The sequence below is a fragment of the Physella acuta genome, unplaced genomic scaffold, assembly GCF_028476545.2.
Source record: "Physella acuta isolate Inbredline_101_S28 unplaced genomic scaffold, ASM2847654v3 ptg000018l, whole genome shotgun sequence".
Taxonomy (NCBI): domain Eukaryota; kingdom Metazoa; phylum Mollusca; class Gastropoda; family Physidae; genus Physella; species Physella acuta.
Window position 1 is genome coordinate 305001 of NW_026731538.1, and position 103530 is coordinate 408530.

Below are 103530 nucleotides of genomic sequence, written 5' to 3' on the forward strand. Positions count from 1 at the left end.
AAAGTATAGCCAAATATTTTTAAACAATTTTAAAAATGATAAAATAAATAGATGACTTAAAGATAAACGTCCCAGTTTGTTAGGAAACAGAATCTAAAAAATCAAAATTATTGATTTCTGAGACTAAAAACCATTTTTGGCACAGGGTTATATACTACAGCCAACATTAATTATCATGCAGTTCGATTCCTATTCTTGACCTCTTTTTGCGTGTGGAGTACAATTAAGACACTGTGACATGCTGTGGGTGGGGGGGGGGGGGGGGGGGGGGGGCGGGGAGGTGGCTTGTAAGGAGAGAGCATCATGACGTCTCGTGTGTTTAGTGCCATAAATGGCTGCTGATATCAGACAGCCGTGTTGGGCTGCTCAAACATTTGAAGAGTCCACAGAGATAATGGCAAGTCTACAGGGCCAAGTTGCAGTTAAACTTAAGATGGGAGTCCACAGAGATAATGGCAAGTCTACTGGGCCAAGTTGCAGTTAAACTTAAGATGGGAGTCCACAGAGATAATGGCAAGTCTACTGGGCCAAGTTGCAGTTAAACTTAAGATGGGAGTCCACAGAGATAATGGCAAGTCTACTGTGCCAAGTTGCAGTTAAACTTAAGATGGGAGTCCACAGAGATAATGGCAAGTCTACTGGGCCAAGTTGCAGTTAAACTTAAGATGGGAGTCCACAGAGATAATGGCAAGTCTACTGGGCCAAGTTGCAGTTAAACTTAAGATGGGAGTCCACAGAGATAATGGCAAGTCTACTGGGCCAAGTTGCAGTTAAACTTAAGATGGGAGTCCACAGAGATAATGGCAAGTCTACTGTGCCAAGTTGCAGTTAAACTTAAGATGGTTCAGATAACCACATCAAGAACAAGACAAGTCCCTTTGTGTGGATTAAAAACGTATATTTAGGTGACGGATTTGGGGTTGGGGGGTTTGGGAGGGGGAGGATAAATGGTAGAGTAATTGGGAGTTAATTTATAGCGTATATTGTTTTGATTTTTTTCTTCTGAAACAAAACGGAAAATGTTCCACAAATAGTCATCAAATAGTTCATTTGTAGAATTACGTATCATGGTAAAAACAATGGTTTACTTTATCTTTATCACCAATTCCCCCCCACCCCCCCCCCCACCCCCACACACGTTATCATCACACAACAATTTCTGACCCGTCCAAGGTTAGTGTTAATTTCCGACAGGTCCATTGCTGAGACCTATATAAGTGCCGACAAAAACACTGTTTCGGTGTTTCTACTTTAGATCCTGCCCCTCCTCAAAGCATCTACACAAGACGTACTCTTACCTCTTTTGGTGTATTAAATGTTTTATTTAATCAAAAACAAACATTAACAAACACACCGTTTTAAATATTCCTAAGTCTTTTACTAGCCATTATACCGTACTTAAATTCACCCTGCTCTGATGGGTACCAAACTGGGCATAGTACTGACCACATTATTCCTTTATATACTGAGGTCACATAAATACGTGAACTCTACTTCACTTGCATTATGAACCTTCAGGTTCGAATAGGGAAATTTGCTTTTACTCTATTTGCTGGAGAATACTGGTTTAGAAAAAAAATGTTAACAATCTAATCACAACGTTTCTTGATTTTGCTAATATAAATGCAGATTTTAGAAAAGGAAGTCGACTGTATTAGGTTACAGCTCCCTGCTACGTACACGTACACGTACACGTACACGTACACGTACACGTACACGTACACGTACACGTACACGTACACGTACACGTACACGTACACGTACACGTACACGTACACGTACACGTACACGTACACGTACACGTACACGTACACGTACACGTACACGTACACGTACACGTACACGTACACGTACACGTACACGTACACGTACACGTATTTTTAAACAATCAATATTTATACATTATATTTTTAAAATCTGAAATATTTAGTGTCCAGTTAAATGAAATCACAAAAAAAGGATGGGAACTAAACAAAGCAACGTTACAAACAATACCACATGTCACTAGTACATCCTTCTTTCTCACACGGGAATTGAATGGGTGACATTATTTCTTGACATATGACATATTGTCATAATAAAAGACGTTGCTGTTCGCTGCTCCAAGTTTTTCCACATATATTGTGTGATTGTCATAATCATGTTTTCTTAAAATGAAGTCATGCAATGATAAATCATTTCAAAAAAATCTTATCTTCTTTATTTATTGGTGCATTCCAATCTTAACACGAATTCATTGAAATAGCTGTTTTTTTGTAGTTTCCTATGATGAAAGTCTATATTTGCTTAGATTACCCGAAATATATTTCCATCTTTTTGTTGTAATTTCATATTAACAAGAACATCCAGTTTAACATATTGTTATTCTGAAATCAAATGAATAATATTTTTTATACAAGGAAACAGTTGGATTAGTTATAGTCTTTAGTCTATTTCCTATACAAAATATAGTTTGATTGTTGGATTGGCTAAAGCTCATTGTCACGACAAGTCACGAGTTCGAATTCCCTAAAGATTGGGCTCGTTAGCTGGGGACAGCCACTCTTCTAGGAGAGACAACTCCAAAATCAAACAACTGCTGCTTTGCAGTTTGTTCTTGGTTGGACAAAGACTTTGGAAGCAAATTTAAAAAACAGCTGGTTGAAATAGGAGTCAACGGCCTATATGGCGCTTAGCAAGTCGACACGTAGGCCTAATACTTAATTTTGTTGGAGGAAATCACTTCCAGCGTTACAATTAACAACGAAGAAGAAGAAGATCGTTCTTTAGAATAGATAGATTAACAATTTTAAAAATTCATAAAATAGACAACATATATATACAAAACTAACAACGATGATTTGATTTTAAGATAGTATCTTGATGGTGTGTTCTTGAGGCTGCGAAGCATTTGGACTCTGGACGATGACTAGTGTTTTCAGAGTTTGGGTTGTATGTAGGACTCTCGATACATTTGAGAACATCATAGACAAGAATGTCCTGTTTGCTTTAGAGAATAACAAAACGAAACTTTACTCATTCCACAAGAAATATGAACAGTGAAATATGATGCAATGTCTGCTGTAGACTCAATAATCGTATATGGCTTAGCTGGTTCCATGAAAAATGATCTCAGACAAAATATTTCAGACAAAATATCTCACGGACACATGATTTCAAGACAAATGATCTCAGGACAAATGATCTCGATGACAAATGATCTCACGGACAAAAGATACCAGGACAAAATATATCAAGAAAAATGATACCATGGACAAATGATCTCAAACAAAATATCTCAGACAAATATCTCATAGCAAAATTTTAATAGTGTATTGGATGATTTTATTAAAATTTTATATAAATGAAAAGTGCTTGTAAAGGATTCATAATTTCTCAACACTTACAAAATAATGTTAAAACTAAAACAACTTATGTTTCTTTATTAAATTGGTAAGAGGGGGAAACATACCATTGACAAGGTTCAAATGATGAACTCTAAATTGAATGAAGTTTTAAGTAATACAAATAATAAAAATAACGTCAATGTTTGATGTTCTATGTGATTCAAACTTTAACACAACAAACACGAAGGAGGCATGCAAATCAAAATAATTACAATATTTCCCGCAGGAGACCAAAAGACATATGATAACATAATAAACTACTTTTGAGTCACTTCCAGCCGCACAACAGAGCACTAATCCATAACAGTAGTAGATATTTTCACTAGCTGCATACATGGACCAGTTCGTCGCTGTGAATCTTTTTTTACATCTACTAACTTGGGAACAGAACAAAACCAAACACAAACACAAGGAAAACAAAGTCAAACAAAAACGCAAACACAACGCAAACACTACGCAAACACAACAGAAACACAACAGATAACATGATCCCAAACGTAAACGCAAATGCAAACATAAACACAAATACAAAAGCAAACACAAACGCAACTACAAACACAAAAGAAAATACAAAGTCAAGAAAACGCAGACTCAAACTCCAACACAAACGCAAACACTTTATCAAATTACGCTTTAACTGAGTCTTTCAAAAATTCTCTAATTTAACCATCTCTTTAAATAAAACCAGAAAAATTGTGATTTTAAGAGATCAAGGAAATACAAAATAAAACAGCAATGCAACTATGTGTCGACTAGTTGGAAAATAATATAAATGATATTAACATCAATATATTTTAATTACGAGCCTTAACAGATAATAACCAATGCCGTAGAAACAAAAACTATTAATTTAAATAATTTAATAGTAATATTAGCGTGAGTTCAAGTCAGTTCAAGAACTTTTAAAATTACCTCACCTGTCATAATTATTACTTCTTTCTGTTGACGTATGTAAAAGAGTATAAACTTTGCAAAATATAAAAAAAAATATAAGTCGATAAAAAAATATACTCTACTCCACTAATTGTAACAAGACAATGCGATGCAAGTAAATTCACGGTATGCGTTAAGTTGATAGTTTTGTCGCTGAAAACGAATTTGTATACGTAATCGGCATTTTAACATGATTTAACCTTGATTTGCACACGTAGTTACTGTACATTAATACTAAATATATTCGTAGTCGTGCCCCTAAACCTTGCACCTAATCATCAACTTCACCAAAAGTCGCAATCAGAGTTTCTTTCATGCAACTCTTCGGGATGGAGGGGGGCGGAGCCCCTGAGGAACGAAAACGCCCCTATTACAAAATAGAATTTATATTGCTAATATAAGTGTCCGCCCCCTCCCCAGGAAAATTAAATCTACCTCTTTCCGCTAAATATTCAAAGTGCCTCCCCTCTCCCTGCCGGGAAAAATGTCTAAAAAACACAAGTCGCTTTTGTAGATATTATTTCGTTTCGTTTTGAAATTTTCCTTTACGTTCCATGTGACGTCACTGTCGTCTGAAGTTTCATTTACCGTTTGACTGTGACTGTTTTTATTTTGCTTGTGTTTTCTCTAGAGCGTTCCCAACAGACAGTAAGAATATCAAAACTATTATACTTAATAACATGGTAATAAACTCTTTCATAGACAGCTTAATATTAAAAAAATAATCCTTTTACAAACGTGATTCTGAATTTTCAATCCTATATCTACAAAGAGGCCTGTAGATAGCCCATAAACTTCTCGTTCTCATACTTGCTAGCTAGTATTTCTAAAACCAGTTTTTTTTAATGGCTGAAAATAAATCGAAATGCTACTTCCGCCATGCTTAAAGCATTTAAATACGTAAACAATGGTAAAGATTAAATACAAGATATAGACTAGCTGAAAGAAACGTATAACCAATGTGAAATTGTAATTCTTTTTAACGAAGTTGCCCTAAACGTAGTTTCAATATTAATACAATATTAATAGACTAGGTCTACTGTTACTTAATTTGAATCTATTATTTGTAACAAAAATGTTATAATTGTTGTATAATTTTGAAGCGAAGCCTAGTATACTAATAGCCACCTTGTTTTTTTTTTGTTTTTTTTAATGAATTATGTTTAAAAAACAATAATTTTAATTTCGAAAATTTAAAATCTCTACCCGAGAGAGACCGAGACTTAAAATCCCAAATTAAGCCTCTATGTAAAAATCTGTATCTTGGTTGGGTGTGAGCGTAGGAATGATCCGTGGGTCGATCTTCATCATCTGACACTGTTTCGTTGTTCGAACCCAGTTGACGGCGGTGCAGGTGCGGCTGTCACGGTACTGCTGACACAGTAACACGCAGACAGATGGGCTGTCCGTGGAGGTTGTGAAATCAGGGGCAGCTTGTAAGGCGGCATTGGGTGTAGCGGCGTAACTTCCTAGTAGCTGGGTGGCAGAGCTGGCCATAACTTTTATCTCACAAATATTGATAACATCAAACGTGTATCTGTAAGAGTAAAATAAGTCTTTTTACATTTTGGATTCAAGATTGAGTTTACAATGCGAGAATAGTTCAATACATGACTTTAGTAGAAACTTATGAAAAGCCGTTGAATACCTATAGTGTCTCCATTCTGTTCCTACCCTTATTTCGCCATATCACTTAAACACTGAACAATTTGAAGTAAAGTACCTGATAAACCTGACAAATCGTCCTACAGCTAAACAATTTGAAGTAAAGTACCTGATAAACCTGACAAATCGCCATACAGCTAAACGATTTGAAGTAAAGTACCTGATAAACCTGACAAATCGCCCTACAGCTAAACAATTTGAAGTAAAGTACCTGATAAACCTGACAAATCGTCCTACAGCTAAACGATTTGAAGTAAAGTACCTGATAAACCTGACAAATCGCCCTACAGCTAAACAATTTGAAGTAAAGTACCTGATAAACCTGACAAATCGTCCTACAGCTAAACAATTTGAAGTAAAGTACCTGATAAACCTGACAAATCGCCATACAGCTAAACAATTTGAAGTAAAGTACCTGATAAACCTGACAAATCGCCCTACAGCTAAACAATTTGAAGTAAAGTACCTGATAAACCTGACAAATCGTCCTACAATGGGTGTCGTACAATTCTGCGTGATCATTTCGCCCTGCGCTACAGGCTGAGTTCTGGTGTAACAGACTTGGCCAGCTTTCATTGGGAAGTCACGTGATAACCGTGGGTCAGTTTCAAATATATCGAATACAAAGTTTTTAGTTCTAAATGATGTAGCAGAATCATCGCCCCTGTTGAAAAAAAAACCTTTGATAATACTGGTTATATTGCTGCCCTTAGTTATTACAAATGCTCAAAGCTCCATAGATTTGTAATTCGTACTAGCGTAACCGTCCCGCATGTTGCTATAGGCTGGCGCAATATTTTAAGGAGATTTCATCAATGATTTACTAGTAGTGATCTTGTAATCTAAATTTAAGTTATTTAGCTGCAAACAGCACCGGTGCTATATTAAATCTAACATGTTGGGGTGAGGTTTGTTCAAACTCTTGCCCACACTTATAATAAGACACTGCGGTGCAAGTAAAAAGCACGACATATGATGTGTTTACTCTTATGGTTGAAAAATCTATAGCGATGACGGACTGACACACTACCTAGCCGCTTATATATATATATATATATATATATATATATATATATATATATATATATATATATATATATATACATATAAATGTATATACATATATATATATATATATATATATACATATATATTTATATATTTATTTATATACATATAAGAATATGTGTATGTGTATGTTTAATGTCTACCTGTAAACTCTAGTTTAGAACAAGAAAACTTCTAACAAAATACAAAACAAACAGACAAGAAACGTACCTGTTTAGTAGGGCGATTTGCTCTACTTTGTATAGACCCTTTAGATCTACCATCCACCATCCTGGATTATCCCCAGCCCCAGCTGAATGACCGCAGTGTCCATTGTGCATATAAGGAGAGTCGCTTCCATCATTAACTGTATCAGCGGTCCATGCAGCTACCGAAAATAAAGAGCTCATGAAAGCCGGTTTGTAAAGCGCTACGTTATAGAGACCCCAGCATTCACACACTGGCTTGTAATGTAAAGAAGAAATGTTAAGAGCATGGTCGTAATTTCACATACACGTTGAACTTCACTGCAGAGCACTGCTGGTTCAATAAAATGGAAACAGTTTTAAATGGTCTGTGAAGAGTAGCCACAATTGTAGTAACTTCAGCCCCATTTCTGATTTTATTTATTTTGTTTTGTTTAGATAGTTGATTTGTATTTTCTTTATCTTTTATTTTGTATTTTATCTCTGGGATGATTGTTTTGTAAATTTATATATATATATATATATATATATATATATATATATATATATATATATATATTTATATATATATATATATATATATATATATATATATATATATATATATATATATATATATATATATATTTATATATATATATATATATATATATATATATATATATATATATATATATATATATTTATATATATATATTTATATATATTGATACTAATTTTCTCACTTCCAGGTAGAGGAGACTCTACCTCGTTCATTTCCCTTCTTTTCAGATTAACTACAGCTCCTGTCTGTTACCCTCTGTTAATTACCCCCGCACCCCAAGAGTCGTCTGCTCTTAGTGCGACTGCTGATCCAAAAATCTTGAGATAGGGTCCCTGGCTTGTCTGTAAGTGCACCCAACTCTGATGGGCAGGCCGACTTGCTGTAAGGAAAGTAGAGTGCTTAATCAGGGGTCGGCAACCTGCGGCTCGCGAGCAGCGTGCGGCTCTTTCGATGTCGAGATGCGATTCTTGAGCTCCATGCACAAATATTAATAATAGTTTTATTTTATTTTCAAAACTCATAAAAATATTGTAGCACTCCGTAATGAACGATAAAATAATAAACATAAACAATAAACGCTCGCTATTCTATTAGAATCTTTAGTTACGCCATATTTCAATGTACTTCCTATTAACTTCCCTATCCCAAATTGCAACATTCAACTTCATGGTGGAGATCACAAAGAAACTAAACGAGCTAAATCTAAAACTGCAAGGAACGGAAAACCCAGCCTATGCCTTGCTTGAAGAAGATGATTGTTGAGTGACGCATGGAGTAGTCTTGCAGGATGCTATAGTAAGCTGAAGAAGTTGGCATTTGGAGTGCTGACGATTTTCAGGTCAACATATGCATGCGAGCAAGCATTTTCTTGCATGAATATATAACAAAGTATAGAAGCCGTCTAACTGATAAAAATTCTAGAGGCGTGCTTGAAACTGAAAACAAGTTATTAGCCAGGTTTAAACAAACTTTCAAAAGGCATGCAAGGCGAAACTGTTGTAAATAGTATTCAATAATTAAAGTTATGTTCTTTGATTACTGATTTTATTATTCTAGCAGAGCTAGATAAAATACTGTATTATTTTTTCTGCGAAACGTGTATGTTTTTATTTGAATAAATATTATTTCATATTTGAAGCTATATATATATATATATATATATATATATATATATATATATATATATATATATATATATATATATATATATATATATATATATATAATTTGATATAATCCTAATAAAGAATCATAATATTGAAATAAAAATGTTTGTGGCTCTTTAAAGACTGAGATATTTGGTAAATTGTAACTTTTGGCTCTTCAGTCCCAAAAGGTTGCCGACCCCTGGTGTATGTGTATGTCGTAATCACACAACAGACTAACCCCAATTCAACTCTCCCATTGACCGCCAGTTTAAAAAGAGTAACTTTAAAAAAAAAATCATGAGTTGGAGTCTGTAGAAGAAAGATCTTGTTAGAAAATTTACTTATGTGGATTCAAAATGCTAAAATTTGTTTTTAAATTAGCAATACGTCTCTAGTACCAGAATCAATAGGAAAAGAATCAATACTAGATAAATAAATTACAAGCGAAGACATTATCGGACTCCATCGTTAACTTTCGTAGGCTTTTTGTTTTGCTCACCGCCTATACGTCTTGGTAACATTTCACCAGCGTAGAACATTATTGTTATTATTATTCCTACAACTTACCTACGAAATAGAAGAATGTAATTTTTAAGGTAGATTGTGATCTAATAAGTTCTAGAAAATTAATTCGGAGCTATTTGGTTGGTTACTCACTGCATACCTTCATGACCGCAAACACACACACACACACACACACACACACACACACACACACACACACACACATATATATATATATATACGTATACTTATAGCATACATATGTATGTATAAATAAATATAGAGAAAAAGCGGGAGAGAGACGGAAAATGTTTAAAATTGTTCGATCACTCTCAATTTCGTATTCAAGTATAACAATGTTATCGGGTACTGAATGAAATTGTACGAGTTTACATCACACATCAAGCTTGAGATTGTAAAGTATTAAATAAATTATCAGCTAGGACATAGCTCCATTTATGCAGCTAACGTTTACTGCACGTTCAAGAAGTACGCTTAATTGTTGAGGGGGGGGGGGTTGTAGGCTGAGGTGTGACGTCATTTTAGGGGGGGTCTGGATTTTTGTGACGATGTGTGACTGAGGGGGGGGGGGAGGTAAAAATCGCCCAAACAAGCGTGACGTCATTTATGGATGACCCCTTTTAATTAATCTTATGCAGCGGGAATGACAGGTACTGACGACTAATTTGATACACAGCGGAGAAGAACGTACTGAGAATTGTTCTCACTACCTCGTTCTATTTTTTTTAAAAGACACAGACACGATGACATCTACGTAATTGGTCCCATTCTCTGTAAAATAATCTTTAATTAAAATTATTTATATTCAACAAACAACACGGAAAATCGACAACAAAAAATAAGAACCTTAAAATAAGATAATGGTCTTAAGCAATTCGAAAACTTTTGCAAACGTATTTGTAGTAAACCGATATTCATCAACAGCGAGTTAACGTATTAGGTATCCCTCATTATATCTACCCTAAATACATTTTCTAACCAGATCATTTACGTGCTCATTAAAATTCATAATCTGCATTTTAACTAGGTTTACTTTTTGCATATCATATAGCAATAAAGATATTATATTTTTATCAATTAAAAGATGAAAATTAAAAATAATTACGGATTTCTTTAAAAGTAATTATAATCTTGTTTGATGAAAAAAATCTTAATTTATTTCGCGACACATGAAAAGTCACGAAAATCGTATAAAATTTTCAATATATTTTACAATATACCAACAATATGACTTAAATTATGGTTTTACATAAAAACAACCCTATGAATGCCAACATGAAAGCAAGAATCTGATGTAAGTAGCCCCCTGGGTTTTACATTGACCCCATCAAATAAAATTTAAAAGCGTGATCTTAGCGGATGTATTTTGTTTCTACTTTTAATTACATATTAGGACTCACCACCCTTAGTCTTATAAGATTTCCTTATTTGCTCTTTGGGCTTTATATTCTGAGTTATCCTTGTGGTTAGACATTCTATTATTGCCCAATTGCACTATTTATCAATTTTAACCACTTATAACACATTTTCATTCTTTGCTGTTTTGAGTAATTTTTTGCATCATGTTATAAATTATACCCCTTTTGTCGAATCAGTTGTATTTTACGAAAAACGATTCTATGATTAAATTACGTAAAGTGTCGTGCTTTACCCTTTCTGTAGAATCATCACAACCTGTTGTTCAAATTACATATTGTGAATAATAGTTTGTTATAAGTATCCCCAAAGTTTATTCCAGGCATCACTTCGGGGGGGGGGGGGGGGGGGGGGTGTGTGTGGGAGAGAAAGTCTACCGCCCCCCCCCCCCCGGAACGAAATGAAATTTATATAGAAAATATATACTTTTAACAGTGGCCGCCCCCCGCCCCCGAAGAAAGTCTACCGCCCCCCGGAAATTTTAAGTGCCCCCCCCGGAGAAAAAAGTCTGGAAGAAACACTGAGTATCCCTACTATTCTACAAACAGAAACCTCTGATTAAAACAAGATGAATTAATCTCAAGACTGCTTATTCTAAACATTCTAAAACAAGTATACAATGACCGACATTTTTTTTACTATGTTATCAAAAGAAAATGTGTGTCTATTTTCCTACTTTTAGTGCATGAAGCTTAATATCACAAAGTTTAAAAAAAAATCTTATTTACTTTTCTACTATTTAGATTTTGTACATCGTAAAGAAATTGGAATCGATGTTGAAGTTTAAAAAAAAAATCAGTTATCTAATTTACCCATTTCCAAGCTGATCTTCGTTGATTCGACATCCATCATTAAATATATAGCCATATAGCCACACAGGTCTACTAATAGGAATAAATGTTATCTTCAAAAGTATTTTTAGAAGCGACTTTCTTCTTCATTATTCAATTTTCATTATTGAGCGCCCAGGCATTAATTTTTGAGTCATACCAGCATATATCTTTATTAAGGCTATGCCAAATTTTTTTTTCTCTTTTTAGTGGATTTTTAATGTGTGCTTTTGTGATTTGTGAATATGATAAAAGCCTTTTCAGCAAAAGTTGTATTTTTTTCTGTGGGATTTTTTATTACACAAACACATTAGACTAGATCCTATGGACCGATCAACATGTGGTCCACCCCCCCCCCCCTCCCGTGAACAAATCATAGATGGCCACAGCATCTAGTAAAACATGTGTGTCTATAAGTTTATTGTTAATAACACAACAGCGAGATTTTATTAATATTTATACTTTATTATTTACTTAATACAGTTTGTTACTCTAATATTAATAACATATAGACTTTCCACATTTCCACAACACAAAATGTCGTAACAAATAATAATGGAACGTTTAGTTATTATTTAAATGACGAGAAAAAGCCTTTTACCAATGTTAATTTAAAAACATGTGAATTGTCTTAAAGATGGATGACTATATTTGTTAATGTATTAAAAGTCATATTTATCAAACATGTATACACAATCTGCTAGGATTCTTGCTTCGTTCTTTAAGTCATTGTAAAAATTAGTAGTAGCAGTTGCAGTAGTGGTGGTAGCAGTAGAATTAGTAGTAGTTTTAGTTGTTGTTGCTGTTGATTTAATAGTAATATAAACAGCATGAATAGACGTAAATTTTATAAATGGATGAAAAATCGAATTGCACATACTAATGGCATTTAAAACAAAAATAAAAATTTGCAGCATTAGATCGATTGATATATTGACCAACCATTCTCAAGTTTGATTTTTAGTTACATTGTTTTTTAAATTTGTTTCAAGCATTGTGAATGTGACATTACATTAAAATCTCTAGAAGTAATATAGTATTTTGCTTTTAGTTAAACAGCGGGAATATCTTCTATATATATAATTCTCTTCTGGGAGACGCTAGAAAACAAGCTGTAAACGCGCTCCCTACCATCCCCACCCCTACATGGTCTTAGTGAGCTGTGGTTCACGCTATGTTTACCTTCGTGGAGTCGTGTTTAGTGACGGCAATTAGGGGCAGATAATTTAGTTTGAAACGATTTTAAACGTATTTTAAAGAAATATTTTCAGTGTCAGCGTTGGTACTGTCGAATTCACAAATTATGAATGACTGAAAAGTAGAAAAAACAACAACTAAATAGCGGCGTATGTTATGCCGCGGGCCGGCTCGTATACGATATTGTAACATTGACATCATCTATTATGCAGATAGATCCATGGGTATTTTAAAATCAAGAGCGTATTTCACTATCGCATTTCAATGTACGTACAAAAAGTGACAAGACATTGAGCTGCAAGGATAGTAAGGGTACGGCGTGGCCATGCGGTAGAGCGCTAGACTACTAACCCGAGTCTGTAGGACGTCCCCGAGTTCATCCAGCTCGGATGGGTACCTGACTCACTTTAGGGGATCAAAGGCAGCTGGCCATAAAGCTGACCTCACTATCCCCTTGTATGCCGAGGTCATTAAAACCGATGAACTCTACTTCGTCTGCCCAGTGTGTCTTGGGCACGAAAGTGAAAAGATGATGGTCATTAGTTGAAATACAAGGTATAGATTCGATAAAGTGATCTTAGTTTGATATTTTTTAGTTTAACTTTAGAACCACAGATACACGTAACACACAAGCAGTGATGGTAGAACAGAAAATAAAGATTTCCTGTAAACATGTGAACTGCTTAAAACAGATAAACATTCGTACGACGTTGGGATATCAGTGAAATTTTCACTTGGATATTTGTATTCATTTAAGCATTTGAACGTGCGTTTATAAAAGCTTGTACGAATATCGTAAAAAGAAAAACACAGAGAAGCATTATTAGGGTTAGGAAATGCTGACTCGTCTGCATCAAGTGACACAGTAACGTTACTCTGAATAATATTTCGTCTACGATCATGTGTCCTAGTGTGTAGTTTCAGAGAATGGAGCATTAAACTTAATTTGAATACGACGTTTCTGTAATAAAATAGTCGGTCCTCGCCCTGTCTCATTGTGATGTGTACAGCCCCAACAACCCATGACGTGTTAGTGAAGACTTCGTTGGCCACTTGCGAGCGTACGGTCATGTGTACATCAATCAGGAAGTGCTCTCGTAGCCAACAGGCTATGAAATCTGACAAATTAACCAACTCAATGTCTGTAAAATTGTACATAATGTCCAAGAAAGCAAATTGAAAAGTCCATAATTGATTGCATTTTTCTGAAATTTCAAGGATGAATGCGGGTGAACAATGTCTGATCGTACAAAAACTTTGTTCAACTTGAAATAACATAGGTTTTAAGCCATCAAATGGACAAGTAACCTCTATAGAATCAGCTGTTTCTTGTATTTTGAATGGTAACAGTTGCCGCTGAATAGACGACCTGCTCTTTTCGGAAAATAATATTTTTAACCGTATACGATGGAACCAATGTAGAACATGGGTAAGAGTTGAGTTATAACATAAATGACAGAAAGAGTGAGAATAAATATTTTCTGCTAAATTAACAGTGCTAATGTTTGTACCATCAGGAGAGGTGACACATATGTTTCTGTTATTTACATCCAGTTCATGAAGGCGTGGCGTTTCTACATGTTTACAGAATTCAAACACTTCAGGTATGCAGAAAAAGGAAGTTTGGTAAGTTAGATGCAAATGTTGAGGTAGGAAGTAATCTAAAGCCTCATAGCTAGGAGCTTTGTCTTCTTCTAATTGTAAAACCTTATCGGACATCATACTGTTTGGTATAACTGGATCCCAGTACTGAAATCTGGAACTGTTTCTATTATTACACTTATAAATTGTAAAGTTTTTAAAAGACAATCTAGTATCTAAGTTAGTCAGAGGCCTGTTTCTGATAGCGTGCAGTACATGATTGTAGCTACTTAAAGAGAATCCCGGCTCCGTAGAATTGAGGCTAAGAGCTATCGTGTCGGTCTCGTCAAGTGAGCTAAAGGAATCATCCTCTGTAACTTCTTGTAATGTGTGTGACGTTGTCGGGCAAGATGAGATGTAAAAAACTTCAGACATCGAACAGGTGACCTGCAGTGGGACTAGATCTTCATAGCTCGATAACCCAGCCTTATAATCATCGGGACAAAACTTGATGAAATCAAAGCAACAAGTTTTGTACACAACGCATGTACTGTGGCAAGAGCATACAAAATTTTCCAGTCCGCAATAACGTTCACAGGAAATTAATCCCAAACGAAATTTATGTCCACTACCTATTTTCCCTGTTGATAAGAGTACAATAAAGACGAAAATACTTGCAGACATTACTGTTAATGCTCTGTAGACGTCTACAAACTATACTTTTCATACAAATGAGTGTGCAATAAATGCATGAGTAAGATGATATAGTTCGAATTTAATAATACATACATTTAGATGTTCTTGTTTTATATTAAATAAAAATGCTAATGACGCGTGAAATAATTAAAATAATAATTTTTTTTATGCTAAACATGCAATGTAATGCCATCGTATTGCCGTTGTCTTTTTAAAAGTTTGTTTGTACTCACAATAAAAAATAAATAAAAAGAAAGTAAATTTCAATAAAGTGGGAGTAACATTTTTCGTATATTCTTATATAACAATAAATACTTTGTTGGATATTTTAATGATATTGGGCTATTAAAATATTCAGGTTTTTGATAAAACACAAAGATGCGAAAAGATAAACGAATATGCTGTTTTTTTTAAATGTAATATAAAAGTATTAAAAAATCTGATGGTTTTTGTGAAATCGTAATTGAGTTTTCCTTACCGGCTACCGAAAATCGCTTAAAAGTAGATAGTAATCTGTGAACAGCATACAGTAAGCGGTTGCATACCAATTGATCTCATGACAAATGATCTGAGACAAATAATCCCAGATAAAATATTTCCAGGACATATGATCTCAGGACAAAAGAGATCACGGACAAATGATCACAAGCAAAATATCTCTCGGCAAACCATTTTAGTATTTGTGATGATTTTAATCGGTTAGAACATTTAAAAGTTAGCAAAAGGGTGGCCGCTCGCTTTGTTGGCGGAGACTTGCCCTAAGGGAGAGAATGTTCGTTCGCCGTGGACAATACAACTTTTATTCAAACATTTAGCATCAATATAACAAAAGCTTCCATCATGTTATTAGTTATATGCATCTCCATGTCTTAATCCATTTAATAAAAAATGGTGTTTAAAAAGTAAGATTAACTCATTCATTTAGTATATATTGCAATTATATGAAAAATGAAGCGGGGGTGATTTTTCCCTAAACTTTCTCGAATATTCTAATATAACATTACGGGGATGGCTACTCGGGTTATAACCTGATTTTTAATCATTTTTTTAAATAATCATTTTTAAAAATAAAAAAGAACCTTGTAGAAATAGGATTTTGAGCAGCAAACAATGTGTGTATAATAGTTACGAACCTCAGACATACTTTATAAAAAAAAACCTTAATCAAATTTTAAAGACTTAATTAATCATTTAATTAAGTAAGATTTTATATCACAATACATGGTCTTCAAGTCTTGACCTACGTAAATGTTTAAATTTACTTCGTCTGGTAGAAGTGTTCAAAATTTTGCTCGCATTTTCCGACCATGAAAAACTAAAGACAAAGGAGTTAAGTTGAAAATAAATTCATATGCGTTTTTTGAGAACTATGAAATACTGTGAAATACTACCTCTGGTCACCGGAAATTACTTAAAGTTTGACAGAAAACAGGTTGAACATTCTTAAAAAAGTCAGACATTCTATAGAACGCCATATCTATATGTATATATATATATATATATATATATATATATATATATATATATATATATATATATATATATATATATATATATATATATATATGTTACGGTCAAACTTTGCTTGATTTCGGCCTTTGGCCGGCCAGTCCGCGGACTGGCCTTGGTGGACCGGTCAGTCTTAATTAGAAGATCATCTGGCTAGGGACTACCGGCCAAAGTCCAAATTCGAACACCATGAGCAGATTTTGTTTTTTTTATGTCGTAAGGATAATGAAATTAAGTTTTTATTGATTATTAATTAAAGTAAATGACAGAAACATTCAAAAATTTTATTGTACTATAGTCTCAATAAATCAATATTATCATTTGTTACAACAAGTTGAACTTTTATGGCATTTAGAATTACATAGTACCTTTTTTTGTACACTTGCAGCTATTTGTTGTGCACTTGGTTGTGCAATTGCAGCGAGTGTAGCCTTGGCCCCCAGTCAATGATTGTGAAGATGCGATGGTTCGTAGTGATTTTTCCTCAGTGCCAACTGACGACAATAAGAGCAGTTTTTCATGAAGAATTGAAAACTCACTTCTAGCATACAGTTGTTTTAGAACACCATGTTCCGTTCCTAATTTGTAGAAACCGCCCTCGACGCTCATGACAACTGCAATCACGCTTCGTGGATCACCGCGACCTCTGTCAACATCTGGAACAATAAGATGCGTACATTGTCACCCACTTCAGCATCTTTAAATTTTGTATTTGATGTTTTAAGCATCTTAGCACCTTGAGTTTGCAAGCTAGTATGAGCTGCTGACCTGTGTTCCATGATGTCTTGTTTGTTGTGACATAATCTGCAGGTAATATTTCCTCCGTACCCTTCGTCTGCTTCATTGGGTATTCCACACATAACATGGACATCGTTGCCACAGGATCCACAAGAATGAGCTGCACTACAATGTTTTTCACAAACTATACAGAATCTGTACATTATTGTCACGCAACTGGTCTGGACGTTCCGCCACGGCAGCAGATGTGTTAGCTGAGGAAGTCGTTGCATTTATGGCAATCTCCATTTTTTCCCCAATGTTCTCAAGATCTTCCTCAGTAACTATTTTATCGAGAGCCTCTCTTGGTAGATTTGAAGTGGTAAGTCCCATTTTTGCTTTGCATCCAAACAAGGCTTCGTATGGCGATTTTTGGTTTCCTTGATAAAAAGAACGATTTTTCATAAATTGAATGAATTTGATACTCTCAGCCCAATGAGCTGATTCATTTGTTTGCATCCATGTCATCATCATGTTTTGAACATCTTGGTTGGCACGTTCGACTGAACCTTGGCTTTGGCTATGCCTTGGATTTCCTTGAACTAGTTTAAGTTCAGGCCACATGTTCTTTAGGTCAGAAATAACTTGATTAACAAATTCTCTTCCATTATCTAATTGAAGCACACCAATAGTCGTGAAGATATCTAGCAGCTGGTATGCAACTTCTTCTGCTCTTTTGGTTTCCAAAGCTCGCAATAATATATATATATATATATATATATATATATATATATATATATATATATATATATATATATATATATATATATATGAAGAATTTTAGCTTAAATCACTAACTGATAATTTGAAAACACACCACGTATTTAGTTGGCCAAACCAGGATGTTAGCCGACCGTCGCAGTTAACTGACCAGAAAATCAGGAGTTGCACGCCTTGTGTGATACGTGGTGTTTCTGTGTTTGTAAACAGTCAAACTACTGGTAAATATGTTCATCGTAGAAGAAAGTGGCGAATGAGAAAGAACGAATGACACGAACCGAACCAGGGTATTTGGAATTAGTAAATGTAGGTCTATTTGTGTTTTGGTTATTCTTGTGTAGAACATTGAATTTCATTTAGATTTGTTAAAGTGAATTAAAGGAACCTGCATTCAGGGTGAATTTCATGAATTAATAAACATTTCAAATATCTATACCAGTCCAGCGCCTTCATCAAGACGTAGGTAAACACACACACACTCACATTTACACACATATATATGTATATAAAGACATTTATTTATTTTATATTTATTTTATTATTTTATTTGCATACATATATGTATATAAAGACATTTATTTATTCTAATTTTATTTTATTATTTTATTTGCATACATATATATATGTTTGATTGTGGAGTTTTCTCTCCTAAAAGAGTTGCTGTCCACCGCTATCAAGCCTCATCCGTCTCGGGATTCAGATTCGGGATCTTTGGGCTCAACAAACATTGAGCTCTTCCAACTCGACAACACAAATTCAAAAAGGAAAGCATGCTAAAGTCGCAGTCGTAAGGCGCAAAACAGGTTGACACCCAATACTTCATAGTGTAAGAGAAACTCCGTCCAGCTTCACAATATGAAGGAAGAAAATGATGGAGACTGAAAGAGTGAGTTCTATTGCGCGAGAGTTTGTCGTTACACTTACAATTCCCACTCTCAGGGTAAAAAGTAAAGCTTCTGATTAAACTTAAAATTCCATATGACAGATGAAGTAGAGTTCATGTTTCTTGACCTCAGCATACGAAGAGTAAGTATTGTCAGCACTATGCCTAGGCATCTTTACTTTCCCAAACGTGAATCAGGCCCCCATGTGAGTTGGGTTGACTCAGGGATGCCATAAAACCACAATATAAAAACGAGATCTGAACTAGAGACCTTTCAGGCTATTAGCCAAATGGTGTACTAGTCGACCACGACGCCTCTCAGTGTACGTGTACAACGATATTTTACAACATTGAGTTCAATACATAGTGTTATTTTAGACCGTTCTATGTAAATTTATTTGTTTTAGGTTACATGTTGACAAAGAGGTGCAAATAGCTAACAATCAATGTAGATGGAACAATACCTAAAGAACGGTAAACTTGAGAGCGGCTGAAAACCGATAAACATTCGAAAGACGGCGGGGTATCTCTAAAATGTTCATCTCTCGGTGCTTTGGAATCCTTTAAACATTTGAACTTGTTGTTGTAATAATGGCGTTTACTTTCATCGATTAGTTCAAAACACAGAGAAACGCGTCCAGGTTTCAAAACTACAAACTCCTCTCTATCCCACATGTTAAGTGACACAGTTTTATTTATTTCAATGTCATTACTTCTGCGTTTATGCGAATCTGTGTGTAGCTTGAGAACATGGAGCATTAAACTTAATTTGTATGCTACTTCATAAACATATGAATATGTGTGCGTATAATTTTTCATTAAGATATTTAAAGCCCCAACAGCCCATGACGTGTTTGTGTTGATGTCGTTGGCCAAATGTGCCGGAACGGTCGAGTATATGTCTATCAGAAAATACCGCCTTAGCCAACAAGCTATAAAATCTGATAAATAAAAAAGCTCTTTTTCAGTAAAGCTATAATGCAAGTCCGAGAAAGCTAACTGAAATGTGCATACTTCGTAGCATTTTCCAAGGTAAGATATAAAATCCGGTAAGCATTTAGTTAACGTACAGGACTTGGTTATTTCAACTAATGAATACTTTAAGTCATCTAGGAGACAAACAGCCTCTAACCATCCTGAATTTTTCACCTGCTTTGAAATCTGCAACATTTGCAACTGTAAGGTCGACCTGCTCTTAATGGAAAATAATACTCTGAACAGTGTTCTGGGCGTTTCCAGGGAAATGGTCGCGTTAAAACAAACAGAACAGAAGTGGGTATAATGTATATTTTCTGGAGAAATCTGCGTGCTAGCATTCATGTCGTCACTCGAATTTTTGCATATGGTTTTGTTATTTTCGTCCAGTCGTCCGATGCGTGGCTTTTCTATAAGTTTACAGAAATGAAAGACTCTAGGTACGCATGTAGCGAAGTCAACACTCAACTGAAAGGGTGGAAAGTAAACTAATTCATCCTCACTAAGAGACTTGCCGTTATTTTCTATTGTTAATCCATCGACAATTATACTTCTAGGTACCAGTGGTTCCCAGTACTGAAATCTGGAAATGTTTCTATTATTACATTTATAGATTGTAAAGTTTTTAAAAGAAAATCCAGTATCTATTTCAGTCAGAGGCCTGTTTCTGATAGCGTGTAGTAGATGATAATAGTTACTCAAAGAGAATCCCGGCTCCGTAGAATTGAGGCCAGGAGTCGTCTCGTCTGTATCGTTGAGTGAGCTAAGGGTATCATCCTCTTGTGGTATGTGATATAGCCTCGGGCAAGATGAGATGTAAAAAACTTCAGACATCGAACAGGTGACCTGCAGTGGGACTAGATCTGCATAGCTCGATAACCCAGCCTTATAATCATCGGGACAAAACTTGACGGAATCAAAGCAACAAGTTTTGTACACAACGCATGTACTGTGGCAAGAGCATCTAAGATTACCATCCCCACATCGCTGATTGCAACTTTGGATTTGACAAGTCAAATTGAATTCGCCCCAGACTCCCACGGTCATGTGGACAACACAATAGAATACGAAACTATCCGAAAAGATTTTCATTGTTTAAATTTAGTCCCATACAATAAATTAATTTTCTGTTACTGTTTAATACAACACATTCTCTGTAGACGTTCTAAGCAAATTTTAATCTTTATACAATTGTTTATGCATTATATAAGCTTATCAAACCATTTTTAACATTTTTTGTGCCAGGAGATATTCTTTTTGTTTTCTTAATAAAAAGCGATGAAGATTTTCAGTGAAAATATTTTTTGTTATTGACTATCGATACCACACACGGTTAGTAATTAAAATAATGATTGAATTTTTTTTTTTTGATTAGGCGGTGCGCTAATTTAAAAAAAAATCAACGTAAGTGATATAGGTATAAAAAAATGAGTACACGCGTTTTAATATCAAGATTTGTATGCACTAAAAAGGAGAAAATAAATTATTTTAATTTTAATATTTAATAATACCGTACCGTTCCGTTCCGTTCCGTTCCGTTCCGTACCTTACCGTACCGTACCGGACCGTACCGTACCGTACCGTACCGCACCGCACCTTGCATCGCATTGCATTGCATTGCATTGCTTTGCTTTGCGTTGCATTGCATTGCATTGCATTGCATTGCATTGCATTGCATTGCATTGCATTGCATTGCATTGCATTGCATTGCATTGCATTGCATTGCATTGCATTGCATTGCATTGCATTGCATTGCACTGCACTACACTGCACTGCACTCCACGTTTTTTGTAACGATAATCATTAGCAGTGCTTGAACAGATCATATTTTCTAATTATATTCTTCTCAATATATTGTTCAACAGATTGGTTGCGTATTAATTAAAAGTAATGATCGCAGTTGAATATTAAAATGTTTTTGTTTTAACGCATTTCGGCGCGCATAACACATAGCAATGAAAATATTTTTTGAAAGTAAATTAAAATAATACGGATAGTAATTAAACAAATTCGAAGATTGTTTAATATTAAAATAAAATACATATTTCACCATGTATGAAAAGTCACGAAGACAGTACAAATAGACTATGTATTTTATAATATAACACATTTTCTGAAGCTGTTTCCAATTGGTTCTAAAATTTTCTTGCCAGAAGACATATTTTCAACCAAAATTAAATATTTTAAACATTTGTGCAATAAGTACAAAATTACTTCCGGTTTCATAAAGTCTAGAAATAACCAAAGAAATGATTACTAGTACAGGGGTTGGCGTGGTCGAGTCGGTAAAGCTCATGGTTGCTAAACCGAAAAGTCTCGAGTTCAAACCCTCGGGCAGATGAGGCTCGTTAGCTGGTTGGACAAAGGCTATGAAAGCAAATCTTAAAAGAAAAGCAAGCTGATATAGGAGTCAATAGCCTCAATGGCGCATAACCAGTTGACACGTATCCTTAATTGTGATGGAGGCGTGGTCGAGTCGGCAAAAGCTCATGGTTGATAAATATGAAAAAAGTCTGGATGTCAAAATCTATGGCAGATAAGGCTCTATCTCTTCCAACATTACTAGTAATATAATAGTAATTTAGCACTTTAATTTTAATTTGGATTAGTAGAGTCGTTCGTTATTGTTAATTGTAATGTTTGACGGGATTTACTACAACACAGTTAAGTATTGGCCATGTAATCCTTCGACTCTGATTTCAGTCCGCTTTTCTCTCTTGATTACCTCCAACAGCTTTTGTCTATCGAAAAACAAACTACAAGTCAGCAGTTGTTTGATTTGGCAGCTTCTCTCCTAGATGGTTTGCTGTAACCAGCTATCGAGACACGTCTGCTCGGGTGATTCGAACTCGGGATTTTTCGGTTTAGCAGCCATGAGCTTTACCGACCCGACTACGGTTATGTTTTTAAAAAATCAGGTATTTAATTAGCGAAAAATACTATAACACATGTACCATTATATATTTCAACAACCTCGATCAGTTATTAACGTAATTAAATATTGTAACAAAATAAAGTTTATATTTTTTTTACCAATATGTTTTATGCATCAATTACTAGCCGTCTCGGCTAGGCGCCGTATCAAGGCTTTTGATTGAATGGAATTCGATTGCCTTAAATTAATTTTTACTCTTTTTTGATGATTCACAAATGTTTGATTTGAACGTTTCATTTGCTAAGAACGTTATTTTTGTTGTAAGTGAATTGTGTTCATTAAAACAATTATTCTTTAGGTTGACTGACCAATCTGTTTTTAATACAAATATAAAAGACAGAAACTTTTTATAAATGGCGTGTTATTGAAAGTACAACATTCCTTTTAAAATTGAAATTATTTTTATCTGATGAAAGTTAAAATTTTTATTACACCATAAACTATGTAATAGAAACCTACTTTTAAAAAAAAATATAAGATATTGTTGCAAATATCTCGTATGTTATATTATAATCAATTAATTATTAAATTGAATCAGGCGCGTCCGCCGGCGCCACGGTTGTGTGCGATTTGGTGCCCGGGGATATACTGTCAGCACTAGGAGTTTATGTTTGTTTTTAAGTTTGTGTTTATGTTCGCGTATGTTTTCCTTATTTTCTGCGTTTATGTTGGCGTTTGCGTTTGCATTTATATTTGCATTTGCGTTTAAGTTTGTGTTTATGTATTAGTTTATATCTGCTATTGCATCATTTGATTTTATGTTTGCGTTCATGTTTGAGTCATTGTTTGATTTTTTTGCATTATTTTCTGTGTTATTGTTGGCGTTCGTGTTTTTGTTTATGTTTGCGTTTATTTTAGCGTTTAGGTTTCCGTTTAATTGGTGCGTTTAATTTTATGCGTTTCTGATTAAGTTTGCGTATTTGTTTATGTTTATGTTTACATTTTTGTTTGTCTTTGCGTTTGTGTTTGCGTTTGCATTTGTGTTTACGTTTATAAATGTGTTTACGTTTATGTGTTTGTTTTAGCGTTGATGTTTCCGTTTGATTGGCGTTTGTGCGTGCGTCCAAATTAGCATATAAACATTTAATTGGAAAAGTAAATATATTTCCTAAGCAATGTCGGGTATATACTGCTTATAAAACACACAGGGTCCTTTATACAAATAGGGTTTCACAGAGTCCAGCGCAGAGCCTTGCCGGGACGGCTAGTTATTACAAAAATAGAAAAACTTTCATTTTCAAAAAAAAATGTTTTATTTTAAAAAGTGAAATTTTAAAATTCTAGCAAAATAAAAACAAAGCGATTAAAACGAAACACAACATTAAGACAGAAAATAAATGCTACATATATAAGGGGCCTCCTTGGTTATTTATATGTTAATTTGGAGATCTACACAAATTCAGTTATTTAGATGTGTGTTTTCATTTTTGTTCTTAGCTAAAATTATTTAAAGTACATCATCTTCTTTTTGCTGTACTTAAGTTTTATCTTGAAAATTGATTGAGATATTTTGAATGCTTTTTATTTATCTGCATTGAAAACATTACCCAAATCGCGTTTCTTTATATACAAATGATTTAATTAACTAACGTCGATGGTACACGAAAAGTCACTGTCGTGAGAGTGAGAAGATTAAAAAGTGTAAAAGACAATACATTTTAATACCAGTACATTATAAATAATGGCATAAATTAAATGTTTAAAAGAAGTGTTGATGGTGTGTGTTTTATTAAAATCTGTAAAACATTTTGACTTTAGATGACGGGTTAAGTTTTCAGAATTTGGGTTGTATGCAAGTCCTTCGATACACTGCAAGGGTGGGATGGAAATAGCAGATGCTTGACGTAAAGAATAGCAAAACGAAACCTCTCTCGCCCCTTCAGAAATATGATCGTTGCCCGAGTTTGACACACTGACAGATGTAGAGTGAATTTTCTGATACGGCTTATCAATGCGAATTCCAAAACATTGCTTCATTGTACTTTCGTTACTACTAAATTTCATCTGAAATTCCTTAAAAATCGTTAAGATAGACATCAACGGAAGTACAATTTTGTCGTAAATATTTGCCTTTTCCTTTAAATATATTCTAATTTCGACAACAGCCATCAACGTGTTTGTCCTCGTGTCAAAGATGATATTTGTTTCTGTTTCCGTAGTCTCCACGTCATGTTCAGGGTGCATTAAACAAACAAACAACTTCGATAGATGATGGTGTAGTGATAAGCAAAGTCTAAACTCAGAAAGGGAAAGTGCAATTTCTACAACCCATTTCTCTTTACATTTCGCGTCCGAACGTAAGAATAATTTTTCTTGGCAGCTTTTGAATGTACACGTATTGTTGCCATTGCTAAACATGTCATCAAGATGAAAACCTTCCCCAATCTGACAAGTAGCCTCGGACCATCCAGCTTTTTTATCACGTCCCTCGCCCAGTCTCAAAAGTAACGTTGTGGGATTTTGAAGAAAAAACATAATTTTTAAACGCATAGTTCCAGAACCAAAGCCTCGTGAATTATTCGCGAATTCCTTATGGTTCCCGCTACACAAAGCACAGAAGAGGTTGCGATATATTATGTTAGACTCATCCGACACATATGATGTTGATCCACTATATTTCTCTGTAATAGAAATATTTACAGCCTTGCTACATGTTGAAACTGCATGTGGGAAACATACTGGGTGGGAAACTTTCAGATCTTCTGGCTTTGAGTAATTCAAGGAATCTATAGAAAAATTCCCATCTTCGGGTTTTACATAAAAGGAACTAACTGCCATAGTTAGCGGAATGACCGGATCCCAAAACCTGAAATTTGTTTTATTTCCCATGTTACATTTGTAAATTCTCACGTTCTTAAACACAAGTCCTGTATCTAAGTCAGAGACTGGTCTGTTATCTAAAGCAGCCTTTATATCTTCCAACCTTAACAAAGAGAATCCCTTCATGTGTTTAAAACTCTCCGTCACATTGACGCTTGGGGTTGTCGAAATTTTGTCAAGGAGAAGAGATGGACTTTGGTCTCTAACCACAGACACGTCAGAAGAATTCGGACACGATGAAATAACGAGGACGTTGTAATTCGTACAGGTCAACCCTAGCGGGATCAGATCTTTGAACCGTGTAAGGCCTTCTCTGTATGTTTCTGGGCAGTCCGTTTCAAAACGTTCACAGCAGTTTTTATATACCAAACAATTGCTAACATAATAACAGGTCTCATAATCATAACTTCTGCCACAACTTTTGCGGCAATGCCGAATATAAGAAAGCAAATTGACGTTAGTAATCTGAATTAAAACTATAACTAATGTTAACAGCAGGCGCTGAGTTAAATTGTTAAAAGATTGCATTTCTCTTGAAATATATTTAAAAAGCAAGAGCATCTTTCACGATGCGTACCACAACACTTGAAGTTACTTCGAATTATGAAAGGACAATTCACAAGTCTATAAAGTATTACAGTTATGAAGAATGTTTAGGCGCGTTGGTTGTTCAATTAAATTGGAAATAATTTTTTTTTTTTGTAATTTATAATTTAGGTTGTATAAAAATAAAAAGAAATTTCTTTATCTAACTTGCGTTATTATATATAATCCGAATTGAAAGTCAAAACGCAAAACATTTTTTTTCACTTTTTAAGATAGTACTTTAAATTCTGTTCCCAACATTTATTTCAGAGAATCTGAAGGCAGAGTTAGGCCTACGTTTTCGATAAATTAGTATGACATTTAATCTGAAAGATAAAATTAAAAACGGAATACAAAAAATGGAATACAAATATCATATTACACTAGCTTTACAAATGAAAAAGGGCTTCGTTAAGCATTGTATGAACATTTTTTGGTCATTATCCAGACCAATAAGTTTTTCTTCAGTTGCATAAAGACAGAATATTTAAGATAAAAACATTATTTTAATGAACACAATTAAATACAGCGAGCTTTGTTGGAATAGAAAAGTGTATTAGACGAACAGTAAAAAAATATAATATACAGTAAAAGAAAAAAAGGTAATAGATTTGGTGTACATCAAACTTGTTAAAACGAGCTTGTTTCATACACAAAATTTCAACATAGTATATGATACATCAATCATATACCACTTTCTTTAAATCAACAGATTCTGAAACGCTCGTCTGTTGAAAAGCTATCTTTAACATAATCATAATTTATGTGGTCACCTTTTGGCGCTAAGGGAATAACCACACCCCTCTATTTTTCTCGTTTTTTTTGGCGACTCCTCCAAGTTGCGTCCATGACTTTCAGATAGCTTGTGATTCACTCACAAGTGATCATTTTCGAGGTTTTGGCCCACCTACTTTCATCATTCAAAAGGTAATCCAATCTAATTCAAGTTTGGAAATATTGTTTGTTGGTTTGCACATTAGTACTTGTTTGTATTTCCTTGCCAATAGTATTTTACCGAATTCCCCCCCCCCCCCCCCCATGACTTTGCGTTATTTTTTTCCAAGTCGCTTGATGTTCAATATGCGACGGAGGTGTTTTTTAAACTGGCGTTTGTTTGTGTTTGTTTTACTCCCCACGAATCAGAACCATAGAGGTGAATGTATTACACTTTGCTCTAGGACAGTCTTATTTCGTAAAGCGTAAACTTCACGACAGTGCTGAGTGCATGAAAGTATAGGGCCTACCTGGTCGTATTCAATTATATAACAAGTCTTTGAAAAATACTTGAAGATCCTCTAATCTGAGTTTCTATTTGTCAGGCTTTACACTTTAGAGCCTGCGTCAAAATAAACAAAATAAATACAATTTATATACTATTAGTTAGCCATAGTTCCCACTGGGAGCGGTGTCACCAACAAGTTTTCGCTTAAACTCGATCCTGGACCAGCCATCTAAATGTCAAATTTATCTTATCAAATCGAGGTTTTCCTCATCAGTCTTTTTAATTATTTCACCTTGTGGTTTCGATGGGATGGTCTGTCTTAATAACTTGGTTTGTGCATTCTCAGGTTCCCCCAGAACAACCAAGGACAGAGGGTCGAGAACATGCTAGGTACTGGCCGCCATGATTTAGTTTAACAAAAGACACAGATACACCTCTTTATTAAATAAACAACATACATAGTTAAGTTTTAAAAAAAAAGATAAAGCATAAAATAAGATAATAGTACTCAACTATTCAATACCTTGCCAAGCTAAGTTTTTGTTGTAATGATATTCATTAACTGCAAGAAAACATATCATTAAGACCCTAATTATACTTTACCTAAATACATTTTCAAATCAGATCCATTACATATTCATTAAAGTTAATGATCTGCATTTAATGAATATTAAAATATTTCATTTTTAGAAGTGTTTTGTGTTTGCGTATTATAATGCAATGGATACATTAAACTTACATCAAACAAAACATTGTTAATTAAGATTAAATTACGAAACATGCTTAGAAGAATTTCTAAGTTTGTTTATTTTAAAATTTAGTGATTTTTACGACGCATGAAAGTCACGAGCAAAGTATAAAGTTACCTAAACATCATGTTGATGATGTTTCATTTAAAAAAAATCTTAGGAGAGTATATTTCAGGACAAATGATATCACGGGCATACATATCTTTGCGACAAAATATCTCAGGACAAAATAATTCAGAACATAATATATCAAAACAAATGAACTCACAGACAGATCTTAGAAAAAAATATATATCAGGGTATAGTATATCATAAACAAAATATCACAGACAAAATATCTCAGACAGAATATCTCAGACAAGATATCTGTTTGCAAAATAACTATAATATTTATTCAGATAAAAAATAAACAAGAACATTTCCCTATAAACATTTTTCCATGTATTCTTTAATTTATGTTTGGACATACAAACATATTTTTGGAGGCATATATAATTACAAGGCTTTACTGTGACGCTAGGTTCTGGTTTGTTCCATGGAAATGATAAGAGCTATGCAACTTCTCATACATAATACTCTCGATTCTAACCCAATAGTCCTGCTTTATGTACATGTTCGGACACATCATCCTTAGCCTTTTTCCTTTCTCGAATACAGAGTATAGAAGAATAATTGTAATAGTGCCAAAAATCGAAATGGAGATTTTCAAAAATCTCGACGTTTTAGAACTCCCTGAGGTTGCAATCTTGTCAGTATGTTTGTGTGTGCGTGTCAGTTAGTCTGTCTGTCTGTGAACACGATAACTTGAGTACCGTTAATGCTATGTTAAAATACAATATAATATATAAGTATAATATCAAATTTGTATTTCTGTAACATGTTTTCAGCAATTTCCGGTAACCGGAAGTGGAACTTATTCTACTTTCATTTTTTCAAAAGTCTACAACTGCTACAGTTAGAAAAAAATCGCTTATATGCAGAAGACCCAATACTCTGTTTTTTGACAAATGTTGAATAATTTCCGGTGACCGGAACTAAAACATTACCATATTTCCGATTTCTCAAAAAAAAAAGCGGAATGTATATTTAACGTAATTCCTCTATCTTTATAAAGAGTCTGTTTATTTAAAACGACCGAGACCCCCCCCCTCGATCAAGCCGGGTACCAGACGGTATGACGATGTTCCGCGGCTGATGGTGGGGGAAGTAAAGCCTGGTGAGAGCCTACGGATGAAATGAAAAGAAACTCTTTTTTTTTTAAATTAAGTATTTGAAAATTGATTTTTTTAAATGTCTATATCCCAACGACCCTGGATTTGCCATTCCCATTAGTGTTATCTAAGAATATTCGAGAAAGCTAAGGGGAGATCACTCCCAAATTATTGAATACTTATTCTGAACCCTATTGGTTAAAACATATTATGTTATTGCCCATTTGCTCACTTGCCCTCATTACTAGTTCTAGTTATCATATTTTGTCCGGACCGTTAGGATGTCTACATAATAAATATTTGCGTATATTTTTAGTGTAGTGCCCTTTTTTACCTTCTCGTATATACGAAGTATAGAGAAAGTCTTGTAATCGTGCAAAAAAAAAAATCGAGATTTTTGTAAATATCGACGTTTAACCCCTCCCTGAGTTGGAAAAACATAGTTTTGCAATGTTGTCCGTATGTCTGTGTGTATGTGTGTGTGTATGTATGTGTGTCTGTAAACACGATAACTTGAGTACCGTTACAGCTAGGTTGATGAAATTTCAAATATAAGTATTGTATCAAAATCGTAGATCCTTATCAACTTTTGAGCGATTTCCAATAAACGGAAATGGAACTATTTCTACTTTGAATTTTTCAAAAGCCTATAACGTGAGTACTATTTGAAATAGATAAATGAAATTTCACTTGTAAGTAAAGGATCTAATTCTCTGCCTTCTACCAAATTTTGAGTAATTTCCGTTGACCCGAAGTAGTAATTTTCGTTATTTCCGACTTCTCAAAAAACGCATGTAAATTTATAAAGTACTTATAATATTGCGCACTACTATGCACATTTTGTTTTGGCGTTCGCTTGGTGCGCAATTCTTTTTTTCTATGAGATTCTCCAAGAAGAGAATTATATATATATATAGATTTATCCCCCTGGGTAATTACATCATCCCACCTCTTATGCAGAAGAACCCTATACCTAACCACAAAACCCAATCACAGCTAACCTTACCGCTAACATCAATCATAACCCCAACTCTAAACCTACATTTAATCCTAACCTAAACCCTAACTTTAAACCTAGCCCTAGCACTAACCTTAACCATATCCCTAACTTAGCACTGCCTAAAGAGGGGGAGGGGGGGGGGTAATAGACTGGAGGGTAATTGCTCCGGGGGTAATGTAAGAGGGGAGGGTAATTTCATGCTCATTTATATTATATTTTATATATATATATATATATATATATATATATATATATATATATATATATATATATATATATATATATATATACTAGCTGCATACCCGTGCTCCGCCATGGTAAATCTTTTTTAATGTACCAACTTAGGAACAGAACAAAACAAAAACAAACACAACCACAACACAACCAGAACCACACATCAACACAACCACAACAAAACCACAACACAACCACAAAACAACCACAACACAATCACAACACAACCACAACACAATAACAACATTAGAATCACCACCGAACAACACGCTTTCCTAGGTGTCCGCGCCCAAAGAGAGCGTTTCCAGCAAAAAAAAAACGACACAAAAACACAAACACAAAAAAAACACAACCACAACCACAACCACAACACAACTACAACACAACCACAACACAACCGCAACACAACCACAACACAACCACAGCACAACCACAACACAACCACAACACAACCACAACACAACCACAACACAACCACAACATTAGAATCACCACCGAACAACACGCTTTAATTGGCGTCCGCGCCCAAAGAGAGTTTTTGCAGCATAAAAAACAAATACAACCACATTACAACGACAACACAACCACAACACAACCACAATACGACCACAAAACAACCACAAAACAACCACAACCACAACACAACCACAACACAACCACAATACATCCACAACACAACCAGAACACAAACAGAACACAACCAGAACCCAACCAGAACACAACCACAACCACAACACAACCACAACACAACCACAACACAATCATAACACAACCACAACACAACCACAACATTAGAATCACTACCGAAAAACACGCTTTGCTAGGCCAGGGGTCGGCAACCTGCGGCTCGCGAGCCGCATGCGGCTCTTTGGATGTCAAGTAGCGGCTCTCGAGTTCCATGCGCAAAGATTTGGAATTATTGTATTATTTTATTTTCAAAACCCATAACGAATTATATACTGTAAAGAAACACAAGTTTAAACATAGTAAAAACACTAATCAGCGAGCAATGAGATTAGGTGTAAGTAGAGAGTATTCGGATAGCTGACTGCAGATTGGGCACCAAGCCCAGCCCCACAGCCGTGCAATGCTTGCCACTTCCCAAGTGCCGACTTTTTTAAATATCGTTAAATGGAGAATGTTATATTATTCAGAATGCATTTCCATCTGTCAGTACTCATTAATTTGACGTGAGTGACGTAGTTTTTTTTAGTTATTAGCTTCCTACTTTTGAACCGGGTACTGGACAGTGAGGGACGAGTTTACCTAGCGTTCAGTGGGGTGAAAGATAAGCCTGGTGAGAACCAAAGGACAGAAGCGATTGATACACGGTAATCAAACCGATATTAAAGCCAGTTAGTCGGAGTTTGTCGAGTTGATGCTTACCTGGCTAATGGGAGACACCCCCTGGGCCGGTGATGTCAGTAAAGAAAAAAGGTTAAGAGCTTCTATGGTGGATTGGGATAGTCCTGTAGTTTTATTATATGATAACTATGTTTATCATAACGGAGCTAGCTAATATAATTTAATATGTTTTGTGCGAAACATTTGTATGTTTTTATATGAATACATACTATTTCATATTTAAAGCTATTTATTTTAAATTTAAAAAAAAAATTATTTACCTAATTCTAATCAAATACCAAATATTGAAATAAAAATGTTAGTGGCTCTTTAAAAACTGGAAAATGTTGTAAATTGTTACTTTTGGCTCTTCCGTCTCAAAAGGTTGCCGACCCCTGTCCTAGGCGTCCGCTCCCAAAAAGAGAGCCTTTCCAGCATATAAAATTAAAGTCACACAAATGGATCCTACTCTTTGACTTATAATAAAACAATGCGATGCAAATACTATGTTCTTGATGTTCTTTGTGGCATATTCTGAGTTGTTTGGCTCGAAATTCTTATTTATCTAAACATATTTTCTACTAACTTTTTAAATTATCATAAGGTATTAAGTTAATGTAATATATTGAGATTATCTATATATATAATTCTCTTCTGGGAGCCGTTAGAAAACAAGCTGCAAGCGCGCCTTTGCAGTCCCCTCTCTTCCTCTCTATCACTATCATTACCACCCCCACCACACCCCCCACATGATCTGGTGAGCTGTGGTTCACTCTAAATGTTTACAAATCGTATCGCCGGGTTCGTTGACGGCTATTAGGGGCAGATAATTTAGTTTGAAACGATTTTAAACTTACTGGACGTAACTAAGAGGAGGCTGCTTTAACGGGGGGAGGGGGGGTGTAGGGTAGGGGTTGGGGGAAAGGAGGGGGGTTAGTGTTTTAAAGCAAATATTTTCAGTGGCAGCATCGGTACTGTCGAATTCACAAATTATGAATTACTGAAAAGTAGACAATAAAACAACTAAATAGCGGCGTATGATACGCCGCGGGACAGCTCGTATCGTTTTAATTTTCGTTCATACCTTCTGAGTTTTCTTGCATTTTCTCTCGGCTTCATTTTTTAATCAGTACACTTTCTACTTTTGATTACGCTTTCAGAATTTTCCATTACCTTAAAACTGTGTTATTGCCCCTTAGGCAACATTTTCTGTCAGCGTTCTTCCATAACATTTTCTTTTTTTTTGTTTTGGAATCAATTGCTTATTTGAGATTACTGACACACCATATGCAAGAACGAAAATATATTTAAAAAATAAAAACAACTAAAAACTTAACGATATTCCTAGGTTCGAAAGCAGAACTCTATTTGCTTCGAGGAATGAATATATTCTCCATTTAATAAAATTAATCTTATCTAATCGTTTCTCATTTAAACGTTTCTCATTTAAAATGTCTGGAACTTTTAGTCGAAACCATTATTTTAAATTATTAATGTTTGAAATATCGATTATTAAGTTCGTAACTGCAATTTCGCGAGGGATTTCAGCTAACACAATTAAGTATTATGTATTAATATTTTACTCGCCATACAAGCCGTTGACTCCGATTTCAGCCTACTTTCCTATCTGGATTTGCTTCCATCCAAGTAAAAACTAATTAGAGCAGATATAATTAAGATCATATTTCATTGTTCGCTGCTATATTTTATACTGCATTTAAAAATATTATTTTTACTATTATTTCTTTAATTTTTACTTTTTCTGAACAATAGATTTAATAGTAAATTATGGGTCTGTGATATATAGCTGATTATTTCTTCAACTTTGATCAAAGGTATTGCTTAACCGTACAAGGACTCTTTGTGTTCAATAACTTTAGAACAAGATCAAGACCCAAGTTTACATGTGCATATATGATAAAATGTAAATGTCATAAATAACATTTACAACGGGGCAATTAAGATTTGACTAGTTTTCGAAACACATTGTGTTTTATAAATTTCATTTTAGTTTCATTTTAATTTTTTTTTTAGGAAAAGCGGTTTTAAACAGTTTACGAAGGTCCTAGTAAATTAAATATAAAAATGAAATTATTGGAAAAATTAAGAAAGCCTTTGGCATTCCAACGGTTAATAATAGTATTACAGATTAACGCTTCGCATTATGCATCAACCGTAAGATATTGTTTTCCTTGTGATTCTGACCGTTTCAGTATCTGCTCCTGCAAGAATATGTGTTTGGTACATAAAACATGCTGTGAAAATTTTGAAACGGACTGCCCAGAGAGCTACAGACAAGGCCTTATACGGTTCAAAGATTTGATCCCTCTTGACCAGACGTGTACCAATTACAATATACGGATGATTTCATCGTGTCCGAATTCTTCTGACGTGTCTGTGGTTAGAGACCAAAGTCCATCTCTTCTCCTTGACAAAGTTTCAACAACCCCAAGCGTCAATGTGACGGAGAGTTTTAACCACATGAAGGGATTCTCTTTGTTAAGGTTGGAAGATATAAAGGCTGCTTTAGATAACAGACCAGTCTCTGACTTAGACACAGAACTTGTGTTTAAGAACTTGCGAATTTACAAATGTTACATGGGAAATAAAACCAACTACAGATTTTGGTATCCAGTTGTTCCCCAAACAATTGCGGTCAGTGAGTTTCATGTCAACGATTTTTCTGATACTGTTTTCACGGATTCTTTGAATTTTTCACAGCCCGAAGATGTGGAAATAAGCAGAATTTTTTGTGTACAAAAGGCAGTTGAAACTTGTAGTAAGGCTGTCAATATCTCTATAGCAGAAAAATGTCTGAGATAGCAGAAAAATGTCTGAGATCTAATGTATACGTAGCTGTAAATAAATCCTTGCCGTCACAAATTATTTACCGGAACCAATATTGTGCTTTATGTAATGGAGAGGATTTGAAGGCTCTCCGTTTTTTTGAATTCACGGATATCAAGAAACCATCTTTTGAAATATTATTTTATTTACGAAATCCAACTACGTTGGTTTTGAGATTGAAACAAAAATATCCCATCGATTGGTACGAAGCTTCGTGTCCACTTGGTAGTAGTATTCAGTTGGATCAAGTTATCAGTGATGGTAGAAATACGTGCAAAATCGAAAGCTGTCCAAAGGGACTTGTCATGGGTCCAGGCGGGATCTGTAAAATGCCGTGGGCTTTAGAAATTGCACTCAACATTTCAGAGTTTGGACTTTGTTTATCACCCAACCTGCGTCTATCAGAGTTATTCGTGTGCTTACTGCTCACTATCCCTGACCTAGAAGTTAGGGTGAGAGAGGAAACATTTTTTTTCGTTGCAGTAAGAACGAATGCAATCTTGGCTGTTGCTAGTCTTTGGATATACCAAAGTAAACACGAAACGTTCATCAAAGACATCGACCGTCAGTTACTGTTGGTCGTGGCGTCTCTCAAAGAATACCAGATGAAATGTTTTAATACAGACTCTGGGAAATATGAACGTCATTGTCACCGCCTTGCCAAGCTGTGTCGAGAGTCACACTTTGTAAATTTCTCCAAGCTGATCCACAGAGAAACTGTTTTAGTGCATAAACCCGGGAATACTTTTGAAGGTTTGAGCGACGTGTCATACTGTTCATCCGTTTCCGAAAAACATACAAAATTTGGGATGGACTGCTTTAATGGTCTGACATACAACCCCAATTCAACCAACATCACCCGTCTTCTTAAGTCAAAATGTTTTACTGTTTTCAGTCGAGCTTATCCTATTAAGATATCACTTAAAATTTTTATTGTTTTAATTATTTTTATCTGTAATCTATTGTATTGACTAGGACAGGGGTCGGCAACCTTTTGAGACAGAAGAGCCAAAAGTTACAATTTACAAAATTTCCCAGCTTTCAGAGAGCCACTAACATTTTGATTTCATTTATTATATTCTTATAATTCGCAGGGAGCGATTCGATTTATAAAATTAAAAGTCGATTGCTGATTGACTCCGTTCATCCGATCGCCATCAACACTTTGGGGAGTTGATTAAAGCACTCCTGGGGAGGTTTCTGTAAAAACTCCTGTTTTAATTTCGTAAGGGCGGCGCCCCGGAGGGTGCGATTTTTCTCTATATATGTTATATAAAAAATAAAAGTCGGGTGTGGTTCGACACCCTCAATCCGACTGCCATGAAACTTTGGAGAGTTAATGAGAATACTCCCGAGAATATTTCTGCGAAAAAACATTTCTGTTGGGTAGCACACGGGAGGGTGCGATTTTTGTCAATACACGGTTTGGCGCCCCAGAGTTCCAGAGCGGGTAAGGGGTACTAATATATTCAGCAGCAAAACTGCAACAGGCACAGCCGCCGGCACCACGTCGATTGTGCGACCCGAAGAGCCCCAGGCTCACCTGTGAGCAATGTGGCGCCTACGTTTGTTTGCAAAAAGGCTATATACTAAGGACACGATTGTCAACAATCATCGTTGACTTAATCGAATCAGGCAGGTGGTGATTTGTAGCCCCGGGCTTACCTGTGAGCACCATGGCGCCTACGTTCATTTACGATACAATGAGTTGCTGTAGTCGCTAACTAAATCAAATCAGGCGCGTCCTCCGGCGTCTCTGCAGGGTGCAATTTGGCACCCAGGGCTATCTCGTGAGCACTACGCGCAAACTTTATTTTTAAGGAGCACCCTACAATATTGATAATGCGGCACACGACATTCGATGATTAAACCGAGCTAGGTGGGGGGGGGGGGCCTGTACGTGGTGCCCAACGATAGTGGAATCTGGTTCACGAGAGTGCCACTTTCCATCCCTGACAATTAGGCGGAGAGGGATTAACGGTGATATTACGTAGCGTGTTGGGTGGTATTGTAGGTAAACATGTGTCCTGATGAATATGATCCAAGCACAGGCGTTGTTTACATTTAAATAACTCAGTTTTAGAAAGCAAGGAAGTACATTGAAATAGGGAGTAACTAAAGAATAGAATAGCGAGTGTTTACTATTTATATTTATTATTGTAGTGTTTATTACCGTGTGTTGTAGAATAATATTTGTATGCGCTTTGAAAATAAAATAATTATTAATATTTGTGCATGGAGCTGAAGAGCCGCACCTTGACATCAAAAGAGCCGCATGCGGCTCGCGAGCCGTAGTTGTCGACCCCTGGACTAGAATAATATTTGAACTACTAGAATTCGAATTTTAAATAATAAATATTGTAAAATTATTCGCAATATCATAGTCAACCTAATGTTTGTATACGCTTTGACTTAGTGTAGTAGATACAATTAAAAGTCTACAAAAAATTTACAATGAATTATCATACTATACGAGCATTAGAACTGTTCGAATGTGTAATAAATAAATAAATAAATACGTTACATTGATTTTTAAACAGGGCTACTTTCAGACATTTACTGAGGAGGGGTGAAAAGCATGAAAGAAATAATTGCAGAAGATAAAAGCAAGCATTAACGTGGTTTTGTAAAAAAAATAATTATTTTTCGAATCTTCTAATGAAATAGAAAACTCAGTTTTTATTGTTAGGTTGTTTCTTTATCAAATTTAAGATTTAGTGTTAAATGTATGTATATTTTATTTTACTCGTTTACGTTTATAAACCTTTCAAGATTAAATACCTACGTATTTTCTATATTTTTAGAGTGTCTTTCTTTCAATAGTTATTCGCCGGGGGTGCAATACAATGCAATACAATACAATACAATACAATACAATACAATGCAATGCAATGCAATGCAATGCAATGCAATGCAATGCAATGCATGCAATGCAATGCAATGCAATGCAATGCAATGCAATGCAATGCAATGCAATGCAATGCAATGCAATGCGATGCAATGCGAGGCGATGCAATGCGATGCGATGCAATGCGATGCAATGCAATGCAATGCAATGCAATGCAATGCAATGCAATGCAATGCAATGCAATGCAATGCAATGCAATGCAATGCAATGCAATGCAATGCAATGCGATGCGATGCGATGCGATGCGTTGCGATGCGATGCGATGCGATGCGATGCGATGCGATGCGATGCGATACGATACGATGCGATGCGATACGATGCGATACGATGCGATACGATACGATACGATACGATACGATACGATACGATACGATACGATACGATACGATACGATACGATACGATACGATACGATACAATACAATACGATACAATACAATACAATACAATACAATACAATACAATACAATACAATACAATACAATGCAATGCAATGCAATGCAATGCAATGCAATGCAATGCAATGCAATGCAATGCAATACAATACAATACAATGCAATGCAATGCAATGCAATGCAATGCAATGCAATGCAATGCAATACAATACAATACAATACAATACAATACAATACAATACAATACAATACAATACAATACAATACAATACAATACAATACAATACAATACAATACAATACAATACAATACAATACAATACAATACAATACAATACAATACAATACAATACAATACAATACAATACAATACAATACAATACAATACAATACAATACAATACAATACAATACAATACAATACAATACAATACAATACAATACAATACAATACAATACAATACAATACAATACAATACAATACAATACAATACAATACAATACAATACAATACAATACAATACAATACAATACAATACAATACAATACAATACAATACAATACAATACAATACAATACAATACAATACAATACAATACAATACAATACAATACAATACAATACAATACAATACAATACAATACAATACAATACAATACAATACAATACAATACAATACAATACAATACAATACAATACAATACAATACAATACAATACAATACAATACAATACAATACAATACAATACAATACAATACAATACAATACAATACAATACAATACAATACAATACAATACAATACAATACAATACAATACAATACAATACAATACAATACAATACAATACAATACAATACAATACAATACAATACAATACAATACAATACAATACAATACAATACAATACAATACAATACAATACAATACAATACAATACAATACAATACAATACAATACAATACAATACAATACAATACAATACAATACAATACAATTTTTAAAACAAAGTTTTACAATTTAGCTTGTAAATTAAAATCTGCTTGCTTATGCTTTGACTTAAGTCACAATGTCTGCTTCAACTTAATTACGCCGTGTTAAGGTCTCCCTGCAATTCACTACACTGTTCTGTTTCATAGTAAAACAAATGAAATGTTTACCATTCTCATTGTTTTTTTTAATTATTCGTACACTAAATAAGGTTGGAATGTGAATTTTATTTTAATATTTGAAAATTACCTTTAGATGTGTGCATGGACAATTATAACCCACGCTATTAATAGTTAGAATATATTATAGGGCTATCGTATTAAGCTCATAGTACGATCTTTTCGTCTTTTATGAATTTTACTGCAAGATGGATTAAGTCATGGACTGGATAAGTTTTGCAATACAAAGCAATTGCTGTAAGTTTTTCATAGACCGGTCCTTATCCGGACAGTGTTCAAACGTTAATTAAAAATTATGTAGCAAACTTTTTTATTCGAATAAGTTTTAAATTTAAGGGAAACAACTCATGCACTATTTTTGACAAAATTCCAAATAGTTTGGCTACATTCCCTTACATTAAGGCATATTTTTTGCTAATGTAGTTTAATTTGTTTCAGGCAGGAAAAAAAAACCACAAATAAATTTTAGATTGGCCTATCCACTCTTCTGCTAACCGTAACAGGCAAATGTAGTTACTGTTATTTATTTCATAACTTTACAACATAAGTTGAGTTCTAAATATTTTATATCTTTATCTGCATCACGTAATTATTTTACAAACTGATTTTAATATTACAATATTTAGAAATTTATATTAATAATTTAAGACATCATAATTTGTTTAGTTAGTTTTATTTCACAGCAAATAATACATGACTTTATCCCACTATAACATTGCTAGACGGATAGCAAATAGGAGGCAGAGATCGGCTCATTGTGGAGTTTATTACATTAGCGGTGTACGCGTCGCATTTTTGTAGTTCAGCCACATAACACTCGTTGCCAATACGTAAACTGTTGCAGATGTCGTCATTGACGGATGGCGTCGGTGTAACGTGAAGCGAGGCGTTTATTTTCTCTGTAACACAGTTACTGACGGCCACGTAGTGATGGTCAGTCGTGGCCACGCAGGTGAAGCTGAACAGGGGGTCATCGCAGTAGGCGAACCTGGTCGGGTCGTCGACGCTGGGCACCATGTCCAACATGTAGCAGCGGTCGTACTCGGCAGCCACGCAGGCGCCGGCGTCGGTGTAGTTTTGTTGGCTGTTGCAGAGGTTCTTGTAGTAGGCGGCGTTGGTGGTGATGACCCAGTTGTTGGAGATGTTTCTCTGGAACTCGTCGACGGGAATGTTGTGGGTGGCGTAGCAGCGCATGACGGCGGACTGGAGCATCTCAGGGGTACAGCTGGGGAGGTCCGCCTGCGCTGGACAAAGGAAGGCTGACGCTGCAGCTAAACAAAATGAATAGAGAAGTAAAATATATTTTTTTTTAAATTTGTTCTTATACCAGGTAAGACAGAAACAAATATAATAAGCAATTGTTTACTTAGGTGAATACGGGGAAAGAATTATGATAACGTTTTATTTTACCTCAATTTTATATTTTTTTAAAAGCACTAAAACTGTAAGTCTATATCACTTTGATGTTTATAGGATCGTTAACTAAATCCTTTTAACCTACGTAACATTCTCCCTTCCAAAACCTAACATTTAGTTAAAAAGAATCACTAAAAATATACTTTAACCAGTTTATGTAAGGTAAATTAAAAAGTATAAAAATAGTAGTTACATTTTTTGTTCTATAACACTACACAAAATGGTGGGGTTTAGCACCTGTTTTTAACTCTTGAAAGTCATCTCATGGTTTTAGTATAGAGGGCTATTGTTTGACCAACAAATTCCTAGTGTGTCTTTGCTGGTGTGTGTGTGGTTGTTGTGGAGGAGGGGGGTTGTTTATTGTGCGCGTTTGGTGGGGAAGAAATTGAGAAATTTGGAAAGAGAAGTCAGCAATTTTTGAGACAGCCACCCCACATGCCAACAAAGCCCATCTACACTGGTTTGTTTTTTTGAGCGGGGGTTTCAAGTTGAAAATTATTTTCTTAATCGAAATTAAATATTGTTGTAACATAATTGACGTTGTTTATGGAATACTATAATCACCTACAGATATTAAATACAAAACATTTTATCAAAAACTTTTTTTAAATATTTTTTTTGTGCTCAAAAAAGTCTTCTTTACCAAGGTCTAATCAACAAAACGAAGTCCAAAAAAATCAGACACCACTAGCCAAATTCAACGAGGCGGTATGCAAAGCTTACCTAGCACCTGTCAAAAATGTAAACCTTAATTGTAATAATATCAAATAAATTCACGTCATGTGGCAACCCCACCCATTCTTCCACCAATGCATCAAAACATCTAAAGCCCATAACCCAACACTACTCTGTAAGTTACGTGTTCAATGATTCCAGTGTCAATCGTTAAGAGCCAAATGTGTTACAGGATACATCAAAACTCACCCAAGAAGACGAGAATAGTCCCAAAACAAAACATTTGAAAAGATGATTGTGTACACAAGATCTGCTTGCCCTTTACGTAATACCATGTTGACCTGGTTAAATAGTATTTAACAGAGAACAGATAAGAACGGTTTTCCCAGCCTGCGACTCAGAGGCGGAACAACCATGCCGCTTGACCCCGCAATGCGTGGTAGATGGGGGGAGGGGGAAAAGGAATCGTTCTGGGGACCCAATTCCGACAACAACAAAAAAAATGAATTTTCTTTTCGTAAATAATGTTTTTTGTGCACATTGTTTTGTAAAAGAAAAAACTGATATGCTACAGCCGCGAAACAAACATACATTATTGTGTAGAAATCTATATTCTACTAAAAGTCTCCTTTGTTTACATGTTTGTGTTTTTTGTTTGTTTGTCTCTTTGGTTACATGAGAGCATCTACACTATGTGTAGAGCAGTAAAATATGTATCTATGTAGAGAATAATGTTCTTTTTTTTAGATGTGAATGATAAAGTTGCCTTTCGAGACTTGGCGGGACAATGCGCAGGTTAAAGTAGAGTTCACCTGTTTCTGTGATCTTAGCATATGAAAGGATAGTGTGGTCAGACCCATGCTCAGTTGAAATCGATGGGTTTTTTAAAAGACAAAAACATGTCTGAGGTGTGATGTCTTTTTGTATGTGGGGTTTGGCTTTTTTAAAAGTTCTTTGATAGTGGGGAGGAAAGAGGAAAGATAAAAATCGTCAAACAAACGTGACGTCATTTGATATGACCCCAGAATTTCAAGAATAACGGGTAGTCTAGTATATTTTAAAAATCTACATGAGCTATAGAGTGAAAATTAGGTAAACGCTCCCACTGCTTTTATGACTTACTGCCCTTCTTAGTCTAATAAATAAAGCTCTTTAAAATAGTTTTGTACTAAGTAAATTAAAAAGCAATTTCATCTTTTAATTATTATCAAAATAAGACATATTAAAGAATAGCATAGTTATTAAAATGAAGGTATTCAAAATTAATAATAAACATACAAAAACAAACCATTAAAAAAAATTCAAAAAAAGCATAAGAAAAATCAACCTTACGTATTTATATATTTTTTACCAGCTTACCTGATATAACATTTTTCTTTTCACAATTTCCGAACAACTTGAAATGCAACACAGACATCACGATAGCTTCGGGTTCTAAATAAGTTTATATATATATATATATATATATATTATATATATATATATATATATATATATATATATATATATATATATATATATATATATATATATATATATATATATATATATATATATATATATATATATATATATATATATATATATATATATATATATATATATTGGGCCTAAATTTTGTTTTTGCGGGAGAGCCTTATTTTCTATTTCCGCCACTGCTCAACTTGTATGTACTAGATGTGTCTGTGTGCAGAATTGGCCCATGGACCTCCATGTAAATATCAACAGCTGTCAGAGTGTCTAAAGCCACGAACTAAAGAACTTACTTTCACTCATTTTTGTAGCCTACATGGCGCTCCCTGTGGATCGGCGCCCAAGTCGGCGAGAACCCCCCCCCCCCCCTCTCCTCTCCACCCCATGTACGCTTCTACTTCCTACCGATGTGAACTAAGTGAAAAGAAATGACAGAACACAGTAATCCTCCCTTGGCGGAGACTTCATATACAAGAAATTGAAACAGTGATGTACGTATTATAAGGGAAATACTATTTTTGCCTATAGGTTGACAGCTATTAAAATATGAATTTATTAAGCACCCAGAAACACGTAAACTAAAACAAGTAACTAAAAAAAGTCTAGTGACAATTTTAGCGCAATTTCCTTGTGTTATCTAAAAATAGCTCTGTCGTAGCGTAAATCAAGATCAGGGTTAGTAAAACCATTGGTTAGTTATTAAAACGTTTTTTATTAATTTTTTTTTCAGTATTTTACATGTTTTATTTACAATAGAGTAACATGACTAAAAACCATTGCGCGCCCAGCTACCGAACGTGACGTCGCAGCCATTGAACGTGATGGCGCAGCTATTGAACGTGATGACGCGTGTGGTGTGGTTGCATAAAATGCCTACTAATTCGGTCCGAATTTTAATTAATTCAAAAATTTTTTTGTGACCAAACGAAAGGATATTTTTGAAAACTTTCTTCGGCAATATTGTTCTAAATTATAGCAGAAATCGATTGGTACATGTTTCAAGTCGCTAAGTGGTCTGGTTGCCAAGATATGGGCCAAAAACTGCATTTTTTCGAGTTTTTTTGGCTTTTCCGGGAAATCCATGAAAGAAACCCGGAATTTTTATGGCCTATGTTCATCCTCGTAACTTGCTTAACATAATTGCTTTTGGAACTAGTCCTCGATATTGCTTCGTTGAGGAGGAGATACGACTTAAAGCTGCGGACACACAACCATCCATCCATCCATCCATTCCCAGAAAAGACGAGTTAATAAACGCAATTCTCCAGAATGGAAATTGCGCTAAAAAATCATCTGTGGTATATATCCTTAAAAACTATCTTCCTATTTCTCAACTTGTTTATCGAAAATAAATGCTTTCGTTTATGAATATAAATATAACGTAGGCCGGTGTGCATAATATATTTAGAAAACCTTATTTACTTAACGTTTACACAATTTTATATTGATCACAGAGTATTTATAAATCACATCTAAAACCATGCACTTAACAAATATTTGTGTAATAAAATAATTTTTTAAAAATCGTGTTGATTTAAAATCTAGATGTGGTACACATATTTTGAATCCCTTTACTATTAGGGACAATCTTCTTCTTCTTCGTTCTTAATTTTTAGGGAGGATAAAAACTTAAACTTGTTAGATCTCAATCAATCATCAAAAGCAATTAACAATTTGATGACACCTAAGTTTTCCATGTTAACTTTAAAATTTTAAATTGTTTTTAAAACTTAACATCTGTTTTTTTTTTTGGGATCACGTCTAAACAAATATTAGATCTTAATCGACTGACATTGAGGAATACTTGTCATTATCAAAGTCTTTATGACATAAATACATTGTATTCTTTTCTTCTTTTTAATTATGTTAAAATACAACAGAAAGTTAGTATCTAAGTATCCCTTTGTTTTAAAACTATTTTTGTTCTTTCTTGACCGCCACTTATATATAAGTTGCCTATATGATTCTTTCTTTATATGCAGATAATATTAGACATAGAGTAATTGTTGATTAAAATAATGCATCTATTTATACTAGAATCGCCTGCACTCAATTATTTAGTGAAACTGATCTGTAACCGGGACGGCGAGGCCTAGTGATAGAGAGTCCATGAGTCCATCCAACGTTAGGGAAACATAGGCTAGGCATAGTGCTGACCACAACTCTACTTCATCTGCACGAACGGGAAATGATGTTGATGATGATGATCTGCAACAAGGGCTTGAGATCCAAACATAATGTCGCAATTGTTCCCTTTATCAATTTCACTCTACACAAGTTTTTTCTGCCTGTTATTAGCGCCGAACTTTGCTGTATGATTGGTTTTTCAACATTCGCATAAACTGGCTTAACTGTTTGATCAACAATAACTAATTATTTAATTTATCTATTTTTTATGTTATTTTATTCTATCTGACATCTTTTAAGTTAACTTTGAAATTTAACTAAATATAAACATACTTAAATTGTCAACTTGGTTTTCGCAGAAAATAAAACATTTCACCATTGAAGAGTGGAATAAAACTAGTGTATTAAAGCTTATACAACGGCTGCATTATCCTATTATTATACATTATATACAAAGAATCTTAAAATGCATATTTCACACATTTAGTTCATTGCCTGGGAATGAAATACATTTTATAGAATTATTGGAATGCGGATACATTCGTGACAAAGGCATAGATTTTCTACTTTGCACTTGCATAATATATTTTATTATTTTAAGCGCACGCGAGGTTTGATCTAAATAATCTAAGTAAAAAAAAAACGTAAAGAATCATCTTCAGACCTAGCGACCCATTTGGCAGATGAAGTACAGTTCATATTTTTCTTGACCTCGGCAAATGAATGGAAGGTGTGGTCAGCACTTTGCCCAGTAGCCTGTACATTCCGCAACATGAGTTAGGTACCCATAGGGCTGGTAAGGAGGTCACCAACCAGTTCTTCAGCTCAATAAAACCTTTATGAGCCATAGAACTGGTTGGTGACCAACTTACCAGCCCTATTAGAGCTGGGTAGACTAAATGTTTTTTTCTCTACTGACCTGGACCCGAATTCGAATCCAAAACTTTTGTGTGAGCAGCCTAGCGCTTTACCGCTTAGGCCACTCCGTCCCATAAGTAATCTAAGTATTTTTTTAATAATTGAATATTAGTTAGATTAAATATTTCGAACTGTCATTTTAGTATTTTTAGTGATGGCGTTGAGAGACCCAGCTCTTTACTGAACTAGCTGTGTCACATTTACAAAGTACACCGCAGTTCAATTTGTATGTAAAGTCGTGTAGCACTGTATTTTCTTAACCTCGACTAGGCGGCCAGACTACATCCCCCTCCCCCGTGTAACATCTGCTTTCAATCAATCTTAACTAAGCGCAAAACAACCAAGTAAATCGGTCTTGGTTAAGATCTGATACTGATGGAATCCATCAACGAGGGAGGTAATAAAATGTATTTGATTGTTTTTTTTTAAATTCAAATTGTTATTCAAAGCAATGTTTTTAATTTTTATCTAAAATATAAAATGTATTAATAATTGATAGTAACTTAAATTTATATATACAAAATATATGTAAAATACGTCTTATTGTATTGTATGTTTATCGCATACAAATACAAATTAAGTGTTAAACCCTTAACTTTACAAGACAACTTTTCCTATACATGAAAGAACATATAGTTTCTGTTGCTTTCAGTAACTGTAATGTAGTTTTGTTTCTGCTGCATCAAACAAAAAAAACAACGTGGGAGGACTTATATTGATAAAGCTGTTAGAGATAGAAGAATGTTTTATTTGATTTGTCTCAATGTATTCTACATAATCTTCCAGGCTGCTTATAATAGTTATAAATTGTTTTTTCTTTACTCCCAAATTTATTTCAATCCTAGTTATAAGCCCCTACTATTTATATTATTTTTCTTTAATCCTAAATATATTTCAACTCCACCATTTAATTACACATTTGTATTTTCATATGTAAAATTGTAATTAGAAGTTTTATATTGTGTATAAGTAAAACATCTTAAATAAATGAAAGTACATGTCAAAAAAAAAAAAAAAAAAAAAAAAAAAAAAAAAAAAAAAAACGAGAAATCAAGTTTGACATGGTTGCCCCTATCTCAGAGGTCGGCAACCCGTGGATCGCGAGCCGCATGCGGCTCCCTCGATGTCAAGATGCGGCTCTCGAGTCCCATGCGAAAATATTGCATATTTTCAAAACTTAAAATGTATTTGTCTGCAAGACTCGTTAGTGAACGATATAATAATAAATATAAACAATGCATACGCTATTCAATTAGAATATTTAGTTACTCCTTATTCTTGCGTGACACGGATATACAAACTCAGGAGTCTACCCAGTGGCGCAGCGAGGTCGGGTGTCACCCGGTGCGGCACTTAATGGTGTCACCCCCAGAGGCGCAGCGACCCTTCCCGGGGACAAACCCTCGAACTTTCGATTTGCATCCCCCTCCCCTCAAGCTTTTTTTTGCCTTGGTGTCACCCCCCTAAATGGTGTCACCCTGTGCGTTCCGCAACCCCCGCCCCCCCCCCCCCCCTGCTACGCCAGGCTGGCCTAGACGAGGCGAACACCGACTAACTGGCGTATTCCTAACCGTGGTGGGCCTGGGCTCTCCTCCCCTCCAGTACATCGTACTACCACTTGGGCGTGGTGTCACTATGCGGGGTCCTGGCGTCCATGTCGCAAGCCATGGGCGCTTAAAAAACGTGGAGCTGCAAGGCTGTGTACTTCCTATTAAAGTGTCCATCCCGAATTGAAAGATTCAACGTCACGGTGGATATCACAAAGAAACTAAACGAGTTAAATGTTAAATGAAGTCTGTGTAAAACAACTAAGTTTTTTTGAGTGTGTATGACTACTCTACTGGTTATACATAGGGTTAGAGCAGGGGTCGGCAACCTTTTGAAGCGGAAGAGCCAAAAGTTACGATTTTCAAAATTTCCCTGGTTTTAAAGAGCCACTAACATTTTTTATCTTATATTTTTATTAAGATTATTAGTATTTATTCAAGGAGCTGAAGAGCCGCATCTTGATATCAAAAGAGCCGCATGCGGCTCGCGAGCCGCAGGTTGCCGACCCCTGGGTTAGAGCATACACCTTGTGATCTGTACATTTTTTCAACCAGCCATTGTTTCCTTTGTGTACAAAAGTTACAAATATTTTAAAAGAAAAAAAAATATTTACAAAAAAAGAAAAAGAAAAAAAAGTGAATTTTTTCCCCCCCCAGCCACCTCAACAGTTTTGATTCGTTTGTATTCATTTTTTTCTTTTGTATTTACTTTGTTTATTAGGTGCGCGGACCTTTGACCACAGGTGCTTTTCACAGGTGATGCTTAGAATAAGAGAAGTGTATTAATGCTAGTATCCACGTACACAAGAGCATAATAGAGACATAATCCAAATACTTAAAAGTAGTTTTAACAATGGCACAATTGAATTTATAATAAAACAAACTAGGCGAGTACTGGGCCTGTTTCACTTTCTGTGTACATGAATACTTAGAAGTTGTTACAATTAGCGCTGGCTTAGCTTAGGACTATTCAGTTGGTCGGTGAAAACAAAGAAATAAACTCAAGCAAGTCTTGTTAGCCTGCCTGATTTATCTAACAGTAGCTGGTAAAACACCCACACTGATAAAACCACTAGACATGAAAAGGTGTGTTGGCCTGCCTGTTATATCTTACAGTGACTAGTACAACACCCACACTGATGACACCACTAGACAAAAAAAGGTGTGTTGACTACTGCCTGTTATATATTACAGTGACTGATAGAACACCCACACTGATAACACCACTAGACAGGAAAGGTGTGTTGGTCCGCCTGTTATATCTCACATCGGCTGGTACAACACCCACAATGATAACGATTAGGAGTTATCAGTGTAGTCTTGCTAAGGTTGATTTTAGCGGCCCATTCCTCCACCGTACCAGCTGAAACGCCAAAGATGTAGACAACAGTTAAATCACTATGTAAAGTCTTTTCTCTTAGCCTGGTCTGTGCGGCCGTACTACCCCCCCCCCCCCCCCCACACCCCCCCTCCCACTCACGTACCATTCACAAATTGCAGTATCTGCTCCCCTCCCATGTTAAACAAAAAACGCTATGGCGGAAGCAAGCAGACCAGCCTAGAAGGAGACTTCAAAACCATGTTGTTTTTTTTACTTCAATACCATGTTTTTTTTTTTTTTTTTTTTTTTTTTTTTTTTTACTTCAAAACCGTGTTAAAATACGTCAACTAAGGGAGATAATAAAAAGATTCGTAGCTTGATTTTGGAGAACTGTTATATGTTTATTATTTTGTTCAAAATGTAAAGGTTGTTAACATATATTACGAATATAAAATAATATATATATATTTGTAATTAGTGTAAATTGTGTTAAATTATTGTTTATTGATTTCATATTCATATAAATTATGCGTAAAACCCATACATTAACAAGACATTTTCTTTTACAAAAATTATAACATTTATTTATATGCATTCCCATCTACCTTTGAGATAACTTTAAATTTTGGCGCCCTTTAATTTAAAGATCACTAATCATAATAAAACGGGAGTGATCTCTCCTAAACTTTCTTGAATATTCCTATATAACACTACGAGACTACGGGGAATCTCAACTCGGGATATAGACAATATTTTTAATCCATTTTTACATACTTGAACTTTTTAATATAGAATAGAATCACAGAGAAAACAGATTTGTCCATCAAAGTGAACAGCAATGTGTGTATAATAATGCGGAACATTAGTACTTTATAAATTTATGGTTTTTTTTTTTTTTTTTTTTGAGAAATCGGAAAAAGCGTAAAGTATTATTTCCGGTCACCGAAAAGTACTCAAAATTTGAAAGAGAACAGAAAATTACATCTTTTAATTACATGTGAAATTCCGTCTATCTATCAGAAACAGTACTCAAGTAATATCCTTTTGAAGCATCGAAAGTAAAATAAGTTCAACTTCTGGTTACCGGATTTCGCTGAAAATGTTTACACAAAACTATAAATTCAATATAATACTTATATATGAAATTTCATCAACCAAGATTTGTGAAAATTTCGAATTTTATTTTTTTGCACGAACCCTATATTGCACGCTTTTTTATTACTTTCTCGATTATACAAAGTATAGAGAAAGTCTTGTAATCGTGCAAAAAAAAATCGAGATTTTTACAAATCTCGACGTTTTACACCTCACTGATACGGAAAAACATAAGTTTGCAATCTTGTCCGTATGCCTGTGTGTGTGTGTGTGTGTGTGTGTGTGTGTGTGTGTGTGTGTGTGTGTGTGTGTGTGTCTGTCTGTCTGTCTGTCTGTCTGTGTGTAAACACGATTACTTGAGTACCGTTTCATATATAAGTATTATATCAAAATAGAAGATCCGTATCAACTTTTGAGCGATTTCCGATAACCGGAAGTGGTACTTTTTTCTACTTTGAATTTTTCAAAAGCCTATAACTTGGGTACTAATTCAGATAGATAAATAAAATTTCACATGTCAGTAAAAGATCTAATTCTCTAGCTTCTATTAAATTTTGAGTAATTTCTGTAGACAGGAAGTAGTAATTTACGCTATTTCCGATTTCTCAAAAAAAACGCATGTATATATATATATATATATATATATATATATATATATATATATATATATATATATATATATATATATATATATATTATATATATATATTACATTTCTGCCCCTCATATCACCATATAGGATTCGCGCCTTGGACAGACTAATTACTTGTCCTATTCAGTCAGAAAAAAACGTATTCTAAGGGAGTTAATAAAATATAATTGACAGTTTTTATTTCTCAAACGGTTTATCGGCGAGATTGCTTATTAGGTGTGCTTTAAACTAGAAATATTGTTATTCTGTTCAATTTTTTATATTAACTTATTGATGCATATTTTAAACTATATTTGTATCGACTATAAATGTTATATAAATAATTTATGAAAACCTTATTATAGAAAGACTTTGTTTATTATAAGAATATTGAAATTAATTAAACTAATGCTCCAAAAAAAATTAGCAAATAAAATTTTGGATCCCTTCAATGTAAAGGACAATTTACACTTAAATGAAACTCAACGGTTAAATTGACCAACACATGATCCAGCACCCCGCTGCTCACGAGATGCTTCCTCGGATGACATGGTGCGGCTCTCCAATTCCATACGCAAGTGAATTATATTATTTTACCTTCACAACTCATTTAAAAATTATACTGTAAAGAAAAGCAACTTTAACTTCAAACAGGATAAAAACACTCATCAGAGAACAATGAGAATATGTGAAGTAGAAAGTATACGGACAGCTGACAGCCGCTTGGGCACCAGGCAAGCCTCCACCGTGCTATGGACAGCCACGTGACGATTGTTCCATGCCTGCCACTGTCGAAGTGCGGACTTTTTCGAATATCGTTCAATGTTATTTTATTCACAAAGCATTCCTCTACATGTCAGTATGCATTAATTTGACCTGAGTGAGTAGTATTTTAGTTATTAACTTCCTAAGGTTGAGCTATGTACTAGAACAGGGGTCGGCAACCTGCGGCTCGCGAGCCGCATGCGGCTCTTTTGATATCAAGATGCGGCTCTCCAGCTCTTTGAACAAATACTAATAATCTTAATAAATAAATAAAATATTTGAAATTAAAAAATGTTAGTGGCTCTTTAAAACCAGGGAAATTTTGAAAATTGTAACTTTTGGCTCTTCCGCTTCAAAAGGTTGCCGACCCCTGTACTAAACTCTGGGTTCGAGTAGGGTGAAAGATAAGCCCTGTGAGAACCGAAGGACAGAAGCGACCGATACAGTAATCAAACTGATACCCAAACCAGTTAGTCGCTGTTAGTCGTGTTGAGGCCTGTCTTTCTAATGGGAGACACCTCCTGAGCCGGTGTTGTCTTTAAAGAAAGAAGAAAAAAAAGGTTATCGGCTTCTAAAGTGGATTGGGATAATCCTATAATTATATTATTTGATTACTAGTTTTATCATACCAGATCTAGCTTAAAGACTTTTTGTGCGAAACATTTATGTTTTTATATCAATCAATATTAGTTCATATTTAATATTATTTATTTCAAATGACATTTATTTACCTAATCCTTATCAAATAGAAAAATTAGTGAAATAATTTTGTTAGTGGCTCTTTAAAAACTGGGACATTTTTAAAATTTTAACTTTTGGCTCTTCCGTCTCAAAAGGTTGCCGACCCCTGGACCAACACAATGTTTAAAGAAATAATTACTTTTATCTATCCCGTAGAAAACACTTTTTATGGCAAAGCTTTGTCACTTTTGAAGAAAAAATTCTACAATTTTGAGCTCTTCCATATGTATAGATATAAAATTTTGGATTCCTTTAAATTGAGAGACAATTAACACCAAAATGAAAAAAATAATGAGTAAAATCGATTTACACAATATATAAAGAAGTCATAAAACATTTGTTCTTATCCAGGTTTTCTATGAATACCTTCAAATTGTGTATTGTTGTTGGAGTATAGCTCCTGGCTATTATTTCAGAATCTAATTGTACACAAACAAGAATATTGTTTGTTTGCCGTCCGTCTGGTGTAATTAAAGTGTGCACTACTTAACCCTTGCATATACCTTGCAGAGCCCATAAGCGGCGAGCGATAATATGCTTATAAAAAGAGAATATGCCATTATTTTCTTGATAGACATAGTGAATCTACCTGATTATAATCTAATCGAACTGGATAGACTGAACAAGTTTGTAAAAATGTCTTGAAATGTAAACATAATGTCTATGTTATTTCTTTAGTAAAAGTCGCTCTACACGAGTAATGTCATGCTAAACCAAAAAGTCTCGAGTTCGAACCCTCGGGCAGATGAGGCTCGTTAGCTGGAGACAACAACTCTTCTATGAGAGACAACTCCAAAATCAATAAATAAATTCGAAAAAAGTCTCGAGTTCAAACCCTCTGGCAGATAAGGCTCGATCCCTTCCAACACAAAAAATTAAGAACGAAGAAGAAAGACGAAGAAGAGTAAATTCAGCCTTCTGTTGGTGTTAATCTTGGCAGTGGCGTCGCTAGGTAGGGTGTCACCCGACTCGGCACCTCGTGGTGTCCCCCCTCACCGTTTTTTTTTCTGTACATTTTTCATTTAGTGTCGACCCCCCCCCCCCCTCACCCTACCCCCTCCCTTATCGGGATCGTAATTATGTACTAAAAAAACGTTTTAACGTTAACTCTAATTAACCATTAATTGAACTGGCAACAATATATTTATTCCATTTATCTTTTCTTTTTCTTGTCTTGGTGTCACCCCCCGCACCCCGCCTTGCGACGCCTCTGAATCTTGGCTATATGATTCGATAACAACACGTGTGAAAACTAGCTCCAACGTTTTAGCGATAATGTCTAGTTTCTTTCTTTTTTGTAATTATATTTGCGAACGTTTTATTAACGTATACTAAGTAGTATAACATTTAATTAATTTATATAAGGACAGCATGCAAGAGGCCGAATGTAACTTGAACATAGAACTTAGGTAATGGTTCAGAGCTTTGCTTTAAAATAAAGATCGCTGTCCATTGTGTTAATTATCGTCACTTGCGTTACAATCCATTATAAGCTTTCGGCTATTTCTATAATGATATAACCGTTTGTTGTTTCTATTAGGTTGATACAAGCGCTAAATAGACTTAAGCCGTTTGTTAGGTCTGTTGGCGAGAACTCGATTCTAGATTTAATATTCAGGCCTAAAACATGTGTGTATGAGTGCGTGTGTGTGTGTCTATATATATATATATATATGTGTGTGTGTGTGTGTGTGTGCGTGTGTGTGTATGTGTGCGTCTTTGTCCTTTATGCATTATCGCACCTTTCATCCGATCTCTATGAAACTTAGGAGAGGCTTCTGCTAAATTAATATATATATATATATATATATATATATATATATATATATATATATATATATATATATATATATATATATATATATATATATATATATATATATATATATATAAACATTAAAGTTCCGCCCCTGATATCACCGTATAGGATCCGCGCAAACGAATTACTTTTCCCATTCAGTCATAGATGTACACATATCATCGATAAAAACGTAATCTAAGGGAGTTAATAAAACATAATTGACAGTTTTTATTTCTCAAACGGTTTATCGGGGAGATGCTGTTAGGTTTAGTTAATATATTCAAGACAATATTTAGACATTTAAAATGTTTTTTACATAACACGTGAAGTTGTGTTTTAAACTATTTTATATTGATCAAAATTTGTATAGAAATCATTGATTAAAACCTTATCATAAAAATACTTTTCTTTATTATATCTAAAGAACATTTCAAGAATGGTTATTTACTATTCAAAACAATATTAAATTTTGGATCCTTTTAATTAAGGGAAATTAACAAGCAAAAATGCAACTGTTGAGTCTTAGAGACTAATACATTAATGAAAGAAAAAATAATTACTTATTTTTATCCAAGGTTTATTTGTGTGTATCCTCTCTAATATTCAATTTTTTAGCGCAATTTCCATTCTGGAGAATTGCGTTTATTAACTCGTCTTTTCTGGGAATGGATGAATGGATGGATGGGTGTCCGCAGCTTTAAGTCGTATCTCCTCCTCAACGAAGCATTATCGAGGACTAGTTCCAACGCAAATATGTTAAGCAAGTTACCAGGATGAACATAAATCAAAAAATTTCCGGGTTTCTTTCATGGATTTCCCGGAAAAGCCAAAAAACCTCGAAAAAAATGCAGTTTTTGGCCCATATCTCGGCAACCAGACCACTTAGCGACTTGAAACATGTACCAATCGATTCCTGCCATAATTTAGAACAATATTGCCGAAGAAAGTTTTCAAAAATATCCTTTCGTTCGGTCACAAAAAAAATTTTGAATTAATTAAAATTTGGACCGAATTAGTAGGCATTTTATCCAACCACGCCACACGCGTCATCACGTTCAATAGCTGCGCCATCACGTTCAATGGCTGCGACATCACGTTCGGTAGCTAGGCGCGCAAAGGTTTTTAGTCATGTTACTCTATTGTAAATAAAACATGTAAAATACCGAAAAAAAAATTAATAAAAAACGTTTTAATAACTAACCAATGGTTTTACTAACCCTGCTCTTGATTTACGCTACGACAGAGCTATTTTTAGATAACATAAGGAAATTGCGCTAAAATTGTCACTAGACTTTTTTTAATTAATTGTTTTTGTGAAGTATTACTGTTGGTCATCATTGAAGAATTAAATTGCCTAGAACATTTTTACTTGCCATTTCCCCTTGTTTTATACAAGAATATTCTAGAAAAATTATTTCACAAGTTAAAGACAGTTACAAGTACTATGGACGTTTCGAAACGTCCATAGTACTTGTAACTGTCTTTAACTTGTGAGGTAACTAATACTATCTGTTTTATTACTAACTAGGCATACTGCCTAGCTTCGCTTAGGTTTTTAAAAAACATTTGAGAATTTGAATACTTAATTATTTAGCGATGGATTGGGTGTGGAGTGCTTTAATAAGTTTAATTTAAACAGTAATGCTAATTTTAGAAAATAATGTTTTTGTTCGTCATTTACACTTAGTTCAAGGAGAATTTCTGGAAAGTACGCAATGTATAACTAAAATGGAATTAGAACTACACAGGTTTCATGAACAGTATATCTCATAGTTTATATTACACTGCCTTTTGAAATTAATTAATTTATTTAATTAGGTTACTTAACTAAATTAACAACTTAATTTTGTACTAAAACAAATGCTATACTTCGTCATTTTCTGTTTCTGTTTAAAATAGTATACAATTATTTGAAAAAAAATAATTTTAAAAACGTTACCTCCCTTGAAAACTGAACGTATGACGTATGTCATTGTTTACTTATATTGTTTGCTTATATAAGAAATTACGTTATATGAACATATTTAACGACTATAATGGCTGTTTATGACGGGAATAAAGTTTTTTTGTTACCCTCCATGGTCGGTCTACGACGTCACATAATATTAAGGGGATCGTTCGTCAATTTATTTATATATATATATCTCGTATAAGGAGAATTTCACTCAAGATCATCTTTTAGCCCTCGTCGAGGGCTTTGAGTCTGACCAACAGTTTTTCCATACGGCCTAGTCATCTTTAGTAGTGTATGCAAAAACGTAGCATGATGTACAGACATTAAGTAACCTAAAAATTGTGTTAAAATGTCCCTGTTTTTCCCATAAAATACATAGATTATATAGGGAAATACAACTGGTCAGTTTTGACCGCTTTACGAAGTTTTCCCAGATATGCCGAGTTTTTTGTGACACCCCTAGGTGTTCTTCTACCACCTCACAAAATATCAAGGGGGGTCGTCGGAGGAAATTTTTTTTCGTAATAGAGCTCATATAATGAGAATTTCACTCGCGGTCACTTTTTAGCCCTCGTCGAGGGCTTTGAGTGAAACCGACAGTTTTCCCTAAAGGTCAACCCATTGACCTAGGAGCATGCAAAAAATTAGCCAGATATACTGTGCTTAAGTACCCTAAAGTCTGCGTTGAAATGACCCTCTGTTTTTCCCATAAAATACAAAGATTATATAGGGAAATACAACTGGTCAGTTTTGACCGCTTTACGAAGTTTTCCCAGATATGCCGAGTTTTTTGTGACACCCCTAGGTGTTCTTCTACCACCTCACAAAATATCAAGGGGGGTCGTCGGAGGAAATTTTTTTTCGTAATAGAGCTCATATAAAGAGAATTTCACTCGCGGTCACTTTTTAGCCCTCGTCGAGGGCTTTGAGTGAAACCGACAGTTTTCCCTAAAGGTCAACCCATTGACCTAGGAGCATGCAAAAAATTAGCCAGATATACTGAGCTTAAGTACCCTAAAGTCTGCGTTGAAATAACCCTCTGTTTTTCCCATAAAATACAAAGATTATATAGGGAAATACAACTGGTCAGTTTTGACCCCTTTACGAAGTTTTCCCAGATATGCCGAGTTTTTTGTGACACCCCTAGGTGTTCTTCTACCACCTCACAAAATATCATGGGGGGTCGTCGGAGGAAATTTTTTTTCGTAATAGAGCTCATATAAAGAGAATTTCACTCGCGGTCACATTTTAGCCCTCGTCGAGGGCTTTGAGTGTAACCGACAGTTTTCCCTAAAGGTCAAGCCATTGACCTAGGAGCATGCAAAAAATTAGCCAGATATACTTAGCTTAAGTACCCTAAAGTCTGCGTTGAAATGACCCTCTGTTTTTCCCATAAAATACAAAGATTATATAGGGAAATACAACTGGTCAGTTTTGACCGCTTTACGAAGTTTTCCCAGATATGCCGAGTTTTTTGTGACACCCCTAGGTGTTCTTCTACCACCTCACAAAATATCAAGGGGGGTCGTCGGAGGAATTTTTTTTTCGTAATAGAGCTCATATAAAGAGAATTTCACTCGCGGTCGCTTTTTAGCCCTCGTCGAGGGCTTTGAGTGTAACCGACAGTTTTCCCTAAAGGTCAAGCCATTGACCTAGGAGCATGCAAAAAATTAGCCAGATATACTGAGCTTAAGTACCCTAAAGTCTTTGTTGAAATGACCCTCTGTTTTTCCCATAAAATACAAAGATTATATAGGGAAATACAACTGGTCAGTTTTGACCGCTTTACGAAGTTTTCCCAGATATGCCGAGTTTTTTGTGACACCCCTAGGTGTTCTTCTACCACCTCACAAAATATCAAGGGGGGTCGTCGGAGGAATTTTTTTTTCGTAATAGAGCTCATATAAAGAGAATTTCACTCGCGGTCGCTTTTTAGCCCTCGTCGAGGGCTTTGAGTGTAACCGACAGTTTTCCCTAAAGGTCAAGCCATTGACCTAGGAGCATGCAAAAAATTAGCCAGATATACTGAGCTTAAGTACCCTAAAGTCTTTGTTGAAATGACCCTCTGTTTTTCCCATAAAATACAAAGATTATATAGGGAAATACAACTGGTCAGTTTTGACCCCTTTACGAAGTTTTCCCAGATATGCCGAGTTTTTTGTGACACCCCAAGGTGTTCTCCTACCACCTCAGAAAATTTCAAGGGGGGTCGTCGGAGGAATTTTTTTTTCGTAATAGAGCTCATATAAAGAGAATTTCACTCGCGGTCACTTTTTAGCCCTCGTCGAGTGCTTTGAGTGTAACCGACAGTTTTCCCTAAAGGTCAAGCCATTTACCTATAAGCATGCCAAAACTGAGCCACATGTAAAGAGAGTAAGTGCCATAAAATCCGTTTTGAAATGACCCTCTGTTTTCCCCATAAAATACAAAGATTATATAGGGAAATACGACTGGTCAGTTTTGACCCATTTCCCGATTTTTCCCGGACATGGCGAGTTTTTTGTGACACCCCAAGGCGTTCTCCTACCACCTCACAAAATATCAAGGGGGGTCGTCGGAGGAATTTTTTTTTCGTAATAGAGCTCATATAAAGAGAATTTCACTCGCGGTCACTTTTTAGCCCTCGTCGAGTGCTTTGAGTGTAACCGACAGTTTTCCCTAAAGGTCAAGCCATTTACCTATAAGCATGCCAAAACTGAGCCACATGTAAAGAGAGTAAGTGCCATAAAATCCGTTTTGAAATGACCCTCTGTTTTCCCCATAAAATACAAAGATTATATAGGGAAATACGACTGGTCAGTTTTGACCCATTTCCCGATTTTTCCCGGACATGGCGAGTTTTTTGTGACACCCCAAGGCGTTCTCCTACCACCTCACAAAATATCAAGGGGGGTCGTCGGAGGAATTTTTTTTTCGTAATAGAGCTCATATAAAGAGAATTTCACTCGCGGTCACTTTTTAGCCCTCGTCGAGGGCTTTGAGTGAAACCGACAGATTTCCCTAAAGGTCAAGCCATTTACCTATAAGCATGCCAAAACTGAGCCAGATGTAAAGAGCGTAAGTGCCATAAAATCCGTTTTGAAATGACCCTCTGTTTTCGCCATAAAATACAAAGATTATATAGGGAAATACAACTGGTCAGTTTTGACCCATTTCCCGATTTTTCCCGGACATGGCGAGTTTTTTGTGACACCCCAAGGTGTTCTTCTACCACCTCACAAAATATCAAGGGGGGTCGTCGGAGGAATTTTTTTTTCGTAATATAGCCCATATAAGGCGCCGGTCAGTCGAGGTCAGTTTTGACCCCCGCTCCGTAGACTTTTTGCCGAACCGTCACCGGCCCTCGTGTTCTATCGCCATAAGGCACCTTCGTGCCAAATTTGACGCGCCTGCGGCGCCGGGAAGTGCCCTATCGGGCACCCGACCACTTTGCTTTATATATATAGATTAGAAAAATTATGGGAGATCACTTCCGGTTTATACTTTAGTTCAGGGGTCGGCAACCTTTCAACATGGAAGAGCCAAAAGTGTCAATCTACAAAATTTTCCAATTTTTATAGAGCCACTAACATTACTATGTACACTTTGGTAGTGAAAAGATTGGATCTATTGCCACGGGGTTGGCCATAACACATTTGTGAGGCTAGGCCAGAGTTTCTCCCCCCCCCCCCCCCCCCAACGAAATGTATATAGAAAACATACTTTAACCAATGACCCCCCCCCCAGGAAAATGTCCGCCCTCCTACGGAAAACATCTGAAAAAAAAACACTGGCCTGCTAGCAGTTTTCAACTGTCCATTTACGCACTACTCCACCTATTCTCGTTGTTTTTTATTTTGTCTAAAGTTGTTTGTGTTTTTACAGTATAATATTTTTTTTTAGTTTTGAAAATTAAAATAATTATTATGGAACTGGAGAGCCGCATATTGACATCAAAAGAGCCACATGCGTGGTTGCCGAACCCTACTTTAGTTAGCTGTCGTACATTTAGTGAACAGGCGCCATCACTAACAGGTTTGTTTTGGGGTCTCAAGGAGCTTGCTACATTACCTTGAACTAAGAATGAACTGTTATCGATAGACATTTTTCGTGTTCCTAATTGTAAACGCACTACATACACGCATCTTTCAAAACAAACTTGTAAAATGATTGTTTGACATCTAGAATTAATGTCACCACTATTTCCTTATAAATGTTACTCTGCATGAGCATTTATTTTCTGTTATTTCTCGACAATCTTGGCTGTATTAGCCGTAATTCTATCTTCTATTATACCTTCTGACATTGCTCATTTAATATTTAACTATATATATATATATATATATATATATATATATATATATATATATATATATATATATATATATATGTATACATACTTGAATTGTCTCAGAAGGTATACCAAGCTTGGAAGCAGTAACCTCAATAAAAAGTGGAATTATTATAAATATATGCATGCAAAAGGGCACAAAAGCATAATTCAAATACTTTAAAATATTTATATATTTAAACAATGACATGATGAAATAACAAGCATAACAAAAACATAAAGGTATTTTTTAATAATTTAGTTTATTAAAAAAACGTTAAATATCGCTACAATCTGACAGTATTGGTTGTTTAAAACCATTAAGTAACCTTCACCTTGAACCTTAGAATCTGTGCGTGTAAACACACAGATACACACTGAGGTAGATGTGTTTGTGGTACTTTATGTACTCAACACGAACTAAAAATGAACTTACGTTCTGTGCAGGCATCTCTTCGCCCTCCCCTCCGAACGGAATGGAATTTGTATAGAAGATATATACTTTTAACAGTGTCCGCCCCCCCCCCCCCCCACACAAAAATTCAAGTGCCCCCTTCCCGAAGAAAAAAGTCTAGAAGAAACACTGGCGTTTTCATGTGGTATTAATATCAAGGCAGTAATAAAGCTCTAACATTATAAGCTTATACTGTTATATCCGTAATATATAATTTACATTGGTAAAAAAAATCATATATGTGTATACCGGTGTATACATGCAAAAAGAGATCACTGGTACTAGCTTAAAAGACAAGTTGCCGAGTTACACCGTTACTAAAAATAAACAATGTTTGCTGGTGTCATTACTGACGTCATTTATTACGTAATTGATTTCACACCTGACGTATTAGCATGGCATGTCTTACAGAATATAACATTTGGTCAAAGTATTTACTCAATCAAGATCTCTACTGGTCTATGTATTTATCAATTCGATACATCTTCTGGTCAAACTGGTTATCAATTTCAACACGCCATTTTCAGACTTTATGGTCTGCTTTAGAGATCAGGCACAGCTCCTCTTACTGGATGGCCTAATTTAATGAAATGGTTCAATAACCAGTCTCACCTCGAGTTATATAGACATTGTCAATCGTTTAGAAAAAAAACAACAACATGGATTTCATTGACATTAAACTAAGCCGACGGATACTTACGTCAATGTAAAACAATGTATATATTGAATCTGTAAATTGAATCTGTATACGACAATTAAGTTATTAAACATGTATTTATAAATATGTTATAATAGTTGCAAAATAGAAGTAGCCTAATTTTTGTGTTTTTATATTGCATATTTGGCTTTCAAATGTGGTTGTTAAAAATTTATTGGGTTATGTATTAAAATAATCACACAAGTAAAGACAGTTTAACAAGCTTGTCTAGGACTTCTGTGTGCATATATATGCTTGTCTTATGGTCCATACTTTGACCAGCTTGTTTAAGTCCTGCTGGCACATGCTTGCTTGTCTTATAGTCTACAGTTTGACAAGCTTGTTTAGGAATACTGCTAGCACGTAAATGTTTGTCTTTTGGTTCATAGTTTGACAAGCTTGTCTAAAACTCCCTCTAGCACATACATGTTTGTCTTATAGTCTACCAAACACCTGTCCATCTTAACAGTACCATACACAGACTTTTCATTCCACTGAAAATAATCCGTGCACCAAGATATGCTTTTCATCCCTCGGACTATTTATACGCTACAGCTAAAGACCAGCAACCGGGCTCTAAAAATTCTAGAATGAAGACCTTGACTGATACATAGTCGTTTGCAGCTTAATCCAGCATTGATATGTCAGTAATAGGCAAACACCATCAAGATTTCTCGGTTCTGTTTACCAATTTAGGCCTACTTACAAAGCAGGAATGTAATGCTCAGTTATTTTACTAACACACGTCCAACTCGACCTTGTATGTGTTTTTAAAAGATTCTGGATTTCCCGTGGTTCTCTTCGGCGAGTTTGTAGACTTAAATCTACACTCTTAGAGCCGGATGTTGAATCCATTGTCGAACAGATCACCACGTTATTGCACTCGGCTAATCTCTGAAGAAATAATTAATAAGCTTGATTTAATTACAGTTGCTAAGACACTGCGATAGGCCTCATCTCAACACCACTGGGTACTTCATGCATCTCACTTCTTGTTTCATCGTTTCGACTATTTTCTTGATTGTGAGTTCCCGTAGAATACGTCTCGGAGTTAATTTTAGAATGCAGGAAAATCCGAAACGTATAAATAGCGAACAGGACGAGATGAACTAGGGGCACGAAGACGAGAATCCCCACAACGACGGTTATGGCGGTGGGGTACGCCTTGCCCCAGTCCACGACGCTGTAGATGACGGGGCGCCCCTTGATGTTCGTGCCGTCACAAGCGTAGTATATGTAGGTGAATAGAGCGTAGAGGGCGAGGTACAACATGGGGTAGATGAAGTGGAGGATCTGGCACGGCATGGCCGTCATCATGTGGTTGGTCAAGATGAAGACGGTGTTGATGCTGTGGACCTCCACACCAACCACATCTGTCGAACCTGTGGGTGGACATGTTTTCACTGTACATAACGGGTCGAATTCAAGAATTCTAAATATTAATAAGTACATTAAAATAGAGTTACATTTACTCTATAGAACTAGTTTATTTATGGTTGGTTTATGAGAAATTAAGCTGGCCTGTAAGCTCATCTAAAGCTCAATAAATTACCATCTGTTGGTAATAAAAAATTTTTAAAAATCTAGACCTCCCACATCAGCTGATAATTAATTTGGAGTTGTATGCCATAAACATCTACTCACCACCTAATGATCACAATCGATCAAACATTACCCCTAAATGACCAATTGACCACAATCGATCAAACATTACTCCTAAATGACCAATTGACCACAATCGATCAAACATTACCCCTAAATGACCAATTGACCACAATCGATCAAACATTACCCCTAAATGACCGATTGACCACAATCGATCTAACATTACCCCTAAATGACCAATTGACCACAATCGATCAAACATTACCCTTAAATGACCAATTTACCACAATCGATCAAACATTACCCCTAAATGACCAATTGACCACAATCGATCAAACATTACCCCTAAATGACCAATTGACCACAATCGATCAAACATTACCCCTAAATGACCAATTGACCACAATCGATCAAACATTACCCCTAAATGACCAATTGACCACAATCGATCAAACATTACCCCTAAATGACCAATGGACCACAATCGATCAAACATTACCCTTAAATGACCAATAGTGACAGACAACTTACCCTCGTCTGAGCACCCACTACCCTTCTATTTACCACTATTTATGACCAACATTTACCACTACCTACCACTAATTTACCACTACTGACCACCAATCGACCACCAACTAAAGAACAGACCCCGAAACGACCTCCAACTGACCCCCAACTGTCCCTCAACTGATCACCAAACGACTATCAACTAACCCCCAACTAACCCCCCCCCCAACTAACTCAGATATGACCCCCAACTGACCACCAACTGTCCAAGAACTGACCTCAAAATGAACCCCAACCGACCCAAAACTGACCCCCAACTGACCCCCAACTGACCCCCATCTGACCCCCAACCAAATCCTAAACTGACCCAGAACTTACCATTATATTCCACAGCCCAGTACATGATGGTCACCAATATGTTGACGCTGCCTATCATGTTGTACAGCAGCCACACCAACTTGAGGTACCACGTTGTGGTATCTGTCAAAATAAATGGTACTGCCAAATGGTCTATACAACTACAATACACTGCTGATTAGACAAAATACACTCACATTCTTATTACTTGTATAGACATGTATCTCGATTTTTACTCACTTAAAAAATAATTCGTTTTTGTTAAACTTCTAAAAAGAGAAATAAAAATATTTAGATTGACTTCGCTTTTAAAGACAATACTTTACCTTTAATTTTACTAAGCTCCTTTATCATTTTTAGCAAAAAACAAAACAAAATTACAACCAAATAAGCGGCGAGCGATATATGCTTATAAAGAGAGAATATGCCATTATTGTGTTGACAGACATAGTGAATCTACCTAATTATAATCTAATCGAACTGGATAGACTGAACAAGTTTGTAATAATGTCTTGAAATATAAACATGATGTCTATGTTATTTCTTTAGTAAAAGTCGCTCTACACGAGTAATGTCATGCTAAACCGAAAAGTCTCGAGTTCGAACCCTCGGGCAGATGAGGCTCGTTAGCTGGGGACAACAACTCTTCTATGAGAGACAACTCCAAAATCAAACAACTGCTGCCCTGTAGTTTGTTCTTGGTTGGACAAACGCTATGGAAGCAAATCCAAAAAGAAAAGCAGGCTGAAATCGGAGTCAATGGCCTCAATGGCGCATAACCAGCTGACACGTAACGCTTAATTGTGTTGGAGGCGTGGTCGAGTCGGCAAAAAGCTTATGGTTGATAAATTCGAAAAAAGTCTCGAGTTCAAACCCTGTGGCAGATAAGGCTCGATCCCTTCCAACACAAAAAAATTAAGAACGAAGAAGAAGAAGAGTAAATTCAGCCTTCTGTTGGTGTTAATCTTGGCAGTGGCGTCGCTAGGTAGGGTGTCACCCGACTCGGCATCTTATGGTGTCACCACTCCCCCCGTTATTTTTCTGTACATTTTTCAGTTGGTGTCGACCCCCCTCACCCTACCCCCTCCCTTATCGGGATCGTAATTATGTACTTAAAAAACGTTTTAACGTTAACTCTAATTAACCATTAATTGAACAGGCAACAACATATTTATTCCATATATCTTATAATTTTCTTGTCTGGTGTCACCCCCCGCCCCCGCCTTGCGACGCCTCTGAATCTTGTCTATATGATTCGATAACAACACTTGTGAAAACTAGCTCCAACGTTTTAGCGATAATGTCTAGTTTCTTTCTTTTTTGTAATTATATTTGCGAACGTTTACATTAACGTATACTGAGTAGTAGAACATTTAATTAATTTACATAAGGACAGCATGCAAGAGGCCGAATTTAACTTGAACATAGAACTTAGGTCATGGTTCAGAGCTTTGCTTAAAAATAAAGATCGCTGTCCAATGTGTTAATTATCGTCACTTGCGTTTCAATCCATCATAAGCTTTCGGCTATTTCTATAATGATATGACTGTTTGTTGTTTCTATTAGGTTGATACAAGCGATAAATAGACTTTGTTAGGTCTGTTGGGGAGAACTAGAGTCTAGATTTAATATTTAGGCCATGTGTGTATGAGTGCTTGTGTGTGTGTGTGTCTATACACACACACACACATATATATATATATATATATATATATATATATATATATATATATATATATATATATATATGTGTGTGTGTGTGCGTGTTTGTGTGTGTGTGTGTTCGTGTGTGTGCATGTGTGCGTCTTTGTCCTTTATGCATTATCGCACCTTTCATTCGATCTCTATGAAACTTAAGTGAGGCTTCTGCTAAATTAATATATATATATATATATATATATATATATATATATATATATATATATATATATATATATATATATATATATATATATATATTAAAGTTCCGCCCCTGATATCACCATATAGGATCCGCGCCTTGTGCAGACGAATTACTTTTCCCATTCAGTCCTAGATTTGCACATAATCATCGATAAAAACGTAATCAAAGGGAGTTAATAAAACATAATTGCCAGTTTTTATTTCTCAAACGGTTTATCGGGGACATGCTGTTAGGTTTAGTTAATATATTCAAGACAATATTTAGACATTTAAAATGTTTTTATATAACTCGTGACGTTGTGTTTTTAACTATTTCATATTGATCAAAAATTTTATAGAAATCATTGATTAAAACCTTATTATACAAATACTTTTCTTTATTATATATAAAGAACATTTCAAAACACGTTAGACAATAAGTAACATCATTGTTAAATTTTGGATCCTTTTAATTAAGGGAAATTAACAAGCTAAAATGAAACTATTGAGTCTTAAAGACCAACACATTTATGAAAGAAACAATAATTACTAATTTTTATCCAAGGTTTATTGTTGTGTCTCCCTTCTAATTTTCAATTTTTTGTGAAATATTACTGTTGGTCATCATTTAAGAATTAAATTATGCTGGAACTTTTTTACTTGCCATCCCCCCCCCTCGTTTTATACAAGAATATTCGCGAAAGTTTAGGGGATATCACTCCCGGTTTATTTTCAGATAGGAACTGTTATTAAGTGGACAGGCGGCACCAGTGTTCCCTCTAAGCTGCGCGGCTGCGCGGCCGCGCAGTACTTTCAAATGTGCCGCGCAGACATTTTCTGATGCCGCGCACAGATTATCAGAACGTCGGGCAAGTCTAATTCACTAGAAAAATTGTAGCCACTGGCTTGAATGAAGCGACATTTTTAGTACCTGTTTTGTTAAACAAACAGTCATTGTGTTTTGGGACATAAATAGAAACCCCGGATATAATTAACTGGCCTGGACCAAGCTGATACTTAAAGTTTCTGACCTCGGTTGTCATAGCACAGGTCTAGTTTATGACTTGCCTCTCACCTGAGCGGGGTACCGACCTAATGTCTCCCTCTACTTGATTTAATGGTTTACCCCAAAACTGATCTTAGCTGATACCTGAAAGGGATTGTGGCTACTAGCTGACCACGCAAGGTTTTTTTATTGCCACTACCCTCCCCCATCTCCCAACCCCACCCATTTCCTTGATACTTTGACGATTTACCCAAGTCAGATGCAAATTCTACGCTACTAGAGGTGGATGTGATTTTGCTGTTTGGTTTAAGCATTTATATACTTTATATATCCAATTCTTGGGATCATTACGTGCACCTGGATTGAACTGTTTCAGTGTTCACAAACCGGTTTGGTAAATAAGAAATAAAAGTTTACTACTCTGTGCTATTTGAAAATGTTGAAAAGAAAAATGTTTGTAACAAGCGGTAAAACAATGCAGCAAAAAAAAAGCGAGAGATTCGTTTAAACTGGAATGGCTCAAAGTTAAAGTAATAACCGATAGGCCCGATTCAAAGAATGTTTCAGTTGAATTAGGAAGCATCTATGAATATTCAGATGAGATTGGACTGAAGTGTAAGTTCTGTGCTGCTAGTGCGTGTAACAAAACCAACAAAGACAACGAATTTGTCACAGGAAAGCGTTGGGAATCATGGAAGCTTGACTACTGTAAACGTCATTGGTCTCGTGTTCACGAAGAAAATGTTGCGATTGTGTACAACCGCTCAAATGGGACTGGTCTTAAACGTCTGCTGGTTGAAACTAATAATGAGCGAGAAGAACGAATTGAACAAAATGAGCGCCAGCGTTCAAACGAGGATCAAGTTCGAATCCTAATGGATAATGTTCTTCTCGCCATTAGGATGAACGCCTCGATGCTGTCGGTACAACTGATTCATAACCACATGGGGAAGTATGTTTCTATACCAGACAGCTGGCGAAGTAAGAACTACGCCTTTGAGTTTGTTGAAGCAATCAACAAGGTGGTTGTAAAGAACATACACACAGAACTTCGAGTGGCATCGTTTCACACGCTTATAGTTGATGAAAGTACTGACATAACTGTACATAAAATGCTAATCCTTTATTTTAAATTTCGTTCAGTCAATTCTTTACTCTACAAAACCGTTTTTGGTGGGATAATTCAGCTTGCTGCATGTGATGCCTCAGCTCTGGAGGCAGCCATAACACAGTACTACACTGAACATCAACTTGACCTGAACCGCATGGTAATGATAACATCAGACGGGGCATCGGTTATGTTAGGCCGTAGGAAGGGATTAGCTGCTTTACTAAAGGCTTAGGTCCCCCATCTTGTTGAACAGCACTGTGTTGCTCATCGAGAAGACTTGACACTTTCTGACGCTTGGAAAGATGTTAATTTGTTTAAAAATATTGAGGTTCTCTTACGCACGGTTTACACCTTATTTAGTCGATCTTCAGTTAAAAAGGGCGCACGTGAAGAATTGGCAAAGGTGCATGTTATGGATGTAATTTCTTTTCGACCAATTTATGAAGTTCGTTGGTTGTCACGTCACTTTGCTGTCAGTGCTTTTGTTAAAAATTTTGACGCTTTAGCTGCTTACTGTGAAGAACTAGTCCAAGACTGCAATGATCATGTTTGTTGTTATATTTTGAGATCATTAAGAGATCCCCTGTATCAAGTTGCTCTGTATACCGTTAATGATGTATTAACTGAATTAGCTAATCTATCAATGTTGTTGCAGCGAAGTAATTTATCATCTATTGAAGCACATCAATTTTGCATTTCTAAAATACGCAAATTAGAAGCACAATACCTGAGTGAAGATGTTTATTGGAATGATAAAGCAAAGAAAATTTTGAATGAAAACGTAAGAATCGACACAAGACAAATAATACAGTTTATACGATCAGTCTGCGATCATTTAAATGTAAGGTTTCCAACAGATGAACTTCAGTTTTGGTCAGCTTTTGATCATACTGGTTTAAAAAATTGTGCATTTGAGTTTGGCGTCAAAGAGATTAAAGAACTGTGCGGAAAGTACAAAGAAGTGTTACAAACAACAAATGAAGAGTCAATTATCACGCAATACAACGACTTCAAATTTCAGATCAGCGAAAAACTCAAATCAGGTTCAGTAAATTCACTATCCGCAATCGCAGGAGTTGCTTTAAACGATGAACAATTTAGCTCACTGGCAAAGTTAATTGACATATTCTGTACTTTTCAAGCATCCAGCGCTGATTGCGAGCGAGGTTTTAGCCTTATGAACAGCATTAAAGTGCAAGCACGAAATAGACTTGAAGCCACACATTTGGGAAATCTAATGCGAATTAAATTGTATCTAAATGCTGGAGAGGATGTGGATTTAAACAAAGCATATAAGGTGTGGAAGCAAGGCAAGGTTAGACGCGAGAAATTGCAATGAATGTCCCTGAAAGGTTAGCTAATTTTGTTTTCAAGTCAGCTTTTTAAAATGGTTAACATGTAAAACTGTTGTATTTGTATTACCGTTATGGTATCAACATTATTAACATGATTTCATTACACTAACATAGTAAGTCAACCACATAACCTGTTGTCTAAGTATAACTCTAAAAGTTTCTGTTGTGAATTTTATTTTATTTAGATGAGATTCGTATCTTCTTTTAATTGCATACGTTTCACTAGTCCTACACATTATTCTATTAATTTATCAAAATGCATGCCTTCATTACTCTGCTTAATTGCAAGCCTAAACATACATATTAACTTGCCCAAGTCATTTTTAGCACCGCGCACACAACATATTTTTTGCACACACACTCTTGGTCCTTAGAGGGAACATTGGGCGGCACCTCCGGCATATTTGTTTTAGAGCCTAAAGAAGCTTGTTATATTGCCTTGAGCTAAGAATGAAATGTTATCGATAGACATTTTACGTGTTTCTTATTGTAATCTCACTAAATAGACTCAATTTTTTAAAACAAACTTGTAAAATGATGGTTTGAGATCTAAAAGTAATGTCAATTTCTATATAATAGTCACTCATGTTATTGCTCGTTAGTCTTAGCTGTATGATTCGTAATTCTACCTTCTTATTTTACTATTATTAATTTAGTGTATGTTTAAATTTGCTTGAGATGGCTCATTTGAAATAGAACTTAATAAATATTCTACATGCTTGATATGGCACAGGGGGGTATACCAAGAGTAAAAGCAAGAAGAGCTCAGTAAAATATGGAATTATGATAAGCAGTGTTTAAGACTTTTTTTCTCCGGGGAAGGGGGGGGGTGGGGGACTTTTGATATCTTCGGGGGGGGGGGGGACGACTAAACCTTTAAATTTCTTGGAGGGGGGGGGGGGGCAGTGGAAAAAGTATATATTTTTTATATAAATTCCATTTCATTCGACATTTTTCGAGGGGGGGGGGGTGGGCACCGTAGAGATGCCTGGAAGAAACTGATGATAAGTTTATGCATGGAAAAGAACATAAAAGCATAATTCAAATACTTAAAAAAATTCATAAAAAACGTTTTAATAACAAGCTTTTATGTAATGATGCACTAAAAAGTAGAAAATAAATTATAGACTACTATTTAAATAACTATAAAGAAAAGCGTGGGTCACTTTAGTATCTATTGGATACCTTTACTAATGTTAAGGAAGACACCCACGCTTTTCTTTATAGTTATTTAAATAGTAGTCTATAATTTATTTTCTACTTTTTAGTGCATCATTACATAAAAGCTTGTTAGTAAAACGTTTTTTATGAATTTTTTTTTCAGTACTTTACATGTTTTATCTACAATAGAGTTACATGACTAAAAACCATTGCGCGCCTACTGAATATCACGTTCAGTAGGCGCGCAATGGTTTTTGAACGCAGCCATTACGTGGTCGTGATGGCGCAGCTATTGATGACGCGTGTGGTGTGGTTGGCTAGACATGCCTACTAATTCGGTCCAAATTTTAATTAATTCATAAAAAATCAATTAGGCATCCAATTAAGTCAAATTTAGTTTCAGATTGCATTGTCTTCATGTCTTGACCCACGTGCCAACTGTGAATCGTGTCGGTCAAGTAGAACTGTCCGAATTTTCACTCCTGCGTTTCCGTCTAGACTGACGACAGACTGTCGACAGACAGAGGAAGTGAGTTAAATAAAAGCTTGTAAAAAATAAACATTATTTTGTTTAAACTATGACATGATGAGATAACAAGCATAACTGCAACAAAAAGGTATTTGTTAATAATTTAGTTTATTAAAAAAACAACGTTAAATATTGCTACAAACTGACAGTATTGGTTGTGTGAAACCATTAAGTAACCTTCACCTTGAACCTTAGAATCTGAGCGTGTAAACAAACAGATACACACTGAGGTAGATGTGTTTGTGGTACTCCATGTACTCAGCAGGAACTAAAAATGAACTTGCGTTCTGTGCAAAATTGAGCCGAGGCTCTTTAGCTATATGAAGGCGTCACTTGATTAATGAAATATAATGTCAGGCAAACGTGTTTATGCGTTTGATGATTAATCAGTCGAGTGATATAAAATTTTATGTTTTTCAACATATTTTAATACACTTTATTTATTTTAAAAAGATGTAGATGATACGTTACAGTTATTCGTGTTGGTAAGTTATGAACGGCACAAATGTTTTCCAGAGTTTCTTCCAGGCATCTCTTCGCCCCCCCCCCCCCTCCGAACGGAATGGAATTTGTATAGAAGATATATACTTTTAACAAGTGCCCCCCCCCCTCCCGAAGAAAAAAGTCTAGAAGAAACACTGGCGTTTTCATGTGGTACTAATATCAAGGCAGTAATAAAGCTCTAACATTATAAGCTTATACTGTTATATCCGTAATATATAATTTACATTGGTAAAAAAATCATATATGTGTATACCGGTGTATACATGCAAAAAGAGATCACTGGTACTAGCTTAAAAGACAAGTTGCCGAGTTACACCGTTACTAAAAATAAACAATGTTTATTGATGTCATTACTGACGTCATTTATTATGTAATTGATTTCACACCTGACGTATTAGCATGGCATGTCTTACAGAATATAACATTTGGTCAAAGTATTTACTCAATTAAGATCTCTACTGGTCTATGTATTTATGAATTCTATACATCTTCTGGTCAAATTGATTATCAATTTCAACACGCCATTTTCAGACTTTATGGTCTGCTTTAGAGATCAGGCACAGCTCCTCTTACTGGATGGCCTAATTCAGGGATCTCCAAACTTTTCAGTCCGAGGGCCGCATTAACTATAACATTTCAGTTCGGGGGCCAGTTTTTTCCAGGCATGTCTTTCATTTTTCTGGGAAAAGTTCCTCAGCAATCACAGACAAACGCTTTTTCCTTGTACAGAAAGATCTCCGCGGGCCGGATGAGGGGACTTCGCGGGCCGCATCCGGCCCGCGGGCCGTAGTTTGGAGACCCCTGGCCTAATTTAAAGAAATGGTTCGATAACCAGTCTCACCTCGAGTTATATAGACATTGTCAATCGTTTAGAAAAAAAAAAAAACAACAACATGGATTTCATTGACATTAAACTAAGCCGACGGATACTTACGTCAATGTAAAACAATGTATATATTGAATCTGTAAATTGAATCTGTATACGACAATTAAGTTATTAAACATGTAATTATAAATATGTTATAATAGTTGCAAAATAGAAGTAGCCTAATTTTTGTGTTTTTATATTGCATATTTGGCTTTCAAATGTGGTTGTTAAAAATTGATTGAGTTAAGTATTAAAATAATCACACAAGTAAGGACAGTTTAACAAGCTTGTCTAGGACTTCTGTGTGCATATATATGCTTGTCTTATGGTCCGAAGTTTGACCAGCTTCTCAATGTCGGCACATGCATGCTTGTCTTATAGTCTACAGTTTGACAAGCTTGTTTAGGAATACTGCTAGCACGTAAATGTTTGTCTTTTGGTCCATAGTTTGACAAGCTTGTCTAAGACTCCCTCTAGCACATGCATGTTTGTCTTATGGTCCATAGTTTGACAAACTTGTCTAAGACTCCCTCTAACACATACATGTGTTAGAGGGAGTCCATCTTAACAGTACCATACAGAGACATTTTACTCCGCTGAAAATAAACCGTGCACCAAGATATGCTTTTCATCCTTCTGACTACTTATACGCTATAGCTAAAGACCAGCAACCGGAATCTAAAAATTCAAGAATGGAGACCTTGAATTATACATAGTCGTTTGCAGCTTAATCCAGCATTCATTTGTCAGCAGTAGGCAAACGCCATCAAGATTTCTCGGTTCTGTTTACCAATGTACTTACAAAGCAGGAATGTAATGCTCAGTTTTTTTTACTAACACACGTCGAGCTCAACCTTGTATGGGTTTTTAAAAGATTCTGGATTTCCCGTGTTTCTCTTCGGCGAGTTTGTAGACTTAAATCTACACTCTTAGAGCCGGATGTTGAATCCATTGTCGAACAGGTCACCACGTTATTGCACTCTGCTAATCTCTGAAGAAATAATTAATAAGCTTGATTTAATTACAGTTGCTAAGACACTGCGATAGGCCTCATCTCAACACCACTGGGTACTTCATGCATCTCTCTTCTTGTTTCATCGTTTCGACTATTTTCTTGATTGTGAGTTCCCGTAGAATACGTCTCGGAGTTAATTTTAGAATGCAGGAAAATCCGAAACGTATAAATAGCGAACAGGACGAGATGAACTAGGGGCACGAAGACGAGAATCCCCACAACGACGGTTATGGCGGTGGGGTACGCCTTGCCCCAGTCCACGACGCTGTAGATGACGGGGCGCCCTTTGATGTCCGTGCCGTCACAGGCGTAGTATATGTAGGTGAAGAGAGCGTAGAGGGCGAGGTACAACATGGGGTATATGAAGTGGAGGATCTGGCACGGCATGGCCGTCATCATGTGGTTGGTCAAGATGAAGACGGTGTTGATGCTGTGGACCTCCACACCAACCACATCTGTCGAACCTGTGGGTGGACATGTTTTCACTGTACATAACGGGTCAAATTCAAAAATGCTAAACACCATTAAATACATTAAAATAGAGTTATATTTACTCTATAGAACTAGTTTATTTATGGTTTGTTTATGATAAATTTAGCTGGCCTCTGCTGTATGCTGATCTAAAGTTCAATCAATGACCAATCTAGACCTCCCACTGGCATCGGAGTTGTATGCTATAAATATCTACTCACCACAATCGATCAAACATTAACCCTAAATGACCAACTGACCATAATCGATCAAACATTAACCATAAATGACCAACTGACCATAATCGATCAAACATTAACCCTAAATGACCAATTGACCATAATCGATCAAACATTAGCTGGACTGCTAACCCGTAGGCCTATGTCTCGAGTTCGAATCCGGGTTCAAGTCAGTAGACCCTCCCTGAGTCCACCCAACTCTGATGGGTACCTAACTCACGTTAGGGAAAGTAAAGGCGGCTGGGCATAGTGCTGACCACACTATCTCTTCATATGCCGAGGTCACAGAAACAAGTGAACTCTACTTCACTTGCCACATAGACTGTCAGGTTTGAAAGGGAAACTTTACTTTACCTATTGACCACAATCGATCAAACATTATCCCCAAATGACCAACTGACCATAATCGATCAAACTTTAACCATAAATGACCAACTGACCATAATCGATCAAACATTACCCCTAAATGACCTATAGTGACAGACAACTTACCTTCGTCTGACCACCCACTAACCATCTATTTACCACTATTGATGACCAACATTTATCACTACGTACCACCAATTTACCATCTACTGATCACCAATCGACCATCTACTGACGACAAAATAAACATTAAATGAGTGTTATGCCATACTGTCTTGCTATTCACCTTTTACTGACCACCAAATAACCACTAACTGACCCCCAACTGACTCTCAAGTGACCACCAACCGATCCCAAACTGACCCCGAACTTACCATTATATTCCACAGCCCAGTACATGATGGTCACCAGTATGTTGACGCTGCCTATCATGTTGTACAGCAGCCACACCAACTTGAGGTACCACGTTGTGGTATCTGTCAAAATAAATGGTAGTGCCAAATGGTCTATACAACTACAATACACTGCTGGTTAGATGAAATTCACTCACATTCTTATTACTTGTATAGACATGTATCTCGATTTTTACTCATTAAACAATAATTTATGTTAAACTTATAAAAAGAGAAATAAAAATATTTAGATTGACTTCGCTTTTAAAGACAATACTTTATCTTTAATTTTACTAAGCTCCTTTATCATTTTTAGCAAAAAACAAAACAAAATTACAACCAAATATTACAACCAAATATTACAAAAGTGTAATAAAACGTAGGAACATGTACGAAGTACGTACACCAGTGTAAGACGAAATAGCTAAAGAAGATGGAACAATGTCTCTAACTCACATCCTTCAAGACCCTTCTCCACAGTGAACTCTCCTTTGAAGATGATTTCTTCCTTCAGTGGCAAGCCACGAGCCTCTTCATCTTTGGTCACCGGCACTATAGAGCAAAGTATAAAGTAATGGATGATTTATTTATTTTTTACAAAACACATAATTGCTTTATTTTATGTTAAGAAATATATGTTTAGTACTATAATGGTATATTTCTCGTTTTAATGCAATATTATTTATATGTTATGTTTTCATTCAACAAGATTATCGTGATTCTCTAGATAGTTTCTCTGATACGTTACATTTAGAAATTACAGCGATGAATGGGTTGGTACAACAGTTCATCCGTAACTCCCACTTAAAGACCTTGTATACGATTTCTTATGTATGAATAAGTCATATATTTCCTTTCCAGTAATCCATTGTCCTCGGTAATTTTATTCATTTTAGTAGTTGGAGAATGTTAGTGAGGGAGTGGGGTTGGGATCAGACTGATCTCTTCACCTTTAATCTATAGTATGTGCACCCACAAGACAGAGGGTGATTACCTAGACATTTTAAAATATATGAAGCGAGGTGCTATTCGTGTTTTTATATAATGTTATATGTCATATTGTGTATTATATACGATTTTTAAATTCCCTAACCGTATCCCAAACCCGGGCCTAACCTTGAGCTTTCATTCATCTGTAACATATACAATCCAACGTTGCGTACAACTGAATTTACACACGAAAACATTTAAGTTCCCCTTCCAAACCTGACGATTTATGGGGCAAGTGAAGCAGAGTTCACCTGTTTCTATAACCTCGGCATATGAAGAGTTCGTGTGGTCAGCATTATGCCCAGCCGCCTTTACTTTCCCTAACGTGAGTTAGGTACCCATCAGAGCTGGGTCGACTCACTAGACTTGAACCCGGATTCGAACTCGAGTATTACGTGTTAGCAGTCCAGCTCTCTACCGATAGGCCACTCATTCCCATACACAAAAACAGTACTCGCACAAATCTCCACACAAACACACACACACACAGCCATAAAAGTGGCGCTGACCAGTGACAGAACCTTTCCTGAAGCACGTGACAAACATTACAGCCAGCAGGTCCACTGTGCACGTGAGTGTCGTGAGCAGCAGGGTCGTGTTGGTCAGGTAGATGAACCACTTGACCCCCTCCTCGGGGTACCTGGCCTTGTTGAGCCGGGTGTTCACGCCGCTGCCTATGATCCAGGCCAGGTGCCAGACGAACCAGAAACACCTCCAGACCAGGTACACCCACCTGGGCAGGTTCCACTGTAGAAGATATGGAGGTGCTCAAGCTTTAAGACAATACATAACAACCCTGTGTTCACGTTTAGATAGATACCTGTGGGAGCTCTAAGCCCACAAGAGTTTTTTGCCCCGTCTAAAATAGTATCAAATAATACAAGCTGTTGAAAGAGTGTATTTAAAACTAATTATAAAAAAAAAAAAAACTTTCAAATAATTTTTTCCAAGCACATTTTGTTTTTCTAAAAGTTTTTTTTTAAATATCATGATATAGTGGAGTTAATTAAAATACTGTTATTTTTATACATTTTTAGACAGCTAATTTTTAAAATGAATTATCTTTATTGATTTTTTCAGAGTTCTTATCCGGTGTTTGTATGCTTTTAACTAAGATATAAATTAAGTATAAATAAACCGGGAGTGATCTCCCCTAAACTTTCTCGAGTATTCTAATATAACACTACGTGGGAAGTCAACTCGGAATATAGACATGATTTTTGTTTACTTAAACTTTTAAAAATAGAATAAAATCTAGTAGAAAAAAAATTGCGCACCAAGCGAGCACCAAAACCTAATGTGCGTAATAGTGCGCAATATTATTAGTACTTTAAAAATTTACATTAGTTTTTTGAGAAATCGGAAGTAGCGTAAATTACTACTTCCGGTCAACGGAAATTACTCAAAATTTAATAGAAGGTAGAGAATTAGATCTTTTACTTACATGTGAAATTTCATTTATCTATCTGAAATAGTACTCAAGTTATAGGCTTTTGAAAAATTCAAAGTAGAAAAAGTACCACTTCCGGTTGTCGGAAATCACTCAAAAGTTGATACGGATCTACGATTTTGATATAATACTTATATATGAAATTTCATCAACCTAGCTGTAACGGTACTCAAGTTGTCGTGTTTACACACAGACACACAGACACACAGACACACACACACACACACACAGACAGACATACGGACAAGATTGCAAAATTATGTTTTTTCGTATCAGTGAGGTGTAAAACGTCGAGATTTGTAAAAATCTCGATTTTTTTTTTTTTGCACGATTACAATACTTTCTCTATACTACGTACATACGAGAAAGTAAAAAAAAAAACGAATCTTACAGTTGTTTCTAATTATTTTACTGTACTAAACAAAATAGTAAAAATGGTGGTATAAAGAAAATGGTCGTCATCGGCGAGTCTACCTTGAAATACAAAACTAATCAGGGAAAAAAAGCGGATCCTACGTAGGAATTACATTTGTGTGTATATTTAGGGAGGACAACTGACTGAGCAGCCACCTACAAGTGTAGAATCGCCGCTGCCCAGCGTAAAAAGTACCTGCGATCTAATGAAAGCATCGGGATCGAAATAGCCCAGGCCCAACTTGACAGGCCGGAACTCCGCTTTCAAGGACGTACTCATGGCTGTATTCGACTACTTGTCCAGTATCGCCGGACGATCTGGAAACGAGACTTGTATCCCTTGTCACGTGATGAGTGAGGTCAGCTCTATGGGTTATCTGTGAGTTATCTACGGGTTATCTGCAGAGAGAGGATGAGTGGGATGACGACAAACAGAAGTAAAAATGTACAACCGTCGGAAGCCGACAAACTTTGTTTATGTGAAGGGGGGGGGGGGGGGGTTGAGTAACAGAGCGCCGGTTTTATACCCAGAAGGTTTGAGTTCAAATACAAGAAACGAAACCTTATGATGTCCACGAGTTCACCCAGCTTGTATGGGTACCTGACCAAAGTCACCAATGTTTTTTTTTTAAATTATTATTTGTTTTTTGCTTAATATTATTTAAAGCTGTGTTTACCTGTTTTTACGGGACGGTGTGGCCAAACGGTAGAGATAGACTGCTAACCCGAAAGTCTCGAATTCAAATCCGGGTTCAAGTCAATAGCTCTGATCGGTAACTAGCTCACGTTAGGGAAAGCAAAGACGGCTGGGAATAGAGCTGACCACATAATCCCTTTAAATGCCGAAATCTCTGAACCAGGTGAACTCTACTTCATCTGCCCCCTGTTTTTTGGTCAAGAACAGAAAAAGATTATAATACTTGTATTTAACGTTTCTAAAAGCTGTTGGCGTAATAAAGTATGTGGTAAAATGAAATTAGATTTAAAACCTATAAAAAATGAGATCCGTAATTCTCACGGTTCAAATTACCCAAAGAAATGTATGTGTTGATATTTGAATTCTTGATGGCACTATGGAATTTCTTTTGTTGACTCAATGTGCCACCTTTGTCGTGTTGACAAGGAAGAGAAATAATGTTACCTGTATCGTCTGTTCAATAACCTTGAGCTTGTAATTTTTGAACTAAAGATTTAATTTATGTCGATCTACTTGTATAAGGACAGAGTGTAGACAGTAAGCGTGAAGCGGAATTTACCTTTGAACTTACACTTTGCATTTTGCGCAGCGCGATAGCAGTGGTGCTACACAGTATCCATCAAACTATCTATAACCAATTTTTACATTTACTATTTTAGCTTACGCGCATAGCTTTAATGATATAACTGTTTGGAGTTTCTATTAGGTTTCAATAAGATTATCAATTTTCTATTTCGAGAATACAAACTATAAATAGAGCCATTTGTTAAGTCTGTGTTAAGTCGATTCGATTGGAAAAACTCTATTTAAGAATAAATCTTAAGATTACGAAACTCGATTCTAGATTTAAGATCACACAATAATTAAGGCTTTTGCTGGACTATTTCAGGCTTTCATTATTTCTTAACATTAGAATAGGCTTAAATAATATACAATTTAATTAAACTTAAGATTGGAATACGCTAAATAATACCAAATATTTTCACCAATCAGAGTTTCTTCCAGGCATCTCTTTGGTGTGTATGTGGGGGGGGGGGGGGGGGGAGTCTACCGAAGATAGTCTACAGTACCTCGCCCCCATCCGAACGAAATGGAATTTATATAGAAAATATATACTTTTAACAGTGTCAGCACCCCGTAAATTTTAGCCACCCCCCCCCCCCCCGAAAATTTCAAGTGCCCCCCCCCCCCCCGGAGAAAAGTTTTTTTGTTTGAATGTTCCCACCCAGATAGTGGTTGGAGGGAAATCTCAAGCATGAGTAGGGCTCTAAATGAGTGGTATGTTTTTTTACGTTTGGTTAAATCATTTATTTATTTCATAATTATTACGGGTTTTGAATGTCCGCTGAAGAAATATCCACACCAATGCGTGGACTGCTCTGAATGATATGCTAAAAATACCATTCAAATGTTAGAATGAAAGAAGATAAATAAAGTCCTCTTATAAGGCGGCTGGGCATAGTGCTGACCACACTATCTCTTCATATGCCGAAGGTCACTTAAACATGCGAACTCTACTTCACTTGCCCTATAGACCGTCAGGTTTGAAAAGGGAACTTTACTTTTTTTTATAAAAGTATGTTACATATTTGAATTACACTATGGCCATACACTTGTCCAATATTGATTACCTACATACATAAAACAGCTCGCAAACCTGATATGTTCCTTTATATAGAGTAAATTAATAAAAATTGCTTTGTTTTTTTTTGATAACTGCGTGACAAAAAAACCACACCTTATTTCGGCTTTTTGCCTTTTATCTCTATTGTGAAAATAAAAATTAAAAATTAGAAAAAAACTACATCAATATAAACAGAGGCACTAGTAAAACAATTTTTATCGATTCTTTTTTTTTCTATTCGATCAACACAAATTTAAAACCTTACAATAATCAGCGCTCTGTTTTAAAAAAAGTTTAGAATTCACATTGTGATGATTTCGCTAAACACGATGAACATTGAGCTATCGAAGTTGGAAATTGAATTGTCCATGTTGAATATTGTGACATAAGAGTCGAAAATTGTGCTGTAAACGTTGAAAAATGTGTTGTAAAACTTGGAAATTGTGCTGTATGAGTAGAAAATTGTACTGTGAAAATTGAAACTTGTGATGTAAAAGTTAAACATTAAGCTGTAAAAGTTGAAAATTATATTTTTAAGTTAATAATTGGGTTATTGACGTTACAGATTAAATGAAAGAAAAAAAAACCCATAGACTACGTCGCCATTACTGTCGATACTTACATTAAGTGTGTGAAAAAATTCACATTCAACTCTAAGTATAAACCCTCCTTTCACGTTCGCAGATATTCACACGCGCTATGTGAGAGTACACAAAAAATGTCAGGTACGCTATAAGTGTGGGGAGGGGGCGAGACGGGGAGTTTGATATGTGTGTCAAAGGTCATGAAAAACAATAAAGCTGGGATAAAAGTCTAGACAGAAAAAGTAGGTTAATAAATAAACAGTCCCGAAACCTTGGGAAGCCACCGGCTACATGCCAGATTCGCTACCACACCAGCGGGCTACCGGCTAGCGGAGAGATTTAAGTTCCGCCGCGACGACAGCTAAGCATGACGGGAACGTCGACTGACGTCACGACCTGTTGTTTATGAGAACGATACAGCTCGGCTGATGATAAAAAATGTTTATTTATTTTTTATTTATTTTTATTTTTTTTTGTAATGGTCCGCATGCTGTTGTAGTAAGCCGTTAATGCAGGATTTGTATGAATAAGGCGTTTTCTTACCAACGGCAAATTGTTATATAATCAGCGTTTCTTCAAGCAAGTCTACCGCCCCCCCCCCCCCCATTCCCCGAACGAAACGGAATTTATATAGATTACCCAAAAATTTAGTCCGCCTCCCCGAAAATATCAAGTGCCCCCCCCCCCCCCCCTAGAGAAAAAAGTATGAATGTAACACTGAAATCAACTTTCATAGTATGTTGATTTATTATTATAATTACCAAATTAAATTGTATGCGTTTTCCGGTCAAAATTCTTCTATCTGTCATACTTGCTTAAATGGTGCTTCCTTAATAGTGCTTTCTTAGGGTACTTTCTTTCTAATTAGTACTATTCCTCTTCTTTAACTTAGTTCATAATTATAAAATTGAAGAGGGATTTCAACACAATTAAGTATTACGTGTTGAAAAGGTTTTTGGGCAAGATGACCAGTTGCCCCCATCCCCACCCTCCCTCTTTCTGCCTGCTTTTCTTTCTGGATTTCTGGATTTGCTACGACTGTAATTCAGCAATGTTTTGAATTTGCAGTATTTTGACATAGATGGGTTGCTGGCTACAGCTAATGTCCCTCGTATACAGGGGGTACGAACTCGGGACTTTTGTAGTTAGCAGTCATACGCTTTATACCCGACCATCTATTTTAAAATTAGTTACTGATACTTTATTGATCGTTCATTATCTAATGGTTCTTTATCAATGGTATTTTATTAATGGTGCATTCTTGACGAACTGTATCTTCAGTTTTTTCATAATTGCACATTCTCAGTTGTACATTTTCTCAGGACTACTTTTAATATTGCTAAGATGTAAATAGATAAGTAATAAACACATTTCTCAGCCACATTAAAGTGTCACAACTCCCTAAAATCACCAAGACATCGTGACATAGACATTAAGACACTCGGAACTTTAAATGTCTTCCCCTCGTCTCATATGACCTAGGCATCAAATAATCTAACTGCAAACTCTGAAAGTACTGTTTTAATGTAACATTATGGATCAGTTGTGTGTCTTACATAACAACTGATATAGTAGCACTTGTGTTTGATTTATCGACTAGATCAGTTGAGTTCAAAACTGTCTAACAAATAAAAACTTTAAGAGCGAAATTCGACGCGTAAGTCTGACAGGATTATGTTGTATTGGAGTAATCAAGACTGGTTTTTAGTCAAGCAATTTATATATATATATATATATATATATATATATATATATATATATATATATATATATATATATGTGTGTGTGTGTGTGTATATATATATTTACATATATACACATACACACACGTATAAATACATATATATATAATATATATATATATATATATATATATATATATATATATATATATATATATATATATATATATATATATATATAATAGATAATTTTTGGCTCCCAATGTTAGTCGAACTTCAAATATTTCTTCACAATAAAATCTTTAATCTAGATAGATCTATCCAAATTACTATGTAATTCACGCCACACCATTTCAGTTCTTTAGGCAACCATGAAGTAGAGGGTCACTCTACAGTAGAGTACTATCAGCGCCACGACTCTATCCGCTTACTAGGCTACGTCTGCCACTAGCCTAAGTACCAACACTACCCACGCCACCAACGGCACGCTAATAAATAGCTACATTCCGCTCAGTTCTCAACAACAACCAACCAGTAACACAGGCATACTTTGGTCCTGTTTATATTCACCTTAATCCAGTACACGTACATCGAAATTATCACGCTACTATCAATAACATTTTTCTACTAGTATATGGCTCTTACAGGTAATAAAATAAAACTTAACAATGGGGTATATACAGGTAGGCTACTTACTTACGGTATAAAATTTTTACAACCAAGCCAGAGTGAGAAATCACTGACGAACTGACGAACTGAAGAACACTCCTTTTAGGTTATGAAATAATTTGAGTCCAATAAATAGAACATCACATAGCAATAACGATATCCAATGGGAAAAAAACCGACAGTTTACGATATTTAATTATTATTTATAGGTACGACTGTGGAAACCGGAGTCAACCATCACTAACGGCTTTGGGAGTTGTAGTACACAACCCCTGCTCCGATGCTAGACGAGTTTCACCAGCTCTGTAATCCACCTCTAACACACCACAGCTCTCCTTCAATAGTGGAGGTCTTGTAGTCATCTCATGCTTCACTGGAAGCTTCTACCAGAGATTTCAGTCGTAAACCAGGTCCCACCCTCAACTGACACGGCACAAGGCTTGACTAGGAAAAGGAGGACAGTGGGGGAGGGGGGGGGGGGTGACAGGTAGGTAAATCAATGAACAACCCATTCATGACGGGGGAATTTTTTTTTTGAAACGATGACGCAATGACGACGGGGCGTGTCAAGTTATCAGCTCTGTCGTTCAAGTGCAGGCGGGCCATTCAAGAATCAAATGGCATATCTTATATGAGTAGGCTAAAAAATGTGTTAGTCATATCAAGACTCAGGCTCTATCATTAGGATGGGACAAGTTCTGATGTAAAGGGTAGAATTATTACTTGTAAGAAACTAGTCTTCTAATATATATATATATATATATATATATATATATATATATATATATATATATATATATATATATATATATATATATGTATATATATATATATATATATATATATATATATATATATATATATATATATATGTATATATATATATATATATATATATATATATATATATAAAATATGTATGTATATAAAACATATACTTATATATAGGCATATATATATATATATATATATATATATATATATATATATATATATATATATATATATATATATATATATATATATATATATGTGTGTGTGTGTGTGTGTGTGTGTGTGTGTGTGTGTGCGTGTGTAGGTGTATGTATATTTATATACTGTTAGCATCGGAGCTGTAAGCTATATTTAATTTAACATAAGATACCACTAAATGCTAGCTTAAGTGTACCAAAACATTGAATCACTGTAGGGTAAAACCCAATGCTGGCGTCATACCGGGGACTGCTGCAGACCTGCACAAATATTGACTCTAATGAGAGCGTAGGGCGTGCATGTGGCGAATATGAAACGTCCCTTATCTGGCGACAACATACAGCGATTGTTTGGTTAACGCCCCTGGTCCCGTGATGACACAGGCGCCGCCTACCAACACTAATCCCGACAACTCTACGTGATGTTTGCTGACAATTAGCCAAGGGCGGCTACTTGAGCTGATTTCGGACGATGTTTGTAATTCTATTAAAATCGAGTTTTGTTTATCAAATAGTTCAAATGGGAGATAACCAACAGGAAGATCCAAGAGCTATGTCTTTAACTGATTTTATAAAAATCAATTCGATATTTAAAAGTGGTTAAGATTGATTTACAGAGTGATTGAATGAGAAAATTGTACCCTTGGTTCCCCCTGTCAACAATATCTACATTTTGTAGATATTGCTAAATATTCTTTAATATTTTAGTACAGTACTTTACGATTAGATGCGACGGCGTGGTTGAATGGAAAAGCATACAACTGCAAACCTGAAATTCTTAAGTAGGCACAATGTCCCTGACCCCCCTCCCCAGCTTAGAGGGGTTCTTTGCTCGTGTTAGGGTGAGTACAGGCGGCTGGGCACAGTGTTGACCAAACTATCCCTTCAAATGACGTGGTTACAGCTATAGGTGAACTCTGCTTCACCCGCCCCAAGGAACGTCATATTCGAAAAAGCAACTTTACACAAAACTACTAAAACTTGTAACCCTTCTCACGCATAATGAAGCAATGTTTTCATGATCGATACTTGGGTAAGTGTTAGCTGTGGTCAAGTCGGTAAAGCTCATGGTTGTTAAACTGAAAAGGCTCGTCAGCTGGGGACAGCCACTCTTCTAGGAGAGACAACTCCAAAATCAAACAACTGCTGCCTTGTAGTTTGTCAATGACCTCAATGGCGCATAACGAGTTGACACGTATACTTAATTGTGCTGGATCCCTTCCAACACTAAAAATTAAGAAGAAGAAGCCAAGCTGTTTAATATGTTTTCCTCATGTTATAGGCTAATCACAAGCAGGGCTGTCGAACAAATTATTTGTTACAACAAATGAGTGAAAGAAACCCAGATAAACAACGAAATATTTGCTCAAAAGATTAAAAGTGTTGAATTAATTCTCCAAACCACACAACTTAGCTTCTGTGTATTTAAATTACACATACGAGATTCATAGATTTAGGAACGAAGAGTAAATAATGTAAATTAGATAGGAACTCTTAAACTAAACTTAGCAGGTTGATTTAGTCTAGACTGTGTACATAGTCCTACAAACCCACGTTTAGTTCATGTGTTGTATCTGTTCTTTCAAAAAGTTCCGTGGTTTGATATACATGGTTTTTAGTTAATGTTAGACAAAAGAAACTTGTGTCTCTTTCAGATAACGAACTGTACGACTGTTGAGTTGGGAAGTAGATTATTAAAATATAATTGATGAGTATGGTAAAGACGACAGCTGATTAATTAAAGGGGAGAGAAAGAGCGACGAAGAAAGTATGAGATGGAGAGATAGATACTTAGAATGAGAAATAGTAAGAACGTCAGACTCGATCAATCCCTACTATCTTTCCATTCTTCCACTTTTAACACTGTCTCTTCTAGAATAGGATGTGGTCAAATGGTAGAAAGTTTGACTGGTAACCCGAAAGTCACGAGTTCAGATCCCAGACTCGAGTCCATATGACGACTCTGACGAACACCTGACTCACGATAATAAAAAAAAGGCTGGGCATAGAGCTATACATTTGCATGCCAAAACCACAGAGGAGCTCTACTTCACCTGGCCCATGGACCTTATGTTTGTAAGGGTTTGTTGTAGGATAGTTTTCGCTATCTCTACGACCTTTAATGAGACATGACCGTAACATTTCACTTTCGTTTTTAAAACGATTGTCAGCAGGTTATTACAGTGACCTAATGACCATTGGATACTGTCACCGCGACCTTAGTGATACTATGTTTATGTAAATTTCCTATTGGCTTTCTATAACATCTCATTACTATGGCTTAGATTTTAATTTATAGATTTCCTGAATATTTCAATATGTTTTATTGTTCAACAGAATCGCTATATAATTTATAAAAATTTCCAGATTGACCAACAGGGTTACAATTGCAGCTAAATAAATTAAAACTTTATAATCTTATTTAGAGTGCGCTTAATAGTTAATTATTTTTTTTAATCCTAGTCTCATTTCTTAGCATAACAACGAATATATATGTAAAGAGATATAACCCTTATATCTCATTTGTTTAGAGTCAGATTAAAGTCACCTGATAAACTTTTTACTGCTAACACTGGTTGAAAGGTTAATCTCGTCGGAGTTACAGTACTACCATAAAATAATCTCAAACCCCATACTCAGCGGGGCTGTTGAAACTCCTGGTGTCGAGGCTATTTCTATTATCTTAAGCGGTGAAGTAAAACCACCAGCTTTCACCCTTCTCCCCCCCCCCCCCCCCCAACTATCCACAGTGCTGGAAAAAGGTAGGGAAGGTGGTTTGGCCACAAGGCTTAGTCTCTGTACCAAACAGTCGGAAGTAAAAATAGTTTGGAGAGTGTTGGAGTGTTTTGATGAATGGCTTTTTATCAAAACGTCATTTGCTTCGTAAGGTTTAGTTACTTTATCAGTTGCACAGCTAGGGGGTCGGTTTTGTACTGGGTTGTTGCGTTGTTTTTTTTTTAAATAAGAATTATGATTACTATCATTTTGGAAATAGTGAATATTTTTAAAACTATTTTTTTTTAAATCTTTGAAACGTGATTATTTTAAAACATGAAAACTGTAGAGAAAGTATTTTCCTAATGATATTTTAACGCCTTTTAACAAAAAAAATGTACACGTACAAACAGCTAACAAAGAGCTCATAACGTTTGACTTAGGAGTAGATAAAGTAGAGTCGACCATTTTCTGTGACTGCTGTGTCATTTAGACTGAGGCTTCTGTTATCTGAAGGGACAGTTGTTATAACCCACCCACCCCCTTCCCACAACCACCAAGACGGTGGTCACGTGTACTTAAACAACAATACAAGACATTTAGCTAAGCTCCCATGGGTGGGGGGGGGGTGGGGACTGACATATCCCCGGGCATTAGTACATACTTAGACGACATCGAATACACCCCAATCATTCCACACCATTGGTCAACGACTTTAAATTTATGACATTTTAATTTGTTCGCGATAAAAACATGAGCTTTGAGAGTATTACTTTCACACTTCAACCATGCCGGAATTAAACCGTAAATCTCCGGTTTTCCGGCAAAGTCTCGATGTAAATCTTCTGTCGTTGATATATTCGACTGGTTATAAATCTAAAGGTGTTATAGTATAACGGGACTGTTAATCTCGCTACTGTTTGATAGGAGTCACACTTACAAACAAGTTCTGATTTATAACTAGAAATACTTCACGTTTTCAATACTTCTATGATAGCAGCATGTTTTGCTAAAAGGCGCTATAATCTCATAAGGCAACTGCTTTCTCTACATTTTTTGTTTTAAAATAATCAAATTCCAATAATAAAAAAAAAGATCTAGATCTAGTTAAAAAACAATATTTACACAGCATTGACGCACACTCTGGTTTGACAACGTTCCTAAACAACGAGTATAAAAATAGACAGGACAAAATGAGGCGGTACAAGTAATTTGGAAAATTATTTGGAGATGTATAGGCCCTACATTAAAGACACTGGCAACCAGTGTTTCCGCTTAGCTGCGCAGTTGCGCGATAGCGCAGAAGTTTTGAACCAGCAGAGCATACCATTTTCTAAAATACATATTATATACTTGTATAAGACTTTTAGAACACCGCGCACACAATATACACGCTCAACATCATCTTTTTCCTCTTAGAGGGAACGTTGTTGGCAGGCAATTAGTATTACACGAGACGAAATTCTAATCAAATGCATTCATAGCGGATCAAGAACATGTACGACTCAACACCATCTAGCTAAGAAAATTGACAACTATACAAAAATCATTTAAAATAGTTGGGAGGTAAACTTGGGAAAAAAGTATAGAAAAGCATGAAAAAATGCAGTAAATACCGAAGAAGAAATCAAGCACAATCATGTTTTTACATTACCATAATATTCGACATGGCCAACTTATTACATAACTCTTCTACCGGGGTCACCACTAGGAATTTCAGCTAGGCGCATTCAAGCATGGAAGCTTTAATTATCACACTCTGAGGGTTTCAATGTACAGTATCTTTCTTTACGGTACACTGAACAGTCGTTTACGCCTTAAGAAGGCATATAGGTCTATATATATATACATATATACATATTATAAATATAAATATATATATATATATATATATATATATATATATATATATATATATATATATATATATATATATATATATATATATATATATACACATATATACATATTATATAAGAAGGCATATAGGTCTATATATATATACATATATACATATTATAAATATATATATATATATATATATATATATATATATATATATATATATATATATATATATATATATATATATATATATATATATATATATATATATATAATTACACATACACACATATATTATAGTGTGTGTGTGTGTTTATTTGTGTGTGTGAGTGTGTGTGTATGTGTGTATGTATGTGTGTGTCTATGTGTATGTGTGTGCGCCGTCCTAGCATATTCTATAGATGTTTGTATTGCCAGCCAGCATAGCTAGTAGTGCACGGTGTAACATATTGACATTCGTACCCGTCTGACGAGTTGTCCTACTTGACTAGAAGTCCCGACACGGTTGGTCGATCTCATACCGAATCGATGGCCGCGGCTGTTTGACCTGACCGCGCTGAGTGCGAGTTACTCGAACTAGTTCGTGGATGCCGACTCGGTGTTTGAACGAGGCTTGACAACACGGTAAAGGGAGGTAAGAAAGAAAGTCTCAACTTGGACATGAAATGACACTGTAATTATTATTATAATAAATTCTGTAGTGCATTATATACTTGAATAGGGCTGGTTTTAATACATGGATTTATTCAGAGAATAAAAAATGACTTAATGTTGTTCTTATATATTTGAATTTTTTATTTACTTCTCACGTTCACTGACAAGACGGTTCAGTTAAACATTTCGAAGCAGGAGTTCTCAAACTTATATTTTCCAGTGTTATCATTGTTTATTTAGTTGTACATTGATAATAGCATATGTTCGTGTAATTAAGAAGGCAAGGCCTGTTCTACAAACGAAGAAAAACAACAACAGAAACCTCTCCAACAGAAACCTCTCCAACAGAAACCTCTCCAACAGAAACCTCTCCAACAGAAACCTCTCCAACAGAAACCTCTCCAACAGAAACCTCTCCAACAGAAACCTCTCCAACAGAAACCTCTCCAACAGAAACCTCTCCAACAGAAACCTCTCCAACAGAAACCTCTCCAACAGAAACCTCTCCAACAGAAACCTCTCCAACAGAAACCTCTCCAACAGAAACCTCTCCAACAGAAACCTCTCCAACAGAAACCTCTCCAACAGAAAACTCTCCAACAGAAACCTCTCCAACAGAAAACTCTCCAACAGAAACCTCTCCAACAGAAACCTCTCCAACAGAAACCTCTCCAACAGAAACCTCTCCAACAGAAACCTCTCCAACAGAAACCTCTCCAACAGAAACCTCTCCAACAGAAACCTCTCCAACAGAAACCTCTCCAACAGAAACCTCTCCAACAGAAACCTCTCCAACAGAAACCTCTCCACTGTCAGAACACCAACAGTTCCAGCGCAAAATTGTTCAAGATTTCTCAGTCCTAAAATTGTTGTTTAATCTTCAGAGGCGTAGCTACCCATTTTGGCGCCCGAGGGGAATTATGAAATTTCCGTCCCCAACCTGTTATAAATGGTATAAAAATCTATTCGCTGGCGAGACACCCCCCCCCCTTGGAGATTGTTTGGTGTGTGCGCTTTAATTATGAAGTAACAAGATTGATGTAGATAACAGTTAAATCAGCCAGTAGAGTAAAGTAATGTCTATTTCCTGAACTTTGAATGTATATAATGCAGTAATGCAGCTCAAAATGAGCTTTTTAATTCTGATCCTACCAGTTTGGCGCCCCCTTTGTTCGGCGCCAGGGCGGGCGCCCCACCCAACCTCCCCTGCCGACGCCTCTGTAAAAAAAAAATCTTGTCTCGATTATATAATTATTTGTTTCTTTTATTTTCCAATGTCATTTTAATTATTTGATTCTTGATATTAACTGTATAATCAACAGCCAATATTAATAAAACATTTCTACTTGGTCTACTATTTTCCGCAGTAAAGTTGACAAAAAAAAATGTTTAAAAAAAATGTTTACCTCCCCTTCTCACCCACTCTTACCCACTTTACTATGGGCGTGTATTCTTTACCAAAATTTATTTTATGCTTCAGATTGGGTATTGAAAATACATTGTTACACTATATAAACACTGAGTTTTTTGACATGTTAAATATTAAACGGTTGAAAATGTTAACACTGAGCTGCTAAAAATGTTAACATTCTATGTTACACAGTCAAACATTAAACTGTAGAATATGTTAACACAGTTGAAGCTCACAAGGCTGAACATAAAACTATAAAACATGTTAACAAGCAATACGGTTACGTAAATTAATAAACCGGGAGTGATCTCCCCTAAACTTTCTCGAATATTCTTATATAAAATAACAGGGGATGGAAACTCGGGCTATAGACATGATTTTTAATCCATTTTAAATACTTAAAGTTTTAAAAATAGAATAAAATATCGTAGACAAATTAATTGCACACCAAGTGAACGCAAATAAAAAAAGCGCATAATAGTGCGCAATATTATTAGTACTTTTAAAATTTACATTAGTTTTTTGAGAAATCGGAAGTAGCGTAAATTACTACTTCCAGTCAACGGAAATTACTCAAAATTTAACAGAAGGTAGAGAATTAGATCTTTTACTTACATGTGAAATTTCATTTTTCTATCTGAAATAGTACTCAAGTTATAGGCTTTTAAAAAATTCAAAGTAGGAAAAGTACCACTTCCGGTTATCGGAAATCGCTCAAAAGTTAATACGGATCTACGATTGTGATAAAATACTTAGATATGAAATTTCATCAACCTAGCTGTAACGGTACTCAAGTTATCGTGTTTACACACGGACAGACAGACAGACACACAGACAGACACACAGACAGACACACAGACATACGGACAAGATTGCAAAATTATGTTTCTCCGTATCAGTGAGGTGTAAAACGTCGAGATTTGTAAAAATTTCGAATTTTTTTTTTTTTTGCACGATTACAAGACTTTCTCTATACTTCGTATATACGAGAAAGTAAAAAACAAACAACTAAACTGCTTTTAAAAAGTTAACGTCATATAATCGTTATCTCATTTAAGCATTAACTATTTACAGCTCTAGCTAGTAGACAGTTAGATCATTTTTTGGCCCGTTTAAAGAAAGGAATGCCGCTTTAAAGATACAAAATGAAAAATAAACAAGAAATTTTACAGCGTTAAATTTTACGGCGTAAAATTGTTACATTAATTTTAGGAGTGCCAGCGTTTCATGCACCAAACTTCTGGTACACCTAACTCGCACCTGTGTTACACCTGACGTGGAAGCAGAATTTTGATTATCGAGTCTCTAATTTTATCCCTGACATCGGTAGCTAATCTGACAGGTGGGTGGACTCGTGATAGTTGTGGTGGCACCCAGTGGCGTAGCCAGGGTCGTCTCAAAAAGGGGTGGGGGGGGGGGGTTCCAATTTTTACCCGGGGACAAACTTTCGATTTGCACCCCCCTCAAACTTTCGATTTGCACCCCCCCCCCCCCCTGTTAACGGTATTAAAAAAATAATGGTAATACTGGTAGCGTATGAATTGTAATAATCAGTAAAAGGCTGGTATTCAACCGGTAGGAGGGTCTGTACCGCTTCTTTACCGGGAATATAGATTCTAGTATAGTTTTACTAGAGGTAATATCATTAAGGTCTGATGACTAAGGGTCAATTCAATGCCCAAAGTTTACAGCCTTAGTAGAATAATAATTTCTCACCTGGTCCGATGACCTCTTGTCTCTGGCAAGGGTTTACGGCCGGTTAATAAAATAAAATAGCAGGTCCGATGACTACGGGTCAACTCAATGCCCGCAGTTTACGGCCTGTAGTAAAATAGAATGAGGCTGTGTATAATATTATATCTACTGCTCCGTGGCTGATACACGTGCAGGATAAAAGTAGTACAAAATGTAGGTAAATGTCTACTCAACTGCCACGTGGAATTACGTCACAGGCAGGAATAGTTTACATCAAATAAGTATTTAAATGCCCTGTGTGCTAAGGCACGGGCAGTGTAAAGTTTAGTTACGTAAATCAGGTAAGTTATCGACTGTCACATGGACTAAGCCACGAACAGGGTAACCGTGTACAGTAACAGTATGTAAGTAATAATGCATAACAGCAAGATAATATATATGATATTTATTGAACTACTTGTTACAATGGTAATCAAATATGTATATCAAAACTGGTAAAGTGAAAATAAGAAATAATTAAGTAAAACCAAACCCAAAACACGTGGAGGTCGGGCCGACGGCCCCAACGCCGCGTGCGACACCACCAGCTGAGCTCAGTGCTGGAAGAGTGCGAGAATCCCTTTGTTGCATCCCCTTATATGCATTAACATTGGCGGTGTGTCACGTGGACAATCTAGCCAACTAGAGAGGAGCCTGTGAGGGGGACGAAATATATGGTTGTACGTAGCAGTAGAGAGGGGGGGGGGGTAATAGAGCAGGTAGAGGGTGGTGGAAGAATTAAATGGGGCTAGCCTAAACGGTTTTACCGTCACACCCCCCTCAAACTTTCGATTTGCACCCCCCTCATACTTTAGATATATACCAAGGGGTCTATGGGGGGGGGGGGGTTATGACCCCCCCCCCCCCAACCCCCCCCCCCCCCCCCCCCCCCCTTGCCTTCGCTACTGGTGGCACCTGATGCTTAGAGGATCAATTTTTAAATAATTATCTTTAAGAACTTAGTCGCGCTGTCAGTTTTGCCTACTAAATGAGTTGTGCATCAAATTACTAAAGTCGTGTTAACTATGGTAGTGAGGTTGGTACATGGTGTGGTGAAGTGGGTAAATATAACGGTGGATATGGTAATATAACGGTGGGTGTGGTGAGTATGATGGCGGATATTGTAAACTCATTACTTAAAATAGGTAGTGTTAAAATTATTATTTTTTCAATTTTAAAGCAACTACACCACACATCCATACATATCTATATAATAATTGGCTTATTGAGGCCGACACGTCCGTAACTTAAAAAAAAAATAACTTTTGTTTAGAACTTTATAGTCTCTATGACACAACTATGTCTTAAAATTACATAATATTTTACATTACACGTTTTTCTTTGTCATATATATATATATATATATATATATATATATATATATATATATATATATATATATATATATATATATATATATATATATATATATATATATATATACATAGTCAAGAAACCATAACTAGATTTCTATTTAATTACAGCAAGTATAAACTATTTTAAAAAGTGTTTACATACGTTGAAATATATCGTCTAAATATATGCTGTTTACTTTAAAAATTATACACCTGATTTTCGCAACAGGTAATCGCATATTAAGAAGAAAAAAATATCTACGTACCCTTGAAACTCTATTAATTCCAATTACACGTTAAGTCCTGATATCTTCGGCTGCGGCGTTTATCAAATGTGTCCATCAAACACACGACACGTCGAGGGTTAATCCGATGATAATACACTCGACTATTTATTTCACACTCGTGCACCGAATTAAAGACTCGTGGCTCCCCCTACGATATGATAAAAATAAAAAAATAAAACCCAGCAAGACGTCAAGGAGTTATTTCCCCTGAACAGGTTGACTATTCAATACAACCGCGGAAGCTAGACACCGTGTATGTGGTTTAAAATACCCCGGGTATGAATGAAATCCCATTCCAGTGTCAAAAGTACCCCACAGTTTGCCGGCGGTGTACCCACAGTTCGTCTTTATGCCGGTCGCCACAAAACTGCGCGTCAGAGTTCATTTCGACGGAGGTTTCGTTTTTTCCCTTCTCGCCTTACCAATCCTGAATTGCTACTACTGCGTGCATTAGATTTTATTTAGTGTACTAACTGACCCTAATCCATTTTTCATTTAAACAGATGGCGTTTATTAACGATATAAAAATAGATGACAGCAAGGTGGGATGGTGTTTTTATAATGAACTTTATACATTTCTTTATTGTTAACGAGTGTATTATGGCTGATGTGGTAAACATATTTTTTTTACCCCCAAGCTGTATTGCAGGAAATGACTGGTAATTAAAATAAATTGCTATCAGAGGCGTAGCGAGGGGGGTGCGGACCGCATTGGGTGACACCATTTAGGGGATGGGTGACACCAAGGCAAAAAATAGCAATATATATAGGGAGAAATTTGAGACGGGGTGTGCAAATCGAAAGTTTGAGGGGGCTCAAATCGAAAATTTGAAAGTTTGTCCCCGGGAAGGGTCGCTACGCCTCTGGGGGTGACACCATTAAGTGCTGCACCGGGTGACACCCGACCTCGCTACGCCACTGATTGCTATTATCAACTTTAAAAAATAGTTTCAATTATTGTTTTACCTTCACAAAAGTTACAGTTGGTGTTGAAATTATTTTTTTAAACATGTTTTTTTTTAAATAAGCTATAGAATATATAGTTTCTATGTGGGCGTTGAAGTATTGATGTGATGAGGTGTGATTTAATCATTGAATACTCTTACGCTTATAAAGGGGTTTTTATAATGCTTTCAAGATGAATGTATCCCACACAAGAAGATGGCATGATTTGTGCATACAAATAGTAATGCTATTTTCCCTGAGAAGCTTAGTACATCTTATTACGTTAAAATCTTCTCCACAGATATCACTGCCCTCTCCAACCTCCCCCCCTCCTCCTCCTTACCCCAAGCGACAGACCAAAGTACGACGATGTATTAAGTTCGGTGACAGCTCTATTATCAGTACCTCGGTCGGTCACCAACTGATGTCAGGTCGGCGATATAACACCTTGACATTTATGACATTATCCCACAGCCAATGACATGTGAAAGCCACGCTATACGTGTACAGTTATATAAGCGATCCCGTAAAATCAAATCAATAGTGTTTTTTTTTTTTAAATGAATTTAAGCTAGTACTTAATTAGCCAATTGTTATATTCAAACGGAACAGGTTGTTGTTGTTTTTTTTTTTAAAATAATAATTGTAGTACTTCTATCTAGACAATGATGTACCACACTACAACACAGTATGTAACGAATGTATTCAAACACAACTTACTTCACACATATTTGGTTATCGTGACAACAACATGAGTTTAAAATATAAATAACAATCCCTACCATCAAACGCCGGCCGCTGTAACTGGAACTGTGTACACAAATACACACCTTATTCCTCATCACTGAACCTACTGACCTAAATAATAAACACATCATTCGAACAGTTATTGATTCAAATTCCAATCACTTTTCAGTGTTCGACTCTTTCTCAGTACAAGAATTCGTTTCGAATTTTAACTCTAGAATTTAAATCTAATCACCGGGGAGGGTTCAGAAGGTAATGTTCTGTTTTTTTTATGTTGTTGTTTTTTGTTTTGTTTCGTTGAAATGTAGAATTAACGAGTGCGGCCATAATTCAATGAATGAAAAAGTTTTATTGCGAATGCAGGCAAAAAAGAAAATGCAAATAAAATAAAAAAAAAAACGCCGCGCGGAATTTTCAGTCGTCTGCTAATCTTAGATCAAACATGGACGGTAGTTGACAGGCATCGCAGAGGAGAGAGGGGGAATAATTTAAATTTTCAACGAGGTGGGAAAGGTGGGGCTACGCTTGAGTGGTTTTGATCAAAAACAGGTCAAACGCAGGTGGGCAGGAGCGAAGTGGGGACGAACACAGGTGATTGGGGCAGGGGGGGGGGGGGAGGGAAGGTAATCTCTGAGATCTGGAACAGGTAATAACAGAAGCAGGGGAAGTAATAGAAAGCCTCGTTCTGAGGTTATCGTGGTAATACAAATCTAACTTCGCTTAGGGCCTATATCGCTAACATACACGCAATCACACATTCACACAATCACGCAATCACACAATCACACAATCACGCAGTAGTACAATCCCATAATCACACAGTCACACTGTCACACAATCACACAATCACACAGTCACACAATCACAGTCACACAATCACAGTCACACAATCACACAATCACACAGTCACACAATCACACAATCACACAATTAAACAATTAAACAATTACACAATTACACAATTACACAATCACACAATCACACAATCACACAATCACACAATCACACAATCACACAATCACACAATCACACAATCACACAATCACACAATCACACAATCACACAATCACACAATCACACTATCACACTATCACACTATCACACAATCACACAATCGCACAATCGCACAATCACACAATCACACAATCACACAATCACACAGTCACACATTCACACAGTCACACAGTAACACAATCACACAGTCACATAAATACACTGTCACACAAACACACAGTCACACAATCACACAGTCACACAATCACACAGTTAAACAAACACACACTCACACAATCACACAGTCACACAATCACACAGTCACACAATCTCACAGTCACAGAATCACACAATCACAAACTCTGAGAGCTGCTACATGTAAATTAACGTCTACTCACTTTTGCTTCCACCTGACCCATTTTTGACTGGCATCCACCCAGCTTTACTCCATTAAGACCATTCCACCCTTGTCTTTTATTCCACCACTCATTTATCTCTGTGTTTAAATCCACGCCATTGAACATCGTTTCCGTTATTTCTCTACACCACCCCTCCATCCTATCTTTTAATCCACATGTCTATTTTCTTTGACTCGACCTTTCCAAATATCTAGGTAGCCAACCCTCCAACACCACCAGGTAGCCAACCATCCAACCCGACCAGGTAGCCAACCATCCAACCCCATCATGTTGCCAATGCCAACCATCCAACCCCACCAGGTAGCCAACCCTCCAACCCCACCAGGTAGCTAAACCAAATCTCTAACCCCACCAGACAGCCAACCACCCAACCCCACCAGGTAGCCAACCCTCCAACCCCCCCAGGTAGCCAACCACCCAACCCCACCTGGTAGCCAACCTTCCAATCTCACTAGGTAGCCAATCCTCCAACCCCCTCAGGTAGCCAACCCTCCAACCCCACCAGGTAGCTAAACCAAATCTCTAACCCCACCAGACAGCCAACCATCTAACCCCTGTAATGGATTGACGATAGAAGCATGTGGTTGTATATAAAACGTTTATTGGCCTTCAACTACATGATGATAACGAGAGAGGGCGGAAGTGACGAGAGACAAAGATATATATACATATAAGGGACATCACTCAAGATAACAGTATAAATATAATACTAATACAAGAGGAGTGAGTTCCCTTGACTTCACAAGTCTCACTATATTACATCCCTTTACCCTTAGTAAACACAACATATCTCTCAATAGAACAATTTGCAGTATCCTAAAATCACCAATTATATTGTAACATGAACACTATGGTAGATTACATCCTTACAAACAATGCACAATATGTTACAACATAATTAAAATACAAAACAATGATGTCAAAGTCCTTTTGACCTTTAAAATCATAGGTCTAACTTATTTGGGACTTTGATTGTCCTGCTTGACCTTCTCAGTGGCTTTTGATTTGGTGACTCAAGATTCTGACCATATGGATTCTCTATCTCAGTAAGTCTAGGATTTAAATCATTAATTCCAGAATTTACATTTTCTGACTCCAGACTACTTGGTTCACTCATATCAACAGAACTTGGTTGTGGAACAAACTGAGTTGGTGTGAACTGTTCAGATTTGGTGGGATTGACAGATTCACACTTATTATCTGCACAAGTTATTTTTAACGGGTCTGCATGTCTACGGACAATAAGTCCATCATTTGTTTTTACTTTATAAGACACAGGTCCTGTACATTGAACAATTTGACCTGGTATCCATTTTTCCTTTCTCCCATAATTTCTTAGATACACATTATCATTAACACCAAATTCTCTTTCAATGGATGATTTGTCATGATTTACTTTTTGTGTATGTTGATGTTGGGAAACAGACCTTTGAACACTTGGATGTAGTAGGTCAAGATGAGTTTTAATTTTCCTACCACATAGCAATTCGCATGGTGCAACACCTGTTGTTATATGAGGAGTTGTGCGGTATTTGGCTAAGAACCTGTTTACTCTTTCTCTAAGAGAAAACTTGTTACCGGTACTCATTTTTACCATAGCGGTTTTGAATATGCTTACCGCTCTTTCAGCTAAACCATTCCCAGCCGGATGATAGGGGGATGTGGTTATATGCTCAATACCATTTGCCACACAAAACAGTTTAAACTCATGAGCTGTGAAACTAGGCCCATTATCTGAAACAATTTGATCTGGTAATCCATGAGTTGAAAATATTTCCTTAAGTTCTATAATGGTATCATTTGCAGTGATTGTGTTCGTGATTTTAACTTCTAACCATTTAGAATGTGAATCAATAACAATTAAGAACATTTTGTTCATGAAAGGTCCTGCGAAATCTATATGTATACGTTTCCATGGTTCGATTGGCCAGTCCCAGTTTTGCAAAGGTGCTGTAGCTGGTTGCTTTGAATGTTGTGCACAGCTTGAACAAAGCTTTACATATTTTTCAATATCAGCATCCATATGTGGCCACCAGAACCATGATCTTGCTAGATCTTCATTTTGGAAGAACCAAGATGAGTATCATGTAAAGTTCTTAAAACTTCTTTTTGTAACATTTTGGGGATAATTACTCTTGACCCCCATAGTACACATCCATCTTCTAGACTTAACTCCATTTTTCTTATTTTATATGGCCTTAAGTCATCATTCACAGACTCTTCAGGCCAACCATTCTTACAGTACTCATATACTTTTATTAAGCACTCATCTTTTTGTGTTTCTCTTTTAATATCATTCACATTTATATTGGAGTTATCCATGATAGTGAAGAGAACAAATACATCTTCTGGTACATAGCTAAGGCTTTGGTTTTTTAAAGGTAATCTACTAAGACTATCTGCACTATTCTCAGATCCAGGTTTGTATTTCAATTCATAATTGTATGCAGTTAGTGTGATAGCCCATCTTTGAATTCTTGGTGAGGCATGCTCAGGTAGGGTTTTGTTTTCTCCAAATAAACCTAGCAATGGTTTATGATCTGTAAAGATGGTGAACTTCCTACCAAACAGAAACTTATGAAATTTCTTAACACCAAAAATGATGCCTAAGCCTTCCCTATCTAACTGAGAATAATTTTTCTCAGCCTGGTTCAAAGATCTACTGGCAAAAGCAATGGGTCTGTCACCCTTTTCATCTATGTGGGATAAGACTGCTCCTACAACATCAGGTGAAGCATCACATGTTAATATAAGTCTTTTCCCTGGGTCATAGTGAGTTAGTAAGGTGTCAGAAGACAAAGCTTCTTTTGCTGTATTAAAAGCAGCTTCTTGTTGTTTACCCCAGTGCCAAGTTGCATTTTTCTGTAGCAGCTTGTACAGTGGTGATAGTTTACCAGACAGATTCCCTATGAACTTTGCATAGTAATTTATCAAGCCCAAAAAAGCTCTTAGTTGTTGGGTATTTTCAGGTTTGGGTGCTTCTTTAATGGCTTTTGTTTTCTCAGGTTGAGGTCTGATGCCTTGCTTGCTTAATATATAACCAAGAAAACTAATTTCTGTCAGCATGAATTGACATTTATCTTTGTTTATCTTTAAACCTTTTTCACCAACTATTTTCAAGACTGTATCAAGTGTTTTAAGATGTTCAGTGTCATTCTTACCAGTTATGTACACATTGTCAAAGTAAACACAAACATTTGGAATATCCTTAAAAATACTGTCCATGACAGCCTGGAAAATTCCAGGGCTGGATGATATACCAAAACATAGTCTTTCATATTGGTAGAGTCCTTTATGTGTGTTTATTGTCGTATAGACTTTTGAATCTGGATGCATTTCTAGTTGAGTGTAAGCATGACTAAAGTCTAATTCAGTGAATTTGTCTCCTCCTGCCAAATTCAAAGAAATTTCCTCAATGTTAGGAATAGGGTACCTATTTAGCTCTATTTGCTTATTCAGTGTAGCTTTATAGTCTCCACAAATTCTTACAGAACCATCCTTCTTTAACACTGGCACAATGGGCGTTGCCCAATCGGAATAGTCTACCATCTTTATGATGCCATTAGATTCCAATCTACTTAGCTCATTTTCAATTTTATTCCTCATTGCATAAGGTGGAACTCTAGCTTTGCAGTATCTTGGATTTGTGTCTTTAATGCTTATCTTCACTGTTCTATCATTTAGTAATCCTGAATTACCAAAAACACCTTCATTTTCAGATATAACTTTATCTATTGAAGTAAGACTAGATTCTCTTGCATTGATCACTGAAAATATACTCTTCCAATCTAACTTAAGATCAACTAACCAGTTCCTACCTAGTAATGGTGGTCCATTTCCTTCAACCACAAGAAGAGGAAGTTTAACACTTTGACCATTATAACTTACATGAACCATACACTCTCCTATTACCGGAACATTGTCACCAGTGTATGTTGTTAGACACTTGTGACATGGTTGTAGAGGCACTGATCCTCCTGTGACAGCGTCAAAGTCCTTCTTTGTGATGACTGTTAGAGATGCTCCAGTGTCAAGTTGGAAGCTGATGCTCTTACCGTTGATATAAACTAGTACATTGATGGGAGCATGACTTATTGATTTCACAGAGAACAGGTTGAAATCCGGATGCAAATCAGTTTGTGCATTTTCACTGGTAGAGTGGTTCATTGGTTGGGTTAGGTAGTCTTGGTGAGAGTCAACATAGTGCTGCCTTTGGTTGCGGTACTGTCTTGACTGGCTAGATTTAGCAACAGACGAAGACTTTGCAAAGCAGGCCTTGGCAATGTGACCTTGCTTACTGCACTTATAACAAGTTGCTGACTTGAACTTGCATTGATGAGATGCATGGGGACCGTTGCATCGATGACATTTTTGATAATTATTACTAGATTTAGATCTAGGCTTTGAACGTGCAGGCTGTTTAGCATAAGTTGGAATGCTCTGATGGGGTTGGTGTTTGTTGACTAACCTGCTGTTTACTGCATGGATCTCTGAAGGCGTTAGAGATTTTGCCGCATCTGATGACTGCTGGAATGAAGTTGCGAGTTGTATTGCTTTTTCTAATGTTAGATCTGACTCGAGAAGCAACTTTCTTTGAACATCAGGGCTGTTTACACCTGTCACAAACTTTTTACACAGTCTGTCAGACAGCGTATCGCCGAATTCACAAAATCTACTTAGATGACGTAAAGCAGCAACATATTCTGATATTGACTCGTTTGGTTGACGAGTCCTACCGTCAAATCTAGCTCTACATAGAAACTTTGATGGGGTAGGCGCATGGTGGTCTGTTAGCAATTTGCTCAGCTCGTTAAAGCTCTTAGTAGTTAGACTAGCTGGTGCGCATAAGTCCTTTAGTAGCCTAAATTGTTGAGGCCCTATGACTGTTAACAAAACAGCTCTCTTTTTGGCTTCTATCGTCACGTCGTTAGTTTCAAGGTAAAAGCTTAACCTATCTAGATAATCATGAATGGTTTCATCATTCGAATCAAATTCTTTTATTTGGCCATACAGCGCCATTATTCTAGAAATACTTAGCCAATATGCTCTAGCAAACCTCTTTTTGAGTAAGTAGGTGCTCTTTCTAGTGGATTATTTATCCTCGTCGCCAGATGTAATAGATTGACGATAGAAGCATGTGGTTGTATATAAAACGTTTATTGGCCTTCAACTACATGATGATAACGAGAGAGGGCGGAAGTGACGAGAGACAAAGATATATATACATGTAAAGGACATCACTCAAGATAACAGTATAAATATAATACTAATACAAGAAGAGTGAGTTCCCTTGACTTCACAAGTCTCACTATATTACAACCCCAACCACCCATCCGACTCCATCAGGTAGCCAACCATCCAACCCCACCAGGTAGCCACCCATCCGACAGCCAACCATCCAACCAAACCAGGTAGCTAAACCAACCACCTCTCCCCACAAGTTGGCCAAAACTTGTTGAAAACTGCTCAAGTTTACACTTAAGTGTGTCGTGTATGTATCAATAATTGAAGCTTTTAATTCCCACAGTACACAAACCACTCAAAAATAAACATAGAAAATATTTGGATAAAAGAAAAATTATTTAGTACAAAGCGTTAATGAGAAAACTCAGAGAAAGCTAAATATTAATGCAGACAGTTTACAGTTAAGACCTTAGGTCTTCGAATTTTAATGGATCTAAATAATTAATCTTCGTAAATTTAAAAGTAATCAAATGAAATTTACAAAAAATACTAATACGAATTCACTAAACTCCTGTCATCTAGAATATTAATTTAATAATTACGTTGTAATTAATTTTGATTGCAAAATAAATAAGGTTATAAAACCATAAACTCAGTCTTTAAAACGATGGTAATGGTATTCCCGCTACATTTTTTTTAAATCCCATATTTTTCCCACGTTTTCTTTAACTTGCTTTCGCGTCTGTTTGTTTGGTTCTCCAATCAAATCTTGCGATCGATATTTCGGGCACTTCCCAGTTAGCTAGCGCGCTGAAATTTTCAGGTAAGCTTTGTTTCCGATGACCATAGAATATTCAATTGTTATTATTACTAAATTCATCAATGGAAACATTTTATTGAGCATTTTAGACCGCTATATAATTGTAGTAAAAACGTGGGGAAAAGGGGACATAACCCAGTAACTGTAATTTGATGAAAACAAGGTTCGGTACTCTCCCTCTTTGCTTACTGAGTAGTGTTCACGCGGTGTTTGTGTACAAACAACCGTAACAAATGGTGGCCAGAATGGGGGAGACGATATGGTCGAGTGGTTGGGCACACGATTGCTATCCCACTCGACACGGGTTCAAATCTATGTGTTCTAGTCAGTAACGTATTCACACGACGTGTTTTTTACGAGTTGTCTTTTTACGAGTTGTCTTCGTTTACCCAAAAAAAAAGTGAAAAGATAAAATCGATAGCAAGATTTTAATGCAAATAAACAGACAAAGACTAAAAAGTAGAAAATTATAATCATTAAAAAAGTTTTAAAAAACCCACGTTTTCTGATTGAACTAAAAAGTAGAAAATAATTGCTATACATCACAATAATGCAAGCGATCACTCTACTATAAGCGATCAAAAACGTGGGGCGCC

At 35.9% G+C, this 103530-nt stretch overlaps 4 protein-coding genes across 5 annotated transcripts; 1 reads left to right on the forward strand and 3 right to left on the reverse strand.

Moving 5' to 3' along the window:
* Positions 1 to 40109: 40109 nt before the first annotated feature.
* Positions 40110 to 41877, reverse strand: LOC131939278 (uncharacterized). Its single transcript, XM_059297494.1, has 2 exons — positions 41794 to 41877; positions 40110 to 40724 (listed from the first exon to the last, which is right to left on the reverse strand). Exons 1-2 carry the CDS (start codon positions 41825 to 41827, stop codon positions 40153 to 40155), a joined length of 606 nt encoding a protein of 201 aa, XP_059153477.1. The 5' UTR covers positions 41828 to 41877; the 3' UTR covers positions 40110 to 40152.
* Positions 41878 to 62190: 20313 nt separating this feature from the next.
* Positions 62191 to 63955, reverse strand: LOC131939453 (protein rolling stone-like). Its single transcript, XM_059297750.1, has 2 exons — positions 63868 to 63955; positions 62191 to 62759 (listed from the first exon to the last, which is right to left on the reverse strand). The coding sequence occupies exons 1-2, from the start codon at positions 63923 to 63925 to the stop codon at positions 62311 to 62313; spliced, it is 507 nt and encodes a 168-aa protein (XP_059153733.1). The 5' UTR covers positions 63926 to 63955; the 3' UTR covers positions 62191 to 62310.
* Positions 63956 to 72938: 8983 nt separating this feature from the next.
* Positions 72939 to 93936, reverse strand: LOC131939237 (protein rolling stone). Of its 2 annotated transcripts, none has more exons than XM_059297443.1 (6): positions 93806 to 93936; positions 77795 to 77997; positions 76244 to 76481; positions 75201 to 75296; positions 74727 to 74828; positions 72939 to 73740 (listed from the first exon to the last, which is right to left on the reverse strand). In XM_059297443.1, the coding sequence occupies exons 2-6, from the start codon at positions 77876 to 77878 to the stop codon at positions 73292 to 73294; spliced, it is 969 nt and encodes a 322-aa protein (XP_059153426.1). In that variant the 5' UTR covers positions 77879 to 77997; positions 93806 to 93936; the 3' UTR covers positions 72939 to 73291. The 2 variants fall into 2 exon arrangements, with proteins under 2 accessions (XP_059153426.1, XP_059153433.1); XM_059297450.1 differs by lacking the exon at positions 93806 to 93936 and adding an exon at positions 80542 to 80628.
* LOC131939228 (putative uncharacterized protein DDB_G0286901) lies at positions 77877 to 89916 on the forward strand. Its single transcript, XM_059297432.1, has 2 exons — positions 77877 to 77977; positions 89280 to 89916. Exons 1-2 carry the CDS (start codon positions 77877 to 77879, stop codon positions 89914 to 89916), a joined length of 738 nt encoding a protein of 245 aa, XP_059153415.1.
* Positions 93937 to 103530: the final 9594 nt, after the last annotated feature.

Coding starts and splice junctions, on each gene's coding strand:
- LOC131939278 (XM_059297494.1), bottom strand. CDS start 41,827: ATGTTTTGTTTTGGGACTATTCTCGTCTTCTTGG. Junction 40,725..41,793: donor GACTATTCTCGTCTTCTTGG/GTGAGTTTTGAT, acceptor CATTTTGTTTAG/CTGCAGCGTCAGCCTTCCTT.
- LOC131939453 (XM_059297750.1), bottom strand. CDS start 63,925: ATGATAGGCAGCGTCAACATATTGGTGACCATCATGTACTGGGCTGTG. Junction 62,760..63,867: donor CTGGGCTGTGGAATATAATG/GTAAGTTCTGGG, acceptor GTCCACCCACAG/GTTCGACAGATGTGGTTGGT.
- LOC131939228 (XM_059297432.1), top strand. CDS start 77,877: ATGGCTGTATTCGACTACTTGTCCAGTATCGCCGGACGATCTGGAAAC. Junction 77,978..89,279: donor GTCAGCTCTATGGGTTATCT/GTGAGTTATCTA, acceptor TTGTTTATTTAG/TTGTACATTGATAATAGCAT.
- LOC131939237 (XM_059297443.1), bottom strand. CDS start 77,878: ATGAGTACGTCCTTGAAAGCGGAGTTCCGGCCTGTCAAGTTGGGCCTG. Junction 76,482..77,794: donor ATGCTTTCATTAGATCGCAG/GTACTTTTTACG, acceptor TATCTTCTACAG/TGGAACCTGCCCAGGTGGGT. Junction 75,297..76,243: donor CAGGAAAGGTTCTGTCACTG/GTCAGCGCCACT, acceptor TTTGCTCTATAG/TGCCGGTGACCAAAGATGAA.